This window comes from Jaculus jaculus, chromosome 6 (genome assembly GCF_020740685.1).
Source record: "Jaculus jaculus isolate mJacJac1 chromosome 6, mJacJac1.mat.Y.cur, whole genome shotgun sequence".
Lineage (NCBI taxonomy): Eukaryota > Metazoa > Chordata > Mammalia > Rodentia > Dipodidae > Jaculus > Jaculus jaculus.
In genome coordinates, this window is record NC_059107.1 from 165,479,556 (window position 1) to 165,623,734 (window position 144,179).

The window sequence follows — 144,179 nt, forward strand, 5'->3', positions numbered from 1 at the left end:
GAGAAAATGGAAAGAAAAGACCCAAGCCCATAAACTGTGGAGGTATCTGATGGATTCATGAACCCAGGCAGTGAAGTAAAACAGCCCTCATTTGGCTGGATGGCTTAGGGACAGTGCTGAGCAAGACCTCACCATTCTCTGCACTTCCAGTGGGGGATGGCAGTTACCCCAGTGTCCACTGAACATGTCATTATCAATCTGGAATTTGGCTACAAGCTAGGAACAGGCTTTTCTGAGAAAGCCTTAGGACATCTTACTCATTATCAATGAGATGGCAGTTCTCAAGGGAAAAGTAAAAAGGCGTGTGGAACTTTTGTAGAAGCCTGGGTAGAAAGCCTCCAGACATGGCTTGCTGGTCCCCACTCTCCTCTGGTGGGTATGGGCTCCAGCTCCTTCCCATATTGGCATTCAGAGAACATGGTCTGCTTAGAACATGGACCAGGGCTAGTGGAAGGGCATCATTCGTTCCTTCACTCATTCAACAATAGACAAGTGCTTGGAACAAGGTGGCCCCAGAGAGAAGGTCATGGAAAAAACAGCTAAAGTGATCTCCCTTCCTGAGGCTCACAGCTTCATTTGGAAGAGCAGTACTAAGTACTAATTATAAAAAAAAGAGAGAGAGAGAGAGAGAAATGGGTGCAATTGTTGCATTGTGGACTGGGGAATCCAAAGGCAGGATTCATCTAGAGTGGGGGAGCTGGACACAGAGAGACCTGGAAAATGAATCCTCCTCCATCCTGCCTCATGGTCTCTGAAGCCTGGACGTGCAGCATGTGGATCTGAGGGAGATGGAGACTCCCCTACCTAGAGAGGAGTCTCTTTCTCCAGCTACCTTCTGTCCCATTCAACACACCAGAGGTTTCCTTTGTCCATAAGGCCCTTTCATATGGAAAGGATCAATTTCTGGTCCCCAAAGTACCCTCTTGGTGTTAGGTGGCCTCTCCTCCTTAGCAGTGAAGATCCAAACCATCTGTTTCTGTACAATGTTGTCTGTTGTTCAAAAGGCCAGGGCCAGGGTGGCAGGGCCCAGGTGGGCTCTGCTCCATGGAGTGGGAAGGACAGGAGGGTCTTCTAAGCCAAATGCTGACCAGCGACACTCCATCTACCAGGTCTCTTTCTGGTTCAGGACTGTCTAAGCATCTCTCTCCTCTTAGGACTGTTTATTCTTTCATTTAAAAAATATGCATTGAACTATTAAAACATAGAGCTTCCCATTGATATTTATATATTTCTCCTATTCTCTCCTAAGTTAAACACCAAAGCTTCAAATGTGCAAGAGGCTTGGAGCTCAATTTTTCCCCTCAGCCTTGGGAGGTAGATGGTGTGGACTTTAACTCTTAGGATCCACTTAATAACATCTGCTTTTTGAAACGATTCCATTTATTACGTTCTTGCCAATTCACTAGCATATGTCATGGCAGTTGTATGCCCTCTGACCATGGGAACCAGACCCTCCAGGTCAACAGTCTCGTTAGAACTCTCAGGAGTTCTTAAGTCTTAACTTTTGAAGTACATAGTGCAATTAATTGTTACAAATTCTGCTGTTTTAAATCTACTTCTTTCTTCTTTTATTCTTATCACTCCCTTTTTCTTGACCCTTCTTGACCTATTCCAGTTCCTCAGTTGAATTTTCTTATATTTCAGTGCTGTAAATGTTCCTCAAAGTGCACCTTTAACCATGAGACTCAGAAGTACTGTTTTCTGTATACAGTCATGACAATAGCCACATTGACTCCCTCAACAGGCATTTGAATGGACATCCCTGACATGTTTCACATTCAGACAGCAAATGCTGTGTGTTTGAGCCTTACAAAACTCCTGGCTTATCTTATTGTCAGACAGATATAGTAACCCATTTGTATTTATGCTAGTCCTTCATATAGTCTTTGTACCCTGGTATTAAAACACTCCCGTGAACCCTTGTCAATGTTTTGCACACCACATTGGATGATAAAATCTCAGTTGATGCATGCTGTTATTCAATATCTTCAGTTCCCTGCCCTAGAGTATCTGTGCAGTGAATACTCACTGTCTTTGTGGTAGAGCCTCTGCCACCTGCCAAGGGCTTTGCATGGCCTTGGCTACAATTTCGTTTACGTTGGCTTTTCCAACTGGTTTTTATAGGCATTTTGTGTGTTTGGGTATTTTATGTTGTGCTGTATAAATTTTTACTTTTCTAGGATATAGACTCTATTTCTATCAGTGTTAAGTAATCACTGTTTGCTTTCTATAGCTCTGCATTTGATCAACTGTGTCTTGTATTAATATTGCCACCAAATATATCACCAAGAACTTTCAAAACATAAACAAAAAAAGGTCCTGTCCTAAGCCCTTCAGCAACTCAACTGCTTCCAGTTGGTCCTGGAGGTTCAATGGCACAGATGTCTCCTTTCAATTCGTGCAGATGCCCCACACACCTGCCTTTGTTCCCAGAGATGCTGACCTCCTGGGGGCATATCCAACCTCAGGATCAGAGGAACTGGACATAGTATCATGTGGCTGGGGTTTCAGCCTCTGCTCTCTGCTGCACCCACTCCTGAGATACTCTGTTTGAAATTCCCAGGACTACACATAGGTGTGTGCAAGAGGAGATAAAGGCCTGCAACCCCAGGATGAATCGACTGCTGAAGAAAACCACCAAGGCAGAGACCATGAGAACCCCTTACCTAAGAGACCTGTGGTGGGACTAAGAAGGCTCTCCCACAGGCTTCGCTTCATTGTATGTCCCTCCTACTCACGTCCTGGTCTGGAGGAGGTCACCTTGCCTGGGACCTGAATGGAAACAGGGACTTGCTGTACCATTAGATAGCACTTGAGTCCCACACAGTGATTGTTCCTTGGAGACTCTGGGCACCACAGGACTGACAAAGCCATGACCAACAAGAGACCCCCATTATGGCCTACCGTGCCCTCCCCATTCTACCGTTTGGGGTCCTAATGATCAGGTCCGATCCTGCCCCTGTTTGGTACCTATGTATGAACGAGGAATGGTGGGGTCCTGGGCTCTTGGTCTGTGCTTGCACCAACTTTTCTTCCTGAGGCTTGGGATCCCTCCTCGCACATCAGACCCCATAAGCTGCATGTGTGCATCTGCAGCAGCCTGGATGAGAGTCTGGCTCCAAAGCACCCTCTTCCAAGGAGAGAGGAGAGATGATGTGTCAAACCTCAACCTTAGATAAAAGCAAATGAAAGGGTGCCTGAGGCTGTGTTGCCCAGGAGACAGGCCCCCATCCCTCAAGTCTTCCTTGGCTATCTCTAGACCAGCTCCATCTGACAGCAGCACACAGGAGGGAGAGGTCCTGGCTGCCTGAGTCTCCACACTGTTTGCTCTTCACTGCGCTGTGTGCTTGCTGTGCCCATGGCCTGTAATCTTTAAACAAACGCCAGTGTTCACCCCACTCCTGCCATTCCAGAAGGTCAGCTGGAGAGGGCTTGTGGGCAAGAGTTAAAAACGCCAGGAGCTGTGCTGTGTGGGCCTCCATCTGTGCCCCATGGTCCTCACTGTTGGCTGGGCTGGCTTCCCCGGGTGCCTCCAAAGCTGTTTTGTTGTTGTTGTTGTTGTTTTTCCCTGCTGATTGAACATGAACCACTCTTTGGAAGCCCGGGATGCCATCCCACTGTGCTGGGGTGGGGCTGGGGGCGCTCCAGAGCCTGGCTGCTGGTGTCCACGCATGCAGACTCCTCAAAAGTCAGAGAAGGAAAGGGGGAGTTAATCCAAGATAATAAATCACTTTGTGCTGTAGTTTTACAAGTCTCCACGGGTTGTCACTGAGATAAAACGTAATCAAACTGTGTCATCCTCGGGGAAAGCAGTGCGCTGCTCCCAGGAGACAGAGCCAACGGCTGGCATGGAAAAGCCTTCTCCTTCAAGGTGAGGAGGGGAGCCTTCTGTCCACACCTTTTATTTCTACCAGGTGAGCCTCCTTAGGAGAAGCCAGGCCAGTGGGCCCACGCAAGCCCCTCTCTGCCTGATTATTTGCCTACTTGAAGTTTACAGCACATGGTTTGTGTCCTTATCCACCTCATCTCAGCCTCTGCTTTCTCTACCTAGCGAAAGTGACAAGATTTTGGTCAACATACTTCAGTACCCAAGGGAATGCAGGTGGCTCTGGAGGCCTCATTTAATATGGATGGAACTGCACCTTGCCACAGACACATTCACTGTGCCTCTGAAGTCCCAAAGTCCACATAGGTGAACATGAACCCTCCAGGCTCCCAGATGATTCTTACATGTGGATTTCCCCAGCAAGCACAGGCCCCATGTTTGACAGGCCTGGAGGGTGTGCAAACAGAAAACACACTCACAGACAGTACTTCTCCTAGCTGGAATTTTAAAAAATATTTTATTTTTCTTTATTTATTTTAGAGAGAAAGAGCAAAATAGGCAGGGGGAGAGAGAGAGAATGGGTGGGCCAGGGTCTCCAGCCACTGCACACATACTCTAGATGCATGTGCCCCCTTGTGCATCTGGCTTATGTGGGTCCTAGGGAATCAAACCAGGGTCCTTTGGCTTTGCAGGCAAATGCCTTAAAAACTGAGCCATCTCTCCAGCCCGTAGCTAGGATTTTTGTGGTGGGGTTCCCCTCGGGTCAACACTAGGGTCTCTTTCCCCATAGTATGAGGATCAGATTTCTGCTGGGCTACCTGTTTGGTACAGCTGAAAGCCACATCCAGTTATGAGTCAGTCAATAAGAACTCATAGTAATGAGAGGGGCTTTAGGGTCCCCAGGACTCTCAGGATGACAGCCAATGTTGAGCACAAACAGCAGACAAAGGGATGTCATTGTCACTAGGAATGCGGAAGTCTCTCTACAGTCCTCATGAGGGTAGAAAGAGACCCTGTCCTTGTCATGAGGGGCATAAAGACCTCCAATTATCATAAGAGGATACAGGAGACCCTTGGCCATCATAAGGAGCCACAAAGACCCTTCTTCACCATGAGGGTGCCTAGGTTTGGAACCCCAAGCACACAGTGTCAGAGGAAGCACTTTCACCCTTCCCCCACACAGCTTCCTGCCAGCACGCTGGGTGACCTTGACCAAGCTGCTTCCCTTTTGCCTGGACTCAATTTCCTCAGCCGCTCAATGAAGGGCTGGGCTAGATGACCTCAAGGCTGGCCAGCTCCACATCTTATTATCTTAATTGTGTGGTATTGACCATGGGGAGGCAGGTCACAGCAGGGTTGGCTGCAGAGAGTGACTCTGATCGATTGCCGTGTGGCCTCACCGGTTGTGGAGAGTGGACTTTGTAGCATGGCTTGTGCTGGGCTCAGAGAGAGCTATCCAGTTATTTAAAACGATTTTAACTGTGGTGAGGCCATAACTATTTACAAATTTGCAAAGGCTTCTGGGTATGAGGGCTAGTCCCCAGCATTGTACCTATTCTTACAGTGCCCTATGTCTTTTCCATGTGCCTACAACCCAAAGGCTTGCACCAGAGGAGTGGACATGTGGGCATCCTTCCCTCTATGCTTTCTGAATATTTTTAAATCTTTATTTTAGAGGGAGCAAGACAAAGAGACAGACAGAGCAAGAGAGAGAGAGAACTGGCACTCTAGGGTCTCAGTCACTGAAATCTAACTATGGACGCTTGTGCCACCTAGTGGGCAAGTGCAACCTTGTGCTTGCCTCACTTTTGCCTCATCTGGCTTACATGGGATCTGGGAGTCGAACACGGGTACTTAGGCTTTGCAGGCAAGCGCCTTAACCACCAGGTCATCTCTCCAGCCCCTGCTTTCTGAATAGTTGTCTAAGGTATGTTCACAAGTGGGAAGTCACCAATAAGCTGGTAGTGTGACTGCAGGACATGGTGCTGTCCTTGGAACCCAGATTGTGGGCAGGCTGTTACGAACTCTGCCGTCCTTGAAATCATTAGAATTGTGTCCCCAGACAGGTTGGCTATATCGTCATGCAGAGCCCAAGAAATGTCTTTGTCTGGTCAAAAGGTCAAGCTAAGAATGAGGAGCAGAGTTCACCTTGGCCTTGGTGAGGACTTAGAGAGACAGAGAGAGAGATCAGTGATACAGCAGGGAGACCCTAGAATTTACCAACAGGCATAATATTTCCTCGGTCAGACACAGCAAACAAGTTCACAGTGACTATGTATAGCTGAAGGTCTTCTCAGCACTGCTGGAATATTTGCAAATAACTGTTCCTGCACAGCAAAAGTGAGTGGGGCAGTCAGAGAACAGCTGTCCTCTCAAGAAGCCACGGGTCCCATGGAAAAACACATCTTCTTCCTGAGAGTGCTCTACTCTACTGTCCTTCCAGTGGGGAATGCAAGCTCCACAGGACTGTGCAGACCAGTGCTTAAGGGTCAACAGCAGCGTGTGATCCATGGGGCAGAGTGGCCAGGCCATGTGAGGCTCTACCCCTAGATGCTGTCCATGCCAGTCCTATGCCGACCCCAGGTGAGCATTGGGTCAGGCATGAGGGTCAGTCAGAATCCCACAAAGGAGACCAGCTCCCAACAAGTTGCACTTGTTATTGCACCAAGGGGTAAATGGGGAGTTGCTCCTTCCCCAGATAATTGGGCCCATGGCCAGTGTGTGAGGGAGCTAGGCTTCAATGCCCAGGCGGTCTTCCTTCCCACGCAGGGGCAAGAGCCAGAGAAGAAGAGGCCAGACTGACAGGTGCCCCATACAGAAGCTGTGTCTCAGCCAAGTGCAAATATTACCCAGGACCCCACTGTCAGTTGACTAGGCCTGATAAGGAACCCAGCTGGTAGCTACTAGTTCTGGAATGAGCTCTGCCACCCTCCCCATGGATTTTCCTTCTGAGTGTATCTCTGGATACTGCCAAATTCTGGGACCCTAAGTCCTTCACAAAGCAGCTCTTGGGGCTTGGGCAGCATGTAGTGGTGTGGGAATACTGCACGATGCCCAGATGAGTTTATGTCCAGTGATATTGGGCTTGTTGGTTATGAGAAGTCAGCAGTTGCCTGGTAACCAAACTGCCTGTCAGATCTAAGCCTGGGAAGCTGTGGGGCCAAGAAGATAGCTCCTCAGGAGCCATGGCCAAGGCTGCTAAGCAAAGTGGAGTAAAATGGAATCAAGGGATGGTAGCCTCCTCTGGGAATTTGTTTTAAAAAGAAAAGAGTCAGACAGCCAGACTGTGGGGCACAGCTGTGTTCAGCTTCATGGGGAGGTAGAAAGGAGTTATCTCAGCTCATTGCAATGTAATCACCTGCAAGGCAGCCTGGGTTTACACTGTGGTACGGCTGCTGTTGGTAGCATCTGGGAGGGTCATGCACAGTACCTGGTCCTCTGCTTTTCCCCTGGCAGAGTTCTGGACCAGACTCTGCAGTTGGTCTGAACTCTGAAATTCTGGAACCTACCAACAGCTCACTCTTGCTCGGGTTTCCTATCAGCACCCATTTCCATGGTCTGCTTCCTCTATGGGGACAACCATCCCAGAGGGCATGTCCAGTAGGATGAACTAAGTTCTGGAGTTGCATTCAGGAGGAGATATAGACAGATAATAAGCCCAAGTGGGGGAGCCAGAATCCTGACTCCATGAATTTGTCTCTATAACACAGTCCTAATCTCCCCTCCCAGTCACTGGTCACCCCAGCTCCCAGTTCCCCATTTAATCATTTTTTCTACTTCCTCACCTACAAGGTTCCAGCCAGCCGATAGGGACCCAGCAATGGTGGTGGGCCTCCAAACAGGTCTGCCCTACACAACTTGTGCGTCTGTATACCCAGACCTATATGGCATCCATTCGTTTACCTACCAACCCACTCATCTACACATCTATCCATCTCTTCATCTATCTATCACCACCCATCCATCTACTCATTTGTTCATCCATCCATTCATTCATTTATTCATGTGAATCTCTGGAAGTGAATTTTACTTACAACTGCACTTAAACTTTCTCTAAATTTTAATTAAAAATAACACACACATCTAAAACTTCTGTCCATCAAATATTTGCTATTTGCATTCTCCTTGCTGTTTTCAGAGTATGTAGCTAAGATGAACCCAAGTTTTATAAAATAAAGCTATGTTAATAAGGTAACATGTTATAATGTGTAAAACCTATAATACTTGTGGAGTAAAGGACATCCTTTTCCTCTTAAGATTATCAATAAGAACTGAGTAAAGTAAAGGTCATGGAAGGGAAATAGAAATTTGAACTCTTCTGCTTGCTGGTGTTTGATATGTGGGCATCACAGCCTTGTCTAGAAGCATCATGGGTTCTGGGATGTCGTGAGGAAAAAGGGAGATAAAGCTATTTGCAAGTCAGAAGTGGTGGCACATTCCTTTAATCTCAGCACTTGGGAGGAAGAGGAAGGAGGATCGTCATGAGTCTGATGCCACCCTAAGACTACATAGTGAATTCCAGGTCAGACTGAGCTAGAGTGAGACCCTACCTTAAAAAATAAAATAAAATAAAAACAAAGATTTGCAGAATTCCTGATGTATGAGCAGGGCCACCCTTATTCATGTACATGACAGGTCTTCAATGATTCATATTTCACTCACCCATCAACCCTCACTTTTTGTTGCAGTCAGCTTCTCATTGCTGGCAGAAAACACCTGACCAAGAGCAGCTTGTGGGAGGAAAGAGTTTATTCTGGCTTACAGACCTGATGGGAAGCTCCATAATGGAAGGTCGGAAACTGTGACATAAACAGAAAGTGGTCTTCACCTCCTGGCCAACATCAGGTGGACAACATCAGCAGGAGAATGTGCCAAGCACTGGCAGGAGGAAGCTGTCTATAACACCCAAAAACCTACCCCACCCAAAAAGTACACTGATTCCAGAAGGCTCTGATTCCCAAAATCACAAGCTGGGAGCCTAGCATTCAGAACACATAGCATAATCACATAAACACATAATCAAACCACCACTCTCATACATTACCTATCCATCCATCTTCCATCCACCTATCCATCCCTTTATATCATCATCCAACCATCATTCCACTCATATTTCTAAACACCTACCATCCACCTATTAATCCATATATCCATGCATCCACCTATCCCCTTACCCATCTATACATCCATTCATCCATCCATCTAACACTCATCTATCTATCTCCATCTATCTACCTACCCACTCACTTGTTCATTCCTCCATTCATGTCTTCATGTTCACATACCTAGGCATCGGGCACTGCCAGGCATGGATAAGGACACCCAGGCTACAGGAGACCACTCTATCTCCATGCCCGGCACACCTGAACTTAGGCTTTGCCCATAACCCTGTGGCCTTGGCCAGTTGCCTAGGAAACTCCTTATCAGCCAGCACCTTCACATAGCCAATCTCCCTTAGGCCCTAGGTCACCTGACATCACCCCACCCCCACCATTGCCTACATGCTAGAATGAATGACCCCATATGCTAATTAGGCATCAGCAAGGAACCTTATACATACAATCCCCTTAGAACCTTCAATTGCTTATACAAAGCATTTCCCTGACAATAAACCAGAGAGCTGTTTGCTGAAACTATCTCCCAAAAGTCTTTACTTTGGCCCGTTCACCACCCTGGTTGCCTGGGCGCCTTTGGGGGGACCATGACTGGCCCCGAGCAGGGACCCAGGAACCCACACCTAGGACTCACTGCTGCTCTTTCCAGCCTTGAAGACCTTACTCTGCCATACCACTCCCAAACTACGAGGAGCCCTCACAGCACCACGGTGGTCACTGCCCAGCACGCCCGGGAGCTGTTTGTAAGGATGGCTCACCTTTTTGAGTTCTTACCATAGACAAACTATTCTGAAGCCAGACTTTGGTTCTTAGCCTTATTTCTACTTACAGCCAGATTTTGGGACAATTACACAGACCTTTCATGGTTATTCCTTGTTGGTGGTTTGCTATGAGTTTATAAAATGTGATGAGAATTAAATCCATTAATAAACCAAAACAATGTTTGCAGTGTGGTGTGAGGCATGCTCTGCCTTGATTTTCTTTTCTTTCTTTCTTTTTTTTTTTTTTTTGGTTTTTTGAGGAAGGATCTCACTCTAGCCAAGGTTGACCTGGAATGCATTATGTAGTCTCAGGATGGCCTCGAACTCTGTGCAATCCTCAGACCTCTGCCTCCCAAGTGCTGGGATTAAAGGTGTGCACCACCACGCCCCACCTGGTGCCTTGCTCTTTGTGGCCCCTCATGGGCTGATGAAATGCCTCTGCTTACCCGCCCTGCAGACCCCCATCTGTGGGTCCTGCAGAGTCCCATAGGCTCTGCATTGTTCTTCTGCAGCCCAGTCTTCTTCCCCACTATGACACTGTAATGACTGATTGTCTCCCACCAAAGTGCAGGCCCTACAGCCTGGGTCCTTGGCAATCTGTCCAACCATGGGGTTCTGACACAAGGACAGCACCCCACATATGCCCAGTACCTCTCCTGCCATGGGGATGAGTCATAGACTGGGTTTCATCTTCAGAGATCCCCAACCCAAACTGACCATTATGGAGATTGATGGAGCCCTTCATCCATTCCTTTCATTTCTAGAAAGCTCACTTGTTTGAGAGGGCAGATTTTCTCCTTGCCAGGAATAATTTCTTCTCTTATTTTTATTTTAGGCTTATAAACTGTGGAAGGAAACAAGCTCTCCTGTAAGAAAGCACCAGGGCCAAAACGATGCCAACACCTGCTATGTAATATCATTAATAAATTACCAAAGTATTGCAGCATCTTAAGTGCTCATCTGCTCCAGGCCCTTTGAAAGGAGCCGAGCTTTTCTGGGCTTGGTGCCAGTGACTGTTTGTCAGGCCCTGGAGCATAGGGGTGAGTTGCAGACGGGGGTCCTAGCACCCTTGTTGGGGAAGTAATATGCTGGCTTCTGATCAGTCTCTTTTTTCCAAATCTGTTTTCTCAATTCAAAGTTTCCTAGAAGGAACAGAAAATCAGAACATTTTTAGTGGGCAATTAAATGACATTTCAGTGCAAAAAATAGTAGCATGGGTTCGGGGGATGGCTGAGTCAGTGAAGTACTTGCCTCGCAAGCATGGAGACGAGCTCAATCCCTAGAGCATGTACAAATTCTGATACCTATGATCCCAGAGCCGGAGATACATATGCAAGAGGATCCCTGGGGCTCAGCAGAGACTGAAGATCCCTGGGGCTGGCTGGTGAGGCAGAAACAGGAGGATTCCTGGGGCTGGTTGGGCAGTCCTTCTGGCCTAATGGGTGAGCCTCAGGCTGATAAGAGACCCGGTTTCAAAAACAGTACTTCTGAGGATGACATCAAAGTTGTCCTCTGACCTCCACACATGTGCAGTGTGCTCCCACATAAACACACATATTAATCTGCACACACAAATACACACAATATTTTTTAAAGATCAGGGACTCATGTTCAACTCTCCAGGTCCCACATAAGCCAAATGCACAAAGTGATGTAAGCATGCAAGGTCACACATGCAAATAAGGAGGAACATGCCTCTGGAGTTTGACGGGACATGCACCTGGAGTTCGACTGCAGTGGCTGGAGGCGCTGGCACACCAGTTCTCTCCCTCTCTCACTTGTATGTGAATACATGTAAAAAATAGGCCAGTCTGTTGGGTTTACCTCAAAAAAAAAAAAAAAAGATAAGCCCATTACTGCCAAAGCCATAAGAGCTCTACCCTTGATCCCTTTGAGGTTTCCCCAGCCATGCTCCAGGGTGGGCTGGAGAAGGACCTCTGAGGAAGAGCATGCTTGTTTCTGCTTCCCCTGCCACCTCTGGGACCCTGGGTAGTGGGAGGAGCTTCCAACTGGTGAGAGTCATGAAGCTGCTTTCTGGGAGCCATTTCAGATGGGACCATGTGCAAAACCAAACTTCCATGCCTAATATCTCCCTATGTCATTCCCCAAAATGGCCCTGTTTTGGGCTCCCACTGCAGTTTCCAGAATGCCTTCCTGCCCCACTTGGAAGAAACTAGGAGTTAACACACCTGAACCCTCAGCTCAGTCAGGGATGATCCAGATGTAACTCCCCTTCCCTGAGGTACCAGGGCAGGGCAGGGAACCAGGCATCAAACTATAGATAACATTGGCAGAGCCCTTTCTTTTTCTCAAGATATAAAGAGGGCATAACCTCTCAGCCCTTCCACTCTCCCCTCTCCTCCAGCTTCCTTCTCCATAGTGCCCCACTCCTCTCATTCTGGCTCAGTGAGAGGGGATGTCCCCATACCTCCCCCTGAGGAATGTGCTGATGCCACCACACAGATCACCAAGTGAACCTCTGTGAAGTGCTATTGCTTGTGGCTCTCACTGGTCTCAGGTTGGGAGGTAGGTGAGGCTTCCAGCATCACTCCATCCAAAGCAATGGCGTACTCAAAGCCTCCATGGCCGCAGCTGATGACATCTGTGTGTGTCTAGGCCTTCCAGTTTGAATGAGCCTTCACACTGGACCGTGCTTCTTCCAGAACCTGTGGGGTTACTCCTGCGTGCTGAAGGATGACTCCTCTGATAGCTTGTACACTAAACCTGGGGCCTGTTTGGCCATCCTGGCTCTGCGAGTCAGTTCTTACTGCTGACGGTGGAGCTGAGCGAGCTTCAGTCGGTGCATCGGGCCCATTGCTCCACTGCAGGACAGCCACAGGAGGGAGGAAGGGGAGATGCAAGTGCATGTGAGAGAGAGAAGGGGGGAGTTGAAGGGAGAAAAAAAGAGAGGATGAGAGAGAAGAGGAGAGGAGAGGAGGAAAGAGAAAAGGAGACAGAGGAGGGGGGGGAATGGGAGAGGGGGAAGGAGAAGAAAGGAGAAAAGAGACTTGGATTTTGTAAAAGAGCCTATTGATTGGGTCAGAGCCCTCATGAGTCATCATCTCCCAGAAACTGCATCTCTGAACTGGACCAACACGTGTGCTTAGGGGAGACATTCCAATCCAACCAGAACTCTGATTCTGCCCATCTTGCTCATCCACTTCCCCATTGATTTATTCTCTAAAAATCATTCAAAGCATGTCCCAAACCTGAAACAGGTATTAGGACAAGCTCAATGTGGCATGTGCCAACTGTACACTCCAGTCATGCCCTTACCTCAGTTGGCAGCAATAGTGCCATTCCCCAGGGATCATTTAGTAACAGCTAGAGATTTTTATAGTGTGGTCACCAGTGTGAGGGAAAGGCTGCAGCTGACATCTAGCAGGCCAAGGCCAAGGATGGTGTACACATGCCGGAGTGTCAAGGATATTGTCCCCATGGATCTGTCCACTGAAGGTCACCAGCGCCACAGGTGGGGTGCCGTGTCATATGGACTTCCAGGCCACAAGGCCATCTTTTCCAGCTCTGCTGCCCTTCTCTGTGCACTTTGAGGGCATCAGCTCATGATATTGGTAATTTGGAGGCAGACTTCCACATATGAATAAAAAGACACATTTATCAGAGAAAGAGGAACACATTCAGGTGTCTTGCAATGTGCTCCTCATAAGCCCACACATTCACAGGTGCATGAAGACAGCTGCTCATGTGGGCCCCAGCAGGACTCCATTCCAGATGCCGGTGCCCTACTTGTTCACCCACTGACACTCTTGGTATCATCCCTCCACCTCCACACCTAATAATGTGCAGATGTCCCAATGCAGGCTGAAGGCCAGTGTTTTGTCTCATTCCTGCAGCCTCAGCCTTCTATCCTCCCATCAGGAGCCCCATGGAAAGCTTCCCCAAGCTGCAGTCATCCACAACATGCAGGCTGGCCTCTAGCTTTGCATTCCTGGAGGCTGATAGGACACAGCCTGCTCCCTGCAGGAGTCATTTCAGTGGGTTGGGGAAGGTGGTGTCCCTTTCCTTCCTATACTGCATGGAGCAGCCATCCAGGCAGAGGCAGGTCCTCTGCTCTCTGACCATCCAGCCTACAGTCAGGACGCTCCTTGGCTGAGTGCCTGGTTCCTTCTCCTTTTCTCCCTCCCCTTCCTGCCTCACTTCCATCTGCTTCTTTCCTCTTTTTGCTCTTTCATAATTCTGTGGCTTTCCCCCAGGAGGCTTGTGTTATGATACCCGTAGAGATCTGAGCACTTACCTGGCTTTCAGGGATGCCTTGCGAGCTCTTACTCATGTCAGCACTGACATCCCAGCCTGCCCCAAGAAGCTTCCTGGGTTATTCGTTTGCAGTGCTCAAGGATGACAGGCGTTAGACCCATCTGCATGTTCCCACGGGGCCTCAATTCTGTGCTGTGGTTTTCTGTCCTGAAGCCTCAGGCATGTGCATCTCAGCCTGAAAATATCCCAATAGCAATGCCGCAGGCAATCAAAGCATGCCAGGCTGAGCTTCTGGCTTTCTAGAACCTTCTCCAGATTACTCTTCATTCTTAAGAGTTCTTTGACTCTGGGTCCTTTAACTGCCTTAGCCACCCCTTTCATATACATATCTTTACCTACCGACTATGAGCAGAGCTTTAAAAGGCAACAAGGAGGCTTTCCAATGGTATGAGGGCTCAGAGGATCTGCTCCTCAGCCAAATGACCAATATTAGTGGAAATAGTTCTTTTCAAAAACCAACCAATTAAAGTCCCTAGAAATTGCCTAAGGACATTAAGCAACTGATGGCTCTCTGATTGATGACATTAACAAATCCCAGCAAGAGTCTGTGACACCTAAGAGGCACCTGCTTTCGCCTCTCTCCTTGCTCAGCCCATTCTGGTGTCTGTGGCCAAGCAGATGGCCCCCCAAAGCTCTCCTCAAAGAAATAGATTCTATCTGAAGCAAAATGCTCATATCTATGGGTATTCATGGACATCAGGAAGAATGTGTGGTAGCAATTAAAAATTCCATTTCCCCATCAAACCAAAATATACATTTTACAGAGTTAGGAAAAGGCAGAGTTAGGAACTATTATCCTTGGGCAAGTATAAACTTCTAAGTCTGGGCAAGAGAGTGTGTCTTTGAGTTTGCTTTATTAATTGTGAAACAAATTATGAACCAGAGTTTGGGACAGTAGGGGTGATCAGTGTGATAGTTCACCCTCACATACAACTTGAATGGATTCACCTAGGAGACTTCCTCCCCCACTGTGACTGGCTATGATAGCCAGACTGTAAGCCAAAGAAAACCCTCGTTTTTGTTAGGTGCTTGGTCACAGCAATGAGAAAAGAAAAGTTGCCAACACGATAAGTATTAAGTTAGTGGTCCCTCACAGCTAGGTATAATTCTGAAGACAAGGACAGCTTGATAGGGAGATGGTCCAGATAAAACTATGACCACTAACTGTGGAGTGACTCAGAACCTTGCACGGTGTAGAAACGGGCTCCATGACAATAGCTGGGTGAAATCACAAAGAAAGTAAACAGTAAACAACAAGATTAACCTTATTGTTTACTGGGAAGGGTTGTGGGGGGGGCCATATCTACACTTGGCAAAACATATTAACCTGAAAGATCAAATTTTGAAGGAAATATGAGACAAGAAGAGAAACGAGTAAATATAACCCATCCACAGAGAAAAGCAAGTTATGATCACCTGTGAGAGGCCCAGATGCTGATTCTGTAGACAAATAATTCAAAATATGTTCAAAGAACTAAAGGAATTTGTCATCATGAAGGCAAAGGGATCTATGATGGTAATAGCTCATCAACTAAAGAAGAAAAAATAAAGAGATAAATTATACTTAAAACCAAATATCAGGGTGAGGGGTGTAGCTCAGTTGATAGAGGGCTTCCTTAGCATGAGTGAAGTTCTGGCTTCAATCTCTACAGCATCATAAACCTGGTGTGATGATACACCTATACTGAGGAGGTGGAGGCAATAGGATCAGGAAGCCCAGAGTAATCATTGGCTACATAGTGAATTTGAGGGAAGCCAGGGATTCCTGAGACTGTTTACTTTTATTTTTATTTTTAAGAAAATATACAAACTAAAAGGAAATTCCTTTTTGAAAATATTTTATTTATTTATTTATTTATTTACTTACTTCAGAAAGAGAGGGGTTGGGGAGAGAGTAGGCACACCAGGGCCTCCAGCCACTGCAAACAAACTCCAGATGCATATTCCACCTTTTGCATCTGGCTCACATGGATACTGGGGAATTGAACCTGGGTCCTTAGCTTCCACAGGCAAGTGCCTTAGCTAGCCACTAAGCCATCTCTCTAGCCCTGAAATAGAATCTCTTAATAAGGAAAATATAATAACTAAAATTACTCAAGGGTATATTTGAGTTTGAAAAAAAGAGTTAGAAAATTTGAAAATAAACCTGCAGGGATTAGGAAAGATGAGAAAAAATATGAGAGAAAAAGGAATGAAGACAGTGAAGAGAACCTTGGGGGAATGTGGTTAGACTTAAGAGCGCCAGTATATGTGTACAGAAACTTCCAGAAGAAAGGAGATACAAAAAGTAGCAAAACCACAACCAAAAATAAGTAAACTGGTAGAAGAAATAGCCATTGGAAACTTACATGAAAATTGATGGGGGATGGTTAGCCTGCACTTTGAAGAAGATCCCTAACCTTCAAGTAGGATAAAGGTAAAGAAACCCAGATCCAGCTGCACCATAGTGAAAGCACATGCTCACGTAATTACAAGTCTTCAAGCCATCAAGGGAAGAATGGCTTGCTGTCTGCAAGGGACTCTCAGTAAGATCAGTACTTGGATTCTCACCAGAAACAACAGACCAAAGGAAGCAAGACCACGTGCTTGAAGTATGTAAGGAAAGTAAAATTTAAGGAAGAATACTACTTCCAGGAAAATCATTTTCAAAATATTAGTATAAATTCTAGTCCTACATCTACATTACTCTACTATAACAATAAAAAATTTGAACAGAAGGCTGGAGAAATGGCTTAGCTGTTAAGATGCTTGCCGGCAAAGCCAAACAACCCAGGTTCAATTCCTCAGGACCCACATAAGCCAGATGCACAAGGTGGTACATGCATCTGGAGTTTGTAGTGGCTGGATGCTCTGGCACACCCATTCTTTCCCCAAATCTCTATCTATCAAATAAATAAATAAAAATAAAATATTAAGACAACTTGAACCAATAAAAAAAAGTGCAATGTCTTTACTTGGATCTGCAAAAGAAGAGACAGGGTGAACCACTTCCCCTGAACTGGAGAGCTGGTTGGGTGATCAGAAGATCATGTGGTTTACCTGGGTAAAGTCTTAGTAGAGGAAACCACTGTGAGAAACAGCACTCAGCTGGAGTAATAGGAACTGTAACTCATGAGTTTCTAGAGGCTAAATGTAGACAGTTCTCAGAGTTTGAAACAATTCCAAGGGGGGTCCAGTTGTAGGGAAATAAATCCAGATTTTCTCAACAAATGTTAGACAGGAATCCACTCATGCTTCCAGGAAGGGGAAAGAGCAAAGGAACCATTGTGGAACATATGAGAGCAAATCTGTTCTCTGTGACACCTACCCCAAAGAAAAATAGTTAACCAGAGCCTAAAATTCCAAGGCTAGAATAGAATCAAAGGTGCTTCAGGGAAGAGAAATACCCAGGTGGAGTCCACTCTGGCCTTCCACATGGAAGAAGAACATCTCCATCACTGGCCCACTGTGGCCACGCTGTTCCATCTGCATGGTATGGCTGAGAGCACCTGGCAAGGTCACCATCCAGAGCCCCACAGCAGCTAGAGACCTAATCGCTATGTTGTGTAATGACTCTCTCCTTACCACCACAGTACCAAAGGCCTACTAGAAACCACATACCATAGCCATCTCTAAGAAACAACTGCAAGGTTTTTTGAAAAATCAAAGATTCAGTTTGAAGAAGCTGAGCAAGGATCATCAGCAGTCATTCTAAACTCCTCCATTTCAGTAAAAATCACCAGACACCAGACACAGGTCCAGAATGCTTAGAGAAGACCAATCAATTTAAATGCAAAAACAATAAAAACACATGCAAAAATAAGGTATCTATATCTGGGCCTATCATATGTAATCTATGTAAAGTCAAAGATAAAATATTGAAAACAGGAGAACCAGGCATGGTGGTGCATGCCTTTAATCCCAGCACTTGGGAGGTTGAGGTAGGAGGGTTGCCATGAGTTCAAGGCCACCCTGAGACTACAAAGTGATTCCAGATCAGCCTGGACTAGAGTGAAACCCTACCTCAAAAAAAAAAAAAAATACTGGGGGCTGGAGAGGTGGCTTAGCGGTTAAGAGCTTACCTGTGAAGCCTAAGGACCCCAGTTCAAGGCTCGATTCCCCAGGACCCACGTTAGCCAGATGCACAAGGGGGTGCAAGCATCTGGAGTTCGTTTGCAGAGGCTGGAAGCCCTCGCACGCCCACTCTCCTCTCTCTCTCTCTCTGCCTCTTTCTCTGTCTGTCACTCTCAAATAAATAAACAAAAAAATACTGAAAACACTTTATCTGAAGAGGAATAAAGATAATAATTACATCTGAGTTATCAAACATGTAAGCAAGAAAATATAGAGTAAAATATTTCAACAGTGTAGAAAAATTATCCCAAGAACTCTGCACCATCTATTCTTCAAAAGTGAAAAAGATACAAAACCTTTCAGACTATTAACAGTGCACAGGATTGGCTGGTAGTAGATCTGCCTTGTAAAAAATGCTAAAAGGAGTTCTTTAAAGGGTGGGAAATGATGGAGATCAGACGCTCAGGTATGTGTAAGGATGGGAAGACAGAGCAAGTGAGAGTGAAAGGCAAACTTCCATTGTTGTCCAGTTTCATTAGATCTACTACCTGATGCTTTGTTAATAATGATAACAAGGCATTTGGTTAAATATACTTATATATGCCAAATACATTCATGTTATACTAAGACACAAAGGAAGGCAAAATCACATAAAATGATAAAATCACAAAAGATGTTGGAATGGTGGAAGGCAAAAAATAGGAATAAGGAACCAGTGGACAGATAGAAAACATTAACCTATGTGATATCAGTCCAGTTGTCACTGTGAATGTCAATTACAAGATTGTAAGAATAGATCAAACATCAGCACCCAACTATGTTAACTATAATAATCCAATTTAATATAAATCCCACTTTAAATATAAAGGCATATGGCGATGAAGCAGATGGAGGAAATATACCATGTTAGCACTAATAAAATAATTCAGATATAGTTATATTTATTTCAGTCAGAGAAAACTTCAAAGCAAAGAAAGTTATCAGGGAAGAAGGGAACTAGACAATGATTAGAGGGTAGATGCTCAAGCAATGTGTGATGGCACCTGAAATTTCAGTACTTGGGAGCCAGAGGCAAGGGATAATGAGTTCATGACTGGCCTGAACAACATGGTGAGATCATGTCTCAAAAAATAAAATCAAAATCAGTCAACTTTTCAGCAATGTTAGTCCTCAAGCTATATATACCTGCCATCAGAGTGCTAACATAAGTGAGGCAAGGGAGCAAGGAGAAATAAATGAGCAAACTATCACAGTTGGAGACTTTGACCCATCTCCCCTGGCCCCCCGCATCACACTTGGAAAATCCAGCAGGCAGAAAGTCAACAAAGACAAGGTTGAATTCAGCATCATTGAGAAACTTAATATAGTTGAAATCTATAAACTATATCACAAAAGGACAACACACATTCTCACCTTGCAAGGAATGGTCACCTAAGCAGATCACATTGCAAGGCATAGAATATGTCTAAACAAACTTAAATTAATAGAAATCATACAATATCTGCTCTCAGACAACCAGGGAATTAAAGAAGACATAAATATCAGAATAATGACTGAAAATTCAAAAATATGTGAAAATTAAGCAATACAATTCAAATGGCACATGATCTAAACAATAAATCTTGAGTAATTGAAAATATATTAATAAGGGCTGGAGAGATGGCTTAGTGGTTAAAAGCTTGCCTGTGAAGCCTAAGGACCCCAGTTCGAGGCTCGATTCCCCAGGACCCACGTTAGCCAGATGCACAAGTGGGCGCACGTGTCTGGAGTTCATTTGCAGTGTCTGGAGGCCCTCGCATGCCCATTCTCGATCTCTCTCCCTCTCTCTCTCTCCCTCCCTCTTTCTCTGTCACTTTCAAATAAATAAATAAACATAAAACAAAAAAAAATTTTAAAGAAAATAAATTGATGAGCTAAATGAAAACAAAGTACAAGTTAACAAAGTTTATGGCATGCCAAAAGAATTTTATAACATTTGGAATGTATTTATTAGAAAAGAACATGGGCATAGGTAACTAATCTAAATTTTTACCCTAGAGAAGTAGAAAAAGCAAACTGAATTTGATTTGAAGTAAGGGAATAAGATATACAATAAACAATACAGAAGAAATCAAATAAATTGAAAATAGAAATCAATATAGAAAAATTGCAAAACTAAAAGCCTATTTGAGAAAATTGTAAAATTGGCAAAGTTTCTGGCCAGAATAACCAAGGCTAATTAAAGGTACAAATTACTAATAAGGGAATGGAGTAGGGGCACCACTACAGATCCTGTGGATGTAAAAGTGTGATAATGGGGCCTGGGGAGATGGCTCAGTGGCAGAAGGGGCTTGCTACCCTGAGTTTAATTCCGGAGCACCCACATAGAGCCAGAGGTAAAGTGGCACATGTGTCTGAAATCCCAAGATGCCTGTGACAATGGGAGGCAGAGCCACAAGAATCCAGAAGCTCACACGCCAGCTAGACTGTCACACATGCAGCAGAAAACAACAGGGGGTGTCCGTCCCAAGGAGGCTAGAGAAGAGGGCAAACACACCGAGGCTGTCTTCAGATCTTCTCATCTGTGCAGTGGCACATGTATGCGCCACACACACACAGCCACACATGCATATACATACACACACAGGTTTTGAAAAGCATGAAAAAGGAATATTATGAGCAATTTCCTTCCCAACAGATTGATAATATGCATAAAATAAGCAAATTCCTTGCAAGGGTATCTGTTCAAATTCACACAACCTGCATTGCAGATATTGAGCCAATAAACAGTAACCTTCCCAAACACAAAACCCACAAAGTTCACTGGTGGATTCCACCAAATTTAAGGAAGACATTATGCCAATTATTCACAATCCATTTCAGAAGAAACATTCTTAAACCTAGTTTTAGCTTGAGGCCAAAACCAAAGAGACATCACAAGAAAATGAAGCTATATACCAATAGTATTCATAAGGATAGTTGTAAAATCTTCAACAGAATAATAAGCAAACAAAAGCCAACAACATACGAAAGAAACTATAGTCCAGGACCAAGTGGAATTCATCTCAAGTAGGAACAGTTAGTTCAATATTAAAAAATAAAAGTACAGCTGGAAGCCTTCTCCCTGTTGATTAGTTGTCAGGATGCTGGAAATGCTATGCAATCCATTGGGAGAGAGAAGTCATCAACAATCTTAACCAGCACAGTGAACCTGCAAGCTCTATAGCTGGCCAACCAGGCCAAATGCACAATGCAGTGGTGGTATGCCTGTTATAGGGAAAACCAATTGCTCTCTGATGGGACTGGAAGCCCACTCCACAGGAGGAAATACATGCCTGGTACTGAAAACCTAGTCAAGAGCCTATTGCTGAGGTGGTCATAAGCCCTAGATGGGGAACTACTACTAGTGTCTGGTTGAAGGGCCGTATTATGTCTACCAAACTGCCCTCTAAGCACCTGTGTTTATGCCCATAAATTAATGCTGCTCTCACTTTTGGTTATGAGAATCTTCTCTTTTCAGATGACAATGACCACTGAGTTGGCTCAAAACTCAGAAGAAGTAAGTGACAGTAGAGTGAGTGTTCAGCACTGAGACATCTCTATCACACCCTCCAAGATTCAGGATGCACTGTGGGGAAAAAAAAGAATGTAAAAACAAAAGGAAGGGGAGGAGTGCTTATATTACTGTCTTCCAAACACGAAGTGGCCTTGATATTCACGGTCTCACCATGGGGACACTACCTAAGCAAGACTGCATAATAACAGAGGGAAATGATGACATCAAAATAGAAGAGAGACTGGGGGCAAGAACAAGGGGCTCAGTGGAAGAGGGGGATTTGGAAGAGAGAAAAGAGAAGGCACTATGAGCATGATATATTTTCTATAACTATGGAGGCTATCGATAAAAATCTTAAAAGTCAAATTATTATTCAATTCATACATCATCACACTGAAAAATAAAAATGAGAGCTCGATAGATAGCTCAGCTGTTAAGGCATTTGCCTGCAAAGCCTAACAACCTGGGTTCAATTCCCCAGTACCTATGTAAAATCAGATGCACAAAGTGGCTCATGCATCTGGAGTTCAGGTACAGTGGCATGAAGCCTTGGTGAACCCATTCTCTCTCTCTTGCTCTCTCTCTCTCTCTCTCATTCTTTCCCTTTCCCTCTGCTTTCAAAGAAATAAATAAAATATTTTTAAATTGCATGATCATATCAAAACACGAAAAATAATTTAGCAAAATACAACATATTTTCCTGATTAAAAAAGTCAGTAAACTAGAAATCAATAGGAACTCTTTCAACTACCTTCATATTTAATGTTGAAAAATGGAAGCTTTCTTAGATCAGGAGTAATCCTGTGGTGGTTTCAATCAGGTATCCCTCATAAACTTATGTATTTTGAATGTTAGGTCCCAAGCTGGTAGCAATTTGGAAATTAGAGAATTGGCAGTGTATTGTTGGGGGAGGGCTTATGGATGTTATAGCCAGATTCCCCTTGCAGGGTTTGACACATTCTTCTGCTGCTGTTGCCTATCTAATGTTGTCCAGGAAGTGATTCGCACGCTCTTCTCATGCCATTGTTTTCCCTGCCATCATAGAGCTTCCTCTCAAGTCTGTAAGCCACAGTAAGCTTTTTCATCAATCCTGCAAACTGCTCTTGGTAGCATGTTTTCTGCCCATAATGAGAAACTAACTGCAACAAAGCCCAGGATCTTCCCTCCCACTGTTCCTTGTCAAAACCTACACTGGAAGTCCTAGCTGATGCAATAGGAAAAGAAAATGAAATAACCGTTATAGGGAATAGGAAGGAAAAATCAAACTGTCAGATTTTAGAAAGATCACATGATCTTTCTAAGCAAAAATAAAAAGATGTGAAAGAATTAATTTAAAAATGTGTGAAACTAACTTGGCAAAGTCGCAGAGTCTAAGGTTTCTATGCCATCATCAAGGGCTGCAGTGTGGTGGGGAGCAGAATTCACGATGCAATGTCATTGACTGAATGTCCTAAGAAAGCGCAATATTTCAGCATGAGTCTAGCAAAAACATATATAAATACTGTTACTTAAAGCAAAGTACACATTTGATACAATCTTCATCAAAACCCAAGGGGAGGTTTTGTTTAATTGTATTTTGTCTACAGAAACAGAAAGATCCATCCTAAAAAGCATTCAGAATCCTAAAGAACCGTGAATAGTCAAAATCTTGAAAAAGTTGAAGGTCTCACACACTTCCTTTTTACAAAACTTACCACAAAACCACAGTAGTCGAAACTGGGAAAGGACATGGTGCTGGAATTAAAGAGACACAGACTGATGGAGCAGAATGGAGACCCCAGCATGTGGTTTAACAAGCTTATGATCATGCACCCATGGTGGCAATTTCTGGTTTCCAAATTGACATAATTTAGAACTACCACAGAAAATAAATCCCTGGACATGTCACTGAGGCATTTGCTAGATTATGAATCACTCTAACTGTGGGTAGCTCCATGAGCTGGGGTCCTGTGCTGAGGAAAAAGGAGAAAAAAAAAACCCCTCCTATTCAGAAGAAAAGCCTATTGGCCCAGCAGTACTCACTGCGTTCTGGTGACAGTCTCAGTTGGGTGGCATGACCACGCCCCATTTAGCTGCATTGTCAGAGACCAGGTGATGCACATGCTGAGAAGAGGGCCACACAGCAATGCTGTAGAGAGAGGACCATGCATTAAAGTGAGGTCACAGGGCAGCAAGAATGAGAGCTGAAGGATCCTCGTGTTCAGGGGCTGAGAAAAGTTATCACCCTAATGGGAACCCTCAAAGGCCATAGGACCAAGGAGATGAGCCCCGAGCCTTGGCAAGAATTTGTCTGAAGCATGTCTCTGAAGCCCAGATCTTATGAAGCCAGGGATAAAGATATGCAGGACCAGTGATGCCAGCCAGCTAGCCACAGCCTCAAGGATGAAGGATGCAGTTGAGCAACTTTCATAGAGCGCAGGGGCCAGCTGCTTGCTCAGGTTGCCTCAGAACCAGCAGCCCCTAGGAGAACCAACATCTGGCCTTCTGGCCCTGCTGGTCGTTAGGCAAGTGAGGAGGAGCCACAGCAGAGAGCAATGCCCCCCTCCCCCACCAAGGAAGCATGGCTGAACCCCAGGAGGAGCTCACAGGCAGAAGGCAAACAATGGCCAACACTTCAATAAGTTCAGCACCACACCACAGTCATAGAGCACTCCCAGAACTGTATCAGAAGAGAGAGGTTGAGGGGAGAAGAATCACTTCTGCCCTGCTGAGTAGCCCTGAGGTCAGCTCTCAGCAATCCCTGAGAAGTAAATGATTCCAGAAAAAAAAAAAGTTTGCCTTAAATACTGTATGTTTTCACTACCCGTGTGTTAATTTGTTATTTTGTTGGAAGTACCAATTTCCATGCTGAAGTGAAGTGCAGTGAGGAGCACTAAAACCAGCTCGTCCTGCATTTGTTTTCCCCGGCAAGCCACAATCAATTACCTGAGAGGTATTCGCGGCTGCAGCTAAACGGTGACCCAGCAAGGTGCAATTGGCTAAGTGTCATTTTTATTCATGGTTTCGAATCTGAGAATGGGCTTGTCTGCATTTTAATTATTGGAAAGCACTTACCACCCTCACCGTAATGAATTGCATAAAATTTAAACACATGCAATTATATATTTTATAAATAAAAGACAGTGGACATGGTTGGAGGGAGATACAGCTGCCTGCAGAGCTGTATTCTTAGTCACGCACATGCTACCCTCTGGCCAAGCTCGCCTGCCTCCTTCGCTGAGGCCCTCCAAGTCCCTCAGCTTCCCCTGGCCTCAGTCTCCCTCACAGCATTTTTGCTATGAGCATTTACTGAGATAGACATACCCCTCCCGCCTTAGCCCTGATAAATGTAGAGTGACCCAATTTCCAGGGACCTGGGGGCCTTGTCCTAGCTGAGCCCTGCTCTATGGGCTGAGATGCCCCTACCAGGGTCTGCCCCAGGGCCCCCTCCAGGCTCTGCTTACCTGTTTGAAGGACTCTGATGAGCTGTACCTCATGAAGACACGGAGCACCACCTAGGAGACTAGCGAAGCCACGAGTGTATCCCTCCACCCTCCCGTATCTCGGGATATGGAACTCATGCCTCCTCCACACACCTGAGCATCACCTTCCAGATCCAATTAGGGGAGTGACGGCTTCATTCACCAAGAACAAAGACACCACAAGTTCTCTTTCTAACTTTTTTATTGTTAGTTTTTATAAAAGTACAAAATGTGTTTTGATATAGCATCTCCTGTCCAGCTGCATCATTTCATTCCTTTTTGTCTTTCAAAACCTTCAAGCCCACTAAAAATCCTAATTGATAGTCAAGTGTGAATCCCCAGATCAGCTCAAGATCAGGTTTTATTGAACAGGTGTCAGTGAGGAGGACCAAAGCTTTGAGAGGAAGAGGGTACTAGGGAATCGAACCTGGGTCCTGGCAGGTGAGGTGAGACACTGTGGAAGGAGACACAACCTTCATATGAACATTGCCCAAGGTGGAATTAAGCCAGCTCAGCTGGGTTGACTAACATAGTTACTGGTGGTTCCCAGGCCCTTGGTTCTTGTGTCCCTTAGACTACAATCTTCATGGCACAACAGATACACCAAAGGCCTTGGAGAGCCAGTGTCCTGTTAGGTCCCCAGGGTCATGGCCTCCACAAGACATAGCCCCACAAAGATGTGTAGCCCTTTCTCAGAAACCAGCTCTCACTTTTAATGAGGATTCCTTTTTTGCATTTTCAAATGCAATAATTAATTAATTATATTTATTTGAGAGAAGAAGAGAGAGAGAGAGAATGAGCATGTGAGGGCCTTCAGCTGCTGCAAACAAATTCCAGACACATGAGCCACTTTGTGCATCTAGATTACATGGATCCTAGGGAATCAAACCTAGGTCCTTAAGCTTCATAGACAAGTGCCTTAACCACTAAGTTGTCTCTCCAGCCCACGATATGTTTTTTTTGTGTTTTATTTTTGATTACCCATTACTGCCTTCCTTCCTCTCTTTTCTCCAATTACCCTCCTCTCAGTATTTCCCTCCCTCTGCTTTCCAGCTCATCTCTTTATGTTTGTTTTTAGTTATAGTTAGATCTTTATAAGTTTTATTTACATTTGGCCCCCTAAATATACACATTTATAGATACTCAAAGCTAAGACCTACATCTTATAGAACATGTTTTGGTCTTCCCAAGTTTGAATCACCTCATTTACAATTTTTTCCAGATATATTTATTTTACTGCAAATTTCATGATCTTGTTTTTCCATACTGCTCAGTAGAATTCCACTGTGTATATGTATCACATTTTCATTATCCACTTGCCTGTCACTGGGCATCTAGGTTGATTCCAGTTCTTAACTATCATAAATGGAGCTATAATAGCCATGGATTGCAAGTGTCTCTGTGGTAGAGTGTGGAGTCCTTAGGACAAATGCCCAGCAGTGGTATCGCTGAGTCAAATGGGAAGCCCACTTCTAGCTTGTTGAGAAATCTTCGTACTGACTTCCATAGCAGCTGTACTAATTTGGACTCCCACCAACAATGAGCAGGGGTTCCTCTTTCCCCACATCATTGCCAGTATTTGTTGTCTGTTTTCTTTCTTTTTAAATAGTTAGTACGGATATACCACACATTGGTAACATCCTTTCCCTCATCTTTGCCCCCTATCCGAAGGGGCCCTCCTCATTGGGGTTTCAGGTTATCCCTGTGAGGGGTGTGGGTTATGCATTGTGGGAGCAGCAGTCAGTTACTGGGGAGAGGCATGTCTGGGCATGATGTCCCAACTTGTGGTTCTAACAATCTTTCCTCCCCCTCTTCCACAAAATTCCTTGAGCTGTGGTGGGTGTGTTTTAAGTCTACTTCAGTAAAGGGCTCTTAGGAGCCTTCAGACTCAGGTAAAATGCTATCTCCAAGTTGTTGCATTCCCCAATGGCTAGAGATATTGAACATGTTTTTAAAAGTACTGATTGGCCATTAGTGTTTCTTCTTTTGAGAACGGTCTGTTTATTTCATTAGCCAAGTTGGTGATTGGCAGATTGATTATTTTAGTGTTTAATTTCCACAGTTCTTTGTAAACTCTAGTTATTCCCCTGCTGTCTGAAATATAAGTGGCAAAGATTTTCTTCTATTTTCTGAGCTGTTTGCTTTACTGACAGTTTCTTCTCTTGTGCAAAATCTTTTTAATTTCATGTAGTCTCACTTGTTCATTCTTGGGGTTATTTTCTGTGTTATTGGAGTCCAGTTCAGAAAGTTTTTGCCTATGCATATATCCTGGATCATGTCCCATATTTCTTCCTCTAGCACTTTCTGTGTTTCTGGTTTTATAACATATTTATTTATTTTATTTATTTTAGAGAGGGAGATAGAGAGAAAGAGAAAGAGAGAGAGAGAGAGGATGGGTGTGTCAGGGCCTCTAGCCACTGCATACAAACTCAGATGCATGTGCTACCTTGTGCATCTGGCTTATGGGAGGTACTGAGGAATCAAACCTGGGTTCTTTGGCTTCCCAGGCAAGTGTCCTAACCACTAAGCCATCTTTCCAGCCCCTGTTTCTGGTTTTATATATAGGTCTTTTATCCATTTTAATTACTATATGTACAGACAGATATGGATCTAATTTCATTCTACAGGTAGATATACAATTTTGCCTACAGTATTTGTTTTAAAAAATGCTATCTTTTTCTCCACTGAATGTTTTGGCCTATTGAGATTAGGCTAGCTGATCTACACTGGGACAAACAGGAAGAATATGAAATCTTTTGAAGGGAACTGAATGCTGAGGGAGGGTCTTGTATCTTCAAAGTCTGCTTTATATCCCCTGGGTTAACAAACTGGTAACCCACCTAGTACTATGGAGTATCACAAATGTAGGAAAAAGAGGGACATTAAATTGTCAACCTTTTTCTTTTTTGGAAATGACCATGGGCAATGTGAAACAAGCTTATTGGATTACCTGCAGGGAGGCTCAGTTGAGATGCCAGGACAATGGGATGGCTGCTGGCACTGAATAATTTTGTCTGGGACTGTGAATAGCCTAGCTGAAGGGGTGGGATTAGAGATGCAAAGACTTGTCACTGTTTAGAATGATCAAACTTTGGGACTTGTCACTGGTTAGTGTTGCTAAACTTGGAGCTACAGAGTTTGATGTTTGCCATGCTTGTCTTAAATCTTGTATTGGTTGAATATTTCTTTGCTATGCCCAATTCCATCTTTCATAGTATGAATATTTATTCTGTGGTATTATGGCTTTTTTAATATTACAGCTCAGTTAAAAGACCTTGAACTATGGGGATGTTTGAACCTCACTGGGATTGATAAAACTATGGGGACTTTTAAATTGTAACTGAACACATTGTATTTTACATCATAGATGGTTACCAGTTTATGGGAGCCAGGGGCAGAATGTGGTGGTATGATTCAAGTGTCCCCCTTAAGCTTATGTGTTCTGAATGCTAGGTCCCGTATTGTTGGGCAAGAGGCTTATGGGTGCTATAACCAGCTTCCCCTTGCCAGTGTTTGGCACATTCTCCTGCTACTGTTGTTCACCTGGTGTTGGCAAGAAGGTTATGTCCACCCTCTGCTCATGCTATAGTTTTCCTTGCCATCCTGGAGGTTCCCCTTGAGTTTGTAAGCAAAATAGACTCTTTCCTCCAGTAAAATGCTCTTGGTCAGGTTCTTTGTGCAATAGCTTGAACCCATTTCAGCAGACTATTCATCAAATATTAGATGGCCCATGCAATGTGGATTAACTCTTGGTCCTCTACTCTGTCCCATTGGTCTATATGTCTATTTTGGTGCCAGTGCCAGGCTGTTCTTTATCACTGTTGCCCTGCTATATAATTTGAGACCAGGCTTTGTGATATCCCTAGCTGAATTCTGTTCATGGCCTTTTGTGGTCCCATATGAATTCCTGGATTATTTTTCATAGCCCTCTGAGAAACATCATAGGAATTCTGATGGGAATTGTGTTGATGCTATAGATGACTTTTGGTAGGATAGCTATTTTTACCATGCTAATTCTGCCAACCCAGGATCATGGAAGAATCTTTCTATTTTGTGGTTCTCTCTCTCTCTCTCCAGTTTCATTGTAGAAATATTTCACATTTTAGTTTGGACAAAAAATTCAGTTAAGTTACAGGATACAAAATCAACACACAAAATGATCAGTAGCTTTCATATGCACTAATAATTGACTCACAGAGAAAGAAATCAAGGGAAACACCCCATTCACCATAATTACCAAAAAATTAAATACTTAGGAATGATGAAGCTTTCAAAATCATATTACAACAGTCCTGAACCATGCCTTAATTCACTGGCCGGCTTTGCGGCCATAGGCAGAGAATAGTCAATCATAGTCCTGTTCATCCTTCAGCCTGACCAACAGGTAGAGAGCGATGTCCTTGTCCTGTGGTCAAGCACACAGCTGATTTGCTCATGCTATACAACCTCAAGATCTCACACTGCTGTCTCTACACTGTCTTCTAATGAGAGGGAAAACCATGTCTTCAAAGTCATGTTAAATAAAAGGTGCTTCAATGTTCAAGTCAGGGGTTAATCTTCTCTTTCTAATGAGCTGCTAACCTCTAGAGCTTTATCAATCAAGGAACACTTTCCCACAGCAAGAGACCATGAGAAGATTGCCAGGCCACTAGCCATGCCTGAGGAACCCTGTCCCCCTCCAGGAGATGAACTTCCCCTGGTCCTAATTACCTAGAAGTACGTCGGGGGGGGGGGGAGCAGTGGCGCTGGGATGAAGTGGGCATGAGCTGGAGTAGATGTGGACTCATAGGCCAGCTCTGCATAGAAAACCTGATCCAGTGGCCAAAGTTTGTGGCAAAAGATGACAGCACCTGCTGCACTCAGTTCCAGAGCTATATCGATGGTGTTAGTCAGGTTCCACGCTGAGGTAAGATGCTGCCCATTGGCAGCTTGAGCTTTGTGTCGTGGTAGTGCCATCTCCTGCCTGTGGGTAGGTGGGCAGCAGCCAGCCTAGCTCGCAAAGCTGATGAGTGTCCATCATAGAAGGTCCTCTAGGAAAGAGAAAGAATCAGAGATAAGGGGAGACAGAGGTGAAAAGAGATGGTAAGAAAGAAACAGTGACAAGAAAAGAGAGATAGAGACAGGTGAGGGATCAAGACAGGCCAGACACAGACAGGGAGAAACAGCAGAGAAAGAAGGATGTACAGAGACAGGGAGCAGCAAATATAGGGATCGATAGAGATAGGGAGAGACAGAGAAAGTAAGAGACAGAGATAGAAGGAGGTAGAGAGATGGGGGAGACAGAAACAGGTGCAGAGAGACAAAATTTAGGAGACAGGCAGAAAGAGAATGGCAGGAGGCACTTGTTGCCATGTCGATCCTTCCAAGCCCATCAACACCACATTCATCTGTCGTAGTTTTCCTCACTTCCCCTGAAACAGAGTATCCTCCCCCAACATCCTTGGAGTGACCTGCCACTTTGTGTCCTCACAGAAGGCTTCTGACTCTAACCAAGGTCAGCACAGGACAGCCCTCCTAAGTTCCCCTTTGAAGAGTTCAGATAGCTCTGAAACTGTCCAAAAGTCACCCCACATAGTTCTAAGCTTATACCAAAAGTCTTGAGTCCATCCTGAGCAAACACTAGCTTTGGGAATTGTTGAGTCCATGGCCCTGCCTCCTCTTGGGACACGAGGTACCAGCTCCTGGCAAGACATCACAGTGTCACACACTATTCCAATCATCTAGCCTGGAAGCTTCTCAGGAGTCTCCACCCAGGTCAGCTACCATCTAGTGGACTTCACCCAACCAGTCAAGTGCACAGGCTCAGATGCCACAAAATCCTCAGAAGGAGCAGGAAATGAAAGACCATCTATCACCCTCTGCTTCTTGACCCTGGCTGAGATATGAGCAGCAGCCTCATGCCCCTGTCACCATGCCTTCCCAGCCATGATGGACTACAGCACGTAGAACTGCAAGCCAGTATAAACTCTTCCTCCTTAACTACTACTCATCAAGTATTTCAGTCACAGCAACAAGGAAAGTAACTAGCACAGAAGTGTCTCTGTTTTTCCATTTTCACTGCAGTGATGACATCACGTGTAGAGAAGAACCCCTGAGCTTCACAGTTGAAATATCCCAGAGCATTCTTCTGGCTCCCCCCCAAAAAGGGCAGTGTTGGCAAGCAGCAGGGGTAATACAAGCCTTCTTCAAAGCAGTGGTGACCCACCACAAGACCAGTGGCTTTCAAAAATCCTTCCTCAGAAACTCATGTCAAGCCATGAGAGAGCCAGTTGTGCCCACCAAGGCCCAAAGCTAACCATCTTTGGTCCACATGGAGAAACATCAGCTCACACGTCTTTCTTAGTCCTTTGTGCAAATAAAACAAAAGCAGGAAGATGAGGCCACTCCTCACTCAGCCTCCCCCATCTTCCAATTTACAAACTGCAAAATCAGCTCCACGCTGTGCTCACTGTGCCGCACACAGTATGCATTGTCATCACCTCATCGAAGACCATTAGAGCCCCATTTTTCCTCACATACAAGGGTTGCTTATCATTTATTAATGTGAACCCAAGTGGAATAGCATGATATTGCAGCAACTTCTCATTGCCTGCTGTATTTCAGCGAGGTGCGCCACCAGCAGTCAGCATCTCTCATCAAGCATTGCTGCACTCACAGGCCGTTACCACTGAGGTGCACATCAGACTGCAGAGCTTCCAGAACAGCAAGGCTGTGGGGGGAAGTGTGCGCACTAAATTGTGGACACATGCATAGTTCTAGGGAATGCCTGGGGCCTGAGGTGGGGAGGAGGGTGACTTTCAATATGTCCTGAGCAGAGGAAGGAACACTGAGACAAGGGGTGGCACACTGGTACATGTGGGCACCCCACTCAATTCTGGGATCCAGGCAGCAGCCTCTGCTTCCTGTTTCTGGGTTCAGAGTGGTCATGATGCATAGTGGATGATGGGTAATAATGCTACCTCTGCTTCCTGTGTCTGGGTTCTGAGTGGTCGTGATGCATGGTGGATGATGGGTAAGAATGCTACCTCTGCTTCCTGTGTCTGGGTTCTGAGTGGTCGTGATGCATGGTGGATGATGGGTAAGAATGCTACCTCTGCTTCCTTTGTCTGGTTTCTGAGTGGTCGTGATGCATGGTGGATGATGGTGAGAATGCTGAGTGGATCTGACTGGCCATGTGATTAGCTTCCCACCACCATACAAAATAGACACTTAACAAAAACAATGAAAGGGTCATTTGGCCCAGTTTATGAGATTTCCTTACAAATCAACCCCATTGTATTGGGCTGCACATCAGGACAGAAGGATTCAGTGCAGCAAACCCTCCTGCAAGCAAGGGGGATATGACTGGGCTCCTATTGTCCACTTCAGGGGCCTGAACACCTTCCAGAAGGCTCCACCTCTTCAGGTTTTTAACCACCTCCTAATAGCACATGAGTTCTTCTAGGCTAACTCCAGCCTGGAGACATCTCCCTCAAGACCACCAGATGTGGAGCTGGTCCCAAGTTCCACATTCCCAGCACGCTAGGGTCTAACCTTCAACCTCCCATCTCCCTGTAACCTCTCTGAGCTTCCGTACTTCGTGAGGAAGCCTGTTAGTCCACTTCACAAACTTCACTTCAGATATGCCAGATCTTCCACAGCTGAGCACTATGATTATTAGAGAGCTCACGGGGCTAGGAGTGAGCTAGGGAAAGACACCCCCTCCCATGTGATGAATGCTTTAACAATGTTTCTACATGTAATAGTGTGTGTGTGACATGCCATGCACTTGGTACAAAGCAGACCTTGAACTGTGAATTTTCATCTTTCCCAGCTGGTGCTATTCAGGACTATACTCAGTGGAGATGCTGTCAGAAGAGATAAGTCGCACTCAGTCAACCTAGGACAGCCAAGAATGCCTCCGTGCCCCCTGTGCTCCCACTGCCATGGACTGAGCCATTTCTGCAGCTACCCCATTGCTGCCTCGATGGGCTGAGAATTCTGAAACCATGAGGCAAACACAACCTTCCTCCCTTCAGTTATTTCTGTCAGGCATTTTGGTTACAAGGACACCTAAGTAACTAATACACTTTATGTACAAACCTTGGGAAGGCTTCAAAAAAAAAAGTTCTGGAAGCAAGATTAATCCTCAAATTTGCCATTTGGGCACATGTCTTGAGTCTTGCTGTTAACCTCGTTAGGAGAGCTGAATGCCACAAGGCTGTTTGGATATTCACTGGCATTTTCCAGGGTTTGAATATTCACTTCGGGCCACAGCTCTGTAAATACTTTCATTTAATGCATCAGAAAACATGAATAGTGTGGAAAGTGAAATCAGAAATGGGTCTAACATCTGAATTACCAAAAGCTGTGTCAATTTCAACCTCAAAGCAATGCCCAAGTGAGCAGATGGAGCAGGAAGAAAGAACGAAGCCATGCTTGCTCCTGGCCACCACTGAGCTGGGGATCTGTAATCCTCCCCCAACTCCTCAAATGGCCTCGGGGTAACCAGCTCTCAGCCTCCCCCAGCCAAGCCTGCCATCTGCACAGTGGCATGCACTCCCTATGGTCTCTCCCAAGGTCCCATCCAAGACCTGGCTCTCAGCTGCTGCTGTGACACCCCCAGCCCCAAACCCATCAAAGCTTCTAAGGCACAGAAGGAGGTGGGCCAGTGGGGCGGGAAGGTCAGCAGCACCTTCGGTGTCTTCCTTAAACAGTCTACCTCCTGCACTTCAGCAGGGGCCACGACAGAGAAGGTGTGGCGCAGGGGAGACGATGGATAAAGACCAAACCAAGTCCTCTCCTAGGGCACCAGTGACATCTGGAACTTGGTGTCTTTCATCTCAACACTGCCCACATACATCAGGAGCAGGTGGCGTCCTAGAAGCCGTGCGCCCACAGAGGTGGCCCTGTCTAGACCCTAGCACTTGTCCCCACATGTCTAATAGGCCAGGGCCAGTTCTGAACAGTTGCCCAAGAGGCACTTCTGTAGCCACTAGCCGCCTGGCTGGTGCCAAGAGATGGTGCAAACTTGGTGAATTCCAGAACCTGTTAATAACGAGGTAAAGCACTATTTCTCTGCTCTGATTAAAAGTTTTCTTGGTTCTAAGGAGAGCAGACAGGCTCTGATGGGGAATTCTTGCTCATGGATTGCTGAGTCAAAGTGCTTTATGGGGCAATGTCAGAGGAGTCAAGCAAACTGGTCTTAATGAGGAGAAGAGTGAGAGAGGCAGCTATGCTAGTCACAAGACATTAAGGAATGCTGGGTGGAAGTGTGAACCATGAACTGTGCAGGCTGATGTGGAAGGCCCCATCCACCCTGCAGGATCTGGTCCCCTCACTGATGCATGCATCACATGCTCATGCGTTCCTGTCTACCCTGCAGAACCCAGTTCTCTCACTGATGCCTGCATCACATGCTCATGCATTCTTGTCTACCCTGCAGAACCCAGTCCTCTCACTGATGCCTGCATCACATGCTCATGCATTCTTGTCTACCCTGCAGAACCCAGTCCTCTCACTGATGCATGCATCACATGCTCATGCGTTCCTGTCTACCCTGCAGAACCCAGTCCTCTCACTGATGCATGCATCACATGCTCACATGCTCTTGTCCACGCTGCAGGAACCAGTCCTCACTGAGGCATGTATCACATGCTCATGCACTCTTGCACACACACACACACACACACACACACACGTGTGTGTGTGTATAAAGTGCAATGCTGCCTTTGATATTAAAACTGAAGTCACTGAGAGGCTTTTATTTTTAAACTTTTATTTTTATTTTATTTATTTGGGAGGGAGAGAGAGAGGAAGTTAGAATGAGAGAATGGTATGCCAGGGACTTCAGTTGTTGCAAACAAACTCCAGATGCATGTACCACCTTGTGCATCTGGCTTATGTGGGTTTAGGGAAATCAAACCTGGGTCCTTTGCAGGCAGTCCCTCAATCACCAAGCCACTTCTCCAGCCTGGGAGGCATGTTTTCAGGCTGGTGTGATGAACAGACCTGAGGCCCCAAAACAGCCTGCCCTATGTAGGCAATCCACAGAGAAGCAACATGGGGGTCTCCAAGGTCTACAGGTGATCCCAATTGAGGTGGACAGCCTCTGTCACTATAGATATCACCAGTCAGGAATGACTCACATCTTATTGGAGGATCCAGTGACTGGCTGTACCAGCAATGCCTGGGACATTGGTCCATTAGCTGGGAAGCACCCTTCCATAAATCACAAGAGCCAGGGACTGCCCTCTGTAAGCCAAATCCAAGGAACTGGCCTCTCATTCTCAGCCCCAGGACGTCAGCCCAGCTCTGTCTCCCATCCCCCCCACACACAGTTATGAATCACCTACTTGCTGAGCCCTAGCTGGGATCACCAATGGCTAATGGGCAATGCCAAATTGCCACACCTGCAATTACTATTCAGCTTGACCCTGTACCATGTGAAGGAGGAAGAAGAGATCCCCAGCCTATTCTGCCCCTGATCTCAAGTGGGAGGGTTGGTAAGGACTTCCAGGGCCTGAAATAGGGACAGAGGAGCTGCTGGGAGGTCCTGGAAACTTCTACTTCCCATGAGCCTTGTGCCTCCACAGGCTGTTCCTCGTGGGGTCTCCTTTGTTCTGTTCATGTGGCCCTTCTGCCCTCACTCCAATAAGATACAGTCTTCTCTCTGCCCCATTCACAGTGAGTCTGGCTTCACCTTTTTCCATGTTTTGTGGACATCCTATAATGTAGATGGATTCAAGCCTGGCATGAGGCATTTTTGACTCTCAGGAAAACAGAAACACATCAAATAAGTGAAGAGGAAAGTACCTATGGGACACTTCCTAGCCTTCCTAGGCCCTTGTGTTTGATTTCGGGCAATAGATCCTTTGCATGTCTACTCAAATAGGCCATAGAGTGTTTCAGACATGGGGTTACAGTTATTTGGAAAGGAGGGTTGAATCCCTGGAGAAAGAAACATTGAATTGCTATACTGAGGGAAGGCTCTATGTGGTGGGCTTAAAGTGGGGACAATCCCCTTTTCCAACCTCCAAGGAAAGCCGCTACCTTCAGGGGGCATGCTTGTCTCATGACACCAAAGGCTCGTTCCTATGGAAAGTCCGTGATTGTCTATCTATACATGGCACCATTTTAGATCTTTTTCTCTGGGGAGATCAGACCCACACAGATGTGTATCTTAAAACAAATCCTGGACTGATTGCCCCCTCCTGCCTCCTGAGGACAGGTGGGAAGGGTACTGGCCCTAGGATGGCATGCTCTCCATGGGCCCTGGATGAACCTCTTGCATTGGAATATTAAACCCATCCTCTTTGCTCCCCTGCAATGGGGAGAAGACACCATCCTCACTGACCTGAAGTGAAGACACTATAAGGGTTATGGAAGGCTAAGATGTCAGCGACACCCTAAGTTGCTCTAGGAGGACAGGCAGGAGCAGCCTGCAGAGACCTGACTCTCTAGCCCTGTCTCCACCTTCCATAGCTGGCTAATAGATGGAAATGGCTAGAACATGCTGCCCAAAATAGGACACAGGCCCAAGCAAGGGTGTCCTTGGCTGGCAGCACACTGTCATGTTACATGGGACCAACCCTGTCTCCCACCCAGCCAGCCGCATGGGAAGATACACAGTTCCACTTCTGTCTCCAAAGTGAGCGAGAGTCTGGCGCAGCAGCATCTCACTGGTCACCATCCCGAGCTTTAAGGACTTCTGTTCCACAGCTATGAACTCTGCATATGGGCTGAAGGTACTGGCATGGCCCCATTTCTCAACAGCAAACTTGATTGACATCCTTGGGCTGCTCTTGGCCTCTGCGTGGTAAAGTAGCCTTTCCCCCCAGCCACATGCCAACTTCACAATGAAGTCCTATGATGTTGCCCAAGAGAAGTTCCAGGGACAATCTAGCTACTTCCAGACAAATAGACTTCTGCCCTTTTGTTTTGTTTTGTTTTGTTTTTGTTAAAACTATACAGGTCAGGGGCTGCAGGGCCAGGGGCTGGGGGGGGGGGGGTGTCAGGGCCTCAGGAGACAGCTCATTGGCTAAAGTGCTTGAAGTGTAAACATGAGGACCTAAGTTTGAATCTCAGCATCCATGTAAAACCCAAGCATTGTGGAGTGCATCTGTAATCTGAGCACTGGGAAGACAGAGATAGGAAACTCCCTAGGGCTTGCAGGCTAGCTAGTCTAGACAAATAGGTGAGCTCTGGGTTCAGTGAGAGATCCCGTCTCAAATATACATATACAAATGAAGAGCAGTTGAGGAAGACATTTGACATTAACCTCTGAACTCTTCACACACACACACACAACCATACATACATGTGTGTACCCATACACATAAGAACATGCATATACATATACATGTATACTACACACATACACATGCAAAAACTGTGCAGATCATTTAAAATGAAGGCACTTTCAGGGTTTGGAAATGGCAGGGGTTTTGCCTGTTTCTATCAATGGTGTGCTGAGATGAGCTGGTTTTAAGAGGGAAAAACAAATTGCCTCCTGGAATAATTCCTATTCTGTTACCTGGGCTTATGCCCCTTTCTTCTTGGCACCATGGCTTCAGATAACATATGCTTATCAGTGGCAAGGGGTTCATCTCTTCCCCAGTACCCTCATAACTACAGCTCCCCAGGAGACGCACTTCTGCTATGGGCTGGCGTTGGGCAACATGAAGGACAATGTGCAGCTCAGCAGTCCAGGCACTGACAGACACGCTTATGTCTGGCTTGTAATGGTCACGGACTGCGTCCCCAAATTAGCCCATTCTTTTTAAGAAGATGGTAATGGGCTCTGAGGCTCTCCATGTGAAATGGAGTCCTCCGCTTTGGCCACTTTTGCATTGGTCCCAAAATAGCTGGCTGCTGGTCATCGCTCCTGCGCTAACGTGTTCATCTGGATTCAATTACATTGCCGTGTATTTCTGGGCCGCTGGTTTATCATGTAAGAATATAATTTAAAAGTGATCTGCACCTCACATTCCATATTTAGGAAAAAAATTAAGTCAAAAGTAATGAATGCCACTCATCACATTCAAGGCATTTGGCCCTTTAAATTCTTTATTGAGGGCAGAGCAATGAGGCCAAGGGGACAGGGGGCATTAGTGGGTCTACACTCACATTACCAGGCGAAACCTGCCATTACAAGTGAGCTCTGCCCATTCGGGACAGCTGGTAGTTCCATATTTTAGATGTGTTTTCAATTTCAGATGTATTTGAAAGCCATTGAAAATTTGCAGACAACTGTAAATCCAGCATTAAATTAACAGCATAATGAACGTGGTGTAGCGGCTTTCATGATGCAGATGAGTGTGTTTTCCTTTATTTTATGCGCTAAGTAGACCCTGCACTTTGGAAATTAATAAAAAGCTGTGTATTTAAAATACACCATCACCACCACTGATGTCAACAGCCTGCCCATGTGTCATTCATCCCGACGGCATCTTTCTCCCTGAGTACATCTAGGGAGAGGCAGACAGAAGGTCACCCATCTCAGGGTGGCTGGTAAAAGGTAGCACACTTGGGAGAGGCAAGTAGCTGATTACACACCTGGGAGAAGCAGAAAGCAAGTCACCCACATTGAAGACGCTGGCAGGAGGTGATGCTCTTGGGAGAGGTGGGCAACAGGCTGCACATCTGCGTGGAGCAGACCTGGAAAGACAGACATGTGATCACGCACGCGGGAAAGGCAGGTCACACACTACCTCTGAGTTCACGTCCCTTAGGTGTGGGAACACCTGATGCTGCTCCTGGGAGGGGGAATTCTGGACAAGCCTGAGGTATCCCTGTGAGCCTGACAGTGACCATGGCCAGCTTGCCCACCAAGGAGCCTAGTGGGTGACATGAATGAACTTTCTGGGCTCCTGGTGAGTAGCAGACAGGACCTAGGGTTGCAACGAGGAGTTTCTCAGGCTGGGCAAGGCATTGGGTCCCCTAGAAGAGCTATCTCTGAATCAGAAGAGTGGGTCCTACAAGTGGAGAGATGGCACAAGCCAGCTGCATCCTCCTAGTACCTTGGCTATCATGGGGAACCCCACTGTTTGTTGGGGCATCACCACAAATGATGACCAGAGAGCACGTATAGCTAATGGCTCAGAGAAGGATCTGCCTGGGGTTCTGGCCCTCCCTGACCATAGTGAGACTCCTGATGGCATCATAAAGACATGCCTGGAGCTCAGCACCTGGACGGCCCTGCCTTAGGAGAACTGCCTTGCCCTGAGCCTCTGTCCATTTTCTTCACACCAAGGGTCTTCTGGCCTTGAACGTCAGGCCTCCAGTGTTTATCATCAGATAATATTGGTGAGGAGCTGGCCTCCCAGCTACAGAAGTGAGTAGTCCTGAAAAAACCCAAAGCACGCACCAGCCTTGGGCACCCCGGGAGAGGTTGCGAGAGGTGGGTACATAAAAACTGATAGATGACAGAGTGGATTATGGAGTAACCTTGATTCTGCAAGAGAACCCCACATGCCAGGTACCTCAGAATTTTTAGAGACACATCAGCATGTGCTTTGCTTGGCCTTGGAATTGAAGCCTGCATGCTTCCAAGCACAGCCAGAGCAGGATTTGGGCTGCAGGAAAAGGAGCATTACCACCTGCCACCTTGACCTCCTGGGAGTGGCAGGGTCTTGGGATGTGGAGGGTCACGACAGGTGGAAGGAATGATGAGGGTGTTTCTGGAGTTTTCATCTTTCCTTCCTTGAGCCCCTCACCTAGTAAAGACCCCCACACATTGTCCTGGCATCTTTTTCTGGCAACATTTTTCCATGTCTCACTCCTAGCCAGGACTAGATGAGTAGGTGTATGGATGGGTGGATGGATGGGTGGGTCAGTGGGTAGGTGAGTGGGTGGACAGAAGGATGGATGCATGGATGGCTGAGGGATGAACGGGCGTGTGGGTGGGTGAGTGGTAGGGAGCTTCATGGACCCAGCTCTGGTCTCTACAGGCCTTTTCCATGCTCTGCAAATGGGGTATGCCTCCTCAAGGCAGTGGTCCTCCTTCTGATGGTGTGTGTGCAGTAATGATGAGTCAATAATAGGGATGAAATAATCTATATCTAAACAGAACCAAAAAAAAGTTCACACACTGACCTATAGGTGAAAATGTGATCATAGCTCATGGGAACCTGCTCCTATGTTTCACGTGCCAGCTCAGAATCCCCACCCAGACGCTATGGCCCTCCATAGATCTGAGAAAAACAAGACCAGCAGCCATGACCCTCCCTAGGCCCAAGCTCAACAGCAGCAGGAGCGGCAGAACACACGGGTTAGGCTTCACCCACCTACCCCACCTCCACCATAATGGACAGTTACCTGGAGCTACCCTGAACCAGGAAAGAGTGGCCCCAAGCTGGATCCCACTTAGAGTTCTCTCCAAGGGCTTTGGTCTGCCTCATCCTGTGGTTGACACCTTTGAACAGACCACTGTTCCAGAGTAGGTTTACTGCAAGTGAAGTCACATGGTGAGCCTTCCAAGGTATGGGCGTGGGGGACTGCCCTTCAGAGAAAATCAGGGCATGGAGATGTTGAGCATTATGCATTTTTGTTTAATGAATATTCATTATTCTATTCATCTCCTCATCCTGCAGCTATGTATAAAACTGAGCTGTGACTCTAAATGAAATACAAAACAATTACCTGGGAAATGATCGTGGTATCCTGGGACATCACAGACCAGGATCTCCCTGGGCTGTGGCTAACTGGGGACTAAAGGAGCTCCTAAGCTACCTCTGATTACCCTCAGGGCATGGGCAACAAAACAGAACTAGAAGAGCTTTCCTGCCCTCAAATTGCCAGGTCTGAAATACTCCTTAGACCAGAACAGAGTGGTACATTCATTAGACCAATTTAGGGGTCCCCTTTGTCTGCACCCTTTGCCAGGTGACGGTAGCTTGGGATGGCAGTGAAGGTGAGCCACCCCACCTTTGGGATGGGAAGATGACTCAGTGGGAAAGCACCTTTAAGCACATGAATGAGAACCAGTGTTCTGATCCCCAGAATTACAACAAATGCCAGGCAAACTTGGTAGCCTGCCCATAATACCAGCATTCAGGAAGCTGAGATGGGGCATTCCCTGGGGCTAGCTGGCTAACTACACTAACTCAATCAGCAAGCTTGAGCTCCAGTGAGAGACCCTACCTCAGCAAAGCGAAGAGCAGCCAAGAAAGGCAGCATATGTCAGCCTCTGACCTCCATGTGCACACACACGTGGGAGTACACGCCTGCATACTGGTGTGCCCGTATATGCCAACACGCATATACATGCCACACAGAGACAAGCAAATAAAACAGCTCATAGATTCCTGGGGACCGTTACCTGGCTCTCTCTGTGCTTTACTCTGTGATTGGTTGCCCCTGGGTTCACCTGACTTCTACAGCAGGAGTTGTCTGAGATCAGAAGTTATTCAGGACCCATGCAATTCCAGCACCCATCACAGTATCCTGTGCATCAGCGGAGCCTGGGGGATTCTCAGATATGTGTTCTGAGTTGTGTGGTGTCCACAGAAAGGGTCTAGCTGTCACCACGGAGAGAAGTCCTTCAAGCCTATGTGCTAGAAGAGGCTGTTTCACAGTGATTTCCTAGGATTCGAATTGCACCATTTCATCCTGGAGGGAGGCTTGTTAGGAAGCCCATCAAGACTGGGGAAGTTCTAAGCCCTCTTAAGGTTCAGGAAGGAAATAAGGCTCAGGACTTTACAAGGCCAAGGAAGTTCCTGACTTACAGGACTCACAGGCCCCTCCCTGGGCCTGTATAGGGAGCAGGAACTGCTTGCTAGAAGAGATTCTGATGAGCTGAACTGCCTGAAAGTTGTGCCGTGAGCTCCAGAGAACTTCCCCATGCTGGTGATGCAGCTGCCTTTGAGCCTGCATGTCCCTGTCGGCAACCCCTTCACCCTGCTCTGCAAGTAATCCCAGTAAACTCACTGGTTCACTGAGTTTGACCTTGGCGTAATTGTTTCTTTGTTTTGTTGTCACCGCTCTACTTTGGGTGGAAAAACATTCATTAAGGTCTCTCTAGGAAAAGTTGAATGTAACACAGGCCTCGTGAGGCTCTGCTCCACACACAGTGTGTACACTCAGGCCCCTTGCCTAGCCCTGTAACCCTACCCAACAGGTACTCTTCTCTGAGTGAGGGCCAAGCCAGGTGTGGGCATCTGGGGAGAAAGAGCCTGTGGGTGAGGGTGCACTGGCCCAAGCACGCATGGCTGACACCACTGGGCCCCAGCCTGCTCTGCCCTTACTGTCAGTTTGCCTTCCTTCCCAGTTTTCTTATCTGCAACAAAAAGTTGAGACACACTGACTCCATAGGTATGCTGTGAGGATCAGAGAAAACATCCTGCAAAAATCACATGCCTGATGACAAGCCCCACGGGTCGCCACGGGTGCCGGGGCTATGTTCAGTGAACCGAAGCACTGGTGCCCCGTTCCTGGCTGCTTTAGTTCACCCGCGCTGCCAGAGCCTCCATCACAGCCTGGTGGGGCAAACAGCCAGCATCTGTCTTCTCACAGTCGGCAAAGCTGAGGCAACTGCTGGCAGGATCAATGTCTACAAGGCTTCCCTGTGGGCCACAGACAGCCACCTTCTTACTGGATCCTCCCATGGCTGAGTGAGCTGTCCCATGTCTTACGAAAACACCCATTCTAACAGACCAGAACTCTGCTCTTATAACCTCACTGAACCCTGGGTGCTCTCCAGACACAGAAAAATTGGGATCAGCGCAACAACATGTGAGTTTGGGAAAAGCAGAATTTATTCTGTAATGGAAAAAAATTGAGACAAAGAAACCCAACCAGTTGATGCTCTGAAGCTCCTTTGTGCCAAGGCCATCTCCTGTTTTGCAAACCTTTACCAGGGAGGCAGCATGACCCCGAGCCTCCCTCCCTATTGATGCAGCTGCACCCTACTTCAGCATGATATCTGGTTAGTGAGATACAGGACAACTCCAAGCTAACAGCCTTCCCTCCTGTAAACTTCTTATGGCTAAAGAATTTCCTGCCTTTGAGCTGGGCGTGGTGGCTCATACCTTTAATCCCAGCACTCAGGAGGCAGAGGTGGGTGGATTGCCGTGAGTTCGAGGCCACCATGAGACTGCATAGCGAATTCCAGGTCAGCCTTGGCTAGAATGAGACCCTACCTTGAAAAAACAAAAACAAAAAAAAGAATTTCCTGCCTTTGGTCCCTGTCGTGTTGCCTAGGAGTTTGAACCCACCAATAATGCAAAGAGCTCAAGGTGAGGTCAGACTTCCCAACAAATTGCCTACAAAAACTCTGAGCCATTAGAGCTCAAGGTCCACAGCATAGAGGGCTAACTCCTCTGGACCTGCCAGCCTCGTAAAACTGTGTTCTTCAACCTCTCCAAATGACGCTTGATTTTTCTCAGCCTCAAACCTGAGTTTCTAGAACAATTCTAGATTTCTCACACAGAGTCATTGCATTCACAAAGATATAGATGAAAGTGGAAGGAATAGAAGAAAGATACTGAAGAGAGAGAGAGAGAGAGAGGCTAATGGCAGGCAGTGTTTGAATGCAGAATGTCCCCCATAGCTTCAAGTGTTTGTGATTAAGTTTCCTATTCAGACCACAGTTGATAGAGCCTTTGGGAGGCAGAGGCTTTCTGGAGGAGGTCTGTCACTGGGGGAAGACCTTGAGGCTTATTAGTCTAGCCTACTAGGTGTTCAGAGCCAATTGCTTCTCTCCTTTCTCTCTCTCTCTTTCTCTTTCTCTTCCCTTACTTCTACTCACTTCCCCCTTCTCTCTCTTGCCAAGTTAGAAAGATGTGAGCTAGGTACCATTCTTTATCCACCATTATAAAACTTCCCCCCAAAACTGTAAGCCTGAAATAACCCCTTTCCTCCCATCAGCTTCTTCTTCTGAGCAGGTGTTTTGTCCCAGCAATGGTAAGATAACTTCTATACCATGTGACTCTTGAGTCCAGAAGGTAGAATTAATGTCAAGTGATGGTGTACCAGAAGACAGAAGGGCCAAACAGAGGGAGTCTTCCTCAATTTCAGGTCGGGCTGCAATCAACAATGACTGTGAGCTGGATGTGGGTGACCAGGGAGTGAGAGGTTTCATCCCCTCCATGGTTAACTGTCCATCCACAGCTAGCCTTAGCATGGGCTACTCCCAGGTGACATTGGCAGTGGAGTCACATGCTGGATGGACCAAGTAGCCCCTGATTCTTGGGGTTAGTTATAATTTTATGGCTAATACATCATATCACACATGAGAAGAATTCATAATATGGAGATGAAGAAAAACAATTTATTAATGTTAATAAATCCTCCAATAAAACTTCCAGGAGGACCTATAGTGATGAATTGAATAATTATGAGTATAATTATGACTAACTAGAAGTATAATTTCATGCTAATGCAATAATAATGGCACAAAAGTGTAGATCATGAATTTTAACTGCTTCGTTATTTCACATTTCACAAGTATGGACTAAAAAAAAAGCTCTTGGAAATCTGATCAAATTATGGTTGACTGAGAAAGAGAAAGTGCTCTTGGATTAAATAGACATCACTTTGATTATCTTTACTGGACTGCAAAATGGTCTTATGCTAATTAGGAGCTTGAAGACTCTGACTTTAGGCAATAGCTGCTCCGTGAGCAGCAGTTTTCCGAGTCAAAAGCCCCTGATTAGCACAGCTCTGTCACCTGGAGAAGAATATGGTGCCAGGTGGGAAGAGGATCAAAGAGAAGCTACATTTTATGTTGTAAATGTTTCAGGAGGGCATTGTCAGTGTATACAGATGCAAGGGGTGTACAGAACTCTCCAGGGCTTGAGACAGCCCAGACTAAACATGCATCTGACCAGGCCAGTGGGAAGATAAAAGGTGGCTCGTGTGAACAGCTCTCTGCAGGTTGGATATGGGACCCAGGCAGCAATTCTCAGGACTTGGGGGCTTCTCAAGCATCCCTCATTCCACATGACTAAAGAAGGCACTAAGTCCACTCTGTGGACAACAGGCCAGGCCCTGGATGATAGATCTCAAACCAGTTAAGACAGGAACATGGAATTATGTGAGTTGACCCAAAGGGTGTCAGGAAGCCTGGTTAGAGATAGTCCATGCTGGCTCTCTTGGTGGTATTTGTACAAAAATCTCCCTATATATTCCCAAAGATGCATCTCTGCTTTGTTCACCATCACACAGGCCCGAGCATAGTTCCTCTTGCTTTGGCAAGGTTAGATTCATAGGGATGAAAGCCTCCAATTTCAAGAATTGAACAGGGCTGGGGAGATAGCTCAGTCAGTAAAGTGTGCATCTCATAAGTATGAGGACCCAAGTTTGATTCCCAGCACCTATCTAAAAATGCTGTGTTTGGTGGTGTGGACCTATAATCCCAGATGAGGAAGTGAAGAAAGGACGATCCTTAGGGCTTGATGGCCAGCCAATCTAGCCTAATTAAAGAGCTGCAGGCCAATGAGAGACTCCGTCAAAATTAAAGGCTGAGTGGTGTTCCTGAGGACAATGCCTAAGGTTGTCCTCTGGCCTCCACATGCACGTTCCCAAACATATACATGCACTCACACATATACCCATGAATAAAAAGAATTAGGAAATCATTTTCCAACATGGTTACCCTTCCCAAGGAACATATGAGGCCCCAGTTCCTACAGTTCCCCTGATGGAGGCACTTGCTCAGTCTTTGATCCCAGCCTTCTGCTTCTGATAGAGGGCAGTGGCCTCACTGGGTGGTGGCCTCTCTGTGGTTCAGCTATCATCTTCCCAGTAATCCTTAAGGGGAGCATCTTTCCATATGCTATGTGCTTTCTGGGTGTCTTCTTCTCTGTTGAGTGACTTCTCTGAGATTTGTTCATTTTCACCAGGCTGTGCTTTTGTTCCTGAGCTTTGAGAGAGGTCAGCACATGTTCTGGATATACTTTCCTCACCAGCTTTATGTCTGACACATGCTTACACCATCTTCTTCTCCTCTGTAACTTGTCTTTCAACGGTATTAATGATCTTTTGGAGACCAGTGCTTTTAATTTTAATGAAGTCTAATTCATCTATGTTTTCCTTCGATGGATTTTATATTTTAGTAACAGACAATTCTTCTTTTTTCCTACATAAAGTTACAAAAGTTTTAGTCTATATTTTAGGCACTGACCCATTTTTGAAGTTGGTATGTATCAAAGCTCTCTCTCTCCCTCTTTTTTTTTTTTTCATGTTTATATCCAAGTGTCCCGGCACCATATCTTGGAAGACTACCCTGTCCTTACTGAATAGCTTTTGCAGTTTTGTCAAAATCATCTGTTCACACGTGTATGGATCTATTTCTGTACAGTCTAGTCTGTTCTGCTCAGCTATATATCGGTTTGCAAAGCAAAGTCCTCCAACACTGTTCTTCTGTTCAAAGTTGTTTGGGACATCCAAGGTCCCATGTATAATTATGTAGGCTTCACAATGAGCTGGTCAGTTGGTAGGAAAATGCTGGGTGGGATCTTACTGGAAGTGGGCTGCATCTGTAAGTCAGGTGGAGAGCTAACATTGTGGCCACATTAGGCACTGACTCATGGGCTCGTCACTGCCATGTTTTTTCTGGGTGTCTGATATGGCTATATGGTTTTCAGTGTACTACCAGTGTCTGATGAAAAACTTGTGCCTGATTCATATTTTAATGCTATCATACAGAGTATTTAATATTTTATATTCTAGATATAAGATACAATTGATTCTTCATTTTAGTTGTTTTGATTGTTAGAGTTTTTGAGGCAGGGTCTCACTTTAGCCCAGGTTAACCTGAAACTCACTCTGTAGTCCCAGGCTGCCTCAAACTCATAGTGATCCTCCTACTTCTGCTTCCCAAGTGCTAGGATTAAAGGCATGAGCCACCACATTCAGCAAAACTGTTCTTTTGAGACATGGACATATCTTGCTATGCAACCCAGGCTGGTCTTGAACTTGCAATCCTTCTGTCTCAGTGTCTCAAGTGCTGGGATTATAGGTGTATACCAACACACCCAGAATAACTAGATCCTTTTTAACATTAACATTAAATATATGACAATGCTAAGTTCACCTAGGAGCTCCAGTAGCTTTTATGGATGTTCTAAACAGACTATCATACTGGCTCTGAATATAGTCTTGTATCTGGGTTTTTTTTCTTGGCATCTTTGACATTATGTGTGTGAGTGTATGCGTGTGTGCATGAGTGTATGCGTGTGTGTGTGTGTGTGTTTATGTGTGTGGTGCCTTATTCTAGTGGCTAGAAAATCTTGTTCAACACTGATAGACATGCTAAGAGCAGACACCCTTGCCCTGCTCATAGGAGGAAACAATTCAACCTTCCACCATTAAGTTCAGTGTTAACTTCCACTTAACACAACCACCCTTTATCACTCTGAGCAAGTCACCCACCCCTGTCAGGTTGCTGAAAGGGAAGCAGCTTCAGTTTTGAAGGGCTTTTCTTCCTCTCTTGCATCAATTGAGTTGATGTGTACTTTTACTTTTGATGTTACTAATATGGCCAGTTTTATTAACTGATTTGGCAATGTTAAACAAACCCTGTCTGGTAATAATACCCTCCATTTGCTTTATTTGACAACTCCTATTTGCTAAGGCTCTGTTTACTTTTATACTCATGGGCCGAGCTGAGCCACGATTTTCTTTGCACAGTCTGCTTTCCTCTCACCTTGGGTCACAGCAATGCTGACCTGAGACACAGTGAAGTCCCCTTCTCTGTGGTGAGGATGAGGGTAGAGAATTGCACCATGGCTTCCTGGGGAGTCTGTGTGGAATGCACTGGGGATGCAAAGTGCCTGGAGCTGTCTATGAGACGCAGGTCTGCATTGGTTGCACAGGTTTTTTATTTTTTTTCATCTTTATGGTTTCTGTTCTGGGTTGGTTTTGTTTTCTTCTGACTCTTTAAGCTTAATCTCATCTTCTCCCGACAGTTCTAGAAATCACTAATTACCATCTTTCCAGCAGGGCATCAGCTGCTGGGGTTCTGCACAAGAGCTTTGCTTTGCTGGCACTATGAGGTAAACAGTGACCTGTGCCACTTTCATTTTATTTCAGTTCCAAATACATTCTAAATTTGTCTTTTTGTTTTTTCCTTTGCCTATGTAGTACTTTAGAAATGTATTATTTGGTTTCTAAATATTTGGACATTTTTCAAGAGTCTTTTTTTTTGCTGGTATATAACTTAATTCCATTGTATTCAGAGACAGACTTGGTATGACTAAAGCCCTTTTAAATTTGCTAGGATATTTTCAGGATCCAGTGCATTACCTCTTGCAGAATGTTCCCAAAAGCGGAAAAGGGTGACTATGTTGTTAGGTGAGGCATTTTCCAAATGTCAAGTAGTCACATTTAAATTTCTATATTGATACTGACTTCCTGTCTACTTCCTCTTCAGGTATAGTTTTGAAACTGAACTGGAATTGCAGAACTTTAAAATCATACCTGATAAATTATTCTTTCATTTATGTGACTTGAAGCCTTCCTATTAGGTGCACAGCGTTGCGTGACCTTCAAGACTCATGCCCAGTCCTGATTAAGTCACACCATGCAGGTGATGTTCTTTGCTGTAAACCATCCTTCGTGTGGCACAAGCTTCAATGTGACATCAGGGTTGGCCTGTTATCCATTTGGATCACAACTTCTTTGTATTTGAAGTACATTTCCTCCAGGAACTTGAAAGTCTTACCTTTTATTTATTTATGTCCTTTAATTTTTTATGGAGAACTTTAATATGTGAACCTAATGCAACCTAATGTGACCTCATTGGGTTATACTCTTATGTTCTCTCTCCTCCATCTCCACTGTACTGAGAGACTGCCTCAGGGGGTTATTGGTATCATGGTAGAGTCAGGAACAATGCAGAAGTCACTTCTGAGGGGAAGTCACTGCCTCACAGTACACCTTCCAAACCTGTGGCTCTTACATTCTTTTCACCCCCTCTCCCACAATGTTCCTTGAGACTTGGAGAATGTGTTATCAGTCTCCTTTAACAATGAGCTCTCAGAAGCCTCTAATTTTCTGCTTTGATGAGTTTTGAGTCTCCTCAATGTCTACTGCCTTCTCCCCAGAGGAGATTCTCAAGGAGGCAGTGAAAGCAGCACACATTTAACCTACCAATTTCTCCATTATGTTTCCTGGGCACTGACAGATGTGATAGAGATGATTCATCTCAGGCTGGGAAGTCAGCTTTCTTTTCTTGTCATTTTAATGGGTCTCAGGTAACCAAGTATTTGCCACTGTGTGTAAAAATCAGAGAGCAGGCCAGGCGTGGTGGCGCACGCCTTTAATCCCAGCACTTGGGAGGCAGAAGTAGGAGGATTGCTGTGAGTTTGAGGCTCAGCTTGACTTATCTCTTCATTCCAATCATTCAGGCTTACTGTGACTACTAACACATTGTGCAGGCTGTTTCCATTTCTCTTCTGTGCTTTTGTGTTCCTTTTTAATCCTTTCCCTACCTCCAAGAACCAATAATAATAATAATAACAATAATAATAATAATAATAGAGCAGCATGGTTCAAAAGGTCTGAACAAATACACTTAGAAGACTTTTTGATGGGCATGACTTCCCTTTTAGCCAAAGAACAATGGAAGCTTCCCTCTAGGGTCTCTGACATTCCAAGCATAGGCTCTGACTTGTTTCTCAGTGCTGGAGATGAATTCTCTCACACTGAGCAGCCTCATATCCAACTGGAGAGCAACTGGTTTCCCCCATGACCCCTTTCCCCTATTGCATGGGTTGGTACATCTTGTCTGCTTGCTTGACTTTGTAGCCTGCAGGATCTACTTATTCACTCTGTTGGTTTTTAAACAACCTATTGTTGCAGTCAGGTTCACATTGCTAGCAGAAATCACCTGACCAAAAGCAGCTTGTGGGGGGAAAAAACGGTTTATTTGGCTTACAGTCTCGAGGGGAAGCTTCATGATAGCAGGGAGAAATGATAGTATGAGCAGAGGGTAGACATCACTTCCTGGCCAACATTAGGTGGGCAACAGCAACAGGAGAGTGTGCCCAACACTGGCAAGCAGAACCTGGCTATAATGCCCATAAGCCCACCCCCAACAATACACTGCCTCCAGGAGACATTAATTCCCAAATCTCCAACAGCGGGGGACCTAGCATTCAGGACACCCAAGTTTATTGGGGACACCTGAGTCAGACCACCACACCTGTCTTATCTCTTCATTCCAAACACTCAGGCTAACTGTGAACGCCAACACATCATGCAGACTGTTTCCATTTCTCATCTGTGTTTTTGTGTTACTTTTTTCTCCTTTCCTGCTGTCTTTAGGATTGGCTGCTTACTTTAAAATTCCCACCGTCTCCTCTTCTGGTCCCAATCTTTGGCTTCGCTGCTTTCTGTGGCTGCTTTGGGATTCCGAGGACCTTTCTCTGCCTCCACAGAGCATCGTCAGGCCATTCCACACTTCAAAAACAGTGTAAGAAATGGGCAATTCTTCCCTGCTGATACTTTGTGTTCTAGCCACAAAAAAGTGTTATTTCACATATGCTATAAACAAACAAAAGATAATATTATGAACAACTTTTCCAAACAAATTAATTGAAATTAACAATTTAATGGAAACAGACTAATGGATTGAAAACCCCACTTACCAAAACAATATAAGAAACAATAAGTCAGGGGAAGTCAGTGTTAGCTGGACTTCATAACATGGAAGACTAATCTCCCCAGCCTCTCACAGCCAATGGTCAGAACCGGCCTGATGGGGACTGGAAGCCGTGAGAGCCCATGTTAGCAGCAAGGCGTCCTGATGCCAGGTGAGGTCTGCAGCACAGACAGGCAGGACAGAGGTGCTGTGGGGTCACCTTACAGAACCACCTGTACTGCACTGGCACAAGTGAAGGAAGAGGAGAATGACATGAAACCAAGCTTGGAGAAATGGACACCATTTCCTGATCAAATCCTTTGTTTTCAGCCAAGGGTGATCAAAGTGCTCTTGACCCAGCAGAGAGTGGACAGACCTGAGCCTGGCATTCCATCTGTGGTGAGGCAGAGGTTATACCTGTACCATCCATGAAAACTGTGAGGAAAATAAGCCTGCACCTGTGACACACCTGAGCTCGCTGACAAACATGTTATTTCCCATTCCACAGTAGGGGCAAAGTGAATTTACGGGACCTGGCACTTGGACTAGCTCCAGAGGGATCCAAACTCTTCCATAAGTTTTCCTTCTTTAACTGATTTCCTCTCTTGCACATCATGCAAGCAACTGCTAGGCCATGTGTGTGACCCACAGACCCAAAGTTGTGTGTTCTGCACATCACTCTACAAAGGAAGGAAACAGGGTTCAGTTGCTAAGAAGAAGACTCCTGTTGTTGAGGCTGACCACAGACCAGCAGGTTTTGTCATGCAAATGATACCTGTCTATCACACGAGTCAGGTAATAGATGGCAACTCTCATTAGCGACAGGGTAAGTCTCCCAGTACTGCCCACTGTGCTCAAAGTAGTGGCTATCTGATGTCTGGAAACACCAGTGAGAGCCAAGTTTCCAAGTGTTGAGCTGTGTTAGGTGGAGCCAGGACACAGTTCTCTCTATTCTGTGCCTGTTTGAGGTATTTCAGAAGACAAAAGGAAGGAGGCCAGGGCTGGGCCTTGATCACAGATCTGAAAGGAGTTTTCCAGAAACTTTATGAGATAATTTGAAGTTGCCCTGGAAAGATACACAGTGAAGGAAGCAACAGACAGAACTGAACCCTCCAGTCTTAAGAGAGAAGCCAAATCTCATGGCCTAGTGGGTCAGTGGAAGAGAAACCCTGCAGGAGAAGTCAGCTTCCTTGGTGAGGCAGAGATGGGGAAAAGGAGTCCTGGGCAAGCCAAGACGAGGAAAGGGGCAGTAAGGCCACATCTTCTCTTTTCTCCTTGTGGGGACTGCTGCTTGGCCAGCTTCCTGGGACCTTTGCAGTACTGGATGCGCCGTGAACCAATCAGAGCCATTCACCTTCACTCACCCGACCAATCAGACACTTGGGACAGGGAGGCTTTCGGGTTAGTGTAAATTCAGTTCTCAAGGCAATTGTAGGGTTTTCTCCAGCTCTGGAAGCCCCCTTCTCACAGGGGAACCTGGTTGCTTTCTGCTTTCTTTCTATCTTATTCTGAAATAACCGATATGCTTTTAAAATGTTTATTACTTTCCTGCCCCTTCTTTAATCAGCAGAGAAAATAAACCCAGAACCCCTAAACAGTAAGGGAAGGTTGTGCAAGTGGAAGGGCAGTGACCCACACAGCAGACCCATGTGTCTATAGCCTGCATCCCCAGTGCCAGGGCCTGAACTGCCTTCTGGATTTCTTATGCTCAGGACTTCGCGCCTACTGCAACTGCATTTGGGACAGGGTTTTAGGAATCAGTGGAGTTCAATGTGGCCATAAGCAGAGGTGGTGATTTCTACAATACTGAGTAGAAGAAACACCAGAACATTCTGGCCTGACTCATGGAAATGCAGCAAGGTGGTGAGGAGGACCTTTCTCCATGAGTCACCGCTCTTGTACCTTGACCTTGGAGTTTAGTCTCCAGAGCTGTGAACTTCTGGTGTCTGGAGTTTCAGCCACTCACCTCTGGTGTTCTGTTGCGGCGGCCTGACAGCCGTGCTATTTGTGTACTCTCGGAGCAACTAACGGTCTATTCGAGGGAAAAGAATCAATTAGAAGTCACACCACACCCACCCCTAGTCCCAGATAGAGGTGACACTGTCTTGGGGTGTTGGGTTTGTCTTCTCTGCCAATTAAAGAACTAAAAGGCAAAAAGGAGTTTAAAAGAATAAAGTTGATTTCACAGTAGAGGAAGAGAAAGCAGAAAGAACAAACTCCTCACTGAGGCGGGACTCCGGAGCAGGGAAGTCCACTGCCCCAGCACTGCCCACGGAGCTGCATTTTTATCCAGCGAGAGAAGCTTGCCTGCTTCCGTGATCAGTCATCTGAAGTGAAGGCGAAGGCTCTGCTTGTGCACGTTTGTCCAGTACTTGTCGCCAAGCAAACCTGCTGGTGAGAAAAATTCACGTAGGCCAGGAAGGAGGAGGAAGAAGTGGGGTCACCCTCCTCCATCTGGGGTTAGAATCTAGTCACCTACAAAGGTCCTTTACCCCATCTGTCTGCCCAGCCAAGGAAACTGCCTATCTCCTACAGTGTTTATTTTGGGGTCCAGATTTGATAAAAGGCAGTCACTCATTGCTTTGTATTTTGTTGTGTAACCCATGAAAGACCAGGTGTCAGGAAGGCCTTCTACCAGTGTGGGCTTGGAACTTGTCTCTGTGACACCAGGAAGCACCTCCTTCAGGACCCCTTCTCCTCACCTTGTCTGGACCAGAGCTGGATCTCCTGTGCAGACTGTAAGGGATGGGGTTGCTTGTCTGCTCACTTTCAAGGCCTTGTGTGTCCCCACAGGTATTGTGATAGGAATTCCAGGCTCTGACCAGTGCAGGGGGCCAATACCATTTTATAGGGAATGTCTTCTCTGAAGATGGCGCTCTATCCTTACATTCCATTTCCTTCTCAGCGGCCTCAGACACACTGGAGTTCCTTCCATGGGCCTCACATCTTCCCTCCTTTGACATTTTGTGGTGCCATCATTTCTTAGGAGGAGTCACATTTCTAGGATTTCCCACAGGTGTGGGGAAAGGGCTATCTTATCCCCGTTGGCCATCTTTCCACAGAGCCCTGTTGAAAGATGCTTCCTCTCCAGTGTGGTCAGCTCTGAGTTTCAAAACTCACAGCTTAAAGTAGTTGGGATGACATGGGAACATTCACCCTGACTCTAACTATGACCAAGTATTAGTAGCAGACTCTGACCAGTCAGCCCAAACATGCCCCAGCCCTCCCCAACCCCTCTCCTCCGGGGTGACAGACGGATGACCCATTTCTATATTCTGGCTCCTAGAAAAGACTTCATCTGACTCGTTTTAATTATTTTCCAGAAATGATCCATTTTCCATGGAAATGTGTGTAGGGTTTATTTCATTCTTGGAAGTCATTACTTTGTCATGAAAATTTCCGAGTATCCCAGTGACAGGGGAGTGAGCTAAGCCTGGGCTTTAATCACAGCGGCAAAGTAACTTTTTGAGCTATCGACCCTTGAGGAGCCATGTCCCATTTTCCCTAAGATTGAAATCCCAGAGTTGGGGGTCTCTTTTCAGAAGTTTGAGGCACAGCCAGCTGTCCTCTGGTAAAATTAAGCCTCCAGAGAGCTATAGTGACTGGTGCATGTCAGGCTCAGTGGCTGGGCAAGGACACAGTAGTTCACGTTAAGAATATTCCCCTGTGTACTGTACTTGGGTGCAGAATGTCTGAGGAGCTCAAGGAAACTATTTCTAGCCCCAATTATGCAATTTGTGCTATTTTCTTCAATTTTCTTCTTTGCATGGTCCCTACCTTTTTTTTTCAAATTTATTTTTTATTAACAACTTCCATGATTGTAAACAATATCCCATGGTAATGTTCTCCCTCCCCTCGCTTTCCCCTACATTTTTTTCTTTTTAATACATACATATATATTCATATGTGCACATTTGCATGTGGTAACTAGAGGACAACCCAAGGTGGCCACCCACCTTTTGGAGTTTTTTGAGATAGTGTCTCTATTTGGTCTGGTGCTCACCAATTAGGCTAGATTCGTTGGCCAGCAAGTCCCAGAGATCCTTCACAGTACTGGGATTTTAAATGCATGCCACCATACCTGGCATTTTTATGTAGGTTTGGGGGCCCAAACCCACATTGTCATGCCTGCAAGGCAGACACTTTACCCACTTGGCTATCTCCCCACCTTGTTCTCATTTCTTAAATCCAGCGGCTATCTAGGGAATGTTGTTCCATGTATTGGGCATAGTGCTGCATCAGAGCACTGCCAACCTCAGAGAAAGCTCCACCATGTTATTACACAGCCCCATTTGCTAAGAAACAAATAAAATCCACCTCTCTTGATCTCACAACCTGGGCACCCACCAGGGCCTGGCCAGTCCTGTGGACTTCCTATGTATCTAGGCCATGGGAACAGAGAGCACACTAGACAAGGGCACTTCTCTGAGCCATCCCATGGGATGCAAAGAATCACTGTGAAGCCAGTTTCCCCTCTTAACATCTCACTCTACAAAGACAATGTCAGACTTCATCAGGAACTAAGCATGTGGGATTCTGAGTCAAATGGAGAGGAGCCGCTGAATTCCCCATGCTGCTCTAGGAAAAACAACCTTGGGTCCAGAAAAAAAAAAAAAGAAAAGAAAAGCCCAGGTACAAAGTGACATTTACAAGAATTGATGACAGACCTCTAAACACCCACATTCTATTACCTGCCATTGGTTCATGCACTGGACTCAGGAGAGGCTCCAAGGCCTGACTCCCACTGTATCTGTGACTGCAGGAAGTAGATGAGAGATGCTCAGACATCAGCAGCCTGTGGTGACATCTTACCTTAGGAAGGCACCATAACGGCCATGCATGAGTGCTAGGACTCAGTCACTCACTGAGTGGTGCTCACTGGCTCCTTCCTGCAGGCCCCGAGTGTCCTTCGTGTTCTGAGGACCCAGCAAGTTGTACCCACCAGCCTCCTTCCCTGGCTCTGTCTCCCCGGGGAGAGAGGACAAGCAGCAAGTTGAGATGTGTGCACAGGGTTCAGTGGTGGTGAGGGCAGTGCAAGCAGCAGGCCTCGGCTGCAAAAGCAGCAGAGTGTGGTGACAAGAGGATCCAGTGGTGGCCCAGGAGGTCTTCTCAGAGCCCAACCCTAACCCAAGAACAAGCAGAGAAGGACAGAGGAGCCTTTGAATGTAGAGAGGCTCCCAGGGCTGAGACCCTGCCTCAAAGCACAAGAGCAGGGCCACTCAGCCTAGCTGAGTATCCCTTAGAGCGTGGTGAGTGACAGAGTGGCTTAGCCTGTGAAGAGAGTACCCAGACGCTGTTCTATGAAGAACAGAATCTAGTGCAGCTATCCATGGGTCACCAGCCTGAAGGCAGGAGTGGTCAGGCTGGTATTCAGAAGAAGGGAAGGTCAGTCAGTATGGTTTGAAGTCAGGTGCATTCAGGCAGAGCCTGAACTGAATGAGAGCTACAGGAAGGGGCCAAGGGGATCCACATTTTGTCACTTTGCAAGAATAGCTCTTAGATGTTCCCAAGGTCATTGGAGATACACATGACCTGGAGACACCCTCCTAGAAGGAGCTATTATGCAGGAAGATGGATAAATAGAGAAAATTCCAAGTTCCAACTTGGACACGTTGGGTTTCAGATGTCTATAGGACAGTAATGTGGACCTCATGAACAGCTATGGGTCTAGAGCTGGGGACAGGAGACTGGGACACTCTCCACCCCTTCTATATCTCTCATCCATATCTAGTCTCCAAGTGGCCCCTCTGTAAAGCAAGGAGGACAAAACTGCCTTCAGGGGAGTCCTGATTGTCCAAGCCTGGGTGGGGAAGAACAAGGGTTGAAGGGATCAAATGTGAGCATGGGAGATGCAGGAGACCCTCAAGATGCACTGGGACCCTCCCCTTTTCACTGAGGAAACTCTTGGTGAAGTTTGTGTGATGAACTGACAGGCTGCATCCGCTGGCCAGAGGAAGGAAGCAGAGCTGTCTACCCACAACCTAGGGCTATTGCATTAATAAGCTCATAAGTGCAATTATAAATGCTGCAGTGAATGCGGTCATTTTTCTAAGTTTACATTAGAGGTAAGGTTGCATTCTGTACTTCACATCCCTGTCGTCACTCAGAGATGGCCACTAGTCCAAGTAGAGTAGAGTGGTAGCCAAGCTCCCCAGGGGGTGGGGGCAGGGCTCCTGTGTCCCTGCCCAGGGTGGACAAAAAGCACAGAGCACTAACCTCTTCTGTGCTTTGAGCCTCAGTTTCTATCCTGATTCATGCTGTGACCTTGGCCCAGGGGACAGAAAGACTTGAGCAAGGGACTATGGACATTGGAAGCTTCCTAGAGAAATGGCATTTCCTTGTCTTTGCCACAACCGTAGGCAACAGCCACCTCTCAAGGTGTCCATGCTGATCTTCAAAGCACAGGGGTCTGTCTGAAATCTCCCTCCTGTGGCACTATGTGGTCAGGACTTAGGAAGCAGTTATGGCTGTACTTCCTCAGGTGCTGAGGACCCTATCTGCTGTGGTGACATTGGACCAGGGAACCTGGCTTTCTGCTTCTGTCCCCTTTGCCCTCCTCCGTCCAGTGTCATCTTCTCCAAATACCCACAGAGGAGAAAAGTGTGTCTAGTCAGTGGAGCCACTGACTGAAAGGAGCAAAGTTACATAAAAAGAGGGAGAGAGGGGGAGTAAGTTCAGACTATCTCGACCTTTCCAAGTATTTCAAGGTTACTGTCCTTGGTCATGCCATGGGGTGTCCCCAAGCACCCTTAGAACCAGCATAGCACACGGACATTGAAGAGACCTGGGACACAGTGACTGGGGACTCCAGGGTTGCTGCAGTTACCTTCTTGTTGCTGGCACAAAGCACCTGTCCAAAAGCAACTGATGGGAGCATCAGTTTATTTGACTTTCCTTCTCAAGGGGAAACCACATGATGGCAGCGGAAAGGGTGGTGTGAGCAAAGGCTCCTTGCCAGCATCATGTGGACAAAAACAATGGAGAGTGAGCCACATGGTAGCACAGAGGAGCTGGATACAACACCCCAAAATCTGCCCCCCAAAACACACCTCTTTCAAAACTCATCCTCCCAAAATGCCACCAGCTGGGGATCAGTCATTCAGAACATGTAAGTTTATGGAAGACACCTAATTGAAAACACCACAAGGGTCCAGCTCATTTTATCATTAAACTACTATCATAAGCTCATTGCAAACTCACACTGAGGTGTGTGGAGCAACGCTGGGAGATCCCTCGTGCTTTACACCCCATACCCTCCAAAGACATGGCTGAACAACAGCTCGACATCACAGCCCAGGGACCCTCTGGCATACAGTCTAGGTTGGGGTGTTCTGGGTCCCTAGTGATTCCCTGTGGCCCATTCATAGCTCATTCACATGAAACCACTCCACCCCTAGCACCCGGTCATCTGTCTCTAGACATGCATTTTGACATCTTCAACAACAGCCTGAGAAACAGGAGGGTCTAAGAGTGTTTCAAGCATAAATGGCCTAGTGCCCTGCCCAGAAATGTTCTCAGCAAAACCCCAAGGGTCAAAGGTAAGAACTGGGAGGTGGGAAATCTCTGTGGATGGCTTCAAGCCTCACTGCCCTGGGAATGTGCAGTCTGAGGAGTCGTAGGGCAGGTGAGTGTAGGGATGAGGACAGAAGGGGCTCACGTGCCAAGTAACAGAAGGATGCTCCCCCTCTTTGTTGGAGTTAATAATCACTCTCTCAACTAGTAGGAAACTTTCTGTAGCCTGGTTTTCTTTTCTGTTGACAGGGTCAATAGAGTCCTTGTCACTAGGTGGTAAGTTCAGAAGTTGCCACTGTGCTGTGTGGTCTGCAGGACCCTGAGTTCACTTCTCTCTGCTCTCTTCTCTCCTCTCCCCTCTCTTCTTTTCCCTCCCTTTCCTCCTCCCTCCTTGCCACCCTCCCCTCCTTCTCCCTCCATCCCACCTTCTTTCCCCCCTTCCTCTCAGAACTCTACCATGCCTTCTTCCAAACCACACCTCTGTGTGCTATAGCTTATTTCCCATTCTAATTTTGTTTCTGAATCAAATCTGCTATTTCATGCTTAATTTTATTGACAAAATGAGATGAAAGGGCTGCTGTTGCCTTGGCCTTATGTACACATCTGAATATGGTTGGAAGGTATATTTTAGTCTGTACTGAAACCCTCCTATGATTTCATCTTTTCTCTGCCTACAAAACTGAATTGTGGCTTAATTGATTTTCACTGGAAGTGTTGGGTTTGACTTTCAGGAGACTTTGCCCTACATTGGTTTGAGTTTTGTCTGTCTGTTTGTTTTGTTTTTGATACCTGGTGGGTTATGTGATGAGTGTGCTATGGCCCCAGCTCTTCCCTCCAATCAGCTTACTCCATGCCCGATTCAGCTGGAACTCCTGACCTGCATTCACACGTTGAAAGAGCCAGAAGCCCTACATCACATGTGCCATCAAAATTGTGTTCTGCAGGGCTGGAGAGATGACTTAGCAGTTAAGGCATTTGCCTGCAAAGCCAAAGAACCCAGGTTCAACTCCCCAGGACCCATGTAAGCCAGATGCACAAGGAGCCGCATGCATCTGGAGTTCATTTGCAGTGGCTGGAGCCCTGGTGCACCCATTCTGTATCTGCCTCTTTCTCTGTTCTCTCTCTCTCTCTCTCTCTCTCTCTCTCATAAATAAAGTGAAACATTTTTTTTTAACTTGTGTTCTACGAAGCTTCTGATGTGGTGGGCTAAGAGACGCACTCAGTTTCAGCTCCTAGCTCAGCAGGTTTCTGAGAAAGGAAAATGAGGACGAAAAAGGAACCTATGGCTGACCTTCGTTGAACTCTGTTAACTCGTCTATACTCTCCAGCCATTGGGTGCTTGCGGGATGTTTTGTTGCTCTTCTTTATAAAGTAAAGCAATTTTTAAAGCTTTGGATGTTTACAAATAAAAGGTTACTGCAGGAGCATGAGAAGCCATATGCCCTTTCTTGGTAGAGCCATCACTGGAATGAACAGTCTTCCAAAATCCAGCATTCCTCAGAGTGGCCACCAAAAGCCCAGAGCACCCTGGTAACATTATAGCATTTGGAAAGACAGAGGCAAGAGAGGGTGGTGGCACCCAGGACAGGCCTTGGACCTGATCTTGGAGAGCTGCTAGTAAAGCACGCCCATGACACCCTGCAGGGCTCCCATTCTGACCTCTACTGCCTGGCGATCATGACCCAGGGGTCTCAATCCCTGGAGTGAGCTATGCTGGGGAAGCTCCCCTAGATCAAGCCAAGGTCTCAGCTGACAGTCTTGGACAGAAGAACCTCAGTCATTTGTGTTGGGGACCCAGGGCAAAGTTGGTGCCATGGTTGACAGTTGGCAAAGGTCACTATTTGTAAGAACTGGTCCTTGCGTAGGCACCCATCACCCTACCTATTCCACATGGGCCCCTACTCCTACTGCTCCTTCTCCTGCCCCTCCCCCCAGAAATGGTATTTTCCATCACAAAGGGCAGCTCTGTCAGGCAACGCGCACAGTTAGGCATCCTAGGGTGGGCAAGCTACCCAGGACCTCAACCCAGGACAGGGCAGGATGGCAGGGAGGAGGAGACCAGCACTGGCCCACCCACCATTCACTAGCCCTGATGAGGGGTAAAATGGGGTGGCCTTGGGGTACAAAACTGGGGTGAGAACAGCAGTTCTGGGAGGGGCCTGCTCAAGATGCATCTGTGAAGATAGGGGGCAGCATAAAGCTACATGACTGTGAACTAATGAAGGATGCTGACCCAGCACCATCCTCCTGCAGCCAGGGAACCTCTACCATCACTGCGCTGGCCAAGATGCAGGACAGTAGCTGGAAGGCTGAGGCATGGGACAAAAAAGCTTCCAAGTGGCCTGACTAGAGCTGACCCAGGTCTCTGGGGACACTAAAGTGCTCTCTAGAAGAAGAGAATGGGTGCGATTGGGTGAGGACTGTGTTTGTGTTTTCTGATTGGCTCTGAGTTGGATAAACAGACAAAGAAAAAGGATTCACAATCCCAGACAAGTGCTATGTGGTCACATGCACTGTGGTCCCATTTGTTCACGTACACAGCCTCCAGTCTTTATCTTAGGCTTCCATTCTTCCCCTCTTGGAATGTCATAAAACATCACTGCAATTTCAAGTGTAGATTTTACACCCTCATTAGCTCTATTTATGATATATTGTTTGGTAAATTGGTTTCCATCTTTAAAAGGGTAGAAGCTTGCATTTTATGAGAGATCTTTCTTCGGCATCATTTTTATAGGGCAGCAGTATTCCATTTAATGGATGTAGGGTCAGGAATGAGTATAATATAATACTGAGCTTGTTTCTGATTTCCCTCATTATAAACAACACTGTAGTGAACACTCTGAGAGCTGAATCTTCACATAGCCCATTAGGAGATCCATCAATATTTCTTTGGAATAAAAGTTCCTGAGCATATTATGAGGAGAACTGTCAAGGGCACGAGACTTCCAAGGCCTCTGTTACATATTTTCAGATATCCTCCCAGAAGAATACATGAATCTACACAGTGCGGCATAAATAGCTGCTGTTCTGAAAGCTGCACTGTTTTGGGGCTTAGATGATAATGTGAGAAAGATGGTGGCATTGGTGCTTATTGCCCTCAAGCAGAGGAAACCCTTTCCCCACCCATTGCTTCCAGCTCCTCTGCTGTTCTCATAGCAGCTGAGTCCCCTCCCCAGGCTGAACAAGTGGACTATCCCTGCCACATTCCAGCTAGCTGAGGCCACCTGCCCTCTGGACTCTTGCTCATCCCAATCACTCAGCTCACTGGCTGCTCCATGGAGTCTTTGCACGGAGTCCTGTATGCCGCAGACCTCCCTCCCCATCCCTCTTCCCTGCCCCTCACCAATCCCCCAAACAGGTGGTCTGCACATGTGCCACTCCACAGCACTTCCCACCCAGCTACTCTCCTCACCCACGTCTTTATTTACCTTTTCCTCAGCATCCGCCATCATCACCTTACTTTATTCAGGTGCCTCTTTCCTTTGCTGTGCCCTCACTCTCCCATGGAGTGTCCACCCCACTAAGGCAGAGCAGTGCAGGAATCCTTGGTGTCAGAATCTGTGTCATTCGACCATAGAAGGCAGTTGGTGAAGATTCATACGTGTATGGATGGATAGATTATATACATGGATTGGTGGTAGATGGATGATATGGATGGACAGACTGATGGATAGATGTGAATGGATGGATAAATGATATAAATGGATGGTTGGGTGGGTATGGATGGATGGGTGGATGGTTGGATGACATGATGGATGGATTAATATATAGGGATGAATGGATGAGTGGATAGATGGATCAATGAATATGGACTATGGATGGATGGATACAGATGAATGGATGAATAGGTGACTGGGTAGGGGGTGATAAAGGGCCTTTTGCCTAGTTTTGTGTTAAAATATTAGATATTTCCCCTTCCTTTTTCTTTTTATGGTCTTGAGGTATTGGAATTGAACACATGCTACATCTGAGATACATTCTTAGTCCTCTTTTTGTACTTTGAATTATTTTGAGACAAGGTCTTACTGAGTTGCACAGGCTGACATTGAACTCACTCTGTAGCCCAGGCTTGAACTTGTGATCCTCCTGCCTCAGCCTCTCGAGTAGTTGGGATCTCAGGCTATACCATCTGAGCAGCCCCCTTCTTTTCTTTAGGAGCCCTCTAGCTGGCTCAGCAGTGACCTTCTCTGACTCTGTGGCAGTCATCTCTTGTCTGCCTAGCTATTTTGGTGGTTTTTTACTTAGCATTTATTTGTGCAAAGTCAATTTTCCCAAAAATATTTGCTCTTTCTATGTTTGACTTCCTTAACAGAAAGTCTTCCTCAACAGTTGCCTCCCATCAATCATGTCTGCTTTCTGATTCCCTTTTTTATACCAAAATCTTTAATCCTCTGGGAGGTTCCCAGAAACACAGAAGAACTGGATGCTATCTTTCTTTGTTCAGCTTTTTCTGAACATTGTATTGCCTTGTTTGTCTGTGTCAGTAGCTCCAGCCCATGTTGGTCTCATGGAGTCACCCCTGCTAGCCTCCACCTCCTTGACCCTATTGCTGTCTCCAGGGCTGAGCATCCGCCAAGGGCTGTTTCTGTTTCTCTGTAACCCTGTGCTTCATCTTTAAGTAGCTGCCACCCCACCTCCTGCATAGGGTTGATAGTCCCCTTATGCATCTCATATTTCTGGAGACCTGGATTCCTGCTGCTCTCCCATGGGTCCTTCTCCTTTTACATGATAAATCAACTGACAACTGGGAATGCAGCCACAATCAATGCCAAAAGAATCTGTCACCTACAGGAGAATGTGTCCCTCAGATGTTCTCCCACCTCAGTCCGTGGGCACAGGATGTCAGGCCCAGATGCTTCCAACCTGCCAGATGTTGAGGACTCCTGCCTCCTTGATTCTATTCTACTTCCTCCTTCACACGGTGACCCTGTGCACCTTTTGACAATATTGCCCCAGCATGCAACTGTGCTGTCTTACTTTCCAAGGGTGTCGCAGCCTGTGGTGCTTTCCTGCGAAATGTACATCTCTCTTTAGGAAAGGTGGCAGGAAGAACACCGGGTGCAACAGAATGCCCCAGCGTGCCACATGGACCTGGATGTGTCCAGAGTGACTGTCCTACTGAGTCACATAAGCCTTGATTAGACCTGGGGTCAGTAAGTGGGCAGAGGACATGGGAGTCAGAACTGTATTTAGAACACACAAAAAACTGTGGATCACAAAGTCCCCAAACAAGCAATCTGTCCAGTTCCCATGTGTCAATTTCTGCTGGCAAAGTCCAGAATCTGCTCTGATCTCCTCTGGGGTGTGAGGGTTCACATGCCTCTGAGTAAAGTCCAAGGAGGGTCTTCACCCACCTCAGTCAGAGACTGGCCACTGGTCTGGGGGAAAATAAACTGAGAGGTAATGCTAACTATTTCCATATAGATCAATGTGAAATGTTCTTTACATATCTGTCCTGTGAGTGGATGAGCAGTTGCTCACATTTGAAGCATTATGTATTTGTGCCCTAAGCAAAATTGGTAACTGACATTCTATGTACAAAATGCTCACCCAAAACCTGCACTAGTGGCTCTTCCATTGGGCTAGCCAAATGCCCTGAAGACACTTAGTCAATGTGGATAAGCTAAACAAGGGGCAAAAGTGGAAGCCAGTGAAACCCACACTGGTGCCACACTCAGGCTCAAGGTTCACTTCTGATGTGAACTCAGGACAGGCAGCACCCGTCCCTACACCACACATCCCAAGAGCCACTCATGACCCAGCTCCGCAGAGCCCACAGAGCCCTGAGGAATGCTGGTTTATGGTTGCAGTCCTCTATCTGTGACGTCCTGTAGAACCTCCTGATTCGGCTGTATAAGGAAGACCTTGTGCTTTCACAGCACAGGTGAACTAAGAACACGCGGGAAGCCTGGATTTGGAGGTGGGCCCAGGGCTGTCATCCTTGTAGGGCCCCAGTAAGCTTACCAATATGCCATTTTAGGAATGAACACCCCCTGTGTCTACTTCCCTCAGCACAGGAGACAGACACATTCTGCACACCACCACCCCATCCCTGTGATAAATGAAGGGTGGCTCCTCCCAGGAGGAAGTGAATCACTCTGCAAACCCCTCCCCCCAGCAGAAGTGTAGATATATGTATGAGGCAGGGCATGTTAGTGAGGAGTGCTCATGATGTGGAATGTGCACAGAGCAGGGTTGCATTGGGTAGGGTGTGTGCAGGCCAGAGTGTACACAGGGTGGGTATGCATTGAGTGGAGTGTGAATAGTGTGAGTGTTCACAGGGTGGGGTGTGCACAAGGTGAGTGCACAGGATGAATGTACACAGAGCAGGGTGTGCAAAGGGAGTGTGCACCAGATGGGTGTGCTTCCTCCTCCACAGCTGCCTTTCCTGTACAAGGACTGCTCCCTGGACAGATGGAGCGATGTCTCAGCAGCTCCGCAGGGCCTGTCTGTCGTGAGCAAGAGGAGCTGCGAGTGAGGTAGTTCCCGCCGTGGGAAGCTGAGCGCGACCCTGCAGAGGCTATGCCAAGGCAGTGGAGACATCTGCTTCCTCGAAGAAGGCGAGTCTCCGTGTCTGTCCCAAGGGAGACTCGGGTTTCCCAGGCTTTGACACAGACATGGGTCTGAAGGAAAGAACTACAGATCTGTGCCTGTAACCAGCTGTATGACTTTGGCATTGCATCCTCACTACACCTGCTTCTGCTGCTTTCTGCCACTGCTGAAAACAGATGTCAGGCTCCCAGGCCCACTTTGGTAACCTGTGTAAAAACAAGCGGTCTCAAGTCAGAAACTCAGGCCCTCCTTCTTGCTTCACAATTCTGCCTCCACAGATACACATGTATTACACTGGTGTTTCCATCCCGAGACTCCTTGTTTTCTTCTGGAGGTGTCTGTGGTCTCCGCTGGATGCACTTTAATGAATACATTAGTTCTGGGCACACAGTGAAATCCCTACATCTGATGCTTATTTTAAACTCAATACATATGGGATCTTGAGGGACTGGTTGCCCACGCCTTCCGCATACTGGTCGTGAGTCCACGTGGATGCTGTGTGCTCCATCAGTCAAGTGTTGCTTCCATAATGTCAGGAGAAAATTATCCCCACCTGTTCTGCAAGAAATGCTCAGTCTCAGCCCAAAAGCCCACCTGGCCAGGCTGGGCTTGTCTGGACTACTCACTGGCAAAGATGGAGGCTGACTCAGGATGAGACAAAGAGAGCTGATCTGGACCGAGCTGAGGGGAGGCTGGGGCCTGACAGTGGTGAGTACAGACTGCAGAGCAGAACCGCATAAGCACTCCAGGCTTCAGCTCGCTGGGGCCTCCAGCACACAGCAGATGCAGGGCCCCGCCCAGACTGACTGAGACGAGGTGTGTATTCCACACATGGTGGCACAAGGAGGAACTAGACACTTTCGGAGTCCCAACTACATCTGTCACGTGTGTAATGCATCTGGATATCAGAAGGGCCAGGTTCACCCTCACCCTCAAGAGAAGCCAGTGTCAAGAAAGTGGCAACATGTCTGGAACCCACCCCTCACTGTGTACAGCCTGTATCTAGTGTCCCTTGACTCTGCGTGGAACTTGCCTTCATCCACAGAGCATGTCAGTGGTGGGGTGGGGTGCTTTACTCATACAGACAGGTGGCTCACACTCTGAAAACTGGAATTGTCCAGAAAAATGTAAAACTTCTCTTTCTGCTGGCATGAAGCATGTGGCTCCATCCACTTCCCACAGTTATAATAATTTTAAGTGACTGATAAAGTTCTATGGGTGGTGCCACACTGTCCTTTTACATTTATAAATTACATTACAAATTATGAGATATCTGAATTCTAGATAGGATTTCATTGTGAAGGAAAAAAAAAATAGACCAAAACCAGTTACTATGTTGAAAATGTTCTGACAAAAAGAAACAGTACAGAGGCTGGGGCAATGGCTCAGCACGTAAAGTACATGCCTCACGAACATGAGGACCTGAACTCCATCCTCAACAAGCATATAAAAAGCCTGGTATGGTGATGCAAACCTGTAATCCCGGGGCTAAGGAAGCTGAGACAAGAAGATCCTTAGGGTTCTCTGGCCAGCTAGTCTTTCCCAACTGGTGAGCTCTGAGCAATAATAGCTTTCTAATTGGCTAAGAGATCTACTCAGTGGAAAGGAGCCATATCTGGAACTGGGAAACAGGTCAGAATCATATTCAGACAACAATGTTGGTCTCCAATATCATGCTCCCACTAATCTTGGGCTAAAAGAGGGACTATACCTATCAAATTCTCTCTAAATTAATAATGCTTATCCCATTTAATCTGTGCTGACTTCACTCCACATTGGAGAATCTGCTTCTCTTTTTCAGACAGGAGCAGGACCTCAGGAGATAAGTGACCCAGTGCACTTCAGCCCAGCCCCAGCTGAAACCACAGATGAACTGGGGAGATGAGCAAGACTGCTGCTTCCATAGTGAACTTGATAAACAGCACCAGGGTGAGGGAGACAGACCCTGAGGACACTCAACATCTACCAAAGCAGAGATCCAGAGGCTCCTAAGAGCCCATCACTGAAATAGAATTAAAACACACCCACCACAGAAAAGATGGTTAGAACCTCAAGTTGGGACATCATGCCCAGACATGCCTCTCCCCAGTAACTGACTGCTGCTCGCACAATGCATAACCCACACCCCCCACATGGAAAACCTATGAAACCAATGAGGGGCCCCTATTCAGAAAAGGGGCATGGGTAAGGGAAAGGATGGTACCAACATGTGATGTTTCTATACTAACTGTGTCCATAACTAATAAAAAATAAATGAAAAAGAGAAGGAGAAAGATTTTTTTAAAAGACATGGACAATATTCCTAAGGATGACACCCAAGGTTGTCCTCTGACCTCCACGATGCACATGCATGCAAACACATGTATCCCACATACACAAGTACATAAATGATAAATATAAATAAAAACAGTGTACAAATTTCTCCTCAGTTTTAGTAATTGCCATTGGAGACTTGGTGCTTTTGGCCCCTCGTTACTATGTCATTGGAAAATGGCTTTGCTATTCACAAATGGCAAGGAAGTAATTAAAGGGACTATTGTTACCCTGTGAGATGACAACTGTGTCTATTGTCACCAATGAGGACCATGTGGAAAATCAGCCCATTGCCTGTCTAATTGCCATCAGAAATGAAGTTCTGGGTTCAATTATTATGAAACAAAAACAGATATTTTGGCATGAATCCTTCAATATTTAATTGGACTTGTTCTAATCACTCTACCTAGAAGGTCAACTCAATTATCTGGCAGGGACACCTGTCCCGGTTCAGTCCAACCATGTGCCCCAGATGTCAACAACTGCCAGTATGCACCTTGCTTGATTTCTCTTATGCAGTTAGTTAAATTTCTCTCTCAGTTGTCTCACTTCTTCCTTAGACATTTTAGTTGAAATAAATATTTCTCATCAAAAAAATATGGCTTTGATCACCCAGCTATTTTCCTTATAATACTTTTTAACATAACATGTTTGAACTGTTAAAAGCAGCCTTGTCCTTGCCCCACTCAAGCCGTCCCACATGCCTCTGTGGGTCCCCTGATTTGGCATCTCCAGGACTCACCCTGGGAATGGAAATCATGCCCTCCATACACCTCATAAATCTGCCATTGGAGAAACACTGCTCTCAGAGGCCAACAATCAGGAGGATCTGGGATAAAGACCCCACAGCAAGTGTCACAGGCAAGTGTGAGCAGAGCTGTGGCATCCATAGGTCAAGTGAGTCAGTACATCCATGGCTTCTGCACAGCTGTGTGTAAATACATAGTCCATCCTCCATGACCCCTGCCCAGCTCTGTGGTAATACATAGGAACATCCTACCAGGTGTCAGCAACAGAAAAGCAGAGCTTCTATGACACCTGGGTGACTCTACCCAAGGACACTACAGGGGCTGTGTTTCTATCCCTGAGAAAGACACTACAAGCTCACAGCCAGTGTACATCTGTCAACTCACTGCCCTTCACCTTGACTCAGTTGCTGTCCTTTCCTCTCTTGTTCTAGCTATCACTGGAAATATCTGAAATTCAGAGAGAACACAAATAAGCAAACTAATGAAATTTTAAGGGAATGAAACATAAGAATAAGTGAAAATAAATAGAAGTTCCATGCTGGGCATGGTAGCACACTTCTTTAGTCCCAACACTGGGGAGGCAAAAGTAGGAGGATCACTGTGAGTTCAAGACCAGCCTGAGATGACCTAGTGAATTCCAAGACAGCCTGGACTAGAGTGAGGCCCTATTTTGAAAAACCAAGAAAAATAATGAATAGAAGTAATCTTCCTTAAAATTCACCATTTCTTGGTGTCTGGCTGCTGGCTGACTGTACTGTACTACCTGATACTCAGGGTCATTACCAGAACTATCCTGGCAGAAGCTAGAGTGGGCAGAAATGAAGAGGCCTGCCTGAATGCCTTTAATGATCTGACATCCCATTCCTCTCTAAAGAGAGAAAGCAGAGACCTGAGCTTAGCCCAGCATATTCCAGAATGAAGAGAAGAATGAGCACAAGCCATGGGCTCCCCCGCCCAGGCTCATCAGCTGGGCCTTTGCAGTAAAGTGGAAGATGAAGCAAGCAAGGCTTTTGCTGTGCCATTTCTAACCCATCATGCGATATCCTCAGGGGGCATCTAGAGAGATGACAGGCAATGACGTGACCACCAACCCTGCTTACACAGACAGCATTTCTAATGTGTACTAGTTAGCAGGTCTTGGATAATGCTGACCACATGTTTGTAGAAATCAGGACTGGGACGATGGCTCAGTGGGTGAAGTCCTTGCTCTACCTTATCCACTGAGCACCTGAGCTCAGATCCCCACAACCCAGATAAAATCCAACACTGCGTCACTGGCATCTGAAATCCCAGTGAGCCTGCAGCAGGGGGAAGTCAGAGACAGGAGTATCTCTGAGAACAACATGGGCCAGGTAACCTGTGCTTAATCCTTCCTCAAACAAGGATGGAGGAGAGGAGTGACACTTGAAGTTTTCCTCTGACCTACGTACACCCACCATGGCATATGTGTGCTTGAGCTCCCCTTCTCTCTCTCTCTCTCTCTCTCTCTCTCTCTCTCTCTCTCTCTCTGTCTCTGTCTTTTACACACACACACAGTATGTATCACTGATGGTGGCTCATGAGAATGACCACATGTTGGTCTATCCACTTAACAAAATTACACTGATCCCTTCCACATGCCAGGGCAATAAGGCCACATATATGAGGGTTCTCTAGGGGAAGAGAACCAATAGAATGAGTACGTGCTATCAAGGGGATTTTTAAGATTGAACAGCAGTGGCTGTCTACAGAATGAAGAGTGAAACCCCTGTAGCTGTTCTGTCCACAAGGTTCAGTGCCTCAGCAGTCCCAGTGTTGTGCAGAAAACCTGCAAGACCCTTGGAGAGCTGCTGCTCTTCAGTCCACATTGGAGAGCTGATGAAGGGGGGTTCAGGTGCCTGCAAAGGATGACAACAACCAGGCAGATGGACAACCAGACTAAAAGGAACTGCTTTTCCAGGAGCTTCTTTATATTCAGGCTGCCACCAGAAGGGCTTCCTACTCTGGGGGAAGGTCTTCCTCCTTCATTTAATTTTCTTACAAGCACCCTCATAGACACACTCAAGAAGCATGCCTTTTACTTCATTCCTGATCTGGTCAAGTTGACACAAGAAATTAACTTTCACCCCATGGTCAACACAAGAGGCATGCTCTCTTCCTTCCTCATGGGGTGGACAGAGAAGGGCAGAAGTGGAAAGGTGGTCATGGGATAAAGGGCAGGTGTGCGTGCCTGATGAGCACCTTTACCTTTCAGAAACTTGGTGTAGAACTTGACATTGCTTGCTAAGTTCCAAATCACTCCTTGCACTAGAAACTGTGTCCTTCTTTATGGCTCTAAAACCATGGCCACACTGGACATTGACTTTGGGCAAGCCAGAAGACCGTACAGTAGCTTGCTGCTGGTTTCCATTGCCCTGCTTCATCAATAATATTCTAAGTGGCTTCTACATTGCTTCATTTATTAAATATTTGCCACAAGAATAAAACACAGGATAATTTATTCCAGTGGGAGGATTTTTTTTTCTAAAAACTTTGCAGAAAAACAGTGCATGATAATTGTGGGCCCCACGCTCATTTGAAGGGAGAACAAGGAGATCTTTTCAAGCCATAAATAAAATGATCTCCCAACACACTCCAAGAAGCCAGGAGCTGTGATTGTTCACTAATGAGCCAGTCTCCTTGGCTGCAGCCTGTGCTGGGAGCTGGGAGCTGGGAGCTGGGAACTTCCTGCTACCTCCTTCCCATCATCCTTGGGGCCTCCGAGCTGCCACAAGGGCAGAAGTCAGGCAGCAACCATCCATCACTGTTTATGAGGGCGGCATGAGGGCCACGCTTGCTGCCAACCAGCCAGAGACCCAATTCCTATTGATTGGGGAGGTGGTGTTCACCATGCACGTGGGCTGTTGGGGGGTCTCAGGTGTCCGTTCTGGGGAGCAGATGCAAATTGAGTGGCCAGGCTTAATTGCCGCTGTCAGCCTTGAACATCAGATTTATTATCCCCGTTTTTGGAGCTTTCATTAAGAGTGTGGAGGGGAAAAGTCTGTTCTCCATCTACAACCATGATGAATGAGTCAAGGAATAGATATTTTATAGCTTTGATTCCTGATTACAAATTTCTAGCCTATGTATGTGTGTGTGGTATGTGCATGAAAGTATGATTGTGTGTTGGTGTGTGGGTATAATATGGTATGGTATGGTCTGGATACAAGTATACATGTGTGCATGTGTGTGCAGAGGTCAGAGGACCACGTTAGGAGTCTTCCTCAATCATTTTCACCTTACTCTTGGAGACAGTCTCTCTCTGAACTCAGAACTCATGGATTTAGCTAGACTAGCCAGCCCCTGAGCACCAGAGATTCCCCTTCTCCCCCACCTTCAGCACTGGGACTACAGAAATGCACCACCACACCTAGCATTTTATGTGCTTTCTAACTGTCTGAGCTCAGTTCCTAATGCCTGGGTACCAACAATAATTTCAAATTTGAAAATGTACAAAGTGGGGTCTGGGGAGATGACTTGGTGGAAGCACTTGCTGCAAAAGTGTGAGGGCAGAATTCAAATCCACAGTACCCACATAAATGCCTGTAATCCCAGCACTTGGGAAGTGGAGACTGGATCCCCCCCCCCCCCCCCCAGCAAGAAAGCTAGCTCGTCTAGCTGAATCAGCAAACCCTGGGTCATGTGAGAAATTTGGCCTCAGTAAATAATTTGTAGAGCAATTGAGGAAAACATCCACCATCAAACCGCTAGCCACCATATGCACAAGCATGCACATGCATGCCTACACATACAGGAACATGTGCGTGCATTAGCACACACACATACACTATCCACATATACAATGTACCAGAATCCGGCCTATACCGTGTAGGTCTACAAAAGTGAGCAGCCACACCTGGTGGGGATGGAGGAGGCCTCTACAGGTTGAGCAGAAGCCTAAAGGGTTTGCAAGAAGTTTGTATCTGCGAGTTTTTCACAGACCAAACATGCTAATGGTGCTTGGTTCTGTGGGTACTTCTGTAGCTGGATCCATACTGTGGTGTTCCACTGTAGGAGGGCCTTGCCATTTTATGTAGTGCCGTTGAGCTTCCAAACAAAGACACCTACTTGCCCACAATGCTAAAATGACAGGCACCATGACAGTTTCTTTTCCATAGGCACAGTCACGATACTGCTTAAATGCCAACACATCAAAAAAATATGAATTCATTACAGCTTTTTTCCCAGGATATCATGCACAAGCCAAAAAAAAATCACCCTTTGGACAGTGTATGGTGTGATGGCTTTTAGTTGTTGGTTGCTGTGGCTCTGTGGTAAGGGGAAGGGTGGGAGGCGTGGCCTCCAGTTCTGCTCTTTCCCGTCAGCATCAACTTGGTTATTACAGATCACTCAAATCCCACCACACTTTCATAACTGGCCTGTCCTTTATTTAAGGGGGATTTGGAGGAATTGTATTGCACCTATCCTCGCTGTGGGGAAATTTCACCATGGCTATGTTCTTCCTTGTATCTTCTGTCCTCTATCTCATGAACTTCCCTTTAATCTTGTTACTGCCTTCCTTTGGCTTCACAAGAGTATAGTCTGATCTCAAAGGGGAAGATGGAGATGCTGAGTTGGTAATTCCCTTCTTTTTAACGTAGCCTCACAGCTATAAATTTCCCTCTATATGCAGCTTTAGCTACCACATCTCAGCCCAAGTCTTCAAAAGATGGATTGTGGCCCCCTGTGGGTCAGCATGTTATTTGTCTCAAACTATTTCCCTATATTACTGGCTTTCTTCCTGGAGTCACTAGGGTTGCAGGATGTTATCTGATTTTCACACATTTGCAAATTTCACAAATTCCTCAAGGTAGGCAGTCTCATTGTAGTCCACTGTGGTTGGAGAGAAGACTGGATGATTTGAACCTTTTCTATTTATTAAGGCTTATTCTGTGGCCCAGTGCATGTCCTATCTTGGAAAATTTTGCTGTCTTGCACCAAAGAGGGAATAAATTTCTTCTCCACCATGACTGGGTAGAAAGTCCCCAGACACCTGTCAGTCTAGATGGTTAACAGTGTGTCCAAGCCTCACTGTCCTTGAGATCCTCAGCATGGTCACTCTATACATTGTTATGCTTAGTGACATGTATACTGATATTTCTAGGTCTCCACAATGGAGTCTGGAAACGCTTAGCCTTTTCTAACATTTTTCCTTGGCATCTACAGCATTTGACTTTGCTGCGGCCTGTCAAGCCCACTTGGTTAGGGGTGCATTGCTTAGTTCATCTGGCCTCTCACTGTCAGCCCATGTGTGTCTGTCCCTAAGTGAGTCTCCCATAGATAGCACCTGTTGCATCTGCTCTTAGCTTTCTATACATCAGGTGTGATTCTTGTTGTTTCTTTACTATTGTGTTTTTGTGCTAAATAGATGTTTTCTAACATACCCTTTTAATTTCCTTGTCATTTCTCCCATATGTTGTTTAGAGTTATTTTGTTAGATGTTTTTCCCTAAGGGTTACAATTAATATCTTAATTTATATCCATCTGGGTTAGAATGATATCAACTCGATTTCAGTAGAATTAAATGCCTCTGCTTCTATAATATCTCTCTCCACATGCTTTGTGCACTGATATTTTCAAACAAATTACACCATATTATATTGATTGCCTATCAACACAGTTTAGTAATTATTTCTATATGCAAGTCTCTGTAACTCAGGTACCAGAAAAGCATGAACAAAACTGTCTATTTACATGGTTCATGTGTATTCACCTTTGCTGGTTTTCTCACTTCCTCCTGTGGATTTGAATTCCTGCCTTGTATCCAGTTTCAGCCTCAGGAGCTCCCTTTTGGGATGTTGTGGTAATGGGAGACTCCTCAATGTCTTCACCTCATGATGTCTTCATTTCTCCTTCATCTCTGAAGGCTTCCTTTGCTGGAGGCAGAAACAGGGCTGAGGGGCTCTGGTGGATGCAGAGTAGTGCCTTCTACAGTTGGCAGAGGGCTTCAGTTCTTCTTAGCTTCACTTCTGCACACTCAGAGCCACCAAGCCAGCCAGGGCTGAAAGCTCATGGACTTCTCACAGTTTTCTGAGCTCTCTCTCTCTCTCTCTCTCTCTCTCTCTCTCTCTCTCTCTCTCTCTCTCTCTCTCTTCCCCTGCTCAAGCCCTCTGCTCTATGTGTAACAGCCAGACTTCTGATTGCCCAGAGTTACATCAGAACCTTTCTGAGCTCCAGTGAACACTGACTATTCAGATGTTTGCCTCAACACTTATACGCTATGTCTGGGAGGTGGAAAGTTAATCTCCTCCAGTTGTTTTCCACAGCATGTCCAGAGAATAGGCTGCCTGCATTAAGCATCTGGTCCAGTAAGGGCACCTTTGCTGGGGAGGTTCTGCAGGAACCCACCTAAGAGATCCAGTCACAATATCCTGTGCGGGAAGGCAGGAAGGAGAGAGGCCCCTGTACCCTTCCTGTGAGGCTGACTGATACGTTTCCCCAGGATCACAAACTGTTGGTTCCCCAGTTAACTAGAAACTGAGAAAGGAACTTTGGAAAACAGAACAAGCCATGGCGAGTGCTACAGAGCTTCCTGGTAAATGGACATTGGTGCATCTGACCTGCTAGAGCTGAGAGCTATAGCACAAGAGGTTCTGAGCTTTAGCTGAGTGGGCCAAGCAACAGGGAAGGTCATTGGAAGGATGGAACAGAGTGAGCGAGAGAGACAGCAAAAGTCAGAACAGAGAGGGAAGTGGCTGCCTAAGGCCTCTCATCCACTTCTTCTATTAGGAGAAACAAGAGAAGACTCTCCAGGTAGAGTGTGATGGACGCAGAGGGACGATGTAGAGAATGAATACAACACCCAGATGGGAGGCCAGCAGACGGACTGGGAAGGCCGCCACACAGGCTCAGATACCTGGAAAAAGGTAACTGTTCCTATAGGGAGGGACATCCAGACTGGGAGCTGACGCAGTGGGAGACGCCCTCTGCACACTAGGGAGAGCAGAGGAGGAGGCAGGTCTGCGAGGGCTGGGACGGGAGAAGCCAGCGTCTGCATGATGTGCAAAGCCATGAGTCCGGGTGATCTCACTGGAGAGCATATGGATTAAAAGAAAGACAGCGAGGGCTGACGAGATACTCAGTGGTTAAAGGTGCTTGCTTGCAAAGCTTGAAGACCTGGGTTTGATTCCTCAAGTGCCTACATAAAGCCAGATGCACAAAGTGGCATATGTGTCTAGGGTTTATTTGCAGTGGTAAGAAATCCTGGAGTGTCCATACTAACTCTGTCTTTCTTTATCTAATTGTCTTTCTCTCTTTCTCTCTCTCCTTCATAAAATAAATGATAATATTTTTTAATATTTTATTTTTATTTATTTATTTACTTATATGACAGAGAAAGAGGGAGAGAGAGATTGAGAATAGGTGCTCCAGGGCCTCCAGCCACTGCAAACGAACTCCAGACATGTGCGCCTCCTTGTGCATCTAGCTAATGTGGATTCTGAGGAATCGAACCTGAGTCCTTTGGCCTTACAGGCAAATGCCTTAAGTGCTAAGCCATTCCTCCAGCCCTAAATGAAAATATTTTTAAGAAAAAGACAAAGGAGTCTGGCTTGAGTCCTCAAGACTTAACAGGTGTGCATGTCCGAGGAACAGGAAGCTAAAGTAACTCTAAGTCTGCTATTCCAACACTCATGGGTTAAGTGTGTAGATTCAGAAAGCTATTCCTCTCTCTCAGGACCTCCATTTCTTTCCCTGGAATTGGGCGAAGTGGTAAGCTTTATATCACATCGCTGAGACTCCAATAATCAGCTGTTGAACCAAGCAGATCTAGCTGCTCCTGTGACTGCTCTAGCAGGCATGCACATCTCTGGTTGGCTGACTTGGGGCCCTGGCTCTTCCTGATGTGGATCAGCCTACTGCAGAGTCCAACCTGAGGTCTAGACAAGAGAAGAGACCTGGACTAAGTCCATTTACGCCTTTGTTTCCTGTCTGCTCTGCTGAGTCCTGTTCAGCCTGGACATCCTCGTGCAAGGCTGCATGGAGGCAGGTCAGCGGCTGTGGAAGGGTCTCCTGTAGAGGGCTCAGTCCTGGGGAGGAAGCCCTTGAGAGACCTGCCTCCTGCCATCTAAGCTACTTTCATGAAAGAAATCTTTCTTACAGAAATACGTCACTGGTTCTGCACCTCTGTAAAGCCATGATGTGTAGGGTGCTGGGTTCTGCAGTGACTTTGTCTCCTTCCCCCAACATCAACACCAGCAGAGAAAAAGTTTTAGCTAATTACAGCAAAGAACAGAGGTGGATGGTTTTTGCTTCTCCTCTTTTCTCCCCTCACATTTGGTTTGTTTTAGCTACCTAGCTTTACCCTCAAAGAGCAGGTCCTCTAGTCCCTTCCTGTGACATGTACCTTCTCCCTGGGGCCTGATACTCTTGGAGACTAACCCAGCCCCTAACCGGTTATCATAGACTTTGGGGCCTGGGCCTGGCTGAGCAGACACAGCAGTCATGAAGGTTTCAGCCTGAGCTTTTCAGTGGACTGCTCCCACCAAGCAATCGAGACATTTGTTCTGCCAGATGCCACTGGCCTCAAGTTACGCAGGCTCAGGGTTAGTGGGGATCATAGCTAAGCGGGTTCAGAGTTCTTTAGGTGGGCTGAGTTAGGCATCCTCACTACAGAAACAGGCTGATATATCACTGGATTTGAACACTACTTAACAGACACATGCCTGGGCTCTTCTGGAGATAAACCAAACTCACAGTGTCCCCAAAGATGGTCATAGGCCTCTGGGTAAACAAGACAAGACACAGAGAGAAAAGCACTGGGCTGCACAAAGGGCAACTGGACACTATCTTCCAAGGCAAAGGATCTGCATTGCTATGGGGTTTTGAAAGCTACAGAGACACTTTTGGCTTGAATTTAAGCAGCTAAGGTTAGATTGTGTCTTACACCAAAGAAGAGTTGGGAATGCAGACAAGAACAGAAAATGTAGACTTAATTAGAGAAAATATAGAAAAAAACTATAAGAGTGGCCGTGCCTCCCATAAGAAAAAGAAAAAGGGGGGGTTTCAGACCAAGGGCCTGGGGCTGAGAATATCAAGGTAGAAAAGCCAAAACTGACAGTGCAAGCGTGCTTAGGATTTCCACTGTCATTCAATGGAGAAAAGGTGAAAAGAAAAGAAAAAAGGTTTCTTTTTGAGTGAGAATTCAGAAAAGGGACTGGCTCAGCAGTGTCTATGAGCCACGACCCTGGGGAGGGGCATCTTTGGAGCCAAGTAAATACATCAACAAGGCGTAACTGTTCTTCCCACTCTTTAGCAGGTCTGTAGGTGAGGGGTGGTGTCTCGACAAGGTGAATGATTTACAGACTCCCACGATCAGAGGACTTTCTTCCTCTGCTCAGGAGGAAGTATATCTTCCCTTTCTCATGTTACCAGGGAAACAGAAGGCAGAGTCTTTAATGGTCCCCCATCAAGAGTTAAGGCCCACAGGGCATGACGGCAATACCTTTAATCCCAGCACTCAGGAGGCAGAGGTAGGAGGATCACCATGAGTTTGAGGCCACCCTGAGACTACAGAGCAAATTCTAGCTCAGCCTGAGCTAGAATGAGACCCTACTTCAGAAAAACGAAAATTTTTTTAAAATTTTAATTAAAAAATAAAAAACAGAGGTAAGGCCCTAATATCATTCAAGATGGGGTAGCAACTCAATGTAGCTGAAGTAGGGTATGGAGGGGTTGTCAGGGTCCCTGTGCTGGGCTTTCAGGCCTGGAAAGAGATGCTTCCTCAAAAACCTAAAGTAAGTACATAAATACAGAAGAGATCCAGGTAGATGGTGTTAGATTACTGTAGGCCCATCTGAGGGCAGGTCGCAGGGGAAAGTTACTAGGGCAGCTGGGAGAGGCACAACAGCCTTTTCATCTACGTCCTCTTGGTCTGTGTCCCTAAGTGCCTGCAAAAGAAGCTTAGCTTGATCTGTCACCATGGCTTAGTCAACGTCACAGTCTACTGGGCCATACCAGCCAAGGCAGCAGTGACTAACGCAGATGAGCCCCACTGCCAACAGCCATCAGGCAAAATGTTCTTCCAATGCAAAGATGTTGTGTTGGTAGGGAAAGAGGAGATGGCCGTAATGGTAACAAAAATCTCTTAGTGTGTAGGGTCCTGAGTCTAGCTTCTGGAAAGGCATGTCTGGTTCTGGACATCTCTGTATGTGTGACCCACAGGAGGGCTGGTCATGCCAACTCTGTTGTCATGGCACTGCAGATTAAAGTAATAATAGATATCATGCCACCACATGCCCAGGATGACAGCCAGAATGCAAAGCTATGGCATACCAGGCTGGCAAGGAAATGGGGCAATAGAGTAGTGCACGCAGTAGGGAAGATCCTTGCTAAGCATGTCTCCCAAGACCCAGCAACACACTCAAGGAGAAAACTTATCTCCACATAAAAATACGCCCTCAATGTTAATGAAATTTTTTTTCATAACTACCAAATTTATACAATGGAGTTCTACTCAGCAGTAAAGAAAAATGAAGTTATGAAATTTTCAGGAAAATGGATGGATCTGGAAAGGATTATACTAAGTGAGGTAACCCAGGCCCAGAAAGCCAAAAGTCACATGTTCTCTCTTTTATGTGGATCCTAGCTACAGATGATTGGACTTCTATATGAGTAGGAAGAAAACTCAGTAGCAAAGCCCAGTAAATTAGAAAAGAGATGTAAAGAGAATACAAAGGAAGGGAGAGGGTTATTTTATAGAGTGGTATTGTATATATGTAAGTATAAGAATAGATTAATGGGGGCTGGAGAGATGGCTTAGATGTTAAGCGCTTGCCTGTGAAGCCTAACGACCCCGGTTCGAGGCTCGGTTCCCCAGGTCCCACGTTAGGCAGATGCACAAGGGGGCACATGCGTCTGGAGTTTGTCTTCAGTGGCTGGAAGCCCTGGCACGCCCATTCTCTCTCTCTTCCTCTATCTGTCTTTCTCTCTGTGTCTGTCGCTCTCAAGTAAATAAATAAAAAATGAACAAAAAATATTTTTTTAAAAAAAGAATAGATTAATGGGGGTGGAAAGGCCTAAGTGAGGTCAGGGGAAGAGACTGAGTAAAGGAAAGGTAGAAGGAGGGCTAATCAAAATCTAAGAGGATATAAATAAGTCATATGGAAATCTACTTTTTTTGGACAATGGAACACTCAGGAGCCATAGATTGTTACAGAAAATTTTTAGGGATGGGATACCTTCCAGTGAGTTGTTGGCCAGGGAGGTCTCTGATGCCCCCAAAACCTTGTAGGCCATTTCCAAGGCACTTGGTTTCCCACCAGGAATAGATGGTAAGACCCTATTGCTGAAGACTCCAAATACTTGGGCAGAAAGGCCACTGAGAAATCCTGTTGAAACTGAGCAGATAACCTCCTCCATGTAGACCAGCTGACAGAATGCTGAAAGAAGCTATTCTGCATGCAGTTCAATAGGAAAGAGAAAAATCACCAGTGAAGATACTGAACAGTGGACACTGCAAGCATTAAATCGGGCTAGCCTGGCCAAATGAGCCAATGGATGCTATCGTGGCATATCTGTTATGGGGGAAAACAACTATTCTTTAATTGAACCAGAGGCCTGCTTCATGGGATGGACTATATCCCTGATAATGAAAATCTATAACAAAGGTAGTCAAGAGACCTAGGAGTGTAACATCTGCTGCTATCTGGCTAAATGTATATACTATGCCCATAAAACTGCCCAATAAACACTTTTGTTAATGTTCATACCCATATATTAATGCTACTCTCACTTTTGGTTAGTTAACCTTCCTTTTCAGATGGCAGTGACCTTGGGATGACTCAGAAGTCACCATGGTGCTGAGAAGAACTGACAGAGGAATGCTCAGCACTGAAATATCTCTATCACACCTTCCAAGGCTCAGGGTCCATTGTGGAAGAGGTGGCAGGAAGAATGTAAGAGCCAAAGGAAAGGTGGGACTCCTTACAACTTGCTCCTCCAGACACAAATTGGCCTGGATATCCATGACCTCATAGTGCCTGACACTACCTACACAAGACCATCATAATAGGAGGAAAATATCATGACATCAAAATAAAAGAGAGGCAGACTGAGAGGAGGAGGGGATATGATGGAGAATGGAGTTTCAAAGGTGAAAGTGGAGGGAGGGAGGGCATTACCATGGGATATTGTTTAAAATCATGGAAGTTGATAGTAAAAAAAATTTTTAAAAGATGTCTTTTAGTAAGTTAGTGGACAAATAAGCTATGGTCCACCCCAATAGTAGGAGGCTTCTTAGCACAAAAAAAGAAAAGAGCCAAGTACCCACAGAGAAACTGACATGCATGTTATTAAATGAAGTAATTTGCCAATTCAAAAGTATGATTCTGGGCTGGAGAGATGGTTCAATGGTTAAAACTGCTTGCTTGCCCCAGTAATCTTGGGCTATGAGAGGATCTGCACCCTTTAAGTTCTCTCTAAATTAATAATGGTTATCCTATTTAACCGGTGCTGACTTCACTCTCTGTTGGAGAATCTGTTTCTGTTTTTCAGATGGGAGCAGGACCTGAGAGGTAAATGATCCCATCACACCTCACCCTGGTCCCAGCTGAAACCAAAGAGGAATTGGGGAAATGATCAAGAGTGCTGCCTTGTTGGTGAACCTGATATCAGCACAAGGGTGAAGGGGACGGACACTCAACACCTACCAAAGCAGAGATCCAGAGGCTCGTAAGAGCTCATCACTGAAGAGGGGTGGAAAGATTGTTAGAGCCACAAGTTGGGACATTATGCACAGAGACATTGCCTCTCCCCCATAACTTACTGCTGCCCTCACAATGCATGAACCACAATCCCTATGGGGTTGACCTGCATCCCCAGTGAGGAAGGCCTCTTCAGAAAAGGGGCATGGAGGAGGAAAAGGGTGGTGCCAACATGTATTGTTTGCATACTAAGTTTGTCCATATCTAACACAAATAATCCTTTTAAAAAGTGTTCGTTTGCAAATCCTGACAGCCTGGATTCAGTTTCGCAGTAATCAGGATATAAAGCCAGATGGACAAAGTAGTGCGTTGTTTGTGGTTCACTTTCAGTGGCAGGAGACCCTGGTGTACCTATTCTCTCCCTCCCTCTCTCCCTCTGTCTCTTTCCAAATAAATAACAATATTTTTAAAGTACAATTCCAGTTCTTTGACATTCTGAAAAAGACAAAACTATGAAACAGCAAAAAGGCCCAAGGCAGCCCGAGGAGTGGAAGGGTGAACAGGTGAACCCAAAGACATAGGACAGTGACATTGCTCGGGTCTGTTTGCTCCTGTGACAATGGATACCAGTAATCACAGAATGTAGGACACCAAGCGTGAACACCAACTCACTCGCAAAGCCTGGTGACCATGTCATGAGTGGAAGTCCAAAGACAAAAGCAAATGTCCTGGCCCGTGGGGATGCAAACAGAGGGAAGAGTCAGTGGGTGGGAACTCTCCACCTCGCCCAACAGTGCATGAGCCCATGGCTGCTCTGAAAAGGAACATCTTTTAAAATAAAATGGAAAGGGGCCAGAGGGGCTTGCACAGAGCTGAGTGGTAGGTGGTCCCCATGCTTGCTGCGTAGGGGGAGTCAGAGATGCTTGGCCAGCAGAGGACTGTCAACATCACTGGATCTGGAATCAACTAAGAGGCATGCTTTTGGAAGGGTTTGTGAAGGCATTTCCTGGAAGGATTAACTGAAGGGAGGAAGAACTTCCTCCAGGATGGGCATCCCAGATATAAGGAGGTCTTGTATCTATCTGGCAGCATCTGCTCTGTGGCTGCCATCCTTTGCACAGATTGGAACCCAGCATCTTTAGTCTTTCAATGTGTACTCTAGACCAGTGGCTCTCAGCAATCTTTAAGACCTGCAGTGCCAAATTGGTACTGTTGCAGCGCCCAGCAACAGGGTCTGAGCAGCTACTGGTTTCTCAGCCTCTCCAGCCTGCAGACAGCCATTGTTGGACTGCCCAGCCAGTATCCTATAAGCCAACCTAATAAACCCCATTTGTAATGTGTATTCATTCTGTCAGTTCTGTTCCTCTAGAGAACCCTGACTAAAACCCAGAACTTCACTTTCAGATCATAAGGGGGTTGTGACCTTGAATTTCAGCTTGATGAGGAGACCTATGTTGGACTTCTAATTTGCACACCTTCTGGTGACACATCTGTGTGATTTTTCAGTCACTAGGAGGGTGGTGAATTGTCACATGGCTGCTACTCATCAGAATTGTGTCCCACAAAGGGCAGCCAGAGGCCCCATCTAAGGGTGAGTGGAGTAGTCTTTGGAGGGCCTTGCATGCTTGTTTCAACTTTTGGGGTTTGAATGTGAAATGCCCTCTGTAGGCCCATGGGTTTGAACACTTGGTTCCCAGCTGCTGGTACTGTTTGGGAAGGCTGTGGAACATTGTGAGGTGGAGCCTTTCTGGAGGAAGTGAGTGCTGAGGGTGGGCCTGGGGGTTCTATAGCCCAGCTCCATTCCCTGTTTTTCCTTTGCATCCTACCTCTTGCTGCAATGTTGCAGCCCCACCTCCTGCTCCTGGCAGCATACCTTCCTTGCCGTGATGGAAAGTGTACCCTGACACTGAAGCCAAAGAAAACCCGATCTTTCCTTAAGCCATTCTTGTCAGATGTTTGGTCACAGCAAGGCATACGGTAACTAGTATACCCTCTCGCTCTTTGTCATAGCTGCAGCTTATCAAACACACACACACACACACACACTCACTCACACGGCTCCTCTATGTACAGCATGCAGCCAATGCACACACCTGGCTCCTGTGCATGGGCATCAAGGCATCTGCACACCCTCCTTCCTTCTGCAAACTGCTTTAGTCATATGCTAGGTTGTGGTTTGATTAACTGTGGTGAACACATGACCACTGTTTCCCCCTCTGTCAGTCCCACTCCGACAGCTGGTTACTGCCTTTCTTTCTCAACCCAGGGGTGAGGAATCCTGCATCTGCAAGCATTGGACAGGTGTGAGCTTTGGGCACACGATCATGAAGGTACCTATGGGTCTGTCAATCCTCCATTAAGTTTGGATCCTTTAAAGCCCTGTCCTGTACAAGCCCAGGAATGTGGCTCTTCTCTTCTCTGATAGTGTCCTCCCAATGTGTCCAGCTGTGTGACCTCCACCTCCACCTGCTCCAGCTGAAATCCAGCCAGGCACAGAGGACCACAGGTTCAAGAATAGCCTCTCTGCAGAAGCAATTCAACCAGGAAAGAAAAACACGTTTTCTTTCTGTCTCTGCCAATTTATAAAGTAGAGAGAGTTGCTTTCAAGGGGGCCTTGGGGAAATAAGAGGAAACAAGCTCTGGCATAAGCATGAGGAGAGGCTGTGGGAGGAAGGACAGCATGAGACTAAAGTAACTCCCAGAAGGAAGGAAGATGCCCAGCCAAAGAGGTCGGGGGGGGGGGATATCCTGTCAGGGTTACAATTGTCATTTCAACTCCATAATGACAGGAGCAGGCCTACCCTGCATTCTCAATAGGAGCATGCAAAAAGGCACCTGTGGGGTCAGAGGTCATCCATGGATGCATGAGGTGCTTGCCGTAAATGGACTCAGGCTGGCCTGAGGTCATCTGTAAATGTAGGATGGGCCATCCTGCCTGGCTGCTACTGGAAACTTGTGTCCTCCATGGCCAGAGGTAGCTGCTGAGCTGAGCAGGGAGCAGTAGTAAGCATGGGAGAATGGCCCTGCCTGTCCCCCTGAGGGCTAAGCCTTTGGCCTCTCAGTTTTGCTTTTGTGCCTGCTGCAGTCTCCTTGAAAAATCTCCCTGCACCAGGGCCCACTGGCTTCTGATGCCTCTCAGGCAAGACCAGAACCTCGGACAGTGTAATGTGGCCTCCCACACATCCAGGCGGGAAAGCAGAGATTCCAGTACCAGTGGAGCTTGGGATGGTGCTCCTTGCCTTGGCCGCCGTGGCAGAGGCAGGAGGAAGCATCTCCTCAAGACGGGGCTGACCCCCCCGGAGCCCAGCCTCACAATTCCATCCAACCTCAACCACCGCTACAAAGGCCCCAGTACCAGCCATCACTTGAGGATGAGGGCCCCTGGATAGGAATTTAGGGAGATACAAGCACTCAAGCTTCCCCACACCTCAAAACTTCTGGGATGCGTAACACAGTCACCCACATGCCGAGTTTTGAATCAAGAGGTCAGGACATCTGCGTATAGGTATGTGGATGTGACAGGCCAAGGTCTTTGCTTGCGAGTCAGGACTGGTCCCCAGGCTCCTCATGGGCTGCTATGGCTGACAAGGGCTTCCATGGGTTCCACTGTATGGGAAGGGAAGGAAAGAAGGCATCTGAAACACCCTCATTTGGTGGAGCAGATCCCCATGTTCTTCACAAGGACATGGCCCCTATAAATCAGCATGAGAGAAACAGGCCAAGGCCAGGAGGCTGGTGCCGGCCTGCAGGGCAGTCCCCCTCGGGCCTCAGAGCCGCAGCCCTGCCATCTACACATGCTCTCTTCACCCAGCAACTGACACTGAGGTGAAACGCTGCCTTTAGTCTCTCTGGGTTTCCACAGAGTAAGCCAGCTTCCTGAATCCTAGGGAGTACCAGATAGATACTGAGTGCACTGTGGGCCCCTTGGTTATTGCTCATAGCAGAGAGGCCATGTGTATATGCATGGGCCTGGGGAGCTGACCTTGGACAGGTCTAGAACTCTGATTGCTGAGAGACCATGTTCACATGACATGCATCATATCTTACCAACTTTCCTGCAAAGCACTCCATATCATCAGAAATGAACCAAGGCAGGCGTGGGAGCTGCCAGAGAGGTAACCAGCAACCTGGAAGAGGGGCTTCCCATAAAATGAGCTGCTCTGTGTAAGTTCCCCATGTCAGTTCAGGTGGCCAAAGATCCTCCCCATAAAGACAAAAGTGGATAACACTCAGTGTGTTTGTGTCAGACACAGGCAAGGCCCTGGGTTAAAGCAAACCTAAGCTGTCTGACACGAAGGCCCCAGGCTATGAAGGGGTTGCAGCAGCCTGAACCAAAGGTTCATATCTCAGGGACCCAACCAGCAAGGGAGCTCTTGCCCCCATTTTCGGGGCTTGCAGAGAGCCAGGATCCTCCCCCTATTCTTGGGGGTCGCAGTGAGCCTGGATCCCTGGACGAAATCTCGGACCCCAAGATTGGCAGGAAGTAAGGCCACTCCCTCTCCAAGCACTGGATACCTGGACATTCAGATAAGACTTAGGCTTTGCCTATAACCCTGTGGCCTTTGGCCAGTTTCCTAGGAAATTCCTTATATGGTATCAGTCAGCATCTTTGCATGCCTTCCCTTTGCCATTGCCTACGTGCTGGAATGAATGTCTCCATATTAGACATAGGCTAGCAACATTTAAACCCACCAACCCCCTTAGGGTTCTCTTCCTACCTTCAACTGCTTATAAACCCATTTCCCTGACAATAAACTGAGAGCTGTTCATTGAAACTGTCTCCCGAAAGTCTACTTTCATGCACTCACCACCACGGTTGCCTGGGACCCATTGGTGGACCATAGCCAGCCCAAAGACCCAGGAACCCATATGTTTGGGTCACATTCCATTTTCAGTTAGCCTCAGGGAGTCCAGATCCTTTAAACAGACTTCCAAACACTAACAGGGAGATTCTCACCAACTTTACAGACCTTGTTCCACAGTCACCATCACCTTCAGCTGTGAACTGACATGGTGAAGAAAGCTGGGGTACCTAGGACCCAGTCGCTGCCTCCACTTGCACCCTCCACTTGCACCCCAGAATCCCCAGAATTCATCCTTCTGTTTCTACACTGTCACCACAGCTTCATCGTCCAGAAGTAAACATGCCACCCATGAAACTATACAAGAAATAGGATACTTTACCAACTTCCATTTTCTCTATTTTAGCTTAGAGCATCAAGCAAAGAATGACCTTCAAAGAATTTCTTCCAGAATCCCCAAATGGATGGCTTCTTCATCCTACCATCATTTTTCACTAGTTGCTGCTGACCAGAGCACAGTGACAGTTAATGAAGTGACATGACATGCTCCCAGGAGCAGGACAAACAAATGCAAGGATGGTCAATGGTCAGGCAGGGCTTCCCATTGTGGGGGTGAGTTTAAGATTAGTTGGAGGGTGAGTCTTGAATGATCCAGGAAGGACTGGGTCAGAGGCATAGGCACCAGAGGAACCTTGAATAGGCTTAGGACAGGTGCAGACAGATGCACAGTGGGACACTGTGACACTTACAGACAGGGTATGCACATGTTCCTGAGCTCTGTCTTCTGAGACAAGCACACAGCAGCCATGAGTGCTGGTGTAAACTATGGTCCCCATTCCCATAATGAGTAGCTGGAATCAGCCTCCTGGGAGATGGGGCCCCTTCTAGAACGATAGCAGCAGACACCCAAGGTCTTTGAGGAGAAGGAAGCAAGGAATTGAGCAGCACAGAGGTAGCTCAGTGGATAAAGCACTTGCCATGTAGGCTTGAGTAGTTGAGTCCAGATCCCCAGAATCGACATAAAGGCAGGAGGCTTTAATACAAACATCTGTAATCCGCGTGGACCTAAGGCAAGAAGGGAAGCAAAGACAGGAGAACTGTCCACAAGCTTACGGGCCAACTATTGCAGTGAAAATAGCAATGAACAAAGAGACCCTGCCTCAAATATGGTGGAAGATGAGGAGGGACACACACATATGCATACACACACCAAAAACAATGCAAGGAATTGTTCACAAACAAAGCAAGGGGTGTAAGCAAGGAGACAGAGGAGCCAACAGAAAGATGCAAGATGGCCAAAGCAAAGCAAATCAGATACTACTGGATGATAAGCCTGAGTATAAATAAATATCCAAGAGGCTACACTCATGAAAATATATGATTGAATACAAAAATGCAATTCCCATGCTGAATTCCAAAAGTGCTGCAGATTCTCTGCATGGCAGGAGGACTCTTGCCCTCTGTGACCATCCTTCCAATAACCACAGCCCCAGCCTAATAGTGATAAAAAAAAAAAAAACACAGGCAAATTACAATCACTGGACAGTCTGCAAAATACCTGACCTCTTCCCCTGTCAGACGAGGTGTTGAGGAAGCTATCTCAGCCAGAGAAGCCTAGGGCAATGTGAAGACTAGCTGTTCCGTCGGATCCTGAATAGCATCTTGGAACAGAAAAATAACAAGTAAAGACCAAGGAGACTTGAATAGTCAGTTTCTCCACTGGTAAATATGAGCCAGAGCTGTTCCGTCAACTGCAACAAAGACACCATACTAAAGTAAGATGAAAAGCCAGGGTTGGCTGCTCATGCCTGTAACCTCAGCGCTTGGGAGACCAAGGCAGGAGGATTGCTATGAGTTTGAGGCCATCCTGGACTACAGAGTGAGATAGTATCATAAAAACAGCAAAAAATGTAACCGTGGAAACAGTGTGATTCTTTTGGACTATCCTTGCAACTTTTTCATAACCCTGAATCTATGGTATAATTAAAACTCATTTGAAAATCTTTAGAAAGCAGTAAGACCTTCCCCTACATGTGGTGAGCGTAGCAATGAACAAGAGTCCCTGCCTCAAACATTCCTCCCCTGCTGCACTCATTACCGACTTTGGCCACCAGGGTGTCGCTCGCCAGAAACGAGGGACTCCTATGTGCTCACAGCTGTGCGTTGCCTCGCTGCTAATTGTTATGATGTATGAGGGGCGTACAGCTCTAGGTGACCTTCCTTGTTGATTACACTTCCCATTCTGGGTGGGAACACTCAGGCAAATTATTTTTCCTCAAGTCAAATTAATTTCTCTGATCAAATGCTCACCAACCACTGGCAGCCCAGAGGGCCCAGCAAAATGACCTCATTCTTGAAAACAAGTTCATTGCTCGCCATGGGGAAGGAAGCCACCCCATGGCCAGGCTCCATAACATCTCAGAAAGGGGACTGAGGTCGGTTGTTCATGAGCTTGGGGGTCATCTGAACAACATCATTCAAGGTATATGTCCCTGCCCATGGTGGTGGGTGGAGCAGGTCCAACTCTGACATGGAATCCTATGCTCTGGGATGGAGGGAGTGGGGGAGTATCTATGAGGTGAAGAGTCCACAGAGTGTGGCAAGCATGGCCCAGTGGTTCTGAGAGAGGCTGCTGCCCCAGGGCGTGCTGGCCAAGTTTGGTTTCCAGTGAGGCCCTGGAACTGAAGATGAGGTTTCTGCAGCTCAATCTTCTGCTCAGGCTTTTGGTGGGATGGTAAAATCGTGACTAAATAGAGGCTGAGGCTGGGACAGCTCACTTCTGCTGGTGTTTCTCGGCTGCTAACACCAGCTCATATAGAGCTGAACTCTTCATCTTTGGTTTGGGTTTAGGCTTCCACACCTGGGAACAAGTGTGTTTTTCCTCATATTTCAGGTCTTTTTTTTTTCTAGTGTGTTTATTTAATGCATGTGTGTATGCCAGTATATGTGTGTATACATGTTTAAGTGTGTAAATGTGGACATGTGTGTGCCACAGTGTATATGCAAAGGTCTGAGGGCAACTTTCAGGTGTTGGTACTCGTTTCTACCTTATTTTTTTTTAATTTTTATTAACATTTTCCATGATTATAAAATATATCCCATGGTAATTCCCTCCCTCCCCACCCCCACACTTTCCCATTTGAAATTCCATTCTCCATCATATAAGAAGGGTCTTTCTATTCCATTCTTCTTGTTCATGCTGCATTATCAGGCTAGCTGTATCAGGAGCTTCCAGAAAATTCTTCCATCACTGCCTCCCATTTCACCATGACCATCAGGGTGATAGGATTAGAGAAGTGCATCACAGCTTCTGACTTGTCTATGGAGTCTGGGAATCCAAACTGAGCTATGCTAGCCTGAGAAGCAATTCTTTACCCACTAAGCCATCTCCCTGTCCATATTTCAGATCTTTTATTGTCAGTTTTACTCGTGTTATTTGTTCCCTGATGTTTTTCATGGGCTGGGGGACTTAGGGCCCCTTCTCTGCATACCTACCTTCCCTATGGCAAGGTGGGCCCTGACATCCTCAAACATGTGCTTCTTTGGGAAGCCCCAGCAGCCCAGACCATGCTCCTGGACCTCTGGTGCCCACAAAGAATTTTCTGCCCTTGTTGACCCTCAGGGTCAGTGTCAGAGAACAGAGAACAGATCCCATGCTCTGGGACACTTCTCAACATTCATCTTTCCTGGACTGTCCCTCTTTATCACGTTTGACTCCAGTTTGGGCCTTTTTACCTTCTCGTGGAGAGTGGGCTCTGAGGAGGATTATCCCTTCAACACAGCCATGTTGAAAACCTCACCACTGGCTTGTTCAAAAAAGCAAAGAATAGATGCAGGACCCTGAGGCCTGGGGTACCCTTTAGAGAGCAGCACCACGTGGAGGTGCAGCTTTACCTCAGAGCTTCTTCTGACCCTCCAGCAGTGGCCTGGAGTGGGATTCTGACAAAGCCTCTTTTTAGAGTCTTCTCTTCCCTTTCAAAACTCTCCTTTTCCCACCTCTGCAGAGATTTTCATGGAACTTCTGTAAGAAATGGCCACAGGCTTAACCAACAGGAAGGCATTCCTTCATGACCAGGAGAGGATTCTGAGATTAAGGCATCAGCAGACCTGCATGTCCTCGGGAGTCTCCAGAGGAGGGTCTTTCCTGCCTCTTCTGGTTTCCTTCACTCCAAGTGCTCTTCCCTTGTGACACCATCTACTGCTGTCATTGCATAGCCTCTTCCCAGTGTTTGTGTCCTCTCCTCTTCTTTTTCTTATATGGACATTGTCATGACTCTCAGGACTCAACCAGATCATGTATAATGACCTCATCTCAAGAGCATCTTCAGAGACCCCACATCTACCTGGGGCAGATCCACACTCCTATGATGAATGGATAGTCCCAGGAACCCCATCCAGACTATGGCACTTCCTCTGGGCCAAGGGTGTTCTGCAAGGACCCAAATTTGAGCATTCTCCTATGGCCATCTCCTCTAGGGTTCTGCTCAGAGATGCCATCTGCTGACCTCTCTGCTCCCTTTGGTGCATTCAGCTGCATTTCCCAGACCATGAGGTCTGTGTCCAATTGTCTGGGGCCTGATGAGCCTGGACAGTATGATTCCAGTGAACAGATTGCCAGGCCCCCCACAGTATCTCTGCATCATTCAAGAGGGCTCACCCCCGGGTCCTGCTCTTAAACCCCACCTGCTTTCTTACACAAGGAAGCAGGGAAGGGGAGTAACCCAGGAAAGGAGGTGCTAGAATGGGTGGGGGCTCCTGATCTTCTTTGACAGGCCAGTGTAAGCCACTCTCAGCAGCACCCCTCAGTCACCACCATGCAAAGTCACTGTGTTCTCACAGAATCCTGATCTTAGCTTTTGGGCATTGTTCCAGCTCCAGCTTCCTTGCAGAGAAGCAGGGGATGGAGTGCTTATGCAATGATTCTGGCATGAACAGCTACCCAGTTAACCATCCCCCCCCCCTAGGGCTATAGTGGGCCTTACAAACCAGGGATTGAAGTCTGTGCTGGGCCTTCAAAGCAAAAATAACTTGGGAAAACACCTGCTTATGGAATAGCAAAATTTTGGTTTAAGTTCAGGCCATAGAAGCTGAGGTGAAGATACTGACACAGAACAGGCCTGAACAGAGGCCTCTTCTAGCAGAGAGTGGCTCCCACTGGCCTATCTCTCTGTAAGGAGAAATTGTCTCTGCATGCACATGCATGTGTACATAAGAAATTGGCTGAAGACATGTGGGAAGGCAGAGCTGAGAAGAGTCAGCATTGTATACATGTACTTCATAGAGGGACTCCCACGGAGAAGCTGGCTAGAGATATGCTCAGATGAGGAGGGCTGCTTCTTTCCAAGAAGAATTAAAGGACAATGTTGGAGGAAGCAGATGGCTTAGTAAGATGCTGGCTTTGTGATTCCAGAGCCTCTGGTAGAGGGCCCATGTCATGCCTTGCTCACCTCACACTCCCTGCTTACCAGATGCAAGCATTTCTATATGCTGTTTGACAGGTAAAGATGTTACCATCTCTTTGGGTACCTCCCTCCTTGCCAGAGCAGACTGTGAGAACAAATGGCTTCTCATTGTGCTGTTTTTATAATTATCTTATTTTTTGACAAATTTGTACAGATACATAGTATATTTTGCTCATATTGACCCCATTTCTCCATCAGAAGCTGGTGGGTTCCAGGGAATTGTCCTGGGATGTTTCAGGAGGAAGTAGCAAGGCCCAACCAGGTTTCCTGGAGTGTCAAGTTGAGTGATTAGTGCCCAGTACATGAGTTCAGACACTAGGATACCCCACTGAAAAGAGATGCCCTCTCCTTCCCCTGCCACTTCTGCTATATTCCTTCTTCCTTTCCTACACACACACACACACACACACACATGCATATACATATGTACGCATATGCTCACACACTCCAAAACAGGAGAACACTCTCTCACCCCTGGGTGGCTGGGAAACACAAAGTTAAGAAGATTAGTTTTAAAGCTCCAGGGTGTCAGCACTTACCCCACAGGGACACCCATTAAACAACTAACTACAATAGCTACAGGAGAGCTTGGAAAGTAAAGAAGAAGCTACAAAACCCAGTGGAGCACACAACATGTCTGCACCTGTATAGAAAAGCATAGCAACTTTGACCTGTGGCTCTGTATTCCAGAAGATAAGCACAGCTAAGTGCCAAGAGGGAACCTCTATCCCCATGGGGGAAAGGAGACCAGGAGTATACCAGCAACTTCCACTACCAAGGACCCTTTGGTCATCATCAACACTGACCCTGATGTTGCTGGAATCAGCGAATGTAGCTACATAAGTGTGCAATCTGAACAGGACCAAGGTGCCAAATATGAGTTTCAGGCCTGACTTCCCTTTGCAGAGGCAACGCAGAAAGTGCCATCCCAACAGCATTTGCTACCAGGGAATAAGCAGCCCTTGCCTCTGGATCAGACACCAACAGCTCTGACTAAGGTGACTCCACAGTTCTCACCAGTGCTGAGCACAGTAGGGGAGCTGCCAGAGATTTTGCTGATGTGCTTTCCAAGAGTTTGGGCTACTACACTCCACTTTGAGTACTCTAATACCATCCATGGTTTCCCACCAACAGCTAGGTTATAAGGACAAAAAATGTGACATATCTTCAAATCTTCAGCTATCACATAAGGCCATAAGGAGCATCAAAAATCCAGAAATTAGCAAATGATCTCAAAGACATGGGTATCTTTTAATTTCCAGGCAAATGATTTAAAATTATATTGCAGAAGTTCAGAAAACTTGAAAAGAACAAACATAGACACTCAATGAAATAAAGAAAAAACAATGTCTGAACAAAACAAGTACTTCAACATAGAAATAAAATCATAAAAATGAACATGAAGAAATTCTGGAGCTAAAAAATACAATGAATGAAATGGAAAGTGTTTCAACAGCAGTCTAAATAAGCAACATAGGAATTAAAAGAATGATCATTTTAAATTTTCCAGTCAGAGGAAAAGAAAGAAAGTTTACAAAGGTAAATAAAGCATGCACGATTGATAGGACATCACCAAGCAAACCAACACACTCATTAAGGAAATTGCAGGAGACAAAAAAGACAAAAGTACAGAAAGTGTAATCAAATGAATAATGGTTCCAAACTCCCCAGATCTTAGGAAGGAAGAAAGAACCTAAATTCATAAGAATTTCAAATGTCTTAGATACAAAGAAATACTACACTTAGATAACACCGTCAAATTTTAAAAAGTCAAGGACAAAGAGAATTGTGAAGGAGGAAAGTGATTCATCATCTATCAGGGAATCCTGCTAAGACTATCAGTTCATTTCTCAGTAGAAATCTTACAGGTCAGAAAAGACTAGCACAATACATTCAAAAAGCTAAAAGGAAAATAAGCAGCCTAACAATCAAAAAACTACATATATCAACATATTTTAATATACCTTATGAGGTATATAGAATTTCTGGATTTAAATTGGCCCAGAAATGTAAAACTAATAGAAGAGATAGGGAGAGAGACTCACTGACACTGGCCTTGGCAATTCTATTTTGAATATGACATCAAAAGCACTAAAAATGGAGGGTTCACAGTGCTGTATGAGTAGCCCTGGGCTCCCAGTTCCCTGGCTCCTGGTTCCCTGGCATCCAGTTCCCCTGAAACCAGTGTGGAGTAACTTGGACCCTGTGCAAATGTGGCATGAATAGACCTGGGCACCCAGTTCCATGCCCCCTGATTACCTGGCTCCTGTTCCCATGCTGCTGGTGTGGGGTGGCTGGGACTCTACACAACTGGGTAGCAAGAGTAGGCCCTGGTTGCCTATTCCCTGGTGGGCCAGGTAAGGAGCCATCAGATCTTCGCATATGTTGTTGATACAGGATATGAGGGTTCAGGAAGGGCTCTCCAGAATTTATGATCCCCAAGTTTTGGCCTACTTTTAATAAAGATTTAATAGAGGGAGAAAGCCTGCTCCCTGGGAAAAGGTAACCTCAGAGGAAGTGCTCACTAGGAACAGGGAACTGCAGAGGAAAGACTGCTCACTGGGGCCAGGTACACACAAGTGAACCCACATCCAGCCTCTGGCACCTCTGTGGATTGGTGACAAGCCAAATCTCTGGCCAGCTCAACATTTCTGTGTTTCTGTCCCAATAGCTATGACAGACTGATGCACCACACTGGCCACTTCCAATGACCCTTGGTCAGGCTAGATTTATGGAAGTTGGCTTCACAATGTCCTGCTCCCACAACCACCCACATTCTCCAGCCCCTGCTGCCTATTTATCACCTTGCTCCTGCCCCAGATGGGCAGCACAGGAGTATCTGGCAAGCCCAGGGGAATATCAGTGCAACCTCCACAACAGTGGGGAAGTGGGGGCAAGTGCTCCTGAGCCCCATAGACAAGGCATGGATATGACCATAGGCTAAAGAGATTCCAGACCTCCAAACCAGCTCTCCTATCAGCCACCAATCCAGAGCTGCTGGAATACTTACAACCTCTACAATCTGTGCATCTGTCATATAACCCCATCCCATTCCAACCCAATTCAAACCTAAAACAGAATATTCACTGAAGATCCTACAAAGGACAGATAATTGCTACCCCCTTAATAAGATAAGACTCTTACCTTAGATAGGCAGAACTCACCACAAAAAAAAAAAAAAAGAAAGAAAGAAATGCAAAATGAGGGATTTCCACCAAGGTTGCCTAGTTCCACAATGAAAGCTTCCAGCAAAAACACTGAGGAGACAACAGAACTTGAATCTCAAAATTAAATTAAAATAACCTTATTACATAAATTCAATGAGACCCTCACCAAAAGAATGACAAAACTGGAAGCAAAAAGTGACAATCACTTAAATGAAATGCACACAGTCTTCATCACTTGGCTTAACTTAACTGAAGAAAATAAAAGTGACCTCAACAGAGGGCTAAATGAATTGAAGGTGAGTAAAAAATAGAGGGTCACAACAACCAGCTGATTAAGCTTAATGAAGACATGATCAAATGCAAGAATGAATTCTAGAAAGCATCCAGAAAATCAAGCCTCAACTTGAAATTGAACCTCAAAAACAGATGAACATGATTCAGAAAAATATAACAGAAAGCAAATACCAAATAGAGCTTTTCAAAACTTCTCTAGAAGCCCTAAATAACAGTCAGTCCTGCAGAGGATAGAACCTGTGATCTGGATGACAAGACAGAAGAAACTGATTGGGAGTCCAAACACTTTATAAGTTCAAAAAGTCATGTGAACAGAATATGAAGTAATCATGGGATGCCCTAAAATGGCCAAACATCCAGATCATGGGCATACCAGAAAGGAAATAAATCCAGACTAGAGGCATAGAGAACATATTCAACAAAATTATTGAAGAAAATTTTCCCAGTCTCATAAAAAAGAGGCCCATTCAGATACAAGAAGCTCACAGATCACTGACCTGTGACTCCCAGCACCAGCTTGGAGCTATCATCCACAGTGATCTTTTGATCAGAGAAACCTACAAGGTTTCCTAAAAGAATGACAGATTTCTGTCAGAGTACTTGATGACCCACCAAAGGTTAGTGGTAAGACCCTATTGCTGAAGACACCATATGCAGCTGAAACGTAAAATGGAACAGCATAGCTGGAAGCCAGGAGAGAGTCAGTCCCCAGACAGTCAGCACATCTAGTGCCAGAAGGTGCGACATGGGAGACTGGGGGAAATAACTAATATCTCTCCAAGCAACTCATGGTCTAACCTACTTAGCAACAAATAACCGGTTGTGATGCCCACACAAGTGCAATAGTGGCACACAGCCATGGTGGGGAACCAACTGCTCTTGATTCGGCTAACTGATCCCCTCAGTGGTATGGGACCCATAGCTGGAGCTGGGAAACAAGTCAGAATCATATCCAAACATAAACCCTCTCTCCAATATCAAGCTACCATCATTCATGGGCTACAAGAGGGCCTACACCGATTAAACTCTATTAAAAAAAAGTAATGGTGATTTCATTTGTCCTGGAACTAACTTACACTCCGTTGGAGAATCTGCTTCTCTTTTTCAGATAGATGCAAATACTAATGAGAGCGCCACCCCATCATACCTCAAAAGGACCCCAGCTGAAACTAAGGAAAATTAGCGAAACAAGCAACGGTGCTGATTTCCTGATGAACCAGATACCAGCACAAGGGGGAAGGAGACCAATACAGAGAAAAATCAACTCCTACCAAATCAGAGAGCCAGAGCCTCAGAGGCCCTAACACCTCATCACTGAAGCAGACCAAAAATGAATCCAACATGGCTCAGGGAAACTTTGCAGAAGAGGGGACCGAAAGAATGTCAGAGCCACATATTGGGTCAGGATATGCAGAGACATCTATCGTACCAATAACTGTGGGTTAACTCCACAAGGCATGACCCATATACCTCAACAAGGATGGGCCAATGGGGAGGGGGTAGGTCATGGATGAGCCTAATAATGGTACCAAACTGCCTGTATTTGCTGAATAGAAAACTAATTTAAAAAAAAAAAAAAAGAGCTCACAGATCACCAAACAGGCAAGACCAAAGAAGAAACTCTTCAAAGAACCCTAAACAATGAAAACAGAAATAGAGGGCTAACAGAATCAAGAAATTAACAACTCATTACATACAAAGGTAATTCCATCAGAAGTACCTCAGATTTCTCAGTGGAAACCCTGAAAGCCAGAAAGGCTTGTAGTAGAACATTTCAAAGTCTAAGAAACTATGGCTTCCAACCCAAGCTACTATACCCACAAAATGTATGTCTCATAATAGATGAAAAAAGGTTCATGTCAAAAGCCAACTCTATAACTATATGAACACAAAGCCAAACCTACAGAGAATACTGCAGGAAATATTCTGCATAGAAGAGTCAAACTGCCTCAAGAACCTTCAAGCAGATGAATATGATAACCAAAATAAGAGCAGGCATGAAAATGTACAAAGCACCAAACCCCACAAACCCTCCAGCATGGCAGGGATTAAATCAAACCTTATAGCTATACCTTTGAATACTAATGGACATAACTCATTCATAAAAAGATACAAATAAACAGGGTGGGTGAAAAAATGGAAATTTCCATTTCTGCCTTCAAGAAACCAACATACCATTAAAGATAGATACCTCATCAGGATGGAAAATGATTATCCAAGCAAACGGAAATAAGAAAAAAAGCAGTCGTGGCTATACTGATAAGTGACAAAATAGATTTCAAACCAAAAGTAATTAAAAAGAACAATGAAGGCCACTTTTTACTCATCAAGAGAATGATCCAACAAGAGGACATAATCATAAATCTGTATGCACCACAGTTGCACCACATTTTAGAAAACAAAACCTACTAGACAACAAACCAGAAATAAATGTCAATATCTCTGTAGTAGGGGACTTCAATAACCCACTATCATCATTAGACAAATCAACAGGAAAATAATAGATGTTAACAACACATTAAATCAATTAGAACTAACAGATATCTACGGAACATTTTACCCCAGATCTACAGAATACACATGCTTCTCAGAAGCCCATGGAGCCTTCTCCAAAATAGATCATATATTAGCACATAAAGCATGCTTCCATAAATTCAAGAATATTGACATAACTTCCTGTATCATATTGGACCACAGTACTTTAAAGCTAGAAATTTCAATAGAAACAACAGAAATTGTACCTGTTCTTGAAGATTGAACAACACACTATTAAAAAATGAATGGGTTGTGAAAGAAATCAAAAAGGAAATTGTAAAATTCCTTGAACTGAATGATAATGAAAACATGACATACTAAAATTTATGGGACACAATTAAGACAGACCTAAGGGGAAATTTTATAGCAGTAAGTGCCTTCATAACAAAGACAGGGAGACCTCAAATTAATAACCTAACCACCCACCTAAAGGTCTTGGAAAAATCAGAACAATCCAACCCTAAGAGTTCCACATGGAAAGAAATAATTAAAATCAGACCAGAAATTATTGAAATGAAAATAAAATTGACAAAATGAAGAGCTGGTTCTTTGATTAAAAGTAAACAAAATTAAAAAGTATCAAACTGACAAAATTAGAATTGAAAAGGAAGAGATCACAAAAGGCATAAGTGAAATTGGAAGAATCTTCAGGACATATTTCCAAAAATTCTGCTCCACAAAACTGGACAACCTGGAAGAAATGGACAAATTCCTCGACATATACCACCTACCAAAATTAAGTCCAGAGCAGATAAATCTCCTAAACAAATCAATTACATCCATCGAGATTGAAAATGTAATTTTAAAAAAGGAAAAGTCCAGGACCTGATAGATTCCCAGCAGAATTCTACCAAACCTTCATCAAAGAACTGAAACCACTTTTTCTCAAGCTTTTTCACATAATTAGAGAACAGGGAATGCTCCCCAACAAAATTTATGAAGCTAGCATCATCCTAATACCAAACCCAGACAGGGACAAACAAGAAAACTATAGACCTATATCCCAGATGAACTTAGATGCAAAAGTACTAAACAAGGGCTGGAGGGATGGCTTAGTGGTTAAGGTTTTTGTCTGCAAAGCCAAAGGACCCTGGTTCTAGTCCCTAGAACCCAGGTTAGCCAGATGCACAAGAAGGTGCATGTGTCTGGAGTTCGTTTGCCATGGTTGGAGGCCCTGGGGTGCCCATTCTCTCTCTCCTCCCCTCCTTCTCTGTCAAATAAATAAATAAATAAAAATAATTTTTTTTTTAATTCCTAAACCAAATCCTCACAAACCAAATTCAACAACACATCAAAAGCATTATCCACCTCGATCAAGCAGGCTTCATCCCAGGGATGCATGGATGGTTCACCATATGGAAATCAATTAATGTAATACTCCACATAAATAAACATAATACAAGAGCCACATGATCATTTCAATAGATGCATAGAAGGCCTTTACAAAATATAACATCACTTCATGATCAAAATTCTGGAGACACAAGAAATGGAGGGTTTATATCTCAACATAATAAAGGCTGCATGTGAAGCATGCAAAGCCCAGATCACTCTTAATGGGGAAGACTCGAGGAGTTCCATTAAGATCAAGAATAAGTCAGGACTGCCCACTTTCACCATAGCTCTTCCAAGCAATAAGACAGGTGAATGATATAAAAGGAATACAAATTGGAAAGGAATAAGTCAAAGCAGCCCTATTTTCAGATGGCTTGACCCTATATATAAGTGACCTAAAAAAACTCTACTATAAGGCTTCTAAAAGTGATAAATTCCTTTGGCAAAGAGGCAGAATACAAATCAACACACAAAAATTAGTAGTTTTCCTATATGCAAAAGACAAGTATACAGAGAAAGAAATCAGCAAGGCAGTCCTATTTTCAATAGCCTCAAAAAAAAAAAAAATCAAATACCTTTGAATAACACTAACCAAGGATCTGAAGAACCTATATAATGAAAACATAAAACCGCTCAAGAAAGAAATTGTGGAGGACATAAGAAGATGGATAGAATGTTCAAGTCCCTGGACAGGTAGAATTAATATTGTGAGAATGGGAATCCTACCAAAAGCAAAGTACAGATTCAATGCAATACCAATAAAAATCCTAGAATCATTCTTCACAGAGATAGAAAAAGTAATCTCAAAATTCATGTGGAATGGTAGAAGACCTCACATATCCAAAAATATCATCAGCAAAAGAAACACTCTGGAGGTGCCACCATGCCTGATCTAAAGCTATACTGCAAAGCCATCGTGACAAAAGCGGTGTGGTTGGTACTGGCATAAAACAGACATATAGACCCATAGGGTACAACTGAAGACCCAGTCCTTAGTTTAAGCAACTACAGCTGCTTGATCTTTGATTAAGGAGTCAACAATACTCATACACAAAAGGGAATTCTACTCAGCAGTAAGGAATAATGAAATTTATAGGAAAACAGTCAGACTTGGATCAGATCATACTAAATGAACTCACAAGCACAGAAAACAAACGCCATATCTTCTCCCTCATCTGTGCTTCCTAACCTGGAACAGCTTGACTTGCAGACATACCTGACAGGCAACTTGAGGGACAGGTAATAGGGATGGAAGTATTCAGATGATAGGAGTGGAAGGGCAAGGGGAGATACACACAAAACTAAGTCCAAAATGAATTAGTACCATAGAAAACTCCCTCCTTCTTAACAGACTAAAAGATATACCCCTAAGCAGGAGTACGCAGGGATTGTCTGGACAGAAGGGCCCTGGAGCATGTGGGATAAAGTGTAACCCTAAAACATTTGGCCTTACATGTAACTCCCAGTGCCAGAAATCAGTTACAACCCACATTGAGCTATTGATCAGAGAGACCTATGAGGTTCCCCAAAACAAAACAGGCTCCTTTCAAAGCAATTGATTATCCACCTGAGGTAAAAGTGAGACCCTATTGATGAAGACACCACATGCTACCAACACAAAACATCAAGATATCCAGCTGGAATCGGGAAGGAAGCTAGCTCCCACATGGTCTGCACATATAGTGCTGGACAGCGCTACATGAGCTTCTGGGGGAAAATGGCTAACAATATTGTTTGCTAGCAGGGGTCACTGCTATACAAAAGCAACCAGCCTGACAAGATGTATCCACCTGTGCAGTAGTTGCACCCAGCCTAAGTAGGTAACCAATGTCTCTCTGATTGGCTAAAAGATCCAGGCAGTGTAAAGGAACCCATAGTAAGAACTGGGAACCAGGTCAGAATCCTATGAAGACCAAGATCATGGATTCCAATGAGGAGCTCCCACTTTTCTTTGGCCAAAAATGAGGTTACACCCATCAAAATCTCTATAAATTCACAATTCTTATCCCTCTCATTTAATTTTTTGTTTTGGTCTTTCTTGTTGTTGATGTTGTTGTTTGTTTAAGGATTGTAGCATTTTGAGGTAGGGTTTCACTCTAGATCAGACTGACCTGGAATTCACTATGTAGTCTCAGGCTGGCCTCAAATTCATGGTGATCCTCCTACCTCTGCCTTCCAAGTGCTGGGATTAAAGGCACGTGCCACAACACCCAGCTTTCTTCTCCCCTTTTATCCTATCCTAATCTCTCTCTCCACATGGAGAATCTGTTTTTCTTTGTCAGAAGGCAGTGAGAACCAAGGAGATAAATCACCCCTCAAACATCGGCTAGGGCCAGGTGAAACCACAGAGGAATTGCTAAGATGAGCAAGAGTGCTGCCTCCATGTGAGCCTGACACCCAATGTCAGAGTGATGGACACAGACACTGAGGATAATCAACACGTACCAAAACATAAATCCAGAACCTGCTGAGAGTACAACAATAAAGGAGACTTAAAACACACCCACCACAGCTAGAGAATTTTGCGGAAAAGGAGAAGGAAAGATCGTAAGAGCCATAGAGTGGGAGGGAGTATCCAGAGGCATTGTTCCCACCCAAAAATGACTAGTTTCTGCTCACACGACTCATAACCCACAACTCCATGGTAAATACCAGCAATTCCACTGAGTAAGGAATTAGTGGAGTGGGGGCAAGGAGGAGAGAAATGATGGCACCAACACATGATGTGTCCATGCAAAATTTCTACTTAATAAAAAAAAGGGGACAAACAAGAAAGATACAAGGGGCTGGAGAGATGTCTTGGGAGTTATGATACTTACTTGTTGAAGCCTAAGGGCCCAGGTTCAACTCCCCAGAACACATGAAAACCAGATACACATTGTGCACTATGGTTCTGGATTTCATTTGCAGTAGCTAGAGACCCTTGAGTGCTCATTCTCTCTCTCTCTCTCTCTTTCTCTCTCTCTTTTAATCAAATAACAATAAAATAAAAACACACAAGAAGAGAAGCAGGGCAAATCACCATTAAAGAAGAGAAAGAAACATCACTAGAGTGAGTCAGCAGCCTGTGGAGAGTCTCCCAACCACAGATTTTCAAAAGGGTTAACATCCAAGCACACAGGAAAGCCAAACATGAGAGCAGTGAGTCATCCAGCCTGTCACCATGGCCCTGAATAACAGATAACTCATTATTTGCCTCTGCAGGGTGCCAGGTGGTCCAAAGGTTGGTCTTTATGACACACATTCTTTAGTAGTGGAGGAAAATGAGTGACATAGGGTCATCTAGGAACTGATGATCTGAGCTTCTGGACTTCCCTTGTGCCCTTTCTCACACCTCCTCACATCTATCCTTGATGCCCTGTGTGCATCCTTCCTACAGCTCCTCACATCTACGCTTGATTTTCCATTTGAGGCCTTCCTCACATCTACCCTTGACTTCCCGTGTGTGCCCTTCCTCACAGCTCCTCACATCGATCCTTCACTTCCTGTGTGCATCCTTCCTCACATCTATCCTTGACTTCCTGTGTGCATCCTTCCTCACATCTATCCTTGACTTCCTCCAAAGGGACTGTCCTCATGGGGGAATGTGGGTTGTGTATGGCAGAGTAGCCTTTAACCAGGATTTATAGCTAAGAGTTGCCTTGAGCCTCAGAAAAGACTTTGGATCTGAGCTTTTTACTAATATTGGAACTATTTGTGGTAGTTTGGATTTCCTTCCAATACAATGGAAACAACTACAAGGCTTAGAGAAATAAATCAGAAACAAAACCCCCAGAAAGCCCTGGGTAAGGGATACAAGCTCTCTACAACTTTTTAGATAAGGGTAATTTAGTTTTTTCTTGTTTAAAATGTGGGCATAAGCACCTAGAATGAATACAGTTGGCACGTACGAGATGACAACTTTCTGGAATGATCTCAAAATTAGACACACCAAAATGGAAATAAGGGCTGCTTTGGAAGCCCTTGCCTCATGGCTCCTGCCTTTACCTCTCAGCTGCACATTTATTCTTTCTCCTGGATCCAGAATTCCTCCCTGTAGGCCCTTAAAGCTCTTCACAGTGTTACTTACAGTTAACCAATTTTATTAGATTATAGATAGAACTCAAGAAAAGGAAGACAGACAACACTCTTGCCCAAAGAAGCACGAGGGTGTTTGAGAAGCTCCCCTTTTCAGCTGTATTATTTTTCTAGTTGCTGTGACAAAATACCTGACAAAAACAGCTTTAAAAAGAAGGGTTTATTTAGGATCACAGCTCAAAGATTAGCCACCATAGTCTATCATGACAGGGAAGTAAGGCATGGAGATGTGAATATAAAGCATTTTGTCACATTGCATCTGAAGTCACAAAGCGCAGAAAGCTGGTGCTCAGTGGCTTCCTCCTTTTATTCAGTCAGGGACACAGGTCCATGGGATGGCACTTCCCACATTCAGAATGGGTCTTCTGTCCTTAGTTACAACTCTGAGGAAACATGTTCACACACTCACCCTGAGTTATGTCACCTAGGAGACTCTAAATTCAGTCACATTAACCAGAAAAATTAACCACCGTACCAGACCTTCCAGCCCCAGCCTCTCAGTGAAAACAGCATCTCCCCCGGGCCTTTACTACCTCCTGCTGGATTGTCCTACAATCCCTCAGGTGCTGGCTGCTGGTGCAGATTATGGCCTTTGAGGAGCACAGGAAAGAATGTATTCAGCAAGGACAGGAGGCACAAACACAGAAAGTCACTTCTGTCTGGAATACCTGAACATAGACATGAGCATGTGAGCAAGAGTGTGTGGGAGGAGCCTCTGTAAGGTCCCCATGCTGTGATGGAGGCCTACTCCAGGGTACTCTCCTTCTGAGATCCCCCATGTCACAGTGCAGCACCCCTCCAGGGCTCTCTCATCATGAGCTCCCCCATATCATGATGGAGCACCCTCCAGGGCTCTCTCCTCTTGAGCTCCCCCATGTCATGGTGGAAAACCCTTCCAGGGCTCTCTCCTGCTAAACCCCTCTGTGTCATGATCGAGCACCCTCCAGGGCTCTCTCCTCCTGAGCTCCCCCATGTCATGATGGAGCACTGTCCAGGGCTCTCTCCTCCTGAGCTCCCTCATGTCATGATGGAGCACCGTCCAGGGCTCTCTCCTCCTGAGCTCCCCCATGTCATGATGGAGCACCCTCTAGACTCTCTCCTCATGAGCTCCCCCATGTCATGATGGAACACCATCCAGGGCTCTCTCTTCCTGAGCTCCCCCATGTCATGATGGAGCACCCTCTAGACTCTCTCCTCCTGAGCTCCCCCATGTCATGATGGAGCACCGTCCAGGGCTCTCTCTTCCTGAGCTCTCCAATGTCATGATGGAGCACCATCCAGTGCTCTCTCCTCCTGAGTTACCTCGTGCTATGATGGAACACCCCTGAAGCTCTCTCTCATCTTGAGCTGCCCCATGCAATGATGGAGTCTTCTCTAGGTCTCTCTCCTCCTGAGCTGCACCATGCCTTGAAGGAACACCATTCCAGGGCTCTACTGTATTATGTAGCTTCTTCTCTGGGGAGGTAATTTCTTATTGCCTCCTTTACCCTGTGTGAGTTTTGAATCATTTATCATAACATGCTCCTCTTTGGATGATCTTTGTCAGTGTAATATCTGATCATGTGTAAGATGTTTCCTTCATTCTGCCTTTGATCAGACCCAATGCCAGGTGATATGTAAGCTTCTCCACGGTGCTTGAGCATCCTTAAAGGATACAGAGGCATTCAGAACAATGTTTCATATGACTATGGTAATTTTTTCTAAAGCAAATCATTTAGGGAGTAGGTGCATTTTGTTGAACATACAATTAAACCAACTTACATAGTGTAACAGTCAACAGTTCATTGCTATGACAAAATACCTGAAGTAAACAACTTAGGAGAGGTACTCCATTATTTTTACCCCAGCAGCAAGGCAGAAATATCATGGTAGAAGAGCTGGTTAATATCAGCAAGGAGAAAAACAGAGGAGGACTTGGAACACTGCTAACCCTTCAAGGGAATACCCCTAATGACCTACTCCCTCCAACCAGACTCCACCTGCAAATATCCCTTCAGTATGAGTTCACTGATGGATTAACAGATTACTTAAGTTAGAGTTGTCATGATCCTGCCACCTTTCAATAGCACCACCAAACCTCCAACACATGACATTTCATATCTGCTCCTGAGCCCACAATGCTTGTGGTCATTTCATTATGCAAAACACATTTAGTCTTTCTGCCAGAGTCCCAAGTTTTAATAGTGTAGCAGTTACCTGCTTGCTGCTGGGAAAATATCCCTGACCAGAAGTCCCTTATGGAAGGAAGGGTTTATTTTGGCTTATACTTTTCACATGCAGTTTCATCATGGTAGGGAGTATGCAGAGTAGGGAGCTGAGTGTCATATCTCCACACATCAGCAGCAAAGAAGCATAGACAGAAGTGATCTAAGTGTGATAAGTGGGACTGAACTATAAAATATAAAAGCCCATCCCCAGTGACATGCCTCCTCCATAATGGATCTACTTCCCAAAAGCTCCAAGAGCTTAGGGACTGAATAAGAGGCTTATTCACAAACACATGAGGCTGTGAGGTCACTTTATATCCAAACTACCACAAATAGCTCCAATATTAGTTAAAAGCTCAAATCCAAAGTCTTTTCTGAGGCTCAAGGCAACTCTAAGCTATAAATCCTGGTTAAAGGCTACCCCACCATACACAACCCACATTCCCCCATGAGGACAGTCCCTTTGGAGGGGGGAGTACAGGAAGGAAGGTAATGATGGTACCAACATGGCTGTATACACACTGTGTGCATAACTAATAAAAAAAATCAACAAATATGGCACATTACCTGTCTGACATAAACACAAATAAAATAAGATCAACTCATAAAAATAATAATAATAAAGGGGCTGGAGAGCTGGCTTATTGGTTTAAGGTGCTTGTCTGTGAAGACCTAAGGACTCATGTTTGACTCTCCAGGTCCCATATAAGCCAGATGCACAATGACACAAGCACACAAAGTAGCACATGCCCACAAGGGGGTGCATTGTCTGGAGTTCATTTGCAGCAGCTAGAGGCCCTGGTATGCCCATTCTCTCTCTTTCTCTCTCTCTCTCATAAATAAAAAGAAAATAAAAATATTTTTAAAATAATAACAATAATGGCACCTGCTCCCAACATACAATGGCATGGAGTAAATATACCCATTGCAAAAGGGAGACATAGAGCCATAGAAAGGAGGAAAGGGATGAAAGCAAGACTGAAAACAGCAGGACAAACATTAAATCCTGTAGCCCCACATTTGGAGTCTGGGACAAATGGTGGCGTGGCATGCAGGAGCCCCAAAGGACTTGAGCTATACTCCAATCTTGTCTTGCTGGTTTCAGTCCACCTGGCTTCCCTATTGAGCTGAGTCCATTCACAGGCTGAGGCTTTCCTTGGTATGCACCCAGTGCTAAAGCATCTCCAACATCCACGAGCTGCCACTAGCTTATACTTAACTTCCATAGCTTCCTGTATCACCTTCCTAGGGTGCCTGCAGAGATTTTCAACCCTACCATACCTTGCCTGCCCCAGGCTCTCTTCTGGAACCAGGGTCAAAGCCACCACCGTTTGGTAGCTCTTACATTCTGCAGGTTTACGAAACCAATATCTCCTGCATGGTGACATGGCCTTCTGACAACTAACGTGGTAGTCCACCATCCCCCTTTGAGCCACAGCTGCAGTGGCATCTTAATGCATGAATGTCCAAACATGCAGAAACACTTCCTTAGGCAACCCTATGTGAGACGAGCACCCAAAATCTCATGAAGAAACACTTCCTTAGGCAGCCCCGTGTGAGCAGGGTGCCCAAACGCTCTTTCAAATGAATTCAACTCTTTGCATCTTTGATCCTATGATGAGTGAAATCTGACCACTTGAGAGATGCAAGACATCTTTCCTATCATCCTGATGCAAAGTACTTGGATTTTTATTAATGGATTTACTCTCTTCTGTAGCCACATTGTCCTTGACCCCAACATGTTTGCATTCTGATAAAACTGAAATTTTTCTCAATCTCTCTGCTCTGACTTTTTCTCCTGATTCTTACTATAAACATGGCTAAAAGCAGGCAGCAATCCCTGTGCCACTGAGTGCTATGCTACCTTTGCAACACTAATTTGTCTAGCCCATCATATTCAAATTGAACATCCCACTGTTTAAGATTTATGGACAAAATACAAACAAATTATTTGCTGGAATATAACATGCATGGCTTGTTGTCCAATTCTCAACAGTCTCCATTCCCATCTGAAACCTCATGAGTGCAGGCTTTACTATCTGAATTTCTATTAGAATTCTAGACTTCTGAGCTCCCACCAGAAGAACCCACTAATCTTTATTTATAATATTCCAAGTATTTGCTGTAGTCTGCTTCTCAGAATGCTTCCAAATTCCTCCTACAAATCATTTCCAAAGTTTTCTGAATCACATGGTCAGAAATAGTTACAGTAATGACCCTATACCTGGTACCAATTTTCTGTGTCATTTATCTGCTTTAGCTTTGAAAAATGCCAATGAAAAACAACTGAGGGAAGAAATATTGATTTTGCTCTTGTTTTCCAAGGTTTTGGTACAAGATGGACTACCTCTATTGCTCTTAAGCCTGTGGCAAGGCAGGACTATCATGGAACAAAAGACATGGCAGAAGAAAGCTGCTCACATCCCGGCAGTCAGGAGAGCCAATAAGGAGCCGGGAACAAGAAGTTCCTTCATGGGCACAGCCCTATTTCCTGACATTTTCCTGATCAGGTTCTACCTCCTACCAGCCCATTCAATATGAATGCATCAGTAGGTTAATCCACCAATGAAATTAGTCCCCTCAGAATCCAGGTGTCTCACAATAGCCTTATTAGTTGGGGTTGGCATCCTTCAATGTAAGTTTTTTTTTTCTTTTTTTTTTTTTTAAGGTAGGGTCTCACTCCAGCCCAGACTGACCTGGAATTCACTATGGAGTCTCAGGGTGGCCTTGAACTCATGGTGATCCTCCTACCTCTGCCTCCCGAGTGCTGGGATTAAAGGCATGCGCCACCACGCCCGGCTCAATGTAAGTTTTTTTGTGACATTTCATTACCAAGCCTCTGGCATGTGTTGACCTTCTGAGGGTGTGTCTGAGCTTCTGACATGTTCATACATGGCATGTGTACCTGTCAAGAGATGTGTCATTCAAATTGCTTCAGGTTGGATTGGTTCTGAGGTTCCTTTGGGGTGGTGTGTTCTTGGGTTATTTGGAAGATACCATAAGGTAGAACCAACTCATGAAACTGGAAGTTAGGCCAGACGCTGTTCAGGCCCTGCTTCCTCACCCCTGACCCCAGAAAAAAAAAAAAAAAAAACTTGAACCTGTAGTCCCGAAGCCTATGAGAGGAAGTTTTGGGTGGAGTCTAGGGTCAAAAGCAGGCAGTGAAGCTAGGAGTGGGGCTGAAGCTGGAAATGAGTGACAGTGGAGTCCAGATTCATAAAGCACCAGAAGAAGCTGAGAACATGAGTGATCACCCAGAATGTGCAGTGAGACAGCACAGGTAAAGCATGAGGGCAAGGGGTCTTTGAGCTTCTTCAGCATTATTAAGTTAAATTCTTTTTTAATATATTTCATTTATTTATTTAAGAGAGAGAAAGAGTCAGAGAGAGAGAGATAGGAGAGAACGGGCCCACCAGGGTATCTAGCCACTGTAAATAAGCTCCAGATGTATGTCCCCTCTTGTGCATCTGGCTTACATGGGTCCTGGAGAATTGAACTGGGGTCCTTTTGGCTTTGCAGGCAAATGCTTTAACAGCTAAGCCATCCCTCCAGCCCTTTTATGTTATATTCTTATGCATGCTTTCTGCCATTTATGAGGGATTTCAATTATAGAACAAATAGAAATAAGTACTGGACATCAGCTGCAGAAGGCCTGACTGGAGCCCCAGGAAACCTGTTGAGCTTCTCTGGTATGAAGAGTCTACCTTCTTATGCCATGGGCTCTGTGAACACAGAGCATCACTGGCAGATTCTGCCTGCCAGTCTCTGTAAAGCATGAAACATTCCTAGCACAGACCCTGCCCTCACATGTCTTCCATTGGTGACCCCTCTAAAATCCAACTTCAGTTTTCCACCACCTTCCACCATCTCTCCTAGGTACTCACATAGCTGCTCACATCACCTTGGGTTAGACTTGGCTCTCCAGAAAACTGAACCTGCAGGTTATTGAAATATACAAAGAGGGTTATGGAACGGGTTGGCTCACATCACTTTGAAGGTTGACTCCCATCTTCAGATGCCAAGCAAGAGACCAAAGAGAGCTGATGAAGTAATGCACCTCTGAACCCAAGTCCTGAAGAAAGCAGAAGGAAACACTGGCCAAGCCAGCAGTCATCACAAAGCAAATTCACCCTTCATGCCTTTTTGTTCTGTTTAGGTTCCCAACAGATTGAGTGAGGCCACCCACCCTGAAGAAGCTTCTGTGTCACTCAACCCATTGGTCCAAATGTTCAAGTCATAAGATGCAGCCTCACAGACCAGCCAGAATGATGTTGGACAAATACCTGGGTCTTTGGCCTCATCAGATCCAGACAGATACTTCAATATTCTGCCACACAGCCTCAAATTTTTAACCCCACCCCAGCTTCCTTTGTCATACATGTTGTTATTCTCTGGGGCCCCAGGGGGAAGGGAGAGTCATTCTCTGCACTTGTAGTTCTCCAATGTGAAACCCACACCTCAGGGCTTTTGTTTTTCTACCTTTCAAACACACCTTCTAATGAGCCAGCTCTGTGTTTCAGGATTCTAATATACAGCCCCCTTTTTTTTCTCACCACAACACCTTCCAAAAAGGCTCCACCCACTTGCTATCCTGGACCAGAGCCACACACTACACATAGAGCAGCTGTACCTACCCACCTGCAACAGCTCCCTCCTTTCTTTTACCTCCAAACTCACCCTGTGGGTTAAATCCCAGAACTATGACTTTAGCCACTGGTCCCTACACATTAATATGAACCCAGAGTTTCCACAGAGGACTGAGAGGGACTCATGGAAATGAAGGCTGACCAGTTGAGATTCTTTGGCTGCCCCCTTGAATGGTTCACAGTGGCTCAAAGGGTGCTGGAGAGGAGACAGACAGATGCAAATGGTGCTACACTGTGACCAGGACATCAGAAAAACAGAAAGGGATGACACAAGTACCTGCCCACAGGTTAAAAGGGGAAGAGTATGAGGACTAGAGAGATGGATCAGCTGTTACAGTGCTTGCTTACAAAACCCAAGGACCTGTGTTCAATACCCCAGTATCCACATAAAGCCAGATGCACAAGGTGGTTCGTGTATCTAGAATTTGTTTGCAGTGGCTAGAGGCCCTGGCATGCCCATTCTTTCTAAATATGTCTCTGTCTCTTTCTCTCTCTCTCTCTCTCTCTCTCTCCCTCTCTCTCATAAATAAATAAAATATTTTATAAAAAGAGGGGTAGAGTATGAGAACATTCCAAACAGAAGACACAGCTGGAGAAAAGCTGAGATAGCAAGATGTCAGGTCCAGGACGACCTGCATGAAGCTTCCCTCTACTCAGTGCTCAATCCACAAGGACCTGGAACAGAGAGGCAGACAATGGGACTCGAAGCTCAGCCACCTTGTGTGGAAATTCACATCCTGCCTGTGGGTGGCAGGGAGCCTCTCAGGCCTTCAACTGCAAAAAAGACACAGTGGGCTGGTAACTTCCCACCGCTCAGCCCAGGAGATCTGCACATATTTCTGCTCACCTTACATTCCCATGGCCAGAAGAATCTACATTTAAGCAGAATGCTCATAACAGCATGCAGATAGACCCGGACTCCATAAGCTGGCCCTGCAGGAGCCAACCATAGTGCCTGCCTGGGCTGTCCTGGGTGACTCACAGAATGCAGAACTGCAACAATGCCCATGGGCATCACCTCCCCAGCTATAAGCTATCCTGGGAAGTCACAGCTCTGGCTTGGATCTATCTACAAATGATGGAGGGACCACAGAGCCATGAAGGTGGATCCAAGAATCTTCCCAGAGGGATTTTGGAGGCTTTGCACAATCATGGGCAAGCATTGTGGTGGATGCAAAAGTCTCTCAGACCTACACCTGCCAGAAGTGTGAGAAATTTTGGTGCCTTATTAATAATTCCACTAACTCTTTCTGCTCTGAATTCTGCAGATGCATCAATAATTTATTAATTATAAGATAAAAATTCATCATAGCCCCACCAGGAGCCTGGGTGTCCTGTAAGGCATGAAGATGAACACAAGCAAATGCCCACTGCCTCCAGGAGCACCTGAGGGAAAATAAAGACACACATGGTGGCCAGAACCTGACTGAGATGAGTCTAGAGGGATCTGTACATGGAGCTGTGGATAGCAGCCTGGTCCAGAGGAGCTGAGGACAGGCCTGGGTGTGGCTGGTCCCTTGGGGCAGATTGGCTCAGTTATCCAGTCCCAGTCCCTGCCTTTTCCGCCTGCTGCCGGCTTTGCCTGAAGCAAGAGCTTATTAAAATTTCAAGACTACTGGTCTACCTAGAGCCATGTCCCTTCTATTTTTAATGCTTTCAGCTTATCAAACCTGCATAAGGCAATGCGCTCACTGTTAAAGGTCTCTGTCTTCTAGCAATTTGTGATTTTTTCCTGTTAATTTCACAGCAATGGATGGAGAGTGGGCAGGAATCCATTGAAATAAATGAACTTCAAATTACCAGGCTCTGTAGTCAGGAAAGGAGAGGCAGGGTAGGGTGTGAGGGAAGGCCAAGAGAGCCTCCCTGACAAATTTCCTGTGAGGGGTTAAAGACAGAGCAAGATCCTATACAAAGAGGGCTTTAATCCAGACTCCAAGGGGACCAGACACTTCCTCTGCCCAGATCTTTCCTTCTCTCCTTGGTGCTGGCACAAGCTGAGAATTAATTAGAGGAGTGTCCATTACTGTGGGTGGGAAGACTGGCTGACCAGGCCTCTCTAGATTGGTATGACCCCATAGCAAGGATGCTCTTCCATGAAGGCTAATCATGGGGGCTCTCTAAAAGCACTGAGGATAAAACTATAAACCCTCCCAACTGAGAAAAACCTGATAAGGAACCAAATAATCAAGGTGTGAGCTCCAAGAACCTTCTAGACAACACCCCCACCCACCCTGTGAAAATACTGCAAAGGGAAATTGAAGGGATGGAAGATACTCAGTCTAGCTGGGCATTGTTGTGTATGCCTTTAATCCAGGAACTTGGAAGGCTAAGGTAGGAAGACTGCTTATGAGTTCAAGGCCAGCTCAAGACTACATAGTGAATTCCAGGTAGCCTGGGCTAGAGTGAGACCCTACCTTGAAAAAAACAAGCAACAACAACAAAGATACTCAATCTAACAGAACACAGATCTACCCAGGGATGTGCTTCTAATAGGTGACATGTAGCTTTATAACATAAACCATTAATTGAAAACATGGCACCTGACTCCCAAGGCTGTAAGACCACAACTCCCTGGAACTGACCATCAGGACTTGATGCCCTGGTCCCTACTAAACATCTCAGGCTTAGAAATGACTGCAAGTGGTCATTATTTATTCTATTCCAGAAAGATACGATACCTAAGGATCATCGCTCGAAATGCATTAAAGGTTAAGGCATATGGGAACAGGTGGCTGCAGAGGGGAAACTGCACCCTGGGATGGTCTATTGGTCCCCATTGGATATATGGGGCCAGTGAGGAGAGTTTCAAGACACTGAGGCTGCAGGAAGAGCAGACACTGCAGGGACAGCAAGCCAGAAATATGCAGAGAAAGGGGAGCATGGCCTTGGGGGAGCTGGTATGGACTGGGGAGAGAGTGCTAAGCACTTCTGGAGGAAATTTCTATGCCATAAAGGAGCATTCAGTGAAAAGGGAAGAGGCTGTGCATATTACAGTAATCATTGCAGGGTCTCACGCCCTTGGGGAAGCTGAGAAGTCCCAGTCTGCCATCTCAGCAGAGGTCTAGAAGAGCCTGTATAGTAAAGTTCAAGGCCTGAGCAGCCAGATGAAGGCACAGACTTCACCCTGAGCCCAAAGGGCAAAGCCCCAGAGCACACAAGGCAAGAGAAGACCACTCCCATTGCAGGCACAGCCAATCCTGCTCTGCTCAGGGAACTGCATGGGTTTTCTACACACACACACACACACACACACACACACACACACACACACACACACACAGCAGGGGCACTGGCCCGACCCGGTTTCTGTAAACAACTCCCAAACACACCCAAAAGCCATATTTGGCCAACTATCTGGCACCTGTGGCCCTGTTGAGGTGCCATGGCACCCACCATCCTAGCAGTTACTAGGCAGTGAGATGGGTCTGGAAGCCACTGGTGCTGCTTATTTTGACACTGTGTTCAAGTGACGCGCAAGCTATTTTGATCAATTGATTTAATTCCAAGAATTTTAATCTTCCTGATGGCAGAGCTATTTCACACCCCTTTCCAGGCCATTTGTAGGATGCAGGGTAGAGTTCTCTCCTGCTGTGTGCAGCAGCCCAGCACACAGACCATAGTGGTCTTCACTGTACATTCCTGTTTGAAGGCTCAGAGTGGAAGGCAGAGGAGTGTCTCCCTGAGCCAGAACAGTGTTATCTATAAGCAAGCTGTAGGCCCTGTCAAGCTGGGGGGCATTGGAATGCTGGTACTGGAGAGGTCTAAGGATGGGCCTGGGCAGGCTCACCTGTACCACAGCTAAAGTCAGCTTTTTCAGGAGGCCCTTGAGTCAGCATCCACAGGGAAGCTGGGCTAATGGCAGGGCTGGTCAGGAAGCAAGGCTAATTCCAGCAGATGTATCATTGGTCCACTACCATGGCACTGTCTGTGGTAAGTGAGCCTCTGAGCTCTGTGCTCAGGAGCCTGTAGGGATTGCCACTAGCTAACCATGAAGCTGAAGGAGATCCCTGGAATTCAGCTCCTAAAGGGCCCCTGTGGGGCACTGTGGTGGTTTGATTCAGGTGTCCCCCATAAACTTAGGTGTTCTGAATGCTAGGTTCCCAGCTGATGGATATTTGGGAATTAATGCCTCCTGGAGGGAATGTATTGTTGGGGGCAGGCTTAAGGGCTTTATAGCCAGGTTCCCCATGCCAGTGTTTGGCACACTCTCCTGTTGCTATGGTCCATCTTATGTTGGCCAGGGGGTGATGTCCACCTTCTGCTCATGCCATCGTTTTCCCCTGCCATTGTGAAGCTTCCCCTCGAGCCTGTAAGCCAAAATAAATCTCTTTTTCCCAGAAGCTACTCTTGGTTGGGTGATTTCTACCAGCAATGCGAACTGGACTGCAACAGTAAAGTGGTACCAGGAGTGGGGTTGCTGCTAGACACCTGACTATGTGGCTTCAGCTTTTTGTAGCTAAATTTCAAGAGGAATGTGGAAGGAGTTGAAACCTTGGCCTAAGAGATGCCTTGCAGTGCTATAAGTACAGCTTGATAGTCTATCCCGGTCAGAGCTGAAAGACCTGAAGGCAGTAAGAACTATGTACTGTGAGGCTTGGCTTATGAGGGTGAGAAAGAGCTGTGCCTGGACTGGGCTAGCAGTTTGTGTGAGAAGCTTGCTCTTGTGCCCATGTCCTGAGAAGTTGTGCAGGGTTGCTTTGCGTAGAAATTAACTGGTGTGAGCAGAGGGATATGGCACAGAAAGAAAAATCTTTGGGTGAACTCATGCCCATTCAGCTGCAACTGAGAGATTACAACCTTTGAGACTGGGCTAGCTGACCTGCGCTGGGGCAACAACAAGAATGTAGACTCTTTAGAAGGGGCCTGAGTGCTCTAGGAGTGTCCTGTTCTTCAAAGTCTGCTTTATTCCCCCCTGGATTAACAAATTGCCACCCTACCTGGTATCGTGGAGTATAAGAAATGCTCGAAAGAGGGTCATTGAGTTTGCAACACGGTCTTGTGTTTTGGAAATGGCCATGGGCAGTGTGAAGTGGGTTTGCTGGTTGCCTGTCTAGAGACCCCATGGGGCCATGAGGATGAACCGTGGCTTGCAGTGGAGACCCAGTGGAGATGCCGGGACCATGAGATGGCTGCCAAGGAGCTGCCGGCCCCGATGAAGTTTTCCAGGACTGTGAGTAGCCTAGCTGGAGGGGCAGAATTGGAATACCAGAGACTTGTTGCTGGCTAGAATTATCAGACTTGAAGATTTGTCACTGGCTAGAGTTGCTGGACTTGAAGCTACAGAGTTTGATATTTGCCCTGGTTGTTTTAAATCTTGTATTGGTTGAATGTTTCTTTGCTATGTCCAATGCCATCTTTTGCAGTGTGAATATTTATTCTGTGTCATTCTGGGTTTTTTGAGGTTATATTTTGGTATTATGGCTCAGTTAAAAGATCTTGAACTTTGGGGATGTATGAACATCATTGAGATTGATAAAAACTATGGGGACTTTTAAAGTCAGACTGAATGCATTGTATTTTACATCATGTATGGATATCAGTTTATGGGGGCCAGGGGCAGAATGTGGTGGTTTGATTCAAGTATCCCCCATAAACTTAGGTGTTCTGAATGCTAGGTTCCCAGCTGATGGATATTTGGGAATTAATGCCTCCTGGAGGGAATGTATTGTTGGGGGCAGGCTTAAGGGCTTTATAGCCAGGTTCCCCATGCCAGTGTTTGGCACACTCTCCTGTTGCTATGGTCCATCTTATGTTGGCCAGGGGGTGATGTCCACCTTCTGCTCATGCCATCGTTTTCCCCTGCCATTGTGAAGCTTCCCCTCGAGCCTGTAAGCCAAAATAAATCTCTTTTTCCCAGAAGCTACTCTTGGTTGGGTGATTTCTACCAGCAATGCGAACTGGACTGCAACAGGCACTCACTGAAATGCATATCAGGAGCTGCCATCTCTCTGGATCTTGAGGCCATCAGCACAGTTGTAGAATATAATCATGGCCCTAGTGTCCCCTCCTTGACTTCCTCTGCTCCCTCCCCAGGCCTCTCTTGAATACCATAGCATTCACCCATCTCACCTAAAATGGAACATCTAGTATCCCACCACAGACCTGTTAAGTCTCCTCCTCAGGAACATTGCTGACCATGGGCATTGAAGGACTTGGCTCCAAGACTCACAAGCCATCCAGTAAGAACAGCTATAATTCACCAGTGCTTCTGAGCAGGCCCAGAGTGGGAGTCCTTTGTCCAAGGAAGGTGCATGTCAGCTTCACATGCTCCCCCACCACCCCAAGTAAGTGAGACGCCTTTGTCTACGGGTTTCCTCCAGTGCAGAACCTTCACCTGGAGCTCCAGCTGTGTGACCATTCAGTGTATCATCTAAGACCCCAGAGAGGCCTAGGATGTCTGCCAGCTCTCCACACAAATGAAATGAAGCTTTGCTTCTCCCCACAGGAGCCACAGGGCATGGGACATAAGGCCACACCCTAGAGGGAAGTCTCCTCCAAGACAGGTGCAAAGAAAATGGAGGTGAGGAGATAGAGAGAGAAGGAGGGAGTTGGGGAAAGAGAAGATGAAGGAGAAGAGGGAAATGAGAAAAGAAGGGAAAGAGGAAAAGGGAGGAGGGGGAAGGGGAAAAATGGAGAGAGAAAACGATAGACTGACAGCTGTCCTAGAACTGCACTCACAACCTAAAGGAGTCTTCTTTTTCTGGAATTTTCTGGATACCCTCATATCCAGCAGGTGCTGCACAAGTCCACCTCTCCACAAAGGATTCAGCACCCTTCCCTGTGCTTGGCAACTTGGGGCTCTAGGCCACCTAAGCTCCTGGTCTGGATTTCATGCAGTGACCAGCATGGAACCATGTCTGAAGGCCATTTGAAGGCCATGCTGCAAGTGACAAGGTGATCCCTAGGACCCTGACTGGGGGGTTAGTTGCTTTTGCTTTGGGAATGACCTTGGGTTGAACACTTTGTTGTGAGCTCTGTGTAGATGGCTGAACAGAAACACCTAGGAAACACACCGTGTGCAAAGGAAGAAAGGTGGCCCAGCCAGCTGTACACACACACACACACAAACACACACATCTGGTTCCCAACCATGGATGACAGCTCTGGGCAACTGGTTTCCTCCCATCCTCTGCTGGGCTCCCCTGAAAGGCCCTTGGCCAGACAGAGCCTGCAGTCAGACAGTTCCAACAGGGATTCAGCCTGTTGTCTAGCAGTGCACGAGTGTGTGGGCCTGGGGAATGAAGCCACCAGTGCCCAGTAGGAATGGTCAGAGGTGAGGGGCCTATGGAGGAGGGGAAGGGATGCATGAGAGGAATACATGGAAGGGTGTTCCCAGCACAGATGCCTGCTCCCCAGCACCCGCCCACACCTGCCCAACTAGACAAATGACAAGGACAGTGAGCTAAGTCCTGGAGTCAAGTCTCAGTCCCAACAGCAGGAGTGGGCTTTGGGCCATGACCCAGACCCTCTTGCAGCCAGCTCCCTTGAGTGTGATTTACTGGGCTAAACAACAGCCAACAACTGAATCTAAAAGTGCCATAGCCAGCAGCCCCAAGAGCACTGGTGTGGGGAGTCAGCAAGCCTCTTCACCAGCTCCACGGAGAGGAGAGTCACACCAGCGTCCACACAGGCTTTCGAATGCCATTGAGGCCCCAGGTTAGGAATCTCCTGCTGTCACCAGGGAAATGAACCAACCATGAGTGTCACTAAACAGGGGGAGTGACAGCCATCAGCATACAGAAGCCTCCAAGTTCCTTTCTAGGGCCCTGGCTGGGGCTCCCACTGTGTTCCCACAGGGTGGGCAGAGCTGAGAATAGAGAAGGCTGTGCAACCTCTGCAGGCCCCCAGGCAAATCTGTATATTTCCCTCATCTGCCCTGAGATTCCTTCTCAAACCCCTCAGGCAGAGCTGAGGCATGAAAGATGTGGCCAGGTGGGGGCAGCTGGGTTTGGGGTAGGGAGACACCACACATCCAGGCAAGAGACACCCACACGTGGAGGCAGCAGGGTTGTCATGTCTCTCTGCGACCCTTGCGGCAGGAAGGGAGCCCCAGAGGCCAGTAGGAGCTCAGGATAGCTTCTGGAATCTCTGGAGCATCAGTAGCAATGGGGAACCATTGAAGAGTGCAGAAATGAGAGGACAGGGTAGACTTGAAGAGGAAGAGGACTCCACTCTGCCACTGGAGAAGGAGCCTGTGGAAGGAGAGCTGGTGCCCCAGCAGCTCTTGGTCAAGGCCTTCCTAGGCTGCAGGTAGGCCAGCTATGGGCCTAGCATCTCAAGACATTGGCACGGAGCACAGACCCCATTCAGAGTCTTTATCCAACATGAGCCAGCTCCATGAAGATCAGGGCTCCAAGGTCACCAAGTACAGAGGAGACTCAAGAGCATTTTCCCCTCTTCCTTGAGAAATGACCTTTGCTTTCTAAGCTTCTGTTTTGTCACTGTAAAGTGGGGACAGACTCTTTCTCCTATGGTTCTCTTGAGAAAGGAACCAGGGAACAGAGAAGAGCCCACCAGTACAGAGAAGACCCATGTGTGTTTGTTTTAGAAGTTGTAGCAGGGGTCTGGCGAGCAGAGTTCAGATCTGCAGCACCCGCACAAAGCTGGACACAAAGTGATGCACACATATGCACACATCTGCACCCTCGGCACGCCAGCGGCCATGGAAACGGAGTCGGGAGAACCCACGCTCACTGCGAGGCTAGTTTGCATTCGCAGTGGCAAAATCAAAAGAAAGGCCCTGTCTCAAACAAAGTAGAAGGCAAGGATAGATACTGATATTCAGAGGTTCTTTTCAGACCGCCACACGTGCACCATGGCACACATGCACACATACATATCCACACATCAGCAGGCACATGCGCGCGCACACACACACACAACAAAAAACTAACAAACAAGCAAAAAGGAATCATAGCAGAGTACTCTGCCCCCACACTGCCACAGGCCCACTCATGTGGAACACAGATTCCAACACCCCACAGACAGGAGCCCAGCTTGGAACCAGCCTCGCTGGAATTAGTGGTCCCATCACACCTGAGAGCTCTATTTCTGGAAGGAAACACAGGAGATGAAGAGTGACTGTTTGCAGATTGAATGGTGCTCTTTCCTCCACATGCGTAGGTGGGCGGGAGGGGCTCAGCCAGCAGGGCCCGTAGGTGACAGCTCACAGGAACTCTCCAGGGTGGGTGTTGACGTGAGGTGAATGAGAAAGCAAAATCTGACCCACAGTGAAGGGGCTCCTGAGACACAGGGGTCCCTGGGGAAGCACATCACTCCTGCAGACAATTAGGAAGGAGTCAGGCCGGGCGAAATAAGCAATTAATTACCACTAGGCTGGGAGAAGTAAGTCTCAGGGCAAACAAGGAAGGTGTCACAGTTTCACTGGGAGAGGGACAGAGCAATGAAAAATGGGGTGGAGTGGATGGTCTCAGGGTCAGGCTGCAAGTTAGGACAGTGTAGTCAGGAGCAAGAGTTCCACACGTGGGAAAACTGAGGCAGATGGGAAAGTAGGGAAGCAGGGCTTGACTTGGGAGAGCCAGCTGTTCAGTGGTTGGTAGACTTGCCACTTTGACTTAGATTCTGTCCCAGGTACCAAGGCAGACAGAGGGGAGGTGAGAGATGGAGCAGGGGTGTCATAGAAGAAACGCTCATGTGTGTTTCTAGTTGTTGATACTTTTCTGGGGATGAGATAATGCGCACGTGGCCCACATGTGTACATACACACAGACATGCTCCACATGCAGACACACAGAAACAAAAACCACATGTGTGTACATGCATTCATATGTACATGCACGAAACATGCATCCATGTGTCTACACATGTAAAAGCTTGAACACAGGCGTGCTCATATTCATATTCAAACTGCCAAGAGAACCCTACAGAAGAGAGCAGGGCGATAGGGCCGGGTGACACTTACAAGCTCTACAGCATGAACTCAAGGCCCCCAGATGTCAGTTTCAAGTTGGGGGTTACAGATGGGACAGGAGCCATCCCCGAAGGCAGAAGCAAGCCCCACTTGGCACACATCCAGGAGTGTTGTCAATCTTTCAAGCTTCCAGAAGTCTCTAGGGCCCTAGACCAAGATGGGAATATGCATGCTCAAGCTGCTGATCCAAGGGGGCAATCAGAGGCCGTTGGGGGATGACAGGATCCCTTCCTCATGTGCTGGGACATATCTGGCAGAAATGGCAGCCATAGATGCATGGGAGATGCACAAGCAGTTCTTGTCTGCTGACACAGGGAGTGAGGACAGAGGGACAGACATGCATGGATATGGGCTGAGAGAGGTGGACGGAGCAGGCGGGCATCCAGGACCCAGGAGAGGGAGCCCGGTGGGTAGAGAGTTGGTTGGTTTACAGGGCAAATCCAGATTGTGGTGAACACATGTTAGTCACTCCAGGACACTCAGATACCTACACATGTCCCCACTGTCCTGAAGCCCAGCTGATCCCAATGAGGGTCAGAGCCACCAGCCCAGAATCCCTTCTGATGGAAGTGACACCTTGATAAGAGAGACATGCCATCTTGCAGCAAACAGGATACCATGGAAATGAGACATGGGTTGGTAGGAAGGGCTCACAGATACCAAAGATGTGGTGCGTGCACATGGTGAGGCAGCAAATGACAGAAGTGGAGTCTAGGGGAGAGGCTGGGTGGTTTCTGCATCTAGGGGACCTATCGATGAGGTGGGTCAGTGGAAAGGGGACAGATACAGGTGAAGATGTGGCGGGGCCAGATAGAAAGATGCATGAAAAGTAAAAATGTCCCTTGTGTCCCCACTAGAGCCTATCCTTGGGTTACAAGCGGATGGACTCTTTCTAGCCAACCCCACCTCAGGGAGAAGGGAGTGAAGAGAACGCAAGATGAGGAGGACAGTAAAGCCCACCAGGACGGGCACAGAGGTGCAGCTTTAGCAGAAGACAGGCTGTGGGAAGGAGCAAAGGAGAGGTGTCCATAAAGAAGGGAGTGGTTGACCAGACTTGAGCCCAGAACAGAGACGGTCCCACCCAATACCTAGCAGAGGGATGTGAATCCTCAGAGGTACGGGCTGGGGGAGGGGGAAGTAGAGCGAGGCTACCTGCCTAGCACTTCAGCTGTGTTACCTTAATCTCTGTGTGTGCTTGCTCTGTGGGACCATTTTGACATATAGACACTTGAGACTGTAAGTAAGTAAAGAAGAGAATATAGACTCTTTCACACCCTGAATCATGTGGTATGCCCCCCAAAGCAGACTCAGAAGCTGGAAAGGCATAACAGATGCCCAGCAAGCTCCCTCCTTTAGCACAGGTCTCAGGTGCCAATACCTGGGAGCCCTGGCCAGACTTTGTGACTGGAGGCCCCTCCTTGCTCCTCCGTGAAGAGGTGTTACACAGGGAGCCTGAGTGTCTGGGAGGCAAACAGGGACCTGAAACTCCAGACAACCTCATCTCCAGGTAGTCCCCAAAAGTGCTGTGAGCAGCCCAGAGATGTGTGTCTTCTCATGCCCTCAGCCACAGAGCTCCAGCCGCTCCCAGCAAATGAATCTGATAGAATTAGGAAGCTGCCAGCTCCAAGTTCCAGCCAGCAGCTTTGCAGCCTCAACTGCTGGCTCTTAGAGACCTGGCCAACAGTGCCCCCTGGTGGTTTCTTTTACCTCTGCCACTGTGACTAGCTAGCCCTGGGTACCGCCAGGGACACCCTCCACTTTGGTCAGCCTGGTCAGATATTTGACCACATGCCTGTGGGTCTGTCATTAGCCATGCCATGAGTAGTAGCCAGTCTCTGGAACAATAATGACTATACCACCTTTTCCTTTTCATCCAAGTACAGCTGGATCCCCAACCCAGATGAACAGGCTTGGACAAGGCTTCCTGGGAGGGATGGCACCTGACATGGGTGCAAGCTGATGAAGGCACTGCCCAGGTGAAGACTGGGGCTGTGTGGGCCACCAGAACATGGAACCATCGGCGAGGGGCTGCATAGACCCAGGGGAGAGATCAGGCCCAGCGTGGGAATAGGAGGCAGTGAGGACAGAGAAAGGGAATGTATCCGACAGGATAAAGGAACACAAGCCCCAGGGTCCTACCCATTACTATAGGACTTTTGTGAACTAAGCACCTGCTTCAAGCCTCGGTTTACCTCCAGGTGGATGCAGGTGGGATGGAGCTCAGATGCAGAGGGCAAGTCACCCAGCTGGTCCTGAGAAGCAGGCCTAGGAATAGGTAGCACCCCACTGGATGACCCTTGGCCCTGAAGCTGTCACCTTGGATGTGAAGACCCAGGACAGGGTGAGGGACCTGCAGGGTCCACTGAGCTTCTCCTCCAAACTAGCCAGGGGGCTGGGATGGGTTTGAGGAAGTCACAGGTGTAAATGGGAAGAGAAAGACAGAAAGAAAGAGGAACCCAGAGGCAGAGAGGGCTCAGATCAGAGTGGGGGGAGGGAGGCAGCCTGGCCAGAAACAGCTGCCTTTAGGGTAACTGGGAAGGTGGCCTATAGAAGCCAGAAGTTAGGTCAGCTGGCCCACTCTAGGGGTTTGAGGAGAAGGGGTGAACATTCATGGATCCCTTCAACAGGTAAGGTGTGGGACCTCCCAGAGGACTCCCCACACATGGCAGAGCATGCTCACAGATGGGTGTGGACAGTACTTTTGTTTTCATTCTCAAACTCTCCCTATTGCCCACCAAGGAAAGCAGCCATGTGAGCTCCAGAGCAGCTGACCAAAAGAAACCTATGCCTGCTTCTGGGTCTTGACAGACTTCTTGATGGACTTGTCTCTATGGCAAGTTGGGGTATTCACGCTGGATTCATTCGGGGAGGGGCACCAGGAGGTCCTCATGACTTGTGAAAACTTCCTGCAAGTCTGAAAGTGAGCATTGTGATTACCCACAGGCAGCCTTGATGGCTTCCATCCACCAGGGTGCCTCTGTGCCCTCCAGGGACATCTCAGCTCCACCCTGCCCCAGGCCTCCACTGTGTCTCCTCCTTGTCACCTTAGGGTAGGTCCTCAGCCAGGGCCTGTGCTGAGCAGATATGTGCTGTGGCCCTCGCTCCCAGCAGCACCATTCACCCTGCTTTGGCTCAGCACAGAGTATTTAATAAATGTTTAATGGCAACAATAAAAGATCAACTTGGCAAGACTGAAGATTTTTGTTCAGGGACTCGGGGCTGTGCTCTGGGTCAGTGATAAAATGTGCCTCAGCAGAAGCAAAGGAGAGACAAGGACCTCTGGGTGCCATTTGCAGTCTTCTTCAGGGAAGCTGGATGCTATTCCACGTAGCCCTCCTGAGAAAGCTCTTCCTGCCAGGGTGTGGAGACGCATGAGGGGCAGCCCACACCCCACATTGCCAGCTACTGAGGAGGTGTGACTTGAGCATGTGATTCCTAAAGGACGGTGTAACTCAAGTGACAGGTCTCAATGAGGCACTCGGCCCAGCATCCCCCATCACCGGGCTCAGCAGAGGGGTCTGTGCTCCTGCCCACTTCCCTGTTCTGTGAGTTCAGCCCCCGAGGGAGTTCAGCCCTGGGAACCCCAGCCTGGAAGCCAAAGAGGGAGCCTGGAGGACTAGGAGGGAGTTTAGAGGTTGAGAAGGAAGTCTCAAGGTCAAAGAGGGAGCCTAGAGGCCAAGCAGGGCGTCTGGAGGCAGCTGTCAGAACCACAAGGCAAAGACCAGCACCAGAAGGCTGTGGCCTGAGCAGTCCTATGCCTAAGACTGTGCATGGTCTCCACCTAGAACAACACACACTCCACCTCCAAGAGGGTGAGGTACGAGCTGGAGGTGAGTTCCTGGAGCTTTCAAAGTGAAGTAGAATGTCATCTGAGAACATACCATCAATGCTGACAGAACCCAGCAAAATGCAGAAGCATGGAAGTCATGTGTGTAAAGGACAAACAGAAGGGGCAGCAGGAGACCAAACACATTAGCTGCTGAATCTCAAAGGAGAAAGCAGACTGGCATGGTGGCTCATGCCTGTAATCCCAGTACTCGAGAGGCTAAGGCAGGAGGGTGGCTGTGAGTTTGAGACGAGCCTGAGTGACAAAGTCAGATTCTGACCCACAATACAAAGGGGGTCAGGAGAGAAAATAGGAAAGACATGACAGCTGGGAGAAACATAAAAGATGCCTCTAACAGAAGAAGTTGCTGGTGGGAGCAGGAAAACAGGTTGGGAGGGGCCGCCTGCAGTCTCCAGTGGGATTCCTAAGTGAGGTCAGATCAGGAGTGCACAGCTGTGGGTGCAGAAACTCAACACAGGTAAGAGGGAATGAGTCTTGAGTCGTGGCCTGCCACCCTATCATAACAACAGCAGGCAACAGACACTAGTGCTTTTCTCCCAAGGCCTTGGAGGAAGTGTCAACATCCAGGATTTCCAAAAGCAGCCCAAGATGGTGTCCACACAAGGCAGAACTTGTTACGTGTCTTGGTCCATTTTCTGTCTCCACAACAACAAGCAAGGCTAGGGTGATCGCAGATTAGAGTGGGCTCGAGCCTATAGCCTCACGCTTGCTAGCCAACCATGCTACCACTGGTCTACATCTCCATACTGGACCGAGGGGTTAGCTTACTCTAGCAAGATTTACCTCATCTTTCTTAATGACATCTGCTCTCTTTACCTTTCCTACCCTATTTATAGTGGATCAAGTTGAAGATCATCTCTGGAGGAGACCTCAGGCAGCTTTGCAAACCCTACTAAGTAAGACACTTGGCTTGTTATGATTATTGTTTTTAATGTACTTGTATTTAATGTTCTTTTACATATTTTGTTGGGAATTAGTGTAGTAGACAGAGCAGGTCAATATTGTTTTTAATGGGGAGGTGTGGGGAGGGTCAGTTGCCATGCCACGACCTCCAGCTACTGCAGTCGAATTCCAGATGTATATGCTACCTAGTGTGCATGTGCAACCTTGCACTTGCATTACCTGGTACATCTGGCTTACGTGGAATCTGGAGAATGGAACATGGATCCTTGCTTTGAAGGCAAGCTAAACCATATCTCCAGCTCAGGTCGAGAATTTTAAGCTGGGGAGAAATTGGTCTGTATTAGTAGGTACACAAGGCTGCTTGTTTTGTTTTGTTTTCTTGTGTACTTATCTATTACTAGGAGTCTGTGGAGGCAACTTCAGCAGCTGCAGTTGAGATACCTAGTCCAGGCCTTTGAGGACAAAATCACATGGCAGAGGGGAGGCAGTACTCTATCCCTGAGGCTCTGCTCCAGGAGCCAGCTTCTCCCACCTGGCCCAACCCCACTCCGCCTGTGCCTGTGCACTTTCCAGACACAGACACAGACACTCAAGTCTCAGAGCAACTTCTCCTGGCTCAGCTCACCTGAATGGGCCACTCAGAGAAGGGCAGAAGCAAAAAGCAAAGAACAGAGCCCAAGATCTCAGGGAGGATCAGTGCCAGTGTCCGTTGAGGCACAGACACATCCACGACTCACAACTCCCCAAAGTGAACTCCTGACCACACAGAGCTCAAACTTTGTGCCCTTCCTTCTCACAAAGGGCAATGTGCATGTATATTACACACCACACACATGCACATACACACACACCATGCCTTGTTGGTTTTTGCTTAAAATTCATCATGGAGATAGTTCCATGCCATATATAAAAAGCAAACTAGGAATAATCAACACTGTGGGGTTCGGTTTTGTAACTACTCTATAATTTACATAATCAACTACTATTGGTGGACATTTATGTTGTTTCTTCAAATTAACTTCTACTGAGCATCCTGCAGCAAACACCCTGGCACCTATGTCATGTCAGGTATGTGAATCTTTCTATAGCCTCAATAAAGACAAAGGCAATCACAGATCAAAATGAAATTCTAATGACAGTCAGAGCAAGAACATTTTAAGTGATCTCAGCAGAATTTCAAAGGTCATGGTGGAGAGGGAGGAATAAGTGTAAACTCCTGAAAAGTCTCTTAAACGAGAGGAAAGTTGTGAGGGACCAAGCTCACAAGAGTCACACACCAGGATGAGAAATGAGTGCCGTGGAGAAGTTAACATCATGTTTTCCAATTAACAGTAAAAATAAAAGAATAGGCAGCTAAAAGAGAACATAAATTCTAAAGGAGGAAATCCTGTTGGAGTGGGAGTCTAAGTATTGTAGGAATGCGACAAGTGACGTGAAGAAGGTGGTAGTCATGAATGTCCATCTTCACTCGGCTGTGTGAAGATAGTTGCCCATGAATGGCAGAGTCTTGTGTGTCCCATCTTCACACACAGTCGTACAGGGACAGCGTATCACCACACACACACACACACACACTCCAAGTACAGCAGAGTAATGTAGATGTAGATGTGTGGGCAGAGTCTCCCTAGTAAAGAACCTCACTATTAGGGGTTTTCTAGAGAAACAGAACCAATAGGACAAACATGTACTACTGAGGCATTTATGAGGTTGGCTAGCAGATGCTGGCTGGGCGTCTGCAGGCTGAGAGGCTAAGAACCCAGTAGCTGCTCAGCCTGAGGCTGCATGTCTCCACAAGCCAGTCTGACACTGGAGGCCTGCAGGGCTCCCGAGAGCTGCTGGTCTCCAGCCCGTGCATGAAGTCTGAGGACCCTGGGTTCCAGTGTCACCGCAGGTCAGCAGCACCAGGGCAGAGGCACACACCAGTGATGGGTAGAGGCAGAGTGGTAAACTCAGCACCACTTGTCCCTCAGACCTCTTCGTGTCTGGGCATCACAGGAAGGGCTGACAACTCTCGGGGAGGGCCCTCCGCCACTCAGTTTATCCTTTATGGAAATATTCGCACAGACTGACCCAGCTGCATATCTCTTAGTTGAGTCATAATCCAGTTGAGATTCACCGTGACAGACTGACTTCTTCTGATGAAAAACAGAACAAGTTGCATAGAGCTCCAGAGAACAGGGAGCGCTGCACCAGCGAGAGCATCTGAGCCAGGTGTGGCTTAGCACATGGAACTGGGGGCAGTGGCCATGAACACAGGAGTAGGTGCTCGCTGATGAACACAGAAGTTCATCAGGCACAGAAGGAACGTGCTCTCTGTTCAGAAGTCCACCAGCAAAAGTAACGAAGTTAAGGTTATAATATGAACAGGTGTGCCTAGATCCGGACATGGAAAAATACAAGGCAGTGCTAGGAAACTTCCCTGTGCCTGTCCTGCACTTGGAACTGAAGGAGATGGGCTATACCTGTACAAGTCCAGATCACACACTTAGCTTTGGGTGGTGGCTCCCACACACTCTCCCATGAAGCTCAAAGTTGCTGACAGCTGCCCTCAAGATGTACCATCATCTTTACGCTCCAAGAATCACCTTCTGCCTGGACTCCTGTGAGAATTGCATGGTTACCCTGTAAAGCACTTAGTGAACACTGCTAAAGTGTGATTCACACAGAAAAAGCTGTGAGAAACATGAGGGAACTTGCTGAAGACACTCCTGTGGCGAGACCTCCCTCAGCTGCCCAACTGTGGGGCTGATCAGTGAGTGATGGAAAAGAGAGTGGGCAGGAACATGTAGAAGCCTTGATATATTTGACCAGTTGACCTAGGACATGCAATTACCCTTCCCACCAACATGTTCAGAACACGACACAGGAATGCCTTCAGAAAGAAGCAACAGCCCATTTACAAGAACTGTTTGCAACTACGGGTTCTGTGCTTGGCTGCAAATATAACCTCCTAAAAACAATTAGAAATCAAAGATAAAGTTCTGTTGGTCATACCACCTCATCACAAAACAATAAAACTAGAACTAATACAGAAATATGAGTGAAATAACGAGAGTGCTTGAGGAACAAGAAATCCACTTAAAGATAATCCTAGGATTATAGAGTTAATCAAGAAAGAAATGACACCATGCTGGGGGCTTTGAAAAGGAGGGCACTTCACATTAAAATGGGCTGAGAGCAGAGAGCACACCGCCCTACAGCAGCCTCCATGTTTTATAAAACCAGAGGTGAAGGAATTTGTGTTGAGCTCAGTGCATTAGGAAATGGCTAAATACACTCAGAGTACTAGGAGAGATTCGTTTGGTGAACATGAAAGCCAGAAATGATAAAATGTAAACAAATAAGCAGAAAGCATGGCTTTATCCTAATTTGATTCTTCAAAATTAAATCTTTGTAAGCTAATTAAGAGGAGAAAAAGAGCGGTGGATGTGGACAGAGACATGGGGAGATGAGTAAAAGGAGGAATAGTCACCCCCAAGGAAAGACAAGGCGGAATATATCTAACTCAATGTCAACGCACTTATGAACTTAGAGAAAAAGATACTTGCTTAGAAATTCAAACAAAAGAACAAAATGTATCTTAGAAATGGAAATTGAAATAAACTGATGACCATACAAGTATTAAAAATCTGATTGACTTCCGGTTAAGATGGCGGCGTAGGTACCACGCCAAAGCAGCCTAGGGGGGAAAAAGACCAAAAAAACTCAGCAAAATACACACTTTTACTAGAAAGTGAGGTGTATAGGAAATTGAAGTGGCAGCAGAGAAGTAGAAGAGTTCCAGAGCATCCAGAGCCTGCACAGGCGGGAAAAGCGGCTCCGGCAGCTCGGCCAACCGCCATGGCCGCGGTGTACCAGAAAGCCACCAGGCTTGGCTCCAGCCACAGGAAAAGCCAGGTGCGGGAGCTTCCCCTCACATCGCGCTCTCCGCAACTCGGGAAACGTGAGGGGAGAGCGGCAGCGAGCAACGGAGGAGCAGACCGCGAGGTAGAAGAACACGTGGAGCAGCGAGAGAACCAGAGCAGCTGCGGCTCCCTCCCCTCCCCCACCGCCTGAGCGCAGCTCCAGCAAACAGAGCAGCGGCCCGTGATCAGCCACGCCAACTTGGGCTGACAGCGGGACCCAAGCAGGAGCAGAGTTCGGCAGCAACATCAGTGACATCAGCAACATCAGCGGCTCCAGCACCGGTAACAGCGGCCCCAGCAGCAGCAGACCCAGGAGTGGCAGCAGCGGCAGACACGGCAGCAGCAGCTTCAGGGCGAGCAGTGGCAGTGGACACAGCAGCAGCAGCTTCAGCAGCAGTGGTGGCTCCAGCAGTGGCAGCTACAGCAGCAGCAGAGGCAGCAGCAGCGGCTTGGTTTGCCCCGTAGGAAAAGCAAGTGCCCAGCTCCAGAAATCAGAACAGCCCAAAATCATCCAAGGTAACTGAGATTGCATCAGGGAAGGGTCTCACTTGGTCGCAAGCTGACTTGGATCCCTCAACAGACCAGAAATCTTAACCTCTTTGTTGATAGAGGATCTGATCGTTATAATAACTACTCTTGCATACATACTCAGGGCTGTTTTTGATTGAATGTGTACAGTGTTTAGTTAAATTTTAGAATCTACCTGTAATTTATTCCACTCAGCCTGCTTGAATACTCCTATAGCAGGGAAACTCAACCCCTAAGAACATCTTTGTAGATACTCTGAGAGTCTTAAGAGCCACACTTAACACCTTAAGGTCCTACCCTGAAAATATATTACATCAAATCAATTGATACAGCTAAGAATACACAGCTAGCTAGAAAATACAAGCATTAACTTAATCCAAGATGCAAAAATATATACATTGTAACACAAGAAACACTAAAAAGCAAGACGATATAAATCCACCTAAAAGTATTAATGCATCAGAAATGTCCTCCAGTGAGAAAGAATTAGAGGAAATGCCTGAGAATGAGTTCAAAAGAATGATTATAAATATGTTCAAAGAGGTCAAAGAACACATCAAAACAATCAAAGAAGAAATAAAAGAGGAAATCAAAGGAATCAAAGAAGATGCAGGACACCAATTTCATGAAATAAAGAAGGCAATACAAGACATAAATAAGGAAATAGAAATAATAAAGAAAAACCAGTCAAAATTACTAGCAATGAAGAACACAGTTAATGAAATTAAAAACTCTGTAGAAAATCTCACCAGTAGGATGGATGAGGGAGAGGACAGAATATCTAAGCTAGAAGACCAGGTGGCAGACCTAATGCAGTCCAACAAAGAGAAAGACAAACTTATAGAAAAGTATGAGTGGGAATTTCAAGATATTCGGGACACTATGAAAAGATCAAATATAAGAATTCAGGGCATAGTAGAAGGAGAAGAACTCCACTCCAGAGGCATAGTAGGCATCTTCAACAAAATCATAGAAGAAAATTTCCCCCAAATTGGGAAAGAGGTGCCAATGCAGATACAGGAAGCCTTTAGAACCCCAGACAAAACCCAGAAAGAACCTCTCCTCGCCATATTATAATCAAACTTCCAAACACACACACCAAAGAAAATATATTGAAAGCAGTTAGAGAGAAAAATCAAGTTACCTACAAAAGCAAGCCCATCAGGATTACAGCAGATGATTCAACACAAACTTTTAAAGCCAGAAGGGCTTGGAGTGATATATTCCAAGTTCTGAGAGATAACAACTGTCAACCAAGGTTACTTTATCCTGCAAAGTTATCCATTCAAATAGATAGAGAAAAAAAGACATTCCATGACAAAAGCAGGTTAAAGGAGTATTTGAAGACAAAACCAGCTCTACATAAAATACTTGATAGAATCCTCCATGCTGAAGAAAAGGAAAAGCACACATATAAGGAACCTAGAAAAAACAAGCAATACTCAAATACTAGTTAACAGAAGAGAGCGCAGGTAGAACCAGAAACACACACACACACACAAATGGCAAACATAAATACACACCTTTCAATAATATCTCTTAATATCAATGGCCTCAATGCCCCAACAAAAAGACATACATTTGCAGACTGGGTTAAAAAGCAGGATCCTACAATTTGTTGTCTCCAAGAAATTCACCTTTCTACAAAGGATAGACACTATCTTAGGGTGAAAGGTTGGAAAACGGTGTTTCAAGCAAATGGGCCTAGAAAACAAGCAGGGGTTGCTATCCTAATATCAGACAGGGTAGATTTTAGTCCAACATTAGTCAAGAAAAATAAAGAAGGTCACTTTATATTGATTAAGGGCACACTCCAGCAGGAGGACATTACAATCCTAAACATATATGCACCTAACATGGGGGCTCCCAAATTCGTCAAACAAACACTATTAGAACTAAGGTCACAGATAACACCAAACACAGTGGTGGTGGGTGACTTTAACACCCCACTCTCATCAATTGACAGGTCATCCAGGGAAAGAATAAACAGAGAGGCATCTGGACTAAATGAGGTCATAGAAGGAATGGACCTAACAGATATATACAGGACATTTCATCCAAAGGCTGCAGAATATACATTCTTTTCAGCAGCACATGGAACATTCTCTAAAATAGACCATATATTAGGACACAAAGCAAATCTTAACACATTCAGGAAAATTGAAATAATTCCTTGCATTCTATCTGACCACAATGGAATTAAACTACAAATCAGTAGCAAGAAAGGCTATAGAGCATACACAAAATCATGGAAACTAAACAATACACTACTAAATGATGAATGGGTCAATGAAGAAATCAAAAAGGAAATCAAAAAATTTATAGAGTCAAATGATAATGAGAACACAACATACCAAAATCTCTGGGACACAATGAAGGCAGTTCTAAGAAGTAAATTTATAGCCTTAAGTGCCTATATTAAGAAATTAGAAAGGTCGCAAGTAAACGACCTAATGCTTTGCCTTAAAGCCTTAGAAAAAGAAGAACAAGGCAAACCAAAAATCAGTAGACGGGAAAAAATAATAAAGATTAGGGCAGAAATTAATGAAATAGAAACAAAAAGAACAATCCAAAGAATTAATGAAACAAAGAGTTGGTTCTTTGAAAGGATAAACAAGATTGATAAACCCTTAGCAAATCTGACCAAAAGAAAGAGAGAAGAGACACAAATTAAAAAAATTAGAGATGAACAAGGTAACATCACAACAGATTCCAGAGAAATTCAAAAAATCATAGGGACATACTATAAAAGCATATACTCTACAAAGTATGAAAATCTGAAAGAAATGGATGATTTCCTTGATCTATATGACCTACCTAAATTAAATCAAAATGAGATTAATCACTTAAATAGACCTATAACAAACATGGAGATCCGAACAGTTATCAATAATTTTCCAACTAAAAAAAGCCCAGGCCCGGATGGATTCACTGCTGAATTTTACCAGACTTTTAAGGAAGAGCTAACACCATTGCTTCTTAAGCTTTTCCAAGAAATAGAAAAAGAAGGAATTCTACCAAACTCCTTCTATGAGGCCAGCATCACCCTGATACCAAAACCAGGCAAAGATAGAACAAAAAAAGAAAATTACAGACCAATCTCCCTCATGAACATAGATGCAAAAATTCTCAACAAAATATTGGCAAACAGAATACAAGAGTATATCAAAAAGATCATTCACCCTGACCAAGTAGGATTTATCCCAGAGATGCAGGGATGGTTCAACATACGCAAATCTATAAATGTAATACATTACATAAATGGGTTGAAGGACAAAAATCACATGATCATCTCATTAGACGCAAAGAAAGCATTTGACAAAATCCAACATCCCTTCATGATAAAAGTCCTACAGAGGCTGGGAATAAAAGGAACATATCTCAATATAATAAAGGCTATTTATGACAAGCCTACAGCCAACATATTACTAAATGGGGAAAAACTGGAAGCTTTTCCACTAAAATCAGGAACAAGACAAGGGTGTCCACTGTCCCCACTTTTATTTAATATAGTTTTGGAAGTCTTAGCCATAGCAATAAGGCAAGAGACACACATAAAAGGGGTACAAATTGGAAAGGAAGTAATCAAGTTATCATTATTTGCAGATGACATGATTCTACACATAAAGGACCCTAAAGACTCTACTAGCAAGCTGTTAGAGCTGATCAAAACCTACAACAATGTAGCAGGATACAAAATAAATACACAGAAATCAGTAGCCTTCATATATGCTAACAACAAACACACAGAGGATGAAATCAGAGAATCACTCCCATTCACAATTGCATCAAAAAAAAATAAAGTACCTTGAATAAACCTAACCAAGGAAGTAAAGAATCTCTACAATGAGAACTTTAAAACACTCAAGCGAGAAATTGCAGAAGACACTAGAAAGTGGAGAAACATCCCTTGTTCCTGGATTGGAAGAATCAATATTGTGAAAATGGCTATCTTACCTAAAGCAATCTACACATTTAATGCAATCCCTATCAAAATTCCAAAGGCTTTCTTCATGGAAATAGAAAAAAACAATCCAAAAATTCATTTGGAATCAAAAAAAACCTCGAATATCTAAAATAATACTGAGCAACAAAAAAGAGGCTGGTGGTATCACCATACCTGATTTTAACCTATACTACAGAACCATAGTAACAAAAACAGCATGGTACTGGCACAAAAACAGACATGTAGATCAGTGGAACAGAAGAGAGGATCCAGATGTAAGCCCAAGTAGCTATAGCCACCTGATATTCGATAAAAATGCCAAAAATACTCAATGGAGAAGAGACAGCCTCTTCAGCAAATGGTGTTTTGAAAACTGGATATATATCTGCAGAAGGATGAAAATAGATTCTTCTCTCTCGCCATGCACAAGAATTAAGTCCAAATGGATTAAAGAACTTAACATCAGACCGGAAACTTTGAAACTGCTAGAGGAAAAAGTAGGGGAAACCCTTCAACATATTGGTCTTGGCAAAGAGTTTCTGAATACAACCCCAATTGCTCAGGCAATAAAACCACAGATTAGGGCTGGAGAGATGGCTTAGTGGTTAAGCGTTTGCCTGTGAAGCCTAAGAACCCCAGTTCGAGGCTCAGTTCCCCAGGTCCCACGTTAGCCAGATGCACAAGGGGGCGCACATGTCTGGAGTTCGTTTGCAGTGGCTGGAGGCCCTGGCGCACCCATTCTCTCTCTCTCTCTATGTGCCTCTCTCTCTCTCTCTCTCTCTCTCTCTCTCTCTCTCTCTCTCTCTCTCTCTCTCTCTGTTGCTCTCAAATAAATAAAAATTAAAAAAAAAACAAAAAAACCACAGATTAATCACTGGGACCTCATGAAATTACAAAGATTTTGCACTGCAAAGGACACAGTGAAAAAAGCAAAGAGGCAACCTACAGAATGGGAAAAATTCTTCGCCAGCTATATATCTGATAGAGGATTAATATCTAGGATATACAAAGAACTCAAAAAGTTAAATAATAAGGAATCAAACAAGCCAATCAAAAAATGGGCTATGGAGCTAAATAGAGAGTTCTCAAAGGAAGAAATACGAATGGCATATAAGCATCTAAAAAAATGTTCTACGTCACTAGTCATCAGGGAAATGCAGATTAAAACTACGTTGAGATTCCATCTCACTCCTGTCAGATTGACCACCATCATGAAAACAAATGATCATAAATGTTGGCGGGGATGTGGAAAAAAAGGAACCCTTCTGCACTGCTGGTGGGAATGCAATCTGGTCCAGCCATTGTGGAAAACAGTGTGGAGGTTCCTAAAACAGCTAGAGATTGATCTACCATATGACCCAGCTATAGCACTCCTAGGCATATATCCAAAGGACTCATCTCATTTCCTTAGAAGTACATGCTCAACCATGTTTATTGCTGCTCAATTTATAATAGCTGGGAAATGGAACCAGCCTAGATGTCCCTCAACAGATGAGTGGATAATGAAGATGTGGCACATTTATACAATGGAGTTCTACTCAGCAGTAAAGAAAAATGAAGTTATGAAATTTGCAGAAAAATGGATGGACCTGGAAAGGATTATACTAAGTGAGGTAACCCAGGCCCAGAAAGCCAAGCGCCACATGTTCTCTCTCATATGTGGATCCTAGCTACAGATGACTGGGCTTCTGCATGAGAATGAAAATACTTAGTAGCAGAGGCCAGTAAGTTAAAAAGGAGACATAAAGGGTAGAGAAAGGAAGGGAGGAGGATACTTAATAGGTTGATATTGTATATATGTAATTACAATGATTGTAATGGGGAGGTAATATGATGGAGAATGGAATTTCAAATGGGAAAGTGTGGGGGTGGGGAGGGAGGGAATTACCATGGGATATATTTTATAATCATGGAAAATGTTAATAAAAATTTTTAAAAAATCTGATTAAAGATCACCAAGATTATATGTTTTAAAAGTAGATTCCACTGAATAACTAAAGGAATGACAGATTAATCAGTGTCATTGAAAATGTTCCAGGACAGGGATGGGGAGACGGCTTGTTGGTAAGAGCACTTGCTGTGCAAGCACTAACACAAGAGTTCAATCCCCAGCTCCCACATCAAAATCTGGACACGTTTGTACATTCCTGTGACCCCAGTGCTGAGGAGCACAGAGATAGGAGGATCCCTGGGGCTCCTCGGTCATCCAATACAACTAAAAAGCAGGGAGCTCCAGATTCAGTGAGAGACTCTGACTCAGAGAACTAAGGCAGAAGAGCGAGACAGGAGGACTCCCCAACTGCCTCCTCTGACCTGCACACACCACACATGGGATGCATGCATCTGCACACATGTGCATACACCACACATATATACACATGTACACACCATATAGTAGACACACCAAAAAAAATAGAAACTGCCCAGTACTCCATGATCCCCTCAATCTTGCATCTTTTATTATTATAAGTATATTGGAATATGATTAAAAATCACCAAAATTATATGTATTCAACAAGAATTTTAACCAATCTTTAAAAAGTAACTGATTAATCTATCATTTAAAATATTCCAGAAAAGAGAAAGTGCATTATAAAAATCTCCTTTGAATTTTACATAGGTTATCTTTAAAAACAAAATTGAAAAAAATAAGACATAACAAAATTATTAAAACTGCCCAAACAAAGCCAGACGTGGTGGAGCATGCCTTTAATCCCAGCACTCAGGAGACAGAGGTAGGAGGATTGCTGTGACTTCAAGGCCAACCTGAGACTCCATAGTGAATTCCAGGTCAGCCTGGTCTGGTGTAAGACCCTATCTCAAAAAACCAGTAAAAAAAAACTGCCCAAACCATTTACAAATATAGATTCAAAATTCCATTTGAAATAAGAATGAATCAATTATCTAATTATCTAATGATGGTTTATTATGAAACAGCGCTCAGGGTCATATGCTGCTGATGGCCTTTCAGGGCTCACCAGGCATAACCCCTGGATGGGTCAGTACATCAGACATCACAAAGTCCTGTGATCAAGCCAGCCTCCACATCTCCTGAGACAGAAAGCAAGGATGTTGACCATAGCACAAAATAAAGGTATACCTTGAAAAAACAAACAGCACTGATAAAGATGGGGGAAGCCTTTGGTGAATCCATAGGGCCACAGTGAATGCATGGCCTGTGTCAGCATACAGCAATGGCCCTGGGGAAGGTGCTGAAGGATGCGCTACAGAGGGTGTGCACCTACTCCTACACACATTGCTGAGGTGCTGAGCGTGGCCTCGACACCTGGAACCATGGTGCAGTACTCCACAATCCCTCAGTTGAGCATCGTTCATGTCATCTAGCTTTGAACAGGATGGATAATGGGAGCAACCTTCCCTCTGTCCTTCAAAACACTGATGATGCTCTGCCTTTGACAGTTCCTCCAAGTGTTGGATTTATTGTCAGTAATATGCAGTTGCTTGCATTCATCATACTTTGATCAAAGGGAAAATAACTATGAGTTTTCCATTTGGACCTTGCTCTCCTGATACCCTATTCTAGTCATGGAGCCAGAGAAGTCATTTTGCATTCTTTGGAGACTAATCAGGAAGTTTGGCACATGGACCCATTGCACCAATTCCATTTCATGTGTGTTTGCTGGTCCCACCAAGGCTGACATTTCAGTTCTGTCCACATTCACTTAGTCCCAAGGCACCTAAGTAGCAGTGTGAGGTTCACATGTCTGTCCCTGATTGTTGAGATGGAACACCCTTCCAGGAAGCCCTGGCCTAGGCTATGCTTTCTCTTATGGAGAGCGTTTCCAGCCCCACAGATCTGGTGCATTCCATTGTCTTCTGGCTTTCATTGTCACCTGATAAAAATCAGTTGTTCTTGATTTTACCCTTTGTAAATTAATGTGTTTTTGTTTTTGTTTTTGTTTTTTGTTGGGTTTTTTTTTTTTTTGCCTATACACTGTTGAGATTTTTCTGTTTGCAAGTATCATCTAAAAATTTGCTAAGCCATGCAATAAGAGTGGGTTTTCATTTATCTTTTTATGAGTTCAGATATCTTGAAGTTTTAGCTTGATTTCTTCTGTGGTTTTGGAAAATTCTTCTTCTACATTTGATTTAACAGCAACTCTGCTCAATATTGTCTTGTGTCTGCTTGTGGTCCAGTCATACATACATAAGACTCAACTTTTGCTCTGGATCATTCTCCTTAGTTTTTACCATTATTTTACTCAGTGGATTAATCTCAAGATTTCCTAATGACCCATTTTAATTTAATCAATATTCTTTTCTGTACCAATATGCTAGTTACTAAATTGTTGTTTCTATATTTTTGATTCTCAGTAGTAGAATTTCCATTTGGTCTGCCTCCTAGACAGGTGCTTTGTCCCATTTTCATCAATATTTAAGTACATTGCTCACTGTTTCTTTAAATCCTATGCACTAACTCCATTGAGAAGTTCCTATATCTATTTTCATTTTTAAAGTTTGCCCATTTGATGTAATCTTGGGGGATTCCCCCTTTTTAATTGAATTTTATGCTTTCTACATAAAATCTAGAAAGATTTTGGTGCCATCTTATTATTTTATCTGTGCTGTTTTAAAAACCAGCAGAGAGACATAGGCTTTTAGTATGGCAGGGTCAAGAGCACAGGAATATGAACTTGCCTCAGTTCATATGGTCCATGTATACTCTTTGCCTGCCCCAGGTTGGGGGAGGTGACCTCTTTGGGGAGTAAAGTGGAAATCTATGAGGACTCCACCTCATTTCCAGCTTGGCAGGGTCTGAAGCTAATGACTGCACAGATTTGAACCTATAAGCAATTTTCTCTACTTGCTTATTGCTGTCACACACGCATGTGCACACACACACACACACACACACACACACACACACACGCCCAGTTCAGACATCAGAAAGTGACTGAGAGGGAAGAAAGGTATAGAACTTCCAACTCCCTGCCTGTAGGTCCCTTTAAGTGGTTCTCAACCTCCCAAAGCCAAGACGATTATTCCCCTAGATGTCACTGTTAGAATTCTTCCAAATTTTAAGTTTTGATGAGACCTTGTGCTGATGAAAAAGCCACCCTCTTAAAATGTATAACTCGGAGCTGTGCATTCATCATTATAGCCATTGTGGGGCATTTTCTTCACCACCCTAAACGTGTTGCCACATTAATAAAAAGGCACTGGATAACCAGCATCCCATCCCCACTTGAGAATGCATACTTATTTCACATGGATAGATAACATTGGCCCTTTTTACCTGACTGCTCTTTCTTTTTTCAATATTTTTTATTGATAACTTCCCTAACTATAAACAATATCCCATGGTAATTCCCTCCCTCCCCCGACTATCCCCTTTGAAACTCCACTCTCCATCATTTCCCCTCCCCCTCTCAATCAATCTCTCTTTTATTTTGATGTCATGATCTTTTCTTCCTATTATGATGGTCTTGTGTAGGTAGTGTCAGGCACTGTGAGGTCATGGATATCCAAGCCATTTTGTGTCTGGAGGAGTATGTTGTAAGGAGTCCTACCCTTCCTTTGGCTCTTACATTCTTTCTGCCACCTCTTCCGCAATGGACCCTGAGCCATGGAAGGTGTGATTGAGATATTTTAGTGCTGAGCACTCCTCTGTCACTTCTCAGCACCATGGTGCCTGCGGAGTCATCCCAAGGTCACTGCCATCTGAAAAGAGAAGGTTTGCTAGCCAAAAGTGAGAGTAGCATTAATATATGGGTATGAATGTTAAGAGAAGTGCTTACTGGGCAGTTTGGTGAGCACAGTATATACTATTAGCCAGACAGCAGCAGACATTACACTCCTAGGGCTCATGAATACCCCTGCTATAGGTTTTCAGTATCAGGGATAGATTCCTTCCCATGGAGCAGGCCTCCAGTCAAATTAGAGGGCAGTTGGTTTCCCCCATAACAGATGTGCCACTATTGCACCTGTTGGCTCATTTGGCCTGGCTGGCCAAATATAAGGCTTGCAGTGTCCGCTGTTGGCTATCTTCACTGGTGATTCTCTCTCTTCCATTGAACTGTGTGCAGCATGGCTTTTTCCAGCTTTCAGTCAGCTGGTCTTCATGGAGGAGGTTTTCAGCTCAGCTCCAGCAGGGTTTCTCCATGACCTTGCAGCCCAAATGTATGGAGTCTTCAGCATAGGGTCTTACCATCCATTCCTGGTAGGAAACCAAGGGCTCAGCAATGGGGGGGGGGCATCAGGGACCTCCCTAGCCAACAAGTCACTGGAAGGTATCCCATCCCTGTCACTGGAAATTTTCTAGTAACAATCTATAGCTCCTGTATGTTCCATTGTCCAAAAAAGTAGGTTTCCATATGGCTTATTTATATTCTCTTAGATTTTGATTAGCCCTCCCTCCATCTTTCCTTACTCAATCTCTTCCCCTGACCTCACTTAGACCTTTTCACCCCCATTAATCTGTTCTGCTACTTACATATATACAATACCATCCTATTAGGTCCCCCAACCTCCCTTTCTGTTCCCTTTATATCTCCCTTTTAGCTTACTGCCTAGACTACTGAGTTTTCTTCCTACTTACACAGAAGTCCAGTTATTTGTAGCTAGGATCCACATATGAGAGAAAACATGTGATGTTTGGTTTTCTGGGCCTGGGTTAGCTCACTTAGTATAATCCTTTCCAGATCCATCCATTTTCCTGCAAATTTCTGACTGCTCTTTCTTAAAATAGGGTTTTCATGATTTTCCCATGGGGCAATATGTGCCAGCTTTTCATTGCTTGGTACTGCCAACCAGAGACCAAGTCTAAAGGTGTGACTATACTCTATCCAGTCACTAGCAATGGATATTTGTGATGTTCTGTTGTGAAAGATGCTGCTATGAAAGTTGCATAGACATGCTTCTTTGCTTTCTAGTATGTACCTAGAAGGGGGATTGCTCAGGTGCATGGTAAGAGTTTCCTTTGAGGGCTGAATAGTTTTATATTCTCACCACAGTGTATGGGTTTCTACCCATCACTGAATCCTTGGTCTTTTGGTTGTAGCAATAGTAGCTCCTGCAGGATGGCATCTTATGGATTTGATAAGTGTTTCTAATGTTGGTGGATCTTTTTATTTCCTTGCTAGACTTTGTATCTCCTTTAAATTAATGTCTGTTGGGATCCCTTGCTCTTTTAATTATATTGGATGCCTTGTATTCATGAGCTGTATGATCTTTATATATTCTACTTACAAGTCCTTTATCAAATACATGATCTGCAAATCTTTATCCCCATTCTTCTGGGTGTTTTGTTTTGTTTTGTTTTTCATATACTTGTTGGTGCCCTTTGAAGCACAAAGTTTCCAGGCTGGGGCCTAGGTTCTGTGGTAGAGCATGTATCTAACATGTACAAGGCCCTAGACCATCCCAAGCAACAAAACAATTTAATTATGATGAAGTCCATTTAATAGCTGTTTTGTTTTTTTGGTTTGTACTTTTAAAGTATCATAACTAAAACAAATCATTATTATTTAAAAACTCACACTTATACTGTCTCTTAAGAGTTTTAGAAAGAATTTTATCTCTTATATTTAGAGCTCTGTTCCATTTCAGTTAATTTTTAATGTAGTGTGAGGCATGCACTCAACTTTATTCTTTGCATGTGGATATCTTTTTGTCTCAGAGCCAGCCATTACAAAAATATTAGCATCTGGTTGGAGAGATGGCTTAGCAGTTAAGCACTTGCCTGTGGAGCCTAAGGACCCCAGTTCAAGGGTCGATTCCCCAGGACCCACGTTAACCAGATGCACAAGGGGGCACATGCGTCTGGAGTTCATTTGCAGTGGCTGGAGGCCCTGGCATGCCCATTCTTCCTCTCTCTCTGCCTCTTTCTCTCTCTGTCTGTTGCTCTCAAATAAATAAATAATTTTTAAAAATTATTAGCATCATGTGGACCTCAACTGACCACACATTTGGTCAGTGACCTTCAGACTCCCAATCCTACCTCAGATCTCTGAATGCTTCATGGATCTATCAGGGCAGTTCACACAGAAGCCACTCTGAAGTGTTGTCAGCTTCTAAGTCAGAAGTGTTTGTTCTCCAACTTTGTTCCTTTTCAAATTGGTTTAAGCTATTTTGGATAATTTCATTAGCCATATGAACTGTAGGATGAATTTGTCAAGTGCTTTTCTTTAAATAGTTTTACTTATTAATAAATAAATTAATTTATTTATGAAAGAGAGAGAGAATGGGTACACCAGGACCTCTACCTACTGCAAACAAACTCCACACATGCTCCACCTTGTGCATCTGGCTTTATGTGGGTATTTGGGAATCAAACCAGGGTCCTTAGGCTTTGAAGGAAAGTGCCTTAACTACTGAGCCATCTCTCCAGCCCTTGGGTGACTTTCTTTTTAAAAAAATACTTTATCATACCAATAACTGGGGGCTAACTCCACAATGCACAACCCATTTTCATTAACAAGGAGGGTCTAATGGGAGGGGGTAGATCACAGATGAGCCTAAATAATGGTACCAAACTGCCTGTATTTACTGAAAAGAAAACTAATAAATTAAATTTAAAAAAAAAAAGTTTTAAGTTAAAAAAAGAAAAAAAATACTTAATTTATTTATTTCAAAGAGAGAGATAGAATGGGAAAGCCAGGGCCTCTAGCTACTGTGAGAGAACTCTAGATCCATGCACCACTATGTGTATCTGGCTTACATGGGTACTGGGGAATCGAACCTGGGTCCTTAGGCTTCACAGGCAAGCACCTCAACTATTAAGTCATCTCTCCAGACCCCCTCAGGTAATTTTCTGCAGCAATCACAGTGAATGTGAAAATCAAATGGGGAAGTTTTACCTTCATAATAAGATTTTGTTTTCTGATCCCTGTGCACAAAATCTTTCCATTTATTTAGATTTCAAAATTTCTTTATATTCAATTTATTTGCAGGCATTTTAGTTTTGAAACCATTGTAAATGAGGTCATTTCTTAGCTTCATTTTGGACTGTTAATTATAAGGGTAGTAGTAGTAAACTTTCTCAGTGCTGGGAAAAATACCCAGCCAGCAGAACCTTATGAAAGGAACGTTTTCATTTTGGCTTACAGTTTTGTGGGGAAGTCACATCCTGACCAGGAGAAGCATGGCAGAAACAGACAGGCATCATGGCCTCACCACCTAGCAGGCTGAAGCAGCAAGCACAGGAGTAGCAAGCAGGGCTGGACTGTACACCCCAGGGACACGCCTCCTCCAGCAAGAGTCCACCTCCCAAAGGCTCCACACACTTCTCAAATAGCACCCCCACTGGGGTCCGTGGGACGTTTTACCATCAAACCATCACAGAAATGTAACAATGACTGCATATTGACCCTGTTCTCTGCACTCCTGCTCGACCAGCTTCTCAGTTGGAAGCTTCTTAGTGGATTCTGTAGGGTTTTCTCCACATAAAGTCATACCATCTGCACACGGAGATGCTTTCTCTCACCTTGCCAGTGAGGATGACTTTATTTCATTTTATTCTCCAGTTTTCCTGGAGAATTCTCCAGTTCATGGCAGAATGCCACTAATGAGCATGGGCAAGACACCTTGTCTGGCTCCTGGTTTTAGGATGAGCACAGTCTACCTGCTTTCCACCCCTAAGTATGGTGTTAGCTATATTTGCTTACAGATGATTTTCTGAGGTGAGGGTGGCCCTGCTGTCCCTGCATTCTAGAAACTTCTCCTTGTGCAGGGACTGAATGCTGTCAGTGTCTCTTTCTGCAGCTTTCAGGCCTCTCTACTTTATGGGCATGGTGGATCATTGAGTTAACTGGCTCTTAGATGTCGTTTCCACTTTGCCTTGCTAGGATAAAGTCCTACTTATCTCGGAGTTTGACTCTTTTTACATATTGCTGGATTTGCTTCGTTAGTACTTTCTTAAAGACTTTTTGCCTTTGTATTTAAAAGAGACATAGCTCTGTAGTTTTCTGGTGATGTTTTTGTCTGGTTTTAGAATCAGGGTAATGCCAGCTTCATAGAATGATTGGGGGTGTCTCCTTCTCATCTATTTCTTGGAAGAATTTGTAAAGAATCGCTATTAACTGTTCTCCGAGTGCTCGGGAGAATTCATCAGTGAAGCCAGAGGCCTCAGCTTCCCTTTGTGGTAGATTTTAAATTGCTAATTCATTTTCTCCACTTGTTACGTGTCTGTTCACATTTCCCTTCTTGAATCAAGGCTTCCTGTCTCTCTTCTACTGACTTTTTTCTCCAGTTCAACTAAATGCCCTAATTTGTTGGTGCACAGTGGTCACAATATTCCATTTCCTCTTTTTTATTTCTATAAGGTTAGTGATAATGTCCCTTCCTTCATTCCTGGTTTTAGTGACTCAGTCCTTTTTCTCCCTGGCCTCATCAGTTTGGCTAAAGATCCATTGATTGCACCTGTCTTCTCAAAGAACAAGCCATCACTTCCCTCTGCTTGCTCTCCCTTCCATTACCCTCAGCCTCGGTCGTCATCTCCTCCCTTCTGCTCAGGCTGGGTTCAATTTCCCAGTGCTTCAAAGAGACGTTTAGATTATTGATCCAAGATTTTTCTTCTTTTTTTGATACAGGTTGTTTTTGTTTTTTTTTTTTTTTTCTCAGCCATAAAGTTCCCTGTATAGTGTCTTCTCTGGGCCCTTCAAGCCCTGGCAGGCTGAGGTTCCCTTTGCATTCTCATCTGTTTTCTCATTTCTGTTGTGAACCTTCTTTGTCATACTGGTTATTTGGATTTTGTTATTTAATTTCCAGATTAAAAAAAAAATTCCAGGCATGGTGGTACATGCCTTTACTCCCTGCACTTGAAAAGCTAAGGTAGGAGGAATGCTGTGAGTTCAAGGCCAGCCTTAGTCTAATTCAAGGTCAGCCTTGGCTAGGGCAAGACCCTACCTCAAAGAAAGAAAAAGAATAAAAACAGTGGATGCTATGCTTTTCTAATGCGGTTGTGTTACAGGAAGAGCAAATATTTTGTATGATGTCGGCCTTTTCAAATAGATCACAGCTTAAATCAGAGCCTCTCATGGGGCCCACCCAGAAGACCACTGGCATGGCACGTTTGGCAGCCTGCTCTAGTGGGGCTGGGTGTCCTGCAGGTGTCGTGAGGCCAGGGTAGGTGGTGTCATTTGAAGTCTGCCATTACCAGTTGGTCATCTACTGGCTGCCTTATCCACGATTGGAAGTAGACCACTGTTCCAGTTATGTTTCTCATTTCCATGAGTAAATGTCTGACAAAATCAGCTTAAAGAAGGAGGAGGGCAGCTGGAAAGATGGCTCATCAGTTAAAGGTACTGTATGGCAAAGCTTGACAGCTCAGGTTCAGTTCCCCAGTACCCATGTAAAGCCTGATGCAGAGTGGCCCATTCATCTAAAGTTCATTTGCAATGGCAAGACACCTTGGCACACCGGCCCCCTCCCCACCTCCTATCTCTCTGCTTACAAGTAAATGATAAATAAATATAATTTTCTACAAAAGAAGAGGGACTGAAGAAATGGCTTTGCAGTTAGGTTGCTTGCCTCTATAGCCTAATGACCTGGATTCAATTCCCCAGTACACATGTAAAACAAGATGCACAAAGAGGCACATGCATCTGGAGTTTGCATATAGTGGCTAGAGGCCCTGGTACACCTAGCATCTCTCTCTAGCTCTCTCTTTCTTTCATTGCAAATAAATAAAAAAAGAATTTTAAATGAAGGAAGAGGTGAGGGCGGCTCACAGTTTGAGGGTGCAGTCCATCGTGGTGGCAAACTCATGCTGGCAGGAGTGGTTTTAGCTGTGAGCAGGAGCAAGGGAAAGTGGGCACATTGCATTTATAGTCAAGAAGCAGAGGGGCCCGTGCCGGGGCTCAGCTCCTGTTCTCCTTTCTGTTGAGTCTGGGCCACCACCCCATGGCACAGTGACTGAAACCATCAGGGCAAGCACCAAACCCTGTCCTTCGCGTCCAGCATCTGGAGTTTGAGACCATGGGTCATCTGGGCTTCAGTGACCTTGAATAGCCCCCCCCCTCTTTCCACTCTGCTGCCTATGGCACACGAGACCTCTCTCTTTGGCCAACTCCACTCTGCCTGAAGTTTTCCTGGGCACACACACACAGTCCCAATATGATCAACATCCTGGGATCTTCATTGCAACTTAGGCATCACCTTTCCAGCTTCATGAAATAGCTTTAAAGGCCTCCTTGCCTGGAATCTGACCCCAATATAGATTTCTGTCTTCATTAGCTTCTTGAAACTTTGGCTAAGCCTC